The 144,179-nt window shown below is 40.2% G+C and overlaps 2 protein-coding genes across 3 annotated transcripts; both read left to right on the top strand.

The window, feature by feature from the left end:
- Positions 1-30,258: 30,258 nt before the first annotated feature.
- mmp9 (matrix metallopeptidase 9) lies at positions 30,259-44,147 on the top strand. The gene is made up of 13 exons (XM_043710164.2): positions 30,259-30,416; positions 32,436-32,665; positions 32,898-33,046; positions 33,892-34,032; positions 34,331-34,504; positions 35,841-36,014; positions 37,009-37,182; positions 37,984-38,139; positions 38,249-38,435; positions 39,041-39,177; positions 40,113-40,269; positions 41,008-41,105; positions 42,662-44,147. Exons 1-13 carry the CDS (start codon positions 30,291-30,293, stop codon positions 42,766-42,768), a joined length of 2,010 nt encoding a protein of 669 aa, XP_043566099.1. The 5' UTR covers positions 30,259-30,290; the 3' UTR covers positions 42,769-44,147.
- A 22,016-nt stretch (positions 44,148-66,163) lies between these two features.
- On the top strand, positions 66,164-136,124 carry znf335 (zinc finger protein 335). 2 transcript variants are annotated; one of them, XM_087994963.1, is made up of 28 exons: positions 66,164-66,309; positions 73,173-73,394; positions 75,014-75,287; positions 75,708-75,785; positions 76,195-76,446; positions 78,437-78,583; positions 82,485-82,637; positions 84,807-85,071; positions 85,934-86,114; positions 89,109-89,221; positions 91,328-91,346; positions 96,974-97,090; positions 97,610-97,686; positions 101,863-102,028; positions 103,346-103,570; positions 106,729-106,810; positions 107,954-108,048; positions 109,145-109,422; positions 112,424-112,547; positions 114,482-114,679; positions 115,195-115,337; positions 119,002-119,117; positions 121,880-121,977; positions 122,152-122,226; positions 123,904-123,987; positions 129,720-129,794; positions 131,611-131,713; positions 133,459-136,124. In XM_087994963.1, exons 2-28 carry the CDS (start codon positions 73,182-73,184, stop codon positions 133,596-133,598), a joined length of 3,891 nt encoding a protein of 1,296 aa, XP_087851089.1. In that variant the 5' UTR covers positions 66,164-66,309; positions 73,173-73,181; the 3' UTR covers positions 133,599-136,124. The 2 variants fall into 2 exon arrangements, with proteins under 2 accessions (XP_087851089.1, XP_087851090.1); XM_087994964.1 differs by lacking the exon at positions 66,164-66,309 and adding an exon at positions 71,139-73,025.
- The last annotated feature ends 8,055 nt before the right edge of the window (positions 136,125-144,179 follow it).

The following is a 144,179-nucleotide window of genomic DNA, read 5'->3' as shown; positions in this document are numbered from 1 at the left end:
GCCCGTTACTAAGCTACATACCAGACTGTTAGTAGTAGGAGGTTTCACTTTGAAAAACAAATTAATTTGGTTGTTTATCTAGAATAGACTGCCTGGAAGCCAATTCTCCCAGCTATCCTGCAGGGGACTCATTCAGTAATTTAAATTAGGCCTTTGACTTCGTAATATTTATTCCATTTAAAACTATGATAGTGATTATTTGGAACAGACTCACAATGAATGATCTTTGCTGAATAATGAATTCCTTTTGATGAAAAGGGATGAATAAACATCTGTTGTAGGACAGGACTGGAGGGAACAAAGATGTGCAGGTAAACAGTGTGTAAAAGAATAGCATTGTCCCTGGATTATTAGACTGATGGCAATGTTATATCATTGAAAACAGAACAAATGTGTGTCCCAGGACTAGACAGTCACTGCCTAGTTTAATTACTTTGGAAACAACCAGAGAAAACCTTTAGGTAAAACATTGATGGAAGGGAAAGGCTCCTTTGGGGCCCCAAAGGAGCCTTTTACATCCATCAAAGTTACACCTGCACTTCCATACATGTCACTTATTGTTATCCGTTGCTCCCAATGTGGTCTCCTCTACATTGGGGAGACCGGACGTTTTCTCACAGAGCGCTACAGGGAACATCTCTAGGACACCTGCACCAATCAACCCCATCCGCCCCATGGCCAAACACTTCAACTCTCCCTCCCACTCTGCCGAGGATATGCAGGTCCTGGGCCTCCTCTGTCATCACTCCCTCACCATCCAACGCCTGGAGGAAGAATGCCTCATCTTCCACCTCGGGATCCCCTCCCCCCACCTTACCCCAGTTCTCAGCACTGTCCTCACAACCTGTCCCACCTGTCAATCCTCCTTCCCAACTACCCGCTCCACCCTCCTCTCTGACCTATCACCTTTACCCCCACCTCCATTCACCTATTGCACTCTCAGCTATCTTTTCCCCAGCCCCACCCCCTCCCATTTATCTCTCCACCCCCCAAGGCTCCCAGCCTCATTCCTGATGAAGGGCTTTTGCCTGAAACATTCATTTTCCTGCTCCTCAAATGCTGCCTGACCTGCTGTGCTTTTCCAGCACCACTCTAATCTTGACTGTAATCTCCAGCATCTGCAGTACCCACTTTCACCCAGACAAAACCCTTGTAAACTTTCTGTCAGGTTTCTTACATCAAGCTCATGACTAGGCAAGCTGTACATTGTCTGTAGCTTGGTAACTTCATCTCATTCTGTTTTTTTACCTACATATACATGTTGAAAAGTTAGTGAAAATTGTCATGGGTGACAGGGTGGCTCAGTGGTCAGCACTTGCCTCACAATGCTAGGGACCTGGGTTCGATTCCAGCCTCGGGCAATTGTCTGTGTGGAGTTTGCACATTCTCCACGTGTCTGCATGGGTTTCCTCCCACAATCCAAAAACATGTAGGTTGGGTAAATTGCCCATGAAGATCAGAGATGTGTAGGCTAAGTGCATTAGTCAGGGGTAAATACAGGGTAGTGAAATGGGTCTGGGTGGGTTACCCTGTGGAGGGTCAGTGTGAACTTGTTGGGCCAAAGTGTTTCCACACTGTAGGGATTCAATGATTGTCACTGGTGTTAGTTATTAGCACTAACGCAGAAGGGAAATGATCAGTGTTTCAAGCCCACACAATAAATCTTTTTAATGATCAACAATTCAGATTAAAAAGAAAAAAAACCGTATCCTTTCTTTTGCATTCCTGAATATGTCTGGTTGTTTTGTTATTTTGCTGCATGACATAAACCACAGAAACTTGGAATGTTATGATCTCTCAGCAGATAATCAAATTGTCCTCCCACATCTGTAATTATCTTGTGGCATTGTGATATCAAGTCATGAAATTTAAAAAAAACACATGAATGAAAGACCACAGAATATAGGCTTTTTTAAATCCGTTTCTCCACTGTGTAATTTCTTCAAAGACAGGAATTCAAGTGAACTCTTTACACACAAAAAAGCCCATATTTATTACTGCTGTGTTTATGTCAGTACAGAATGTTCCACAGGCCATGTGTAAAGCCATTTCCATTGCAGGTTTCCAAGCTGTCAGGATGGATGTTGATATGTCATTTTGGAATATATAAGCACAGTCATAGCAACAAAATTCTTTTTCTTTAAAAACAAAACAGCATCTGCAATGCCTCAAGGTGATTACAAATGAGGAAGACCATTGTGAGAGAATATGGTCATGTCTCCAGGCAATTCAAACAGCCTTATCTGGTCAATTGCACATCTTTGAGATTGGTGATTTGTTTTGAGTTTTATTAATATCTGCTAAGGCAAAGCCAACACGCTGATTCTTACAACTGCATTGCTGGCATCAGAACAACTTCATTGCACTCCTTCTTTTAGTAATATATGTTCATAATTTCCTTAATGAATTATTTTTAGCGAATTGACTAATTATGTTACAGTTACAGGTTCATTAAAACTAACACAAGGAGAATTTGTCACAGAGTCTTAAATTTGTTACAATCTAAGAAGGAGGCCATTGAGCCCATTGTTCCCAACTAATCAATTTCATTCCCTCACTCTATCTGAGCAGCTATGGAAATCTATTTCTCTCGAGTTGCATTGCTTTAATACTGATTAACATGTTGCTGAATATGTAAATAGCATGCATCATCACAGGTTAATGCTTGATATGTTATTTGAGTGTTGGTCAGTAGATAATAAAGTGGTATAAAAGAATCCTGTTATTATTCAACTAAGAGCCCTACATTTAGTTTACTAATGACAGTTTTAGTGTTGGTTTGTTTATACAAAGAGCCGATAACACAATTCTCTCTGCTTGCACAACCCTCGAGGGAAATGAATTCTAATTGAAATATCTCCAAATTTCAGTTGACTTTTTCTCTAATTATTGTTACTAAAACCCTATCACTTCTAGTATTTAATCGACTACCACAGCTTTTAGGAAATAAGACTGCCGTATTTGCCAGTCTACAGCCCTTTGGCATCTCCCTTATATCTTGGGAAAGTTGGAAGATTATGACTAGAACTTCTATTAGCTCCATGTTCATTTTCTTAAGCAAGCTGGGATACACAACATCTGGGAGAAAGTGAGGAGTGCAGATGCTGGGCATCAGAGTCAAAAAGTGTGGCACTGAGAAAGCACAGCAGGTCAGGCAATATCCGAGCAGGACAATCAACATTTCAGACATAAGCCCTTCATCAGGAATGTGGGAGGAGTGGGAAGAGGGCTGAGAGCTAAATAGGAGGTGGGTAGGGCTGGGGGGAAGGTGGTTGGGAAAGTGATAGGTACATGAAGAGGGGTGGTGATGATGATAGATCGGTGGAGAGGATGGAGCAGAGAGGTGGGAAGGAAGATGGATAGGTAGGACATTTCAAGAGGGCGGTCCATGGGTTGGAGGGTTGGATCTTGAATGAGGTGGGGAGAGTGGAGATAAGGAAATTGGTGAAATCGACGTTGATGCCATTTGGATACACAACATCTGTACTAAGCATCTGTACTTTAGAACAAAACAGGAATTGCTGATGAAACTCAGCAGATCTGGCAGCATTTGTGGAGAGAAAGCAGAGTTAATGCTTCAGAATAGTTCTGATGAAGAGTCACTGAGTTTCGCTATCAAGTTTTGTTTTTGTTTAAAATTTCCAGTAACTGCAGTTCTTTGTTTTATTTTACTATCCACTCTAAACATACCCAGATTTTTCAGTAGATCCTACAATCAATTTTCACCATATCCTTTGCCTCTACTATGTCCATTTTGGCAATATTTTGTTGATGTGCATTTATTCAGTAAAGTGCAATATACTCTTCAAGTAAACTAGTGTGCTCACTTTTTATATGTAAAAGATTTTCAAGTTCCTTTTTATGTTAATTTCATTTTTACTTCCCCTCAACTTATTGTATTCGGCCAGGCTTTTGCTTAAAGAATTCACCTGACATGCGTCATGCACTTTCTTTTATGTATTTTATCATGTGCTGTATCTCCTTTGATATCCAAGGAGCCCTGCCTTTTATTTCCCCTACATTGCACCCTTGTTGAAATATAGCTAGCCTGTATCTAACCTCCTTCAAGATCACCCACTGTTCTGTTGCAGAGTGTCCTGTAAATCTTTGGTTCTATTTTACCTTGGCTTGAACCTTCTCATCCCATGAAGCTTGCCTCCTTTCAGTTTGGAGATTCTATTTTAGATTGTCTCTTGATCCTGTCTGTTAATCATCTGAACCTAATGATACAATGATCATTCTTAAAGTAACTATTCCCCCTTAAGACATTTTGGAAAACTGAATGTATTCATACTGATCTCCTCCACAAAGTCCCTTTCCTAGTTAGTGTCTTTAGAATTAATCCTTGGATGGCTGTGCCAATCCAAATGGTCACTAAACAAATCTTGCTGGTATTTTCTACAAATAACATCTTAAACCATAGCTTATTGTTCTGCATCAGACACACAATCTGCTCACCACATCCTGGTTAATCGAGATAATAGATGCTGAATCAATAGCTTTGCACTATATCCTTCGCTTCTAGTTCAAAATCTTGTTCATTCTGACCTCAAACATTTGTGGAATCCTGTCAAACTATAGCATCATGCACTAATAAGATTTCTGTGGGGTTTTTATCGCTACCTACAATTTTAAATAGCCGGAGCACACATAACTTTAAAGCAATGCATTCCAAGCAAACAACTAAATTGTTTATTGCCCTTTTGTTACCTCCAAACTCTTTCTTTGGGCCTAATTTGATGTCACCCAAATGGAAATGAGACAAAAGCAAGTTAAACTTAGGCTGAACTGAGAAGTTATTTAGATACCACCAAAACTGTTGGAAATTTCCCTCCCTAATTAAAATGAAAAATCAAAGTTACTTGTAATTCTGGATAATGACTTTATAAGGCTATGTGTATACTAAAACTTCCACTCGTCAACGCTGCTGAAGCTGCAGTATTATATCAGGATCAGACTGTGCCTTGATTCCAGAAAACAATTGGGTGAGGTACCAAAGTGCGTTTTTCAGGAAACCACATATGGAATTGACAGCAGATGGAATGTGATTTAAATGTGCGTCTAACTTGGTTTGAAAAGTGCTCAGAGACTCCAATCTGTGCTCTATGCAAATCTCTCAAGCACAGTTTTCAAAATATGACAAACTCTGTTATCAGAACGAGGCAGGAGCACGTCAAGCCACAGAGCAGGCCCTGAGAGTGATGCAGAGATAACTTGGGCAGCCTCTGTGATACCTGTGGAGATTGTTCTGGATTATCAGTTTTACCTCATCAGTTAATCCCAGGCAGAAACACTGGAGTAGACATCAGATATGTCTGAAACTCATAAGTACATTTGTCCTGGTATTCTTATGTACTGTTGCCTGTGCGGCTGCAGCATGTAAGGTCAGGAAAAGGAAAGGGGAGAAAGGGGTTACACCATCAGCACTTATGCATCAAAGCAGATTGTGGGACAAAGAGGAAGCAAAACATGAGAAAGTGGTTGATGGGACCATGCCGTCATCCTCAAAACTTTCTGACCTCGTTCTTTGTTGAGGCCGTACAGTTCCATTGCACTGAGGCGGGTGGTCAGAGATTATTCCCCTTGCCAGTTAAGTGCTGCTAACTCCAATTTTGGACCACCTCAGCAAAGAAGGAGAGAAAGGTAATTCAATGAGCATGGTGGAATCTGAGTGGGTGATCAGTTGAATAGCTGAAAGTGCATGCAAACTGAGGGATGTGAGAGTGCGTAATGATGATAGGCGGAGGTTCTGAATTCGAGCTATGAGATGTGGTTGATAACAATTGATCGTAGGTGGTGAATGAAGTAGTGTGTGGGCTTAGTGGTTTATTTGTAACGAAATGGCATGCAAAGAGGTAATTATTGACCTGGACTGCTCTTGTGAGGTCATTCAATTTCTTGCTGTATCCAGGTCCTCATAGCTAGATTGCTGATATTGACCACGACTTCTGTCTGCTCTGTTAGGCTTCTTAATATCTGTTTCAAGGGTCTGCTGCCCCCTGTGGAAAGAGAACCTCCCGTCCTGTCAAACTCCTGGCACCAAGACCTTCCATGTACAGAGTAGCGGGAATTCCTTCACTCAAAGTGCAGCTTCTGTGCATATTCTAAGGACATCAGATGACATTGAACCAGAGCCTGGGTCTCTAGTGCTCCAAGTAAGGTCTCCTTTCTATGTCCTCTGTACATGTTCAATAAACTCTATTGCTGCTCACTTGCAAGAGCGTCAATTTCTTGTCACAACATAATAGCAATAGAACCATATTACCGAGGTGCAGCTGCAGTGTGACCAGAGATGAAAACTGAATACTAAGGGGTATTTAGTTTTTGGTAAGAACAGACAAGAGAAATAAGATGTGGGATAGCTTTGTCTGTTAGAATTATAGAGCTATAAAGCACAGAAACAGACCCTTCGGTGCCGACCAGATATCTCAATCTGACCTCATCCCATTTGCCAGCATTTGACCCATATCTAAACCCTTCCTATTCATCTGGTCATCCAGATGCCTTTTAAATGTTATATTTCTATCTGCCTATATTGCACTATGCAACATCATAGTAACTTCTCAAAATGAACATTAGGGTGATAACAAAAAACGTTTTGGTCTCTTTTCCACAAGAAAGGTATCTCAATCAGTGCAACAGTACAAGTTTTAATCAGAGGTCAAGGTAACCAGTCAAAGCTTTAAAGGGCATTTTAATTTTTCCTACGATGGTGGATATACCTCATTGTCTTATTGGCATGAAGAATAGATTTGCTGAAATCCATGCTTCCAAAAGACTATGAAAGCTGTACAAATAAACTCAATATTAGTGTATCCATTAGGGATCAAGGTAAAGTTGTAAAGCAAAGTCTGGAGGAACTGCTTCACATTAAATTATGCATGTTGGATTATGCATTTAAAAAGTGCAGAATTCCTGAGACGCCAGCTTTTCCTTTCCTTTTGTGCATCTTCTATAACCAGTTAGAGTAAAGTTATAACAAATCCATATTTAATCCTGTTTTCCACCAGTGTCATTTACTAATTTCTGCTTAATAACTATTGCTGATAAAAGAGGACATTAACTCAACAGTGAGGAAGGATATCAGCTCCAATGAAATGGAATCTGTAAGGGCAGATCTTAGAAACACCAAGGGGCAGAAAACAACAGTCAATGTTATATATCGACCCTTACATTCTTGAGGTAATGTTAGGGAAAGCATTGAAAAGAAAATTAGAGCTACAAGCAATAAAAATACAGCTGTAGTTATGGATGATTTTAATGTACATGTCATTGGACAAATCAAATCAGTAACAGTATCACACAAGAGGAATTCCTGGAGAGTTTACAAGTTGCTTTTCTGGATCAATATATTGAGGAGCCAACTAGAGGGACCAGGTCATTCTGGATTGGGTATTGTGTGATGAGAAAGGAAGAATTGGCAATCTAGCTGAGCATGATGCCTTGAGAAAGAGTGCCCATAACATAACAGAACTCTTCATTAAAGTGGCAAGTGATTGATTCTGAGACTGGGATCATGTATCCACATAGAGAAAACTAAGATGTTTTAAGGTGCAAGCTGATGATGGAGAATTGGGAAACATTACTTCAAGAGATGGTGGTGGATAAGTAATGACAAACATTTAAAGGGCACATGGAGAAACAGCAACAAAAGCCTAGCACAAAACTAAAACAGGAAAGGTGGCCCAACCATGGCTAAAAAGGGAGATTTTATTATCATATTAGATGAAAGGAAAGGTCATATAAATAGGCCAAAAAGAACAGCAGACCTGAGGATTGAGAGTGGTTTAAATTTCAACAGATGAGGACAAAGGGATTGATTAAGAGGGGGAATCTAGAGTACAACAATAAATTTGTGGGGAACATACAAACTAATTGTAAAGATTTCTTCAAGTATGTGTTGAGAAAAAGATTAGTAAAGACAAATATAGGTTTCTTCCAGTCAGAAACAGGGGAAGTTACAATGGAAAACAAAGAGGTTGTTGGCCAGTTAAGTACATATTTTGGTTCTGTCTTCAGAAAGGAGGACAAAGAATATCTGAAATTGGTGGGGAACACATTGTCTAGTGTGAGAGAGGAACCAAAGGAAATCAGTAGCAGCAAGAAAACTGTACTAGGGAAATTAATGGGATTAAAGGCTGACAAATCCCTGGCCTAATAGTCAACATTCCGGAGTAGTTAAGGAAGTGGCCAAGAAATAGTGGATGTAGTGGTGGCCATCTTTTGGGAGTTCTATGGACTTTGGAAGTGCTTTTGAATTGGAGCTAATGTAATCTGCTATTTAAAAAATGAAGTAAAGGAAAAACAGGGAATGCTAGACCATTTATCCCAACAGTGGTAGTAGTAAAAATACTAGAGTCCGTTATAAAACATTTAATAGCAGAGCACTTGGAAAACAGTGACAAGGTTGGACAAGATTTATAAAAAAGAAATCATGCTTGACAAATCTATTGAAATTTTTTGAGGAATGAACTAGTAGAATTGATAAGGAGGAACCAATGCATATCATTTACTTAGAAGGCTTTCAATGAGATCCCACATAAGATACTGAATTAAAATACATGCGATTTGGAGTAGTATACTGTCATGATAAAGAACTGGATGGCAGACAGGAAGCACAGTCAAATGAATGGGTGATTTTCTGAGTGGCAGCCAGTGACCACTGAGGTACTGCAGGGATTAGTGCTTGGTCCCCAACTATTCACAATGTATGTTATTTCTTTAAATGAGGAAACTAGACGTAATATCTTCAGGTTTGCAGATGACACAATGTTGAGTGGGAGGGCAAACTGTGAGGAGGATGCAGAGGTGTTTCACTGTGATTTGGATAAGTTGAGTGAGTGGGCAAATTCATGGCAGATGAAGACTTCAGTCAGGCATTTGACAAGGGACTGGTTAGCAAGGTTAGATCTCATGGACTACAGGGAGAACTAGCCATTTGGATACAGAATTGGCTCGAAGGTAAAAGACAGAGGGTGGTGGTAGAGGTTGCTTTTCAGACTGGAGGCCTGTGACCAGTGTAGTGCCACAAGGATCGGTGCTTGGTCCACTATGTTTCATCATTTACATAAATGATTGAATGTGAAAATAGGAGATGTAGTTAGTAAGTTTCGAGATGACACCAAAATTGAAGGTATAGTGGACAGCGAATAAGGCTACGTCAGAGTACAATGGGATCTTGATCAGATGGGCCAGTGGGCTAATGACTGGCAGATGGAGTTTAATTTAGATGAATGCGAGGTACTGCATTTTGGAAAAGCAAATCTTAGCAGGACTTATACACTTAATGGTAAGGTACTGGGGAGTGTTTGCTGAACAAAGAGACCTTGGAATGTAGGTTCATTGTTTTTTGAAAATAGTGTTGCAGATAGATAGGATAATGAAGACGGCATTTGGTATGCTTTCCTTTATAGGTCAGAGCATTGAGTATTGGGGTTGGAAGGTAATGATGTGACTTTTCCTATCGGAAGGATGTTGTGAAACTTGAAAGGATTCAGAAACAATCTACAAGGATGTTGCCAGGGTTGGCGAATTTGAGCTATTGAGAGAGGCTGAATAGGCTGGGGCTGTTTTTCCTGGAGCGTCGGAGTCTGAGGGGTGTCCTTATAGAGGTTTATAAAATCATGAGGGGCATAGATAAAATAAATAGACAAGGTCTTTTCCCTGGGGCCTGGGAGTCCAGAACAAGGGGGCATAGGTTGCGGGTGAGAGTGGAAAGATATAGAAGGGGCCTAAGGGGAAACGTTTTCATGCAGAGGATGGTACGTGTATGAAATGAGCTGCCAGAGAAAGTGGTGGAGGCTTGTACAATTACAGCATTTAAAAGGCATCTGGATGGGTAAATGAATAGGAAGGGCTTAGAATGATGTGGGCCAAGTGAGGTTAGGTTAGGATATCTGGTTGGCATGGACGAGTTGGACCAAAGTGTCTGTTTCCATGCTGTACATCACTATGACTCTCTGAGATGAAGTTTAATGTGGCTAAGAGTGAGCTTATACACTTTAGTAGCAAAAACAGGAAAATACAATATTTACTGAATGGTGAGAGATTGGGAAATGAGGAAATGCAGTGAGACCTGGGTATTTTTGTACATTAGAGCAAGTAAACATGTAGGTGCAAGCAGGTAGTGGAGAAGGCAAATGGTACATTGGTCATCATAGCAATTGAATTCACGTACAGGAACAGGATATTTTGCTGCAATTCTTCAAGGCCTGATTGAGGCCACTTCTGAAGCATTCTGTGCAGTTTTGGTCTCTTTATCTGAAGAAGGATGCTATGGGAGGAGTGCAACAAAGATTTTCCAATTCAGTTCCTAAGATGGCGGTACTGTGCCAGTTATGACTATATTCACTGCAGAAGAATGAGGGTGGTACCTCATAAAAAATTTTAAAATTCTCACCAGACGGGACAGGCTGAATACAGGAAGGATGTTCCTGATAATGGAGAATTCAGAACCAGCAGGTCACATTTTAAAGATATGTGTTTGGCCATTTGGGACTGAGATGAGAAGAAGTTTCTTCACCAGGGTGAGCGTATAAAAGTCTCTGTCACAAAAAGCAGTTGAGGCTAAACCATTGAATGTTTTCAAGAAGGAGATTGGTAAAGTTTGTAGGGCTAAAGGGATCAAAGAGTTTGGGACAAAAGCTGGAAGAGGCAGCAATTTAGATGATCAAGTATAATGACATTGAATGACAGACCAACATGAAAGTTTGAATGACTTACTTCTGTTCCTATATTGCTATGTTTCTGGAGTGATGCATTCTGGAATGTACTCTAGTACAATGACTAATGTCATGTTGCACCCAGACTACCCTTACAATGTCAAAAAAAATGGATTGAACCCACAAGTAGAAACAGTAGTGAGTTACAAAATCAAAGTAAGATGACATTTTACTTTAATTAAGCTGCCATCTTATAACCAAAGCTGAGCATTGGAAAGCCAGTCAGAGTGCAAACATTCAATTGTCTCAACATGACTCACCCACATGGTAACTTGGGTCCTGTGTTGAACAATTGTCAACTCTATTATATGCGGTGAACAATGAGCTATATTACCACAACTGTAAACTTATACATATAACTATAGAAACTGCTCGCTCACTACAGACATCTCAGGAAAGTATGATATCACCTGCTACACAAAATGACCATCAGTATTAGAGGTCCACTGTTACCCAATAAAGACATTGGATGAGCAACAACAGTTACAATGGCAATGGCACTCACCACAAGAACAACAATCACCAAAGATGGAACATCACCCAGGAATAGTCAGACACCAGATAAACAGCTAACGGCACTGCACATATATACCTTAGAAAGACTTGCATGACTTAATGATTATATAGGCTATGAATGTGCAGAGACTGATGCAAGTGGAAGTGACTAGAATCTACACACTTCTATTAATGAAAGACAAATTTCTTTGTTGACTACAATCATTGCATAACTTGGGTATGTTGTAGCTGCAAAAGTAATACATGCATTTTTTAAAATGAAAATGAGATACAGAACAAATTGTATAGCTATTTCAAAGATTTGATGCAATGGGCCAAATGTCTTTCTTGTAAATTACAAAGTTTCTATGAACAACAGGCAATTGTTGTTATACTGGGAACGTCTCTATAGATATCTAAATATCAAGCACTGTATACCTATGCTAACAAATATTGAGACCTTTGTTCCTAATAAATAGCTGGCTAATCAATTGGGAAGCAATAAATGATTATTGCAGGTATGCTGTGATTGTCTGCTTTTTCCTGTCATTTTGCACAGTATTTCTAAAATTACATTTCACATTTTAAAGCTATTGTATTTCTAATGTTGTACAAGTTACTCCTGAATTCTGAAGGGAAAAAATATAATTTTTGCTATTTTGCTACAAAGACACCAATGCTTAAAATCAGGATGCCCTGGGTTAATATGTGCAAGGTAGGCATATTAATCGAATGGATTGAACTAGTTAAAACCAACTTTGATTTGTTTTATAATTGCGGTTGCAGTATTTATTTTTGTGGAAGGTTAGGAGGCAATGCAAAGATGTTTGCACATACTTGTATGTGTATTCATGCAGGTGTGTGCCCACAAGCAATGGATTATATTTGTGTGTGTGGCTAGGAGTGGGCACTGGGCAGGAAATGTATGAGCGTGGGCTGCTTCACATTTTAGTGTTTAAGCAGAGTCCTCTAAATGTAAACTGACTAATTTGGGAAAGAAAAATACCCGAAACCCAGCAAGACCATAACTCTTAATATGTTTATTATGTCAGCTGCCTATATCCTGTTTGCTGAACAGGGAGTAGCTTAAAGATATTGTAAATCTGTGGCAGATTTATACAAGATAACCTACAAGACATTCTAATTCACCTTTGCACAGTAGCAATTAAAACATGAGGCACAAGTTAAATGAATGTTTCTCAGTCTCAAAACAAAACTCGGAATTACTGCACACAGACTGGTGGACTTCTCATTAGTTGAGTACATCCAAATTAGGAAATTTCTAAATTTTTCTTCCATAGGATGTAGGTGTTAATGCCTGCAGTTGTTACTGATCTTCTAATTGCTATTGAACTGAATTGCTTGTTATGCCATGTCAGAGAGCAGGTAAAATTCAATAATATCGCTATGGGTCTAGAGTCACATGCAGATTTCCAAACAGGTTTCCTTTTCTGAAGGAGATTATTGATGTTTGCTTATCATATGACAATCAATGATAGTTTCATGGTCTTCATGGATGAAGCCAGCTCTCAGTTCCAGATTTTAGATTAGATTTTCCTACAGTATGGAAACAGGCCCTTCGGTCAAACAAGTCCACACCAACCCTCCGAAGAGCAACCCACCCAGATCTATTCCCCTACATTTACCCCTGACTAATGCACCTAACACAATGAACAATTTAGCACGGCCAATTCACCTGACCTGCACATCTTTGGACTGTGGGAGGAAACCTGAGCACCCGAAGGAAACCCACGCAGACACAGGCAGAATGTGCAAACTCCACACAGACAGTCACCCAAGATGTGATTTGAATCTGGGTCCCTTGCGCTGTGAGGCAGCAGTGCTAACCATTGAGCCAACGTGCCGCCCACAATTTATGAATTGAATTTAAATTCTGTGGCAGGATTGATGCCTGTGCCTGAGGGAATTAACCTGAATTACTAGATTTTTGCCCTCTCTGGTTCCTCAATATCAAGAATTTTTGTCAAGACACTGCCATGTGTTGAAAGGAATTAGAAATTGCAAGCAATATAAAATAGGTAATTGATTCATTACAACTGATTTCATGCTACTGTACAACATCACAATTACTCCCATTTTGTGCAACCTTCCAATCATTTAACCTGAGAAGGTGTGAATGATTTCAAATCTCACCAACCACTGGAAACCAGGCACTGGGAGCAGACTGTTTCGCATTTTAAGCTGCACGACTTAAGAAGGTAAAAGAACTCCTGGCCAAAAATCTCAGAATCTCTTTTCACATATACCGATGACATCCTCAGCAAATGACTGCAATTTTACCTCAATGATTTGGATAGGAATCCAGAATAAATTTCCTGCCAGGCCCCAAAAGTGGCTTAAACATCAGGGAGCTTTTTTAAAGAAGAAAAACAAGAGTAACTTGACCTATGGAGTCTATTAAGCAAAGCCCACTGCAGTCAGAATCATCCTATCTTGGGCATTAATGCATCCAAACCAATACAAATCCATATCCCTTCAGTTCATTACATCCACCGGATGGATTCTATGGACAGTCGAAAAGGAGACCCAGTTAAAAATCACACAACACCAGGTTATAGTTTGGAAGCACTAGTTTTTGGAGCACTGCTCTGAATGCTAGTGCTTTCAAAAAAAACTGTTGGACTATAACCTGGTGTTGTGTGATTTTAAGTTTGTACACCCCACTCCAACACTGGCACCTCCAAAAAAAAGGTGACGCAGCCTTTGAAAATCACACTGAATGGAAATAGATTGAGGCAGTTCAACTCAAAAACGTCAAGTAGAGTTAATTTAAACTCATAAACATGTTTGAAGCTATCCCCACAATTTCCACCCACTCCGTCTGCTGAATGTCTGACAGGAGAGTGTGTTGCAGCCATGCTGTGAGATACTTCCTGGTTCTGCTCCAAATCTAATATTCTGAGCAGCAATTCATGGTGAGACCACAAACCAGATTCTCTCAGTCTTGTTGTCCTGCCCATTAGATCTGTTCCAAAAGCCCCAGTGAGATGCACAAACCATCAAACTCTCACCACTAATCACAAGCAGTTGCATTCTCTTTTGTTGCAAAATTCCATTCTAATCTATTCTGGAATATAAGCAAGCATTAGGGCTAAGTGAATTGAAGGCAAAATGGAACTTGTACTGGACCAGTTGGAGTGGAGCTTCAATATAATAAAACCCTCCCTTGGAATAATGCCAAATACATTTCTGAAGAGAGAGTGTGCAAAGAGATGATGGAAGAGCACTGCAATACGAGTGGTATAGCCTAACCATAGCCACAGAAAAATATACTAATCCCCTCACACTTGCAGCTGACTACATCCCAAACCTCTGCCTAAAACCACTGGAATATGAAAGAATCTAAAACCACCTCACGGCATGTTAACACAGATTGATTCACTGCAACCAATTTTCCAATCTGTAAGTAACAATTCATATCTGTTTTACAAAGTTAAAAATCACACAACACCAGGTTATAGTCCAACAGGTTTAATTAGAAGCACACTAGCTTTCAGAGCGACGCTCCTTCACCAGATGATAGTCATCAGGCGTCACTCCGAAAACTAGTGTGCTTCTAATTAAACCTGTTGGACTATAACCTGGTGTTGTGTGATTTTTAACTTTGTACATCCCAGTCCAACACCGGCATCTCCAAATCATATCAGTTTGTAATACTTGTCAGACAAAAATAAGATGGCAGTCTATAATGTCAGATTTCCTCCACGTTTTTGTCTACATTTAAGGGGCCAGATACAAAATGGAGCATTTTACAGAAGATATAACCATCTAATTTTCACTTTATGTTGCTACGGAACTCTAAGACTAACAGCATGACTAACAGTTCTGCTCTTACTTGGAGAGGGTGCAAATCTGAGAAATAGTTTTACAAAAGTTTTAGAAAATGTTTGCACATGGAAACACATCAGAGTTCACAGGGTAACACCCCCTGCACTGGAGTAATGAGGATAGAGAATTAATTGTAGTAATAGATAATTTCAAATATTGTACAAGATCCCTAAATAACACATCAGTGTCAACTGTATTCCTTTAGGTTATCAAAGGGATTGAATCTCATCAATCCTAAAATGAAATCCAAACATTTCAGTTACATTTGACTTGGGTGATCCAGAACCAGGGGTAGTGTCAAAATAAGGAGCAGGCCATGTGAGATGAGGAGGAATTTCTTCACTCAGATGGTGGTAAGCCTTAGGAATTCTCTACTCCAGACAGCTGTAGAGGCTTACCCATTAAATAGGTGCAAGATGGAGATTGATAGATTTCTCGATATTAAAGTATCAAGGAATATGAGGAAAATGGCATGAGATCAGCTGTAACATCATTGAAAGGCAGAGCATATTTGAGGGAGTGAATGGCCTGCTCTTGTTCCCATTTATTACATTCTTATCATGTTTCTATTCCATTTTGTGAATTTTCTCACTGTTCCTTGTTCCAGCTTTAAATGGTGTTTTAAAAAGACTAGGAAAAGTAAAACAAAGCAGAAGACTCCTGAAACATGGTCTGCTAGTTCTTAATGGAATGGCTGACCTATCTTCAACTGTTTCATCAATGTCCTTCCCTTCATCATTAGGTCAGAAATGGGATGCTTGCTAATAATTGCACAATGTTCAGCACCATTGGTAATTCCTCAAACAATGAAACAGCCTGCATGCAACAAATCCTGAAAATAAGGTAAGGGCAGTTGCACCACGTCAGTGTCAGACAATGATCATCTTCAACTAGAGAAATTAACTTTCCTTTGCATTCAATGTTATCACCATTGAATCCCCCATCCTCAATAGCCTGGGACCAGAAAGTGAACTGATCCTGTAACACAAATGCTGCAGCTACTAGAGGAGGTGAGAAACTGGGTGTTTCTTAATAAATATCTCACCTTCTGACTCCCTAAAGCCTTTCCACATTCCTGGATGCAACTACAAAAAACACTTGAGAAGCTCAATACCATCCAAGACAATGGATCTTGCTTAATAAATAATCTTTTCACTGGCTTAAACATGCACACAGTCCACCACTGGAGCATTGTGTTGCCAAGACTTCTTCAATACCACTTTGAAAACCCAGGAGGTCTAATATTTAAAAGGACAACAGTAAAAGGTATATGGCCATCACTCCCAAACTCACCTCAAAGTGACACATCATCCTGTGTTTGGTACATATTCCATTCCTTCATTGTTGCTCAAACAAAATCTCGGAACTCGTGACATAATAACACAACGTTGCACCTTCTCTTTAATGGTTCAAAAAAGATGAACCACCACTTTCTCAAAAAAATTCCAAATGCACAATAGAAGCTGATGCAGCAAATTGTGCCCATTTCCTGGAAATTATTCTAGATTATGAATTCTCTTACATTTTCCTGAACTGCAAATTAAAACAAGACAAAACACTGGATAATTAGCATTAATAGAATTTGAGCAAAATTGTAGTCCTGAGTAGGAAGTTATACATTGAAAGTGGTTGAGAGAATACATTACAGCCTATATCCAGGTCTAATTCACCCAAGTTAAAAATGTACACAGGCTTGTTTTCATTTCTCTCTTTATAATTACATACATTTATATCCACCACATTTTGAGTATTGTGTGCAATTTTGGGGCCTATACCTGAGGAAAGATGTACTGGTCCTGGAACAGGTCCAGAGGAGGTTCACGAGACTGATCCCAGGAATGAAAACCTTAACTTATGAGGAACATTTGAGGACTCTGGGAGTATACTTGATGGAATTTAGAAGAATATGAGGGGATCTGATTGAAACTTACAGAATACCGAACAGCCTGGACAGAGTGGACATTGGGAAGATGTTTCTATTGGCAGGAGAGATGAGGACCCGATGGGCATAGCCTTAAAGTAAAGGGAAGATCCTTTAGAACAGAGATAAGAAAAAACTTCTTTGGTCAGTGAGTGGTGAATCTGTGGAATTCATTGCCACAGAAGGCTGTGGTGGTCAGATCATTGAGTATATTTAAAACAGAGATAGATAAGTTCTTGACTGCTCGGGGGATCAAAGGTTACGGAGAGAAAGCAGGAAAGTGGAGTTGAAAAACTTATCAGTCATTATTGAATGGTGGAGCAGTCTCAATGAGCCAAGTGGCCTAATTTCTGCTCTTATATCTGATGGTCTCTTCTCATTATCAGTCCTCAATGATATTTAAAGGAATACAGTCAGTTCTGCTGTAACGCGGTAGTTCTGTTCTCATGCAATCTTATATTACAAGAAGATCGCGTAATAGAAACACCATTTATATTAATGCGGCCGGATTTGCATTATAACCAGTATTCTTTAAAACTTCATGCTTTTGAAACAACGTCAATCATTTTATAGCAGATTTGTGTTAACGACCTATATCTCTGGTTCCAGTAATTGTTCAAAAAAGCATCAATGCTGCTAACATAGTCCTTGCAAGACTATACTAATGTTGATTCCTAACTAGCCCTACTTTATTTGATTGACACATTGATTTACTGTATCATGCAGAAGTCTGTAAGTACCTGCTCTATTGCAATTTTTTGGCTATCATCCAAACCGCAAGTGCTGCAATCTGACAATGCAGTCATTATCATTCTCAAGTAGACTGGAGCTTCTCAGCATTAAACAATGTCAAACACAGGTGGAACAGCTTAAGTTGCCTCGATGCAAAAATATTTTCTTAGCACGGAAATGAAATTTTACCAAGATTGGCATATTCCTAACAGGGGTGTGGAGATTTAATGAGGGGATGGAATGGGGATTAGGTGTGAGGAAGGAACTCTGCTGCCCTTGCTGGTGATAAAGTGGAGATGTTCATGAATAATTGCACTGTGTTCAGCATCATTGGTGATTCCTCAGAAAATGAAACAGTCTGTGCCTGCATGCAACGAAACCTGGACAAGGAATCAAATTTGAAGTCGGGGTAAATATAGGATAATATTGTGGGAGAATGAGTTTGGATGTTGCTCTTCAGAGGGTCGGTGCGGACTTGTTGGGTCGAAGGGCCTGTTTCCACACCTTAGGCATTCTATGATTCTATGAAGTGGCAATAGCACTTGCACCACCTCAGTGTCAGGTAATGACCAACTTCAACGGGAGAGAATCTAGCTTCCCTTGACGTTCAATGAAACTATCATCATAAAATCCTCCGTCCTCAGCAGCTCCTTATGTCCTCTCAGTTTCTGAGGGAAGTTGACTAAATTTGGATTCTCCATGTCATTAGTTTACTCCATTGAAAAAGAAGGCATTGCCAATGCAGCCACATGGATACATCTTAATTCGGACACCTGAACGGTTAACAACGTGAAAATGGCCAGCACCACAGGAACAATAATCTACTGAACAAGGCAGAGCCAGACACTGCAGATTAGGCAGGTGTCTGGAAATATGGGTTGCTTGACCTTTGTGGTTATCAAGGCGGCTAAAATAAAGACAGAGTGAGAACAATGAACCAAATATACCTTTTCTGTTTGACTCTTAGATGATGATCGCAGAGTCATGACAATCCTAGGTGGGAGGCGAACTTTATAGGAGATCAAGAGAAAACATATAAAAACAAGAGTATTGAAGATAAATTGAGCAGTAACCAAGGAACAACCATCATAGAAGTAGGACCCTGAGCCTAAAGCTCAGAGAAGGACAGACCCAGCTGAATGAATGAAGCCTGGCCAGCTCTCCTTCATGACAGCACGTAATAATTAAGTCTCGACTGTGAGTCTGAGGCGGTTTTGTCGTATAACCTGGTGAATTTTCATGGTATAATGTTAAACTGATTGAGTGACAAATAAAGAAGTTGATTGCAGTAACAAAGCAGACTGTAATCATTGTGTTCGCTGCTATGGATCCAGAGAAGGTAATGGACAACACCATTCTGAGAGGCAATTACCCCAGCTCATGTTTGAGAAATGTGGTCACAGGCTCACAAACCTCATCACCCTATGAAATGTTTGAACATTCAAATCTACTTGGCTCAGAATTTGCCCCTTGACTATAGATTTGTGAACATTGTTATGATCCCAGCTGATGCTTCAATTGGATAAGTCAGATCCCTGAGTAAAATCAGGCTTGATAGATTTCTTCTGGTATTTAGCATGGTGATCATTCGCTGAAACATAGAGTCATAGATTTGTAAAGCACGGAAACAGACCCTTCCAGTTAACTCGTCCATGCCGACCAGGCATTCTAAACTAATCTAGTCCCATTTGACAGCACTTGGCTCACATCCCTCCAAACCCTTCCTAATCATATACCCATCAAGGCTGCAGATTTTCCTCTACAATAAAATAGAAGCTTATTCGACACAAGGAGAAACAAGCCAAGATATCGAAATAAAGAATACAGTTTGGAAGATCTTAACACACACAGCAAAACAAAATCTCAATAATTTCCCAACACCATAACTTTCCAGTGAGTCAAATTCAGAGAAATTACCCTTCTATGTCAAATCTTTAGCTTCCGTATAACTGTTTCTCAACAGTTTTACCCTGTGAACAATGAATCTTTCCTACATGAATTCTCATGAAATTGAAATTTTTACTTTCTCTGTCTTTTAATAATCAGCAGATTTCTAATCTAAACAGTTCTTTCCTGTTCTTCTCACAAGTTAAACTTTTAACCCAACTGTGCTTTCCCTGTACTCTTCTCTACAAGATAAATTGCTTCGGCCCTATTCAGGTATCCAAAATTGCCCTAAAAGCTTTCAATCACTGTGATTTAAAGGTAAAATAACACCATGATTATTTAGAATCAAATGTAAGCTAATGCCTTTCATGTCTACTCCCACTGCTGTAAACCCCACAGTGTTAACAATCATCCATTAAAGCTCCAAGGGGGTGCAGTCACCTTCTCCTGACCTTGATTTTTTAAAGTCTTTTCAAAGTAACCAACATCCATATGGCATTCATTCATTTGAAATCCAAGCTCTCAAAATGATATTGCTCTCTCTCTTTATATAAATCACACACATTTCATTGCAGTATTGATTTCATTGATGCAACGATAGTACGTCTTGATGTATGTGGTGACACGAGATGATCTCTTTCATACACAATAGAATGTATTTTCAAAATTGACTCACCCTTGACATGCTCATTGACGAATTTGTTATGAGCACACATCTGATTTTATACAGTCAGTTGGACTTTCTGGTGAAGTTGAAGTCCATAAGGGACACCAAGTCTCACCATAAGGAGGTGGGAAATTCTACAAAGGAAGCTTCTGTATGTAAGCAATTATTAGAAAACTGCTTACAAATTGCTTTGGTAAATTGACCAGCTTGCAGCCATGCAAAAGCAATCGTTTGGTAAACAAGGTGGAAATATCAATAGCTTTTGCAAAATCAGTAAATATTTTGAACACATTATTCAGCCTTTGGCTGTCAACTCTGGCAAACTCAGTGACAGATGCAACAAAAGCCTATTGCTGAATAATGGAGTGGAAAAATGTTCCATTATTTCATGGCCAGTACAGGGAAGTGAAACTGACATGATAGATGCTAAAACATCTGTCCAGGTCCACCTAGAGCCAGAAGGTGTGCTACAGATTTATGAATGTTTATTTGTTGACAGTTTCTTTATTCCCATTTAGGCTGGCAGCTGATGGAAGTTAAGTCCAGGAGTTATAATAACTAAGATGTAAAGTTTTTAACAGTGCTACAGAGGGTAGTGTCAGCTATAGGCTTAACACTGACCGTGTAGCACTACCACTCGCACTCAATCCCATCCATCTGAGAAAGACTCAAAGTTAAAGTCTTCCTACCAGCATAATCAAAAGTAAACACTAACATACAACATTTTCAAATATGTCAGCAAGCCATCTTCAGTCCAGTTCGAGCCACATCTCTGACTACTCCCTTATGGTTATAACCAACATGGTGCAGTGGTAGTTCCTCTCCAACTGGACCAAGAGGCCTGGGTTCAAGTTTCACCTTTGAGCAGGATGATTAAAAAATGAAAAATTACAGTGTGGTTTCAATTCCCACACCCGCTGAGATTACAATGAGGGATTCTCCTTCTCAACCTTTCCCTTCACCTGAGGCATGGTGACCCTCAGGTTAAGTCATCACCAGTCATCTCTCCCAAATGAAAGAGCAGACCTATGATCTGGTAAGACCGTTGGGTGACTTTACCTTTACCTTTAGCCTCAACTTCAGTTCAAAGAAAATGAATCGATATGTGAATGAAGTTACTCCTGAAGAAATTTCTCCATTTCAGAATTTATTCATCAATAACAGAAAAACATAAATTAAAGCTATCGACATAACAACAGCGGGTTAAAGAAATGTTGATATATATTGATAATAGCAAATATGATGGCATAAAAATGAATGCATTGTTAGCATTATTCTACAAAATTACAAGTGTATTCACGACATGTGCTAAACAGATGAAAAATCCATTTGTTACAACACAACAAAAAAAAGCTTACATTTATATATCAATAATACCGATAAGGGCCTTTCACAGCAACTTGTATCATTACTAAGGCTGGGATTTCAAGACAATACTTACTGAAACAGTATAATAAATGAATCGAATAGATGGCTAAGTTAGTTAAACCACTGGGCAGACCACTGTAAGGGAATAACATGTTAATTTTTTGCATGTCTTACGGATGTCGCTGACAAGGCCAGCATCTATGGACCTTAAAATGAGTAGCTTCCTAAGCCATTTCAGAGAGCAGTTGAGAGTCAAACACCCTGCTGTAAGTTTGGAGTCACATTTCAACCAGACAAGGTAAGCACATTGGATATCATGCCTTAAAGACAGATACATCATAATACATGTCACCACAATGAGTCCAAGCTCAGTTCTCCAAATGTTCTCAAACTTCACTGTGTCATAATTAGACACAGGCTGCTAACCAATGATAGTGTTTTCTTTGGCAAGGTTTGACGTAGAAGCTATTTTGCAAACATCTTTCCGACCAACTACTTCTGATACCAAAATATGAGGAACCCAAATTTTGTAATAATGTATAATCAAGTGATAAACAAGAATTTACAAAAAAGTAATTCTGCAATTGCTTGAAGAGGAAAACAATTACAGGATAAGTAGAAAAAGTGGCAGTAGGGGGCAGAATCAAGCGGATACTCTTTCAAAAAGAATAACATGGCTCATGGGTCAAATGGCCACCTTCTGTGTTACATGATTCTGATTAAGAGTTTACATTTGAACAACAGAGAAAGAATTTGATATAAGAACATGCAATATAATGTACATTGCATATCGTATTTCAGGTTCAGGCATGTTGAATGACTTCGTGCAACAGAAAGGCATTTGGAATTGTTTTAAGATGTCTGACACACTGTTGTTGAGTTCAATCCATGATTGCATGCTTGAGGGTAAAGAAAAATTATAGGCAGAGACTCGACTCTATTGGTGTTGATATTGTGGTTGCTCAAACTGGTAATTGCAAGATATGCCGAAGGAAATTATAGTTTTCTATGGTCATTGACTGGAATTAGTCACTGTTTCTTGTATGATAAATAGAAATGGCAGATTTATTACCACCGAAATGGTAAATACAAACTACAAGTGAGAATAATTCATGCAATGATTTTCACTTAAACTAAATATTGTATCACAGATGGTACAACGTTAAGCTTCCTTTGCTTTTCTGTATCTGTTCTTAAACCAGCTCCAAAAGAATGCTTTGAAAGTAAATGTTTCCTTTGTCACTTAATTGATAGTCTATCACAATGAAGCTAACCTAGCTTTGAATCAACCTGTTTAGAGATTATGCTGTACACCTCTGAAACAGGTGGGACTTGAACTCAGGCCTTTTAAGCTCAAAGGTTGGAATACTACCACTATACCACAAGAGACTTCTCAATGAAATGCTCTTTTAAAATTGAACCTATTTTTCTAATCAGTCTGTTCAGCAATATTATTACACACCTCTGGAGAAAATGGAACTTGAATCCTGGACTCCTGGTTCAAGGAGGAGAAAATGAGGGCTGTAGATGCTGGAGATCAGGGTCGAAAAGCGTGGTGCTGGAGAAGTACAACCACTCAGGCAGCATCCGAGGAGCAGGAGAATCGATGTTTGAAGCATGACCTCTTCATTAGGAATCAGATGATGAGCTCATGCTCGAAATATCCACTCTCCTGCTCCTCGGATGCTGCCTGACCACCTGTGCATTTCCAGCACCACACTTTTTGACTCCTGGTTCACGGGTAGGGACTCTACTTCTGCACCACAAGAAAGCCCTTCAAATGAAACCAACAACTGAGTACTAAATTTGACATAACTGTGATTTGTTAATTGTGTTCAGCAGTTTAATTATAATAACTTAATTATTGGCTCATATACTGTTGCCGTATGAAAACTGAAACATTATAGAAAAACTTACAGGCTAAATTTTGCAATTATGCCACTGCATTTTTTTAATTCATTTACAGGATGTGGGTATCTCTGACTGGGCTAGCATTTATTGTCTATATCTAATTGCCCAGAGGGCAGTTCAGAGTCAACCACATTGCTGTGAATCTGGAATCACATGTAGACCAGACCATGTAAGGATGGCAGTTTCCTTCCCTAAAGGACCTTAGTGAACCAGATGGGTTTTCCCCTGACAATTGATTCATTGTCTTCATTAGATTAATAATTCCAGATCTTTATTGAATTCAAATTCCACCATCTGCCATGGCAGGTTTCGAACCTGGGTCCCCAGAATATTACTGGGATCTCTCGATTAATAATCCGGTGATAATACCACTAGAACATCACCTCCCCTAACATGTAAAGCATTTGGAGTGTTTTGTGATGTTATTAGAAGTTCAGAAGTTCAAGTCATTGGACTCAAATTGTTAACAGTTTCTCTCTCACACAGTTGTTGCCAGTCCAACTGAATATTTCCAGTATTTGTTTTACTCCAGGGATAAATGCTTCGGAAGTGGAGTAATGTAAAAATGAGAAGGAAAAGTCATTCTAAGTGTTCATCTGGTTACAAATAGTAAAATAAGAGTGGAACCTGTTGAGCATCATCCATTCAACTGAATGATAGAAAAGAGTGTTATCCAATGAATGGGTAAGTGGGTATGTGAATGTGTGAGTGAGTTATGGAATACAAGTGGATGGTCAGGTCAGGGGAATGCAGCATTTTTTATTTTTATTTCAAACTTCCAGCATTCGCAGTGTTTTGCTTTTTGTCCAATCTTATACCCTGAAGTCTCAGTTCGCCTAACAGCCTTCACTGGCTTCCAGGTTTTCACAATTGGATCCATGCCATGTACAGTTTGTTAATTTATTCTTTCAACAGTTCAGGCAGAGATTTAGCATGCTTGTTGAATTGTTGATTTCCTTCTACTTGTACTTGAGTAAGCTATTTTCATGACCCTTCCTCGTCATTTTGGAGTTAGCATCTTGTTTGGCAGCAGCTCTGCAGGCGTTTTCACATCCGCCTTGAGAGGTCTAGATTGGAGTGATGATAAGGTAAAGTTCAGATCTTCTTTTGTCTCTTGGCATCTCACAAGAGTTCTGATGACAATCTGAGTAAGTTGATGTATAAACTCTTGGCAAACCCACCCTATTCAGCAAACTCCTTAAATCCTCATGAGGTTAATTGGGTTTCACAGTCACATTATTATTTCAGGAGCCATATAAACAGAACCCCTTATAGCAAAGATTATTGGTCCGCTCAATTTTTTTACCTTTCAGATAAAATTACTCAAATGTTTCTACAAAATTATCATTTTCTAAAATCATCATTCACTATGGTTGTATTAAATTGAAATGAATTGAATTGAATTAGCTTTATTGTTGTATGTAATGAAATGAGTACAGTGAGAAGTTAATAAGTTTCCACTTACAGTGCCATCTGAAGTACAAAGGTACCTAGGTACAGTTTCTTCAGTTATAAGATTAGTTACTGTTATAGTTGTGTCTTCATTTCTATGATGGCAACCAATTTTTTTTGCATGGTTCAGTTTTTCTATCTCACAGGCACTGATTCAGATTGATTTTTCTTAATCAGCATGTAATTTAGCATGAGTTCTTTAATATATTTAATTCTTATTCATTGACACCTATCTGCCACCGGGCTATATCTTATTGTTCTCAGATTTTCATCATAATTGCACCTTTAGATTCACACTCCATGAAGATCCAGCATTTTATTGCTCACAGCTATCCATGTGACTGGTGGATTTTTTTTTAATCGATTCATTTTATGAGATGTGGGCGTTGCTGTTGGGGCCAGCATTTATTGCCTGGCCCTAGTTGCCCTTGAAAGGTTGGTAGTGAGCTGCCTTCTTGAGTTGCTGCAGTCCACAGTGCCATTAGGGAGGGAATTCCAGGATTTTGACCCAGCAACAATGAAGGAATGGAGATATATTTCCAAGTCAGATGAGGTCAGGATGATGTAATGAGGTCAGGAGCTGAGTGGACCTGGCGGAACCCAAACTGGGCACCACTAAGTGGGTTATTGCTGAGCATCATAGCATTGTTGATGACACCTTCCATTACTTTACTGATTGATTAATTATTGCTCACTGCATTCTCACAGAATGTAACAACATAAAGTAAATCACTGGACACTTTTAAAAAAGGAAGGTCCATCCAATATTCACGACAAACATTATGCACTTGCTGCAAGCAAGTTAGAATCATAGGATCCTTACAGTATGGAAGCAGGCCATTCAGCCCAATGAGTTCACACTGACCATCTGAAGAGCAGCACCTACCCTATCCCTGCATTTCCCATGGCCAATCCACCTGAACTGGGAGGAAACCAGCGCACCCAGAGGTAACCCATACAGAGACAGGAGAATATGCAAAATCCACGTAGCCAGTAAGCAGGCTGGCACTGAACCTGGGTACCTTACACTGTGAGGCAGCAGTGCCAACTACTGAGCCACTGCATTAGAAAAAGCACAAATGAATTGGAAAACAAATTAGAAAAACGCAAATAAAGATTTGGATGAATCTACAGAACAATACAATTAAAGACAGATCTGAAAAACTATTAATAGTCCAAACATAACCTCTTGTCACCTTCGGAAAACCAACCGCACTTCCAAGTACTGCCCTCAGCTGGCCCTAATATGCAATTTCAGAATCAGTCAAATGTGCAAAAGGCCTTATGTGGTCGGAAATGGAGACAAAGTGAACAGCAGAAGAGGAAGTTCATATCTCCACCAAGTGGAAATACTGAATATGTTTGAAAGTGAGTTCAAACTCTCCATTTCGGAGAATAAGATTCCAGATTTACTCGGATGAAGTTTTTGACTTGTTTTATTTGGTAGCACATTTGCTTATGTTTGAGATACCGAACAGAACAGCCTCCATCTCAATGAATGCTGTTATCTCCGGTATATTGAATGCTATAACGACACGCATCCACAAACAATTTGAAACAATCTTGAAACTTTCACAAAAATTGGAAACCTCAAGCCTTATCAGTGTGCCAATTTGATAAATGTTATTACATCTGAGTGAGAAATGAAGCGTTTATAATCAGGAGATTGTTTTGAACTGCTTTGATTGTTGTTAAGCATACACACAGCAGCCTGTCCGTGGGCAGCAAGGTTATGTGGACAACAAATGAATGTGTGCCTAATTGAAGTTTTTTTCGTAGTGTCCTGGGAAGGAAGAATATTGTCTGGAACAGGAGACTGAAATCCTGTTTGTGTTTCTTCAGGTAGTGATATGTAATCTACTGTTCGTGCGTTAATACATATGTTGTCTTCCTTCACTACAATAAACTGTCAAAAGATGTGTTCAAACCCTAAGTTTCCAACACAACGATAATAAATTACCTACTAAACTAAGTGCCTGTGAAATTTTTGCCTCGATTTGCGCCTCCTCCAGCGAGCCGCTTATTGTGAGTATGGTCTCAATAACGAGAGGGGAGTTTTAGAAAATGTCACCCGAAATCAGCCCACATTTTAACAGCAACCCCCATTATTGTGCAGCAACCTGGTCCTTTCGGAATGAAATGCATCATTCCAATGCAATACCTGCTTTATACATTGAACACGAAGTAATGCTATAGTTCAAGACTTCAAATGGTTTTCTGTGCTGAAGGCGCTATGTAGTTGCACTTATTGTTGGAACTAGTTAAACCATCCAGTTTTTTTTTTGTAATTCAGGGAATTATGTTGCTGTGTTATACGTAGTTTTATTTTTCTGTTGACCAACACACGTGTCCACTGGATTGTGATCTGGAATTGTTCTCCCACTCCTCCACCAAACCTCCACCCCGACTCACTTCCCCTTATCTGATTTGGTATGCCACAATCACAACCATCTGTATTCCGCTAACATCTATGAACTGCACAATACCTGTTGGACTATAGCCTGGTATTGTGTGATTTTTAACTTTGTCCACCCTAGTCCAACGCCGGCTCCTCCACTATGACCTAGATAGCACTATATGAACCCTCCGATATTGTTGGGTCTTGCATTATAAAGCAGGCATGATCAAACTTGCGAAGATCTGGAGATTTCTTATCTAACCCAGAGTTGTTAATATTGACTGTGGCCGTAGCATCATAGAGCAGAATAGAAATCCAACGTGGGGTCTTCAACTGAGCGTCATCGAGCTAACTACTTTTAAACGGTAACTCATTGTGGGAGCACTTTAAACATTAGTCAGGTCTCTCAACAATATGAAAGGGACAGGAAGCCATTTGAGTCCTCTCTCACTCAGCCCCTTACCTTTATGCACTCGTACCGGCAAGTTTCCGATAGAGATTCCCTTTACCTCCAATCTGGGTTTCAATGAATTGTCGTGATCAATAATGGCGGTGTGTTGTGCAGAAGTGATTGTTGGGTGCAATTACAATAAGGCAGAGGCGATGACCTGGGGGTTGCAGTGAGAGAGAGAGACAGACTCACTGAGATCTTTGTAGAGAGAGGAGGAGAACTTCATCAAAGTATTCATGAATCGGAGATGCCGGTGTTGGGCTGGGGTGTACAAAGTCAAAAATCACACAACAGGTTATAGTCCAACAGGTTTAATTGGAAGCACACTAGCTTTCGGAGCGTCGTTCCTTCATCTACCACCTGATGAAGGAGCGTCGCTCCGAAAGCTAGTGTGCTTCCAATTAAACCTGTTGGACAATAACCTGGTGTTGTGTGATTTTTAACTTCATCAAAGTAGGTATTCTTGGAAGGGGCTTGGCAGTAAGGTTAAAATCAACTTAAAGTGAGGACTGCAGATGCTGGAGATTAGAGCCGAGAGTGTGGTGCTGGAAAAGCACAGCAGGTCAGGCAGCTTCTAAGAATAATTCCTGATGAAGGGCTTTTGCTCGAAATGTCGATGTTCCTGCTCCTGGGATGCTGCCTGACCTGCTGCGCTTTTCCAGCACCACACTCTCGGCTCTAATCTCCAGCATCTGCAGTCCGCACTTTCGTCCAGTTCCAATAGGCACACGCCTGAAACAAGAGCAAAGTCTTGCAGTTAGAAATCTGGAACAAAAGACGGAATTGCTGGAACAACTCAGTGGCTCTGGCTTTGTGGAGACAAAGAACAGAGTTAACGTTCTCAGGAACGTTAACTCTGATTTCTCTGCACAGATGCGGCCAGACCGACTGAGCTTTTCCAGCAACCTCTGGTTTGGTTAACGCTTCGAGTCTGCACTGAGTCTGCTTCAGAGCTGAAGAGCAGTGACCGTCCCGAGTATTGTTCTGAAGGAGGGTCACTGGACTCAAAATTTCTCTATCCCCAGATGCTGCCAGTCCTGCTCAGTTTCTTCTGTACCTGCAGTATTTTGATTGTGTTTCATGTCGTTCCCTGGTGTGGCAATGATCTAAGTCCTGATAAACTAAAGGTCAAATCAAAAAAATGTTGAGCAAGTGTGTAGCTGTAGTTGCAATTAACAGCATATCAGATTCCTGGGGGGAAAAAATGGCAAACTTTGCTTTGGCTGGAACATTAAGATGGTAGAGTATTTTGTAAGATTATTTTGTACTGTAAGATTATTTTGTCATATTGTGTTCATAAACAGGCGCGATCTCAGGAAGACAGTGCTGCAGATCTCATCTGTTCCCCTGTATCAGAGCAATGCTCCCACCTATGTGAGATGCTCAGTCGAGTACAGGCTAGCTGTCATTTAACAACAGTGAGCATGTGGACTTGCTGTTCAGGAGTGGACAAAATTAAAATCACACAACACCAGGTTATAGTCCATATGGAAGCCCTAGTTTTTCGTGAACCACCTGATGTAGGGGCAGCGCTCTGAAAGCTAGTGCTTCCGAATAAAGCTGTTGGACTATAACCTGGCGTTGTGTGATTTTTAGCTTTGTACACCTCAGTTCAACAGCGGCATCTGCAAACCAGGAGCGTGGACAGCACTGGCAGGTACGTGAAACGCCATCTGAATAAACAGGCTGTGTTTTTGGTCGGGGGTTGGGGGGCGGTGGGGAGCAGAGAGGTGGAGGTCTGAACATCTGGCGAGGCGCCCTGACCTCTGCAGCACCATCCTCAATTCAGACACAAAACCAGAGTGCTGGAGAAACTCAGCGGCTCTGGCAGCCTCTGTACAAAGATAAACGTTGTTAATGTTTGCAATCTAGATTCTCATCCTGGCTGCGGTACAGGACCACATTTTTAAAAAAAACAGTGAAACACTTAACCAGGACACATGAACTTTCAGTTATTGACGATTGAGTCCATGTTGTTGAATGTAAACGTATTTGAGAAAAAAAGTCTAAAATTTTCATCCGTTCTTCCCTGGAACGGCATATATGAATGTGTATTAACATGTATCCATGAAATGAATGAATGAATGAAGTTCCTGTAATTGAACATTTTACAGCTGCTGTTAATGCAAATGCAAAATGTTACCTTTGGCTGCGGCAAGAGGTGGCTCTTTTTAGTCATTGGGGGGGGGGGGGTATAAATAATTAATTCAAATGTTGCAAGAATATTCAAAAAAATGTTTTGAACGTTCATTCCCTTGGCCCAGAGCCCGGTTTCCTCACCAAGGAAGCCCATTAATCATTCTGTTTTGATTTGATCTGAGTCATGGCTCTGATGTCAGTAGCTCTGTGTGTGTATAAATAATCCGTTCTTCAGCACCGGAGAACAGAAGCATCCCGAGAGTCAGACATCTCGAGCTGCGCTTTGCTGTACTCCCAACATGATGCTGATCAGAGTTGCGCTGAGTGTTGCCTTACTGGCGCACAGCTCCTTTACTGCGCCGATGGCTCCCCCATTGGTGACATTCCCTGGGGAACAGAATGTGACCGACACCGAGTTGGCGATGGTAAGATACCGGCGTGATTCAATCTTTAGCTAATATCATTAGGAGCTGTGGCTTTGCCGGAGTTAAGAAGAAAATCCAGGGTTTCTAGATGTTTAAAGAAAAAACAGGAGACGCTGGAGATGTGCAGAAGAGTAGGCAAGGAAATGACCCCTGTGGCAACTTCATCCGAGGTCCATCGTGGGGTGGGCTCACCCGTCTGTCAGACTGCCCCAAATAACTGAAGTGACAGATAGGGTTTCATAGCCCATGAAAGGTTGTTGAAATGTTGCGAAAAAGTGTTAAATGTTGTGCAAAATCCATTGTCCCAGACACATCAAAAAGCCCGAGATAAGTAAAAGAAGGGTCCGACATTGCTCCAAAATGGAAGAGGAGCCAAAGCAATTTGAAGCAGGGAAATGGTTTGTCAGTGTCTGGATTTGTTGGCATTGCTGTGCTACCAGGAAGGCAGAAGAACTCCTGATATCAACTGAACTGATAATTATTTAGTTCTCTTGCAATCAGAAACGTTTTAAAGTAATTTTCGTAGAATTAGACTGAATGTGAAGTACAGCAAATGACCATTCCACAGATTGGGTTTATGACAGTATTTATGCTCCCCATGAGCTTGTTCATTGGGTCCTAACAGTGATGTTTTATCAAGAATTATCTGAATGAAAGTGAGGGTGTTCACAATGAAGACAGCTCTGCAATCAAGTCATGTGAACATAGAGTTGTCACAGCAGTCTCCAGCCAGTCAAGTAAAAATGAAATTCTGCTTTGGCCCCAGTCCTTACTAACTTAGTTAATCTCATCTAAGTAGCAGTTGAGTATACAATGGGCCTCAGCAGCCCTAACTCTGGCTAGATTTCTCTTACTGATTGCAGCTTGCTTTTTGGAAAAGCCCCAGTACAGGGGTTCAGATGTGGATGTGATCTCAGTTATTGTTCCCCGCCTCCCAGAGCTAAATCTCAATAAGAGCATTATGTTTATTTAAAATCCCAGCTGAAATAGCACCTGGAGAGGAACGACAACAAAAATGTTCTGGAGGATGCTTATGGGTGGATTATACTCAGCTGTTTGATTGTATGAATTAGTTAAAGCTGAAAAATCTAGTGGTTAATGTAGAAAAACAGAGGTTCACACAAGATTCTTCAATCAGGTCCACGAATTATGCTGTGTGACAGATTGTATCATAGTTAGTCATTCCAGCAATTGCAACATCATTACATAATTTGTTAATTGAATGTTTTAGCTCCAAATAAGAATTTTCTTCCCCAGTTAAATTAATAATTTGAACAGTAATTTTTTCTTACTTAGCCAAATATTTTCAGATTTATTTAAACCATAATAAGCACTCTTAAAGTGGCAAAAGCTGTGCATTTCAGGAGACTTGTTCAAAACCTCAGCTGAGGTGTCCTGTGAACAAAATATAAAACTATTTATATCATATTGTTAAGACTTGTCTGGACACAATTAGATTCTTCCACATGGGTTGTGCACAATTGACTGTAACTTGAAGTTTAACCTGCTTAGCTTTGTGTAGCCCAGTCACCAGAAAGACATTATACCAGCACACAGTAGCACTGGTACGATCTTCAATGGGATAAAAGTAATTTAATTTCTATCACACTTCCCCAGTTGGTGGAGCTGATATGTGGATTGTCAGGTGTTGTGCTGACATATACTGATCAAGAAAGTTCAAATTAGACTGGCAAGAGGAAGTGCTACAGTTGGACTCAATAACCTTAAACTCAAGAAGAGAGACATTAAAAAATATTCCAATTCTTGGTTATTATGTTGAAAATTTTGCTTGAAAGTATGCATAAGTCTGTGCATGCCTTGAACATGCGTGTGTGGCAATAAAAGCTGTTCCTTCAAGAAAGGAGGCTAAGAAGAATACTAGTAAATGAAAAAAGAAGCAGGATATGACTCTAGTGTTTGATGTTCAACAGAGTTAGTAGCATTCCATATTAATGCTTACTCCAATAGCATTGCTACTATTGAAATCACTTTAACCTTATGGGTCTTATTATTTTACAGGATTACTTGAAGAGGTTTGGGTACCTGAATTTAAAAAACACAGGCAATGCATTGATCAGTCTCCAACCAGCCATATTAAAAATGCAGAAAACCTTGGGCTTGCCTGAAACAGGAAAACTGGATAAGGGTACACTCACTGCCATGAAGCGGCCTCGATGTGGTGTTCCTGATGTGCTGAACTACAAAACATTTGATGACGAGAAATGGGACCACACTGATTTAACTTACAGGTAAACACAGAATACGGAGTTGCTTAAACTGAAGAAGCTGGACTAAAACATGGAAACTAGAAACAGGACTGGGCCAATTGGTTCTTAAAGGTTGCTCACCATTCAATATGATCATGACTGACCTTCTATCTAATGAAATATTCCCACTTTGTCCCCATGCCCCTTGATGTGTTATGTTGTTTTGCTGCTAACTTAGCATTTCATTTAATGGTGTCATATTTTCCCCAAACAGAGTTACAGTCTACACCCCCGACTTGGACCCATCTGTTGTTGATGACGCATTTGTTCGTGCCTTTAAATTGTGGAGTGACATCACTCCATTGACATTCACTCAAATCTACAGCGGCGAAGCAGACATCATGATTCGATTTGGCAGAGAATGTAAGTAGACAAACACAATAGCATCTCAAGTGTTAATGTTCCAGTATTCCATCAGATTTTACATAATCATTCATGGAATGTGGACAACACTGAAAAGGGCAGAATTTAATATCTAAATCTAACCCTGCTAGGCTATTTCAGAGGGCAGTTAAAAATCACCCACTTTGCTGTGGATCTTGGAGTTTATTTGGCCTTGGTAAAGCAACAGATTTTCTTCCTCCCCCCCAGAAAAGCTAATGAACCAGATGAGTGTTCAAAATCATCTGGAATTGCCACCATTCTTAATAGCCCTTAATTACGTTTAGGTTCCTTTGCTGCCCTAGAAGGATTTGAATTCATGTTCATGGCTCCAGTTGTGTCCAGGTTATAAGATTACTAAGGGTAGAAAAGGCACTGGAAAGGCACAGCATGTCAGGCACATTCTGAGGAGCAGGAGAGTCAACGTTTCGGGAATCACATTCCTGATGAAGAGCTAATGCCCAAAACTCTCCTGCTCCTCGGATGCTCTCTGACCTGCTGTTCTTTTCCAGCATCACCCTTTTTGACTCCGATTGCTCCAGCATCTGCAGTCCTCACTTTCTCCCTGTAAGATTACTAGTCTGGAGCACAAGATGTCATGTGCCCTTATCATATTATGTCAACATAGGCAAATTATCTAAAATGTTTATGTTTTCTTCCTCAGTCCAAGTTAAGCAACCTAAATAGTTTTTAATTGATTAGATATTTGAATACCAGCTGAAATATTGCTAAGTTGTTTTCCAGCTGTTTCACTCAATGCTTGTTGAAGGAACTTATGAATTTCTATATCTCTATTCACAATTATATTTTTTGTGTTTCAATTCAAGGGCACGGAGATGCATATCCATTTGATGGATACAATGGTCTCTTGGCACATGCCTATCCACCAGGCAACAATGTCTATGGCAGCCTGCATGGTGATGCACATTTCGATGAGGATGAGTTCTGGACCTTGGGGGATGGTGCAGGTAACAAACATTAATGACACCAAGGAATGTGGGGATAGCACAGAAAAAAATGGTGTTAAGCTAGATGAGTATCCAAGATCCAGATTGGCAGAACAGACTCGAGGGGCTGAATGGCCTTCTATTGCTTTTCTAAAATGCAATGACTCCGCAAATAATTTTCCACTGATTTTTGAATATTATGAACCTCCTGTCCTGTGTGTTAACACTGTAGCAATCAGGAATGTTCACATACTGAGGGGGTGTTGGAACTCTTTCTCCTCCATTTCTCGTCCTAACATTTTAAACTTCTTCCTTGTAGCTGTTAAAACCCGTTTTGGCAATGCTGATGGAGCTTTCTGCCACTTTCCGTTTACATTCGATGGGAAAACATACAAGACCTGTACCACAGATGGGAGAGACGATGGATATATTTGGTGTGCCACAACTGCAGATTTTGACAAAGACCAGAAATATGGGTTCTGCCCAAATGAACGTGAGTAATTTTGACCTTGCGGACTCCTTTCTAATGTGTGGTATAGTTAACGGTTTACTTGCCTCAGTTTTCGATTCAAACTTCTGTTCCAATTGTTATCAAGGCAGTTTCACCTGGTGTGAGGTCAAACTTACAACTGTTGAAATGTTAAGAGTACTACACAGTGTTGAAAAACTAAAAACTCATTTTCAGCTCCAGGAATTTACATGCACCAACATCAGTATTATATAGGCTGTCGTGCTCACCATGTTGAATTTGCGGGTGAACCCAGGCCTGCATCTCACCATGGTGTAGTGTTGCTGTCCCCATCCTCTTTAAGTGCAGGAAACTACAAAGCCTTTTGGTTTTGTGCAGTAAAGAAAACCATTTACTGGTCTAACTAAAAGAAGCTCTTGTATTGAACAAGAAGCCACCGGCTACATTAGACAGTGCTACAGAGACTACATGGTGGACTGGATGTTCTGCCTTACTTGTCCAAGGTCCTAAGGTACATGACATCATTTTGGTATGTGATGTTTAAGGCGCTACTCTGTCTTATCCTTTTCATACCCTTATTCCCTTATACAACAGGCAGAAATAAACCACTGACCATTGTAAGATGTGGTTGAATATTTGAAACAGCCAAATAAAATCTATTGAGCTGTTACAGAGAAGGTAAGTACCTAAGGCTTTCAGGTTTCAGTAAATCTTTTAATCTCTGATATCCCCTAGTTCATTGCTGAAAACCTGATCACACCCAGGAGACAGCCAAGGAGCTTATCAATAATTTCAGAGGAATTATAAAGGCTGGAGGACTAACTGAAGAACAATTTCTGATCACTGCACTGAGCCATCTGCTGTAGAAGTGACGACTGTAGATGCTGGCGATCAGGGTTGAAAAGTGTGATGCTGGAAAAGCACAGCCGGTCAGGCAGCATCTGAGGAGCAGGAGAGTCGACATTTCGAGTACAAGCTCTTCATCAGGAAGAGTTGGTGCTCGAAACATGGACTCTCCTGCTCCTTGGATGCTGCCTGACCAGCTGTGCTTTTCCAGCACCACACTTTTTTCCACCTGCTGTAGAGTCCATGCATGTGGTTGGATGCATCAGAGATCATTGATACCAGTAGAAGGGACTTCAAAAGGAAACTCGGAAGGTGAAGTGAATCTTGAACTCCTGGACCAACACAAAATTTGCGTCATTATTTAACCAAAAGGATATTACCCTTATTACATATAGGATTCCAAAGCTACTGTTCTTTTTCATGTCAGAGCTTCATAAAGCTTAATAGTATCAGAATTACACTTTGTACATTGCCGTTTTACTTAAATTTCTATTTTCTCTTAATTTTTGTCCAGGGATATACACGTTTAGTGGTAACAGTGACAATTCACCGTGCGTGTTCCCCTTTATATTTAATGGAAAGAGTTATGACCAGTGCACAACTGATGGCCGTGATGATCGCTACAAATGGTGTGCCACTACCAGCAATTTTGATGTGGATAAAAAATATGGTTTCTGCCCCAATCCAGGTATTGATTCATAGTTAGAAAACTTTGTCAATAATCAATAGTCCGTTTTGTCAGATAGAATGGTAGAGAGAGCTTGGGGTTTTAATTTGACTGAGAAACGAACAAAATAGCAGATTTGCTTTGGAAATGAGTTTTTTTTCTAGAGACTGAGTGAGTCAGTAGTTTGTGCTGCTGCAATGGTCAAATAACCAGTGGCATTCATTGTCTAGAATTATACATAAGAAAGTGTCACTTGATTTAGGCACTAGAAAGTGCTGATTCCTTTGGAATGTCTCTTCAGTGTGGGGTCAGCGTCTACCAGGAGATGGAGTGAAAACTGGAGAGAACTTTAACAAATGATACAGACTGTGATAGAATTATTTAGTATGGTTTTAGCATGGAAAAAAAGCCCTTCCAATGCTTGTGTCACTGCCAGCTCTCCACAATCGCAACTCAGCTGATTTCACTCGTCCACCTTTTCCTGGTGGCCTGCAGTTATGTTTTGCCCTTCAGTTGCTTATCCAATTTCCTTTTGAAACCCACGAATGAAATTGCATCCACTGCACACACAGTCAGTGCAATCCAGATCCTAGCCACTCACTACCTAAAAGTGTCATTTTCCACTTAAATTGGTGTCCTCAGATTCTGAAATGAGTCCAAAATTTTATTTTTCTTGCAATGAAATCTCTGAGGAGCAAAGACATTAGAAATAAAGTTCAGGGCTAAGAAGTTGTTTCCTAGCCCATCAGTGCTGCCCCTACACTATTTCATCTTGTCTACCCTAATGTCCACTGGATTTTTGTTTTTTTGAACTTTTTGGCTCCATTATCTTTCTGGAAGATCATTCCAAATATTCATGTGTCCCCGGGCAATTTGTTTTTTTGCTGCAATGTGATTTAAATCCCTTTTCATTTGTTCACATTTTTGTCCTACTGAGCTAGTGCTTTTTGAGGTACCTGTACTATTATGGATTAATACTGACCTTCTCTCATGGTGCAAAATGTTTTTCTTACAGTTAATGCTGTGATTGCTGGAAATTCTGATGGAGATTTGTGTTCATTCCCTTTCACATTCTTTGGAAAAACATATGATGCTTGCACCACTGACGGCAGATCAGATGGGCAGCTCTGGTGTGCAACCACCAGTAACTTTGATGAAGACAAAAAGTGGGGTTTCTGCCCGAATGCTGGTAACTGTCAACTTTTCCATCTTTTGCCAATATTTGTTTACTTTTGCATCACTGTTCGTTGGTACTCAAAGCAAACATACCATTTCTGATTCAAGTCATTGAACTGTTGATTCCCAACTGTAACTGTCTTAAAGAAAAATCACTGGTAAAACTCAATAGCTCTTGCAGCATCTGTGCAAGAAAGCAGAGTTAAGGTTTCAAAACCAGTGACTCTTTGAATGAACCAGAGAACAAATGAGCCAGGTTCAGCCTCTGGTCGTCATCCACTACTTCTTGCTGAAATATGCTTGTATGTTGATTTTAGATGAGAAGACTCGGTATAACTAACATTTAAAAGGGACCTGGATGGGTATATGAATAGAAAGGATTAAGAGGGATATGGGTCAAATGCTGGCAAATGGGACTAGATTAATTTCGGATATCTGGTTGGCATGAACAAGTTGGACCAAAGGATCTGATTCCATGCTTTACATCTCTATGATGCTAAGTGGATTGGTTTTAGGTGTGTTTGTCTTACCTATATCTAAAAGGTGTGACAACAATCACTGGTAAGGGTCACCTAATGCAAAATGGCCACTCAGATAATGTGATCAAGCAATGGTATCATCCTTGGAATTATAGAATCAACACGTGTTAGTTACACTGGAACCAGTCAGGTTGAACCCAGTGATCAGTTTTGGTCATGAATTTCTTGATGTTTATATGTTCATGTTTCTGTCAGTTGACTTTTTTTTCAGAATGAGAGTCACATGACAAAGTTGTATTTAGATGAATGACCAATTGATGTTTGTTCTTATGTAGGGTACAGCATCTTTTTAGTGGCAGCTCATGAGTTTGGACATGCCCTGGGACTAGATCATTCCAGTGTCGAAGATGCTCTGATGTACCCGATGTACAAATACAAAGAAAACTTCAGGCTATCCGATGATGATGTTGCAGGAATTCAGCATCTCTATGGTACGACCAGTTTATTGTTTCATCCTAAAAGACAGTTGCTCAAGGCCTTTTAATGAAGATATTGCAGGTAGTAAACAAACATGCTCACATGACCTTGTTCTGAATACAGGACGAAAATTTGGCCCAACATCAACCATCCCTACATCAAAGGCACCCATCTCAACATCTGTGCCGACTACCACCACCGCTGCCACAACCACTACCACCACAATCAAGCCAGGTGCAGATGTCTGCAAAGTGGATACTTATGATGCAGTTGCGAGCATAAAGAAGACGCTTCATTTTTTCAAAAATGGGTGAGTAATGGTAACTTCAATCCATCACTTTCAAATATATGAAAGCAGAAAGAACATGCATTTTTATGTGACATGGATCTCAGAGAGAGGTCATGGAACAAAGGAACAAAAAGAGGCCTTTCAGTCTATTCTTCCCTTCAATGAAAATATGATCATTTTATCTATATTGTAACTTCATTCATCCACCTTCACTCTACATATCTTAGTCCCCTACTTACAAAAATCTGTCATCACCGATATCATGAACTGAGCTAGTGCGTGATTTTATAGGTGGATTTCAAACTTCACTGTCTTTTGTGTAATTTCACACCTGAATGAGCAGGCTTTAAGTTTTAGATATTATAATTCCTATCCTAGACTCTTTACCAAGTATCTCCTACTTTTCAAGTAATTCTTCCAAAATTCTAAAAAATTCAAATAGTTTTCCCTATTCAAGGAAATACTTTATAGGCTCCATAAATTAACCCTTGGAACTCTGGCAATATTGTGGTGAAGTGCCAATGCATTCCTCCCAAGTCCAAAATGCCCTCTCCCAAGATACAATGGGAAATACCTGGGTATCTGTTGGGTATTATTCCATCTGATCTTATTTTTACATTTTCTAGATATGTCTGGAAATTTGCATTAGCAAAGAAAGTCATCAATGGACCAATTCCAATTGCAAAGCTGTGGCCAAAAGCTCCTTCCAAAATTGATGCTGCCTTTGAAGATAAAAGGACAAATAGTATCTACATTTTCTCAGGTTTGTCTGAATTATTGACTAAGTATGGTTCTCAGGCTATACTATTTTAGCTATACGATTAACAAATTCTGAGGCAAGCTTCGTGTAAAAGATCAAGAGTGCAGATGAACCATTCTTTTATTTAGTTTTAAAAACTTGGTGCAAGTTAAGAGCTTAGCTTTTCATAAATAAGTGTGAATAGATTTCACATTGAATATGGCAGAAAAATAGAACTCTTGGTAACCATTGACCAGCGAATGTTCCAAAACAAAGCCAGTGTCTGGGTTAGTTCAGTCACAACAACATTTCGGTTTTTAAGGTTACCTCACATGTACAGACATATATGAAATCTATAGTATTCCTTCCAAGATTTGAGTACGAGCTGTTAGTTTTATAAATGCATGGGATGTGAGCATTGTTGGCCAGGCCAGCATTTTTGCCTATTCTTAATTGCCCCGAGGGCAGTGAGAGACAACCACAATGCTGTGAAGCTGGAGTCATACGTAGGCCAGATCATGTAAGGACGCTGTTTCTTGCACTGACCACCACTTTTTTTTAAATCACTACTTATCAATGAAAAATGGCTACATCCCCATGCCATACTGAATCTCTACTTAAGTGTTGTCTCAATTCTTGTCCACTTATCAATCACTGCTCATTCAATTTGCTTGCAAGAAATTCATTTTTTCAGTGAAACATATTCGTCTAAATTTTGCTGTTTGCAATTTTACCAAATGAATAATTGATGCCTCCGTTTACACTTCTAATGCAGTCATTAGTTTGTTTATTTTAAATGGTTTGATACCGCACTTAAGAAGCAGATCGAGGAATGTTATGCAAATGTTGCTTTCGTTCATTCATTGCTGATAGTCATTTCTAGGCTAAATAACTTTAAACTGTTCCTAAAGAATGTAACCAACAGAAACTAAAATGTTCATTTTTACTTATGCCCACAGGGAGATCATACTGGGTATTTTCTGGCACTAGTCTTGAACCAGGCTATCCCAAGGACATCAGCAAACTGGGTATTGATACCAATGTTGAACGGATAGTTGGTGCAGTTGGGAAGGGTCTAAACAAAGTACAACTACTTGGTGGACAGAAAGTTTGGAGGTGAGCAGAATGTGATTAGAATTATGAATTTAGGCAAACTTCAACCAAGTATAATTCTTTTTTCTTTATTAGATGTACTAAACAAGTGCAAGATGTGGACAGCACGGTGGCACAGTGGTTAGCACTGCTGCCTCACAGCGCCAGAGACCCGGGTTCAATTCCCGACTCAGATGACTGTGTGGAGTTTGCATGTTCTCCCCGTGTCTGCGTGGGTTTCCTCTGGGTGCTCTGGTTTCCTCCCACAATCCAAAGGTCAGGTGAATTGGCCATGCTAAATTGCCCTTAGTGTTGGGTAAATGTAGGGGAATGGGTGGGTTGCAGGTCGATGTTGGGCTGAAGGGCCTGTTTCCACACTGTAAGTAATCTAATCTATGCTGTAATTAATATTGTAAACTATATATCTATCTCTTTACCTTTTATGATTTACTCGTAAGTCCTTACCACTTTGTTCAATGTGAGAAAAGGCAAATATTGTAAACAATGGAATGTTCTGAATTAATTTAGATGTAAAGATATTTGCAACTTGGAACTAACATAAGAGATTTGCAAGAGCAGCAGAAAAGCTGTTGTCGTCGACAACCAGTAATGTGTGGTTTCAATTCTGGAGGACATGAGTCTAATGTATTATTTCTGCATAAGTTTGTTTTGAGTAAATTGCAAATTGTACTTAAAATTTATGGCATGTATGAATGGAACTGTGCAATGAACTTATTGGAGTATTTTTGATTTGCCATTCAGGCTCGATATGGCAACACAGAAAGTTGATAAGATCAGTCAAATTTATGACAGATTCCGGCACGTTCCTGTTGATGCTGATATTGTCTTCATGCACAAAAGTAAGTTAATCAGATTTGTTACAGTTTTGAATGCCAAATAGCATTGTACAATCTAACCCTTTTATTTGGCTGAATTTGTCAATCACAAAAGAAGTCGCATGTAATACATACAAGAAGTGCAGTTTAATTTTGTACTCAAACACTGTAGACATTAGTGACAGCATAGTACCAATTGAATGTGTTCTCCAGAGACATGTTACAGCATCTGTTGTAGGAATTTTTGAAATTGCTATAAATCCTCTTGATCTTAGTTCTGGGTGTCCTTGTTTTAACAATAAATATATAACTACCACTGGATCATGAAGGTCCAAAGTAGGTTTCTATTTTGAGTAACTGATTATCTTGTGTCCAAGTTAATCTGCGAGCCATATAGACCCTTGCAATCCTGCCCATGAATTTTAAGATAACTCAGTTTCAGTTGCGTTGGTTATTCATTTTGGCCTCTGTTGCCTGGATGCAAGAGATCAGGGGGATTAGCAAAGGCTACCTTATTGCTCCTCTCTCATTGATGGATAAATTCCAACTCAAAGCACTGAGATTGGAAGTTTGGTGTTACTGTAAATATGGGAATATTCATTTTAACTGTCTATGCTGCCCATCTGACGGCATAGTAGAAAGGCAAAAAGCTCCTGAGCTCCCTCAACAAATGCTTGCTCTAATGTGCAATTTGACTTAGAAGAATAGCTAAGATGTAATGAAAAGTAATTATATTCATTTTCAAGTGACATTATTTTCAAATCTTGCAGCACATAAGGAGACCATTCTCTCCATTGTGCCTGCGCTATCTCTTTAAATGATACATCCAATTAGACCCATTCCCAAACTCTTTCCCAAAACGCTGTACTTTGTCTTTTCTTTGTTGAAGTATATATCCAATTCCTTTTCAAATTTACTATTAAATCTGTTTCAAATGCTCTTTCTGGCAGACACTGCAAATCAAGATTTGCTACATATTAAATTGTGTCCTAATCTCCTCTCCCCCTTTGCAATTATCTTATGTCTGTGTTGTCTTGTTACTGACCCTTCCCCAAAAAAGACCAAGTTCTCGTTATTTACACTATTGAAAGACCACCTAAATTTGAGCACCTCAGGAAATGAAGTCTCTCAGTGCTGATGTAATCCTGGTAAACCTTCTCTCTGTATCTAAAACCTTGCTAACCTTTCACGGGCAATTCTAAGGCTACTCCTTGCTCCATATAATACTACCCTTTGATGTCACCCCTATCCATTGTTGCTGTATAGTACAGGCTGTTAGCTATATAGAGACAAATCTTATAATATTATGAATGATTGTGCCTTGGCATAGTACATCATGAAACTATTACATGTATAGGGCTCTACAGTCATTAGGTTATTAGATAAATTCACTGCTCCTGTACTTTTTGAGCTTAGTCAAAGTAGAGAGCTAGTTAAAGAATTAACATTAAAGGCCCTGCCCAATTTCTGATCATGGAATTCATTCATGTGGAGACAGTTAACAGCAAATCATAGACACACACAATGTAAACTTTGTTTTTATGAGATAATTTATCAACTTTCCAATCCATTCTCTTCAGTGAACACCTACTTCCTGCGAGATAAATACTTCTGGAAAATGGACATGTATTATCGGGTCACTTTTGTCGGCTTCATCAAAAGTAACATTCTGAATTGTAAAGAATAAAACTTTCAACCTCAGGAGCAGCATTATCTCGAGGAAGAATTGTTGTTTAATATATTGTGTTTACATTATTCTGTCACATTCTAGGATCACAGTGTAATCCTTCAGTTTACATTTGCTTTCCATGTTACTGAGTTTGTTCTTGAAGGATAAAACATCTGTGCAAAATATTTTGCCAAGGAGAAAGGGTGAAATTATAAAACCCAGTTACCTTCACTCTGCAACTGGTTAAAGGATTAGACAACAACCAACAGTATTTTTTTAAATTCATCACTTGTAAGAGATAAATATATTAACAGCTTTGATTGCATGAATTTTCACTCAGGCTGAGTCAAAATGCCTGCTGGACAATCTAAGTCTGGAACTTGATTTGTTATTTTCATTCTACTTGCAACTAATGTTAAAGCACGTTATTGTGACATTCCGTGTAAGGCATAAATGTGAAGCAGATGCAAATCCATACGAGACATAAAGGAGGGTGTGCTCCACTTGTCACTGGAACACATTTGCTTATTCCACTATCAGCTATAATAAGATTGACCACAACAGAGTGAAGAAGACTCAAATGTGTCTTTTTTTAAAGATCGTGCGAAAGGCGGTGTCCCAATGACAACTGTTATTTGTATTGTTTACTGCGAGTACAGATAATGTTTATATCATATACAAGATTAATTATTTATTCTAATTTCTATGTTTATTTTTTCTACTTGGGAACAGTTTTTGGATAGATTTTCCTAGGATGTTTAGCGATGTAGTGTCCAGCTGTTGATCGGTATAATGGACAGTTGCATTGTAATGTCGATCATGCTGTTTGTGTATCTCACTGATCCTTCATTGGTGTGTTAACAACCATTGTCACTCCTGCTGATTATGCTATCAAATAGCAGGCAAACACATTGTAACATCGGCTATCAAAATAGCTTGATATTCACTGGTTTGCCATGATTGCAGTGAACTTGAGAAGAGGCCTTTGTACAAATTGCATTGACTATTAGATTGGAAAATGTGAACATTTTGATATTGATCTCTCATCACTGATTACCATCTCAACACACAATAGTCAGGTCATTACAAAATAAGACTTTTCATTTATTGTTTCTGGAGTTACTAATGTAGCTTTGCTTTACCACAATAGTGTTATTAAAATACCCATATGTCCATTGAGATGATTTAGTTATTATATTCAAATGGTGCTGATAGTTGGTTTGGAGTTTCTCTTGCCATACTGCGTATAACATCCCTTGGTATGCAAAAGAATTTCCACTCAACATTTCCAATGCATTTTTATATTAATTAATTTAAAGTTTAAACATTGTAATTGATATAAATTATTTTCAGTTTGAATGCTTAACTTCTAATAAACTGCTTGTTGCATCTCATAATATGGTTTTCTTGATGATTGTGTGTGAACTGTGGTGCATATTGGTCACATTAGTGCTTTCCTGCAAAACTGACCCTCCTACCTTAACCACATTAAATATCATTACTACATCAGCCTTCCTGGCTAATAAGTCTGCAAAAGGTGCCAATGGAAGGAAACAGGTCAGATGTCAGATCTTTAGAGATTGTTATTTGGATAGATTTGTTTGAAGTTTGTCTTCACGTCCAGCAGAAAATCCCAGGTGTAATATTCACCACATTTTAGGAAGAATGTGAGGGGCCTCGAGAAGATGCAGAGCAGAATTATCAGAATGGATCTGAGAAAGATAAGGTTTAGCTTCAAGATTAATTCAAAGATGCTGAGGTTGTTCTCCATGGATCACAGGAGACGGAGGGAAGATTTGATACAGATGAACACGATTTGCAGGGTGAACAGATTTAAATGATATAGACAAAGAAAGATTGTTCTCATTAGCTGGAGATACAAGGGCAATGAGACACCCATTTAATGCCAGAGATGCAGTTGTGGTGAGGTGGACTGGGGGACAATGTAAGACCATAAGATCAAAAGATGTAGGAACAAGAGTTGGCCATTCACCATGGCTGCTCCACCATACAGTGAGATCATAGCTGATCAAATAATCCTCAGATCCACTTTCCTGTCTTTACCCTATAACCCTTGATTCCCTTACTGATTAAAAATATGTCTAGCTCAGCCTTGAATATACTTAATGATCAAATCTCCATTGTCCTCTGCAGTAACAAATTCCACAGATTTACTATCCTCTGAGAAAAGAAATTCCTCCTCATCTCTGGCTTAAATTGGGTGACCCCTTACAAGGCAAAATAATCTCTTTGCATGTATCTTGTCAGTACCTGAAAAATCTTATAGATTTCAATAAGATCGCCTCTCATTCTTCTAAAGTGGAATGAATACAGGTAAAAAGTTTCATTCAGTGAGTGGTGATGCGATGGAACTCGCTGTCTATAGGGATGGTGCAAACAGAGCCAATCAATGCTTTCAGAAAGAAATTAGATGGGACCTTGGGGCCACAAATTTATAAAGCTATGGAAATAGAACAGAGAAATGGGAGTGATCAGGTTTCTAGACTAGAAGCTCATTCAATCTTCTTTCCCATTATCAACTATATCATATTTTCTGCATCCTATAATATTTTTTAATGTATCAACATTTATGTAAGCAGGTCTATAACGTCAGTTCTGTCTCAGTGAATATGAGTGAACATTTTGACTGCTGCTCCAAACCCAAACGCGTCATTTGATTTTTACTTTCGCTCTTTTTCCCTCTTTACCTCCCTACCTCTCACCTCTTCCATTGTCAATCCTCCTTTCACTTCACCAATGTCAGGAAACCAGCCCTCCCAGTTCACACCCCAACCTTCCATGACTTCTCAATTGTCTTTTTGTTTTTCCACGCTCCAGGCTAGAGCTATCATCTGTGCGTCTCTTGGTATTCTCCAAAAGCCTCATGAAGGCACTGGTTCATTATGAGCAACATTCCAAATGCCCCATCCAATTTACATGTCAAAGTTCCTTTCCTGTGAACACTGTGGGGAATAATCTTACCATTTATCTTCACATCCAACTTCTTCATCTCACTGCTGTCCTGACAGACTTATCTTACCATCCCTCAGACAGAATGTTTGTTCACTTGTGAACTTTGTAGTACCATTAGGTCAATATTCCAGAGGTGCTTAGGGGATAGCAGTTCAAATTCTGTAATGGTGGATTTTAAATTGAATCATTAGAATCCAAAAATTAAAAAGCCAGTCTCAATAATGGTGATTGTGAAACTAACATTGATTGATACATCAAAATCTTTATGGTTCGTTAATCCCATTTAGGGAAGGAAATCTGCCATCCCTACCACTCTGGCCTACAGCTCCAGATCCACAACAAATCGTTTGACTCTCTTCTGTCCTCTGGAATGGTCTTGCAAACAATTCAGTTCAAGGAGAATTTGTGATGGTCAACAAATGCTGTCCTTGCCACAGACACCTACATCTCACAATGAACACCATATTACTTTAACAAATTAAGTTGTTGTGAATGATTGTATTCTCATCATGCCCTTAACTGAAGTCTAACCAAATCATAATGACAAATTTCACCTTATTGAAACTTTTCTTCCTGGCTACAACTTCCAGCATCTGCCCTCATCAAAACGGTGGTGTAGCAGTGCCCCATGCTGTTTGTTGTTGATCAACACAGAGGCTCCTTGCAGTGGCAAGCTAAAGTCATGTTCATTGAATCATACAGCATGGAAACAGACCTTTCAGTCCAACTAGTCCATACCAACCAAACTAAACTAGTCACACCTGTCTGCACTTGGCCCATATACCTCCAAACCTTTCCTTCATGAAATTATCCAAATGTCTTTTAAAAATTGTAACTGTACCTGCATCCACCAATTTCTATGGCAGTTCATTTCACACATGAACCACTCTGCTTAAAACTGTCAGCCCTCATGTACTTTTCCAATTTTTCTCCTCTCACCTTAAAAATATGCCCCCTAGTTTTGAACTATCCCAGTCTAGGGAAAAGACCTTTGTCATCCACCTTATCTATACCCCTGATGATTTTACAAACATTAATAAGGTCACCCCTCAACCTCCTACACTCCAGTGAAAAAGGTCCCAGCCTTTCCAGTCTATTTTCATATCTCAAACCCTCCATTCCTGGTAACATTCTGGTAAATCAATTCTGAACTCTCTCCAGTTTAATAATATCCTTCCTATAACAGGGTGGTCAGAACTGGACACAATACTCAAGAAGGGGCCAGGTACTCCCTTTGAATTCCATTTCAGGAATTCTCAATGTCAAGCTTGTTCAGTGTGTTTTGTAAGATAGGATGATGAACATTAGTGAGGGAAGTTGAGTAGTTAATAGAATGTTTAACAAGTTATAATTCCCCTTAATTGGCTACTTGCCATTACCCAGTGAGGAAAACACTAAGCCTCCTATGAAAGCATAAAAGATGCAAAGGGTTGCTCCCGAGAATTGAAAGGGGAGCTGCTGGCCTGCGTGATCGATTCTGCCACAAATTTCACCATACTCCATATCAATCAGGTCCCTATAAGATTCCACCCAACATCCCTGCTCTTCTTCAAATAGTATTTGGGAATCTGTGCTCTAGCATTATAGCATACCACAGGATAGACCATGTGGTGACATAGTGGTGGAATGGTAGTATTACTGCACTGGTAATCCAGTAGCTCAGGTCCATATTCTGAGGTAGGGATTCCAATCACATCAGAGGAACCAGCAGAATTGGAATTCAATTAATAAATCTGGAATTGAAGGTAATGGTGACATGAAATTATCACTGTGGTAAGGAAAACCCCATTAATTTCACTAATACCAATCAAGGAAATTAATCTGCCATCTTCCTATGGACTGGCTAACACACGGTTCCAGAGCCACAGCCCTCAGAAATAGCTTGGCAAGTCATTTAATTCAAGTGCAATTAAGAGAAGGCAGCAAATGCTGACCTTACTAGCAATTAAAAAAATATGCTCAACCACTAGAGTGGAAGTTGAAATTATATTCCTTGGATCCTATTTTGTGATGATGGATCAGAATTCCAACGTATTTGTAGATACTTGTCACTTTTAATTCCAAATTACATTTTGTTTTGCTTTCCAAATAGGACTGCTGTTGAGAATAAACAAATTGTAGATGTATATTCAATGACTGTCTGGCAAAGTCCTGTGTGAAGATTCCACTTATTATGTGTTTGAAACAGGGAGAGACTTAACAAGTAGAGCTATCAAGTATGGTTGACTATCCCTCCATCTAAGTAGAAAGCCATTTTTTGCAGACGTATCGGTTTTACCCTCCAGGAATGGGATTAGAAGGGATTAGAAAGTTACTGCGACAAACCTGGACTTGTTATTGGTTGAACATCTTAGTGTAAGCAGTAGAACGTTGTGAAGGCTTTGTGAACAATCAACCAACCAAGCTTTGTCTTCTCACTTTGAATGCTGGAATTTTGTCACTGCCGAAATCAGAACAACAGAATTTTCACAGAAAGCAAGTATTGATGATAAACATTTGTTAAGAACTTTTGGGAAAGCAACCATAGTTCTCAGTCAGGATGGATCACAATGAGACCACAGACTGAAGAGATCATACCCAGCAAAACAAAAACCCAGTCTAGAATCCACTAACCGTGAGTCAGTTAGTGATTGATTTGAAGAACCAAGTCAAATGTTCACTACAGGGGTGGAACTGCACCTCAGTTGGATAAAGCCAGAGATCTGCTGTTGCAAGGAGCAAACCCTGACAAAGTTGCCATCAAAAACTTGTAAAACACATTTCCTCAGTGAGCCAAAAGAAATTCATCCCTGCAATGGTTCAGTTTATAAGGTAATGGAACTGAAGTAGTTAATGTACACATTACATTGAGTTCCATCTAATTGGTTGGAAATTTAACAGTTCTCTAGATGGAGATATCTGAGTTCTGCATGCATAGTTGAGAGAACAAATGTCTTCTGAACATAACCTGATTTGGAGACGCCGGTGTTGGACTGGGGTGTACAAAGTTAAAAATCACACAACACCAGGTTATAGTCCAACAGGTTTAATTGGAAGCACACTAGCTTTCGGAGCGACGGTCCTTCATTAGGTAATTGAAGGAGCGTTGCTCCGAAAGCTAGTATGCTTCCAATTAAACCTGTTGGACTATAACCTGGTGTTGTGTGATTTTTAACTTTGAACATAACCTGAAAACCCTTAGTAATTCAGCCTGACTAATAATTGAAAATGTATCTATTGCTCTTGTATAACAAACTGCCTTCTTATTTATGACAAGTGCCCCTTTCCATTAGACTGAACAAAGGTCTATCCTCTTCCAATGTTGGTTACACAAGCCCTAGACTCAGCATAGAGAAACAAGGATTGATGACTGTAAACTACCCAAAACAGAATGCCAGAAGTGGCCATGGTAGTATCTGAAAATATGATATGATGACCAGCGATGAGCAGCCAGAATCAACTTGACCTAGAGGAAAGAAGAAACATTTTTTGGGGAGGGGTGGGGTGAAAAAGTAAGTGTACCATTTTAAGAGCATATTGCTTAAAGAAGACACAGTCAGCAGCTCAAACACAAAAGCAGTCGTGGGAACAGCAACAGGCTAAGTTCAGCACGCTAAAGAGAAAATTTCATCAAGAAGCTGGTAAGAGGCACTGGGTGAACAATAGGGGCTAGAGAATGAGAAAAGGGCAAAGGAGGATCTGCAGGAAAGCTCCAGAAATAAAGGTGGATATCTCTAAGGGCAAGAAGGAAGAACTTTACAAAATCTGTGTAAAGACCAGAAAGGAAGGCAAGGAAAATAAAAAAGAAAATTTTTACCTGTTAAAAATGAGCATGATTGCCTTTGCTAGTAGGCTCCAGCAGACACAAGTCAAGAGATGGTGACAGGCTAGTACTGGGAAGACCTCTGAATCTAAGATGCGAAAGAGCAAGTTTAGAAAAAATTGGAGAAAGAGTCTAGAGGGAGAAGAATAGTCAAAAGAAATGTGAAAGGATGAGATTTGAGTAATTAAACTGTTTTTTGGATGTACATTAACAAAAGGTCACAGTCAGAGAAATTTATTTAAAAATTTGTATGGAAGAAAGTGCACTTTGCTTTGAGCTATGAAGAAATAGGAAAACTCTAACTTGGCTGCAAAAAGTGGAAATGTTTTCAAAAAAGATGGAAAGTCACAATTTTATTCAGTAAAAAGGCATAAAACTGAAATGTACAGAGTTTTACAGCAATACTTTAAGAGAACTTAAAACTTTAAAAGCCGTAAATCACTACAGAACAGCATTTACCTTTTTCTCTTGTGACTTATTTACTTACTTACCTATACTCCCTAGTATTTGACATTTTCAACCTGGGAAAACGTCTCCGACTATCCACCCTTTCCATGCCTCTCATAATTTTATATACTTCTGTTAGGTCACCCCTCAGCTCCAATGCTTTCCGGAAAACAATGCAAGTTTGTCCAACCTCTCCTTGTAGCCAATCCAGGTAGCATCCTGGTAAACCTCTTTTGTACCCTCTCCAAAGCCTTCACTCCCTTCCATAATGTGGTGACCAAAACTGCATACAATACTTCAAACGTGGCCTCACTAAACTTTAATGTAGCTGCAACATAACTTGCCAACCTTTATGTTCAATTCATAGACTGATGAAGGTAGGCATGTTTTATGCCTTCTGTACAATCTTGTTCACTTATGTTGCCACTTTCAGGGAGCTATGGCCATGTGCCCCAAGATGCCTCGATATATCAATGTTCTTAAAGGGTCCTGCTATTTTACTCCACATTTTTGTCATATTTCAAAGAATATTATCATCGAAACATATAATATTCTGAGAGAGCTTAACAACATAACTAGCTAGTTAGAGAAAACTATAAAGAAATGTGATATCTGAAAACAGATTTGTGCTGGTTCTAAAGCTTCAATGGCTGTTTTTCTCAGACGTTACAGTCGCAGGATAATGTGTAACCATCTATGTAAGACAGGTTTAGACACACCAGTGGTCTATTCCCCATCACTGATAATTAGACAGGTCCTAGACTCAGCAGAGAGAAAGGAGGATTGGTGGGAGTCACCTAGTCAAACCACATGCTGGTAACAGCGGTATCAAAAAGATAGGGCAGTTTCCAGCTTGCATAATGCACCTCTTTTGCAATAATTTTCCTTCTTTTGTATGTGTGTCTTGCACAAGCATCTGAGTGGGTGGTGTTGTGAATACATTCTGGATTTTGAAAAATAAACATTTACTCTTTGCCAAACAGACTTATTAAAAATCTTGTCTTTGTATCTGTTCTTGAGCAGCACAGTACTCAGTGGTACTTTAGAACTCATCCTGTTGCATCAGTAGAAAATTAGAGAAATGGGTAAGGGTCCTATGATCTCCATTCTGTCTGCCACATCACATATCAGCCTGACTGTTGTTCATGTCTTGCTGCATGCATGTTTGGAATTTTTCGGTATCTGAGGAGGTCTGACTGGTACTGAAATCTGTCTTATAACTGAGGAGCCAAGTGTGCGAACCTACCATACAGGGTATATGCATAATAAAAAGTGGAAGCATCATATTGTTGACACCATATTAAAAGACCCTAAGATAGAGTGACAGAATTAGGCCGATTCAGCTGATCAAATCTGGACCACCATTTGATAACGGCTGCTATGTTCTTAATACCATTCCCCTGCCTTTTCCCTGTAACTCTTGATCCCTTACTCATCAAAAATATATCAGTGTCTTAGCACCTTCTACTTAGTGATGATCATCACACTCACCTCTGCACCCTTGACTGTCTTGAAATTCTACTATGCTATTAGAGTCTTCCACCATGAAGACTGATGGAAAGTACCGATTCAGTTCCTCTGCCATTTCTTTGTTCCTATCCCTATTTGCCCAGCCTCATTTCCAGCACTCCAATATCCACTCTTGCCTCTCTCTTAACATTTATATATCTAATTATACACTTGCAATCTTCTTTTATATTACTAGCTAGCTTTCATCTTCTTCCTGTAAGGTATAGGGTTAAAATTGTGCAGAATAAGGGAATAGGTGTTGCTTCTGCAAAAGTTTACATTATAAAATTAGGCTGCACATGCAAATACTAAACAGTGAGAAGCGAAAACAGGTAGAATTATCTATGACTAATAAGGCAGAGCAATTGTGGAGCAGGATGTACCAGACATAGGAGAATAGGAGAAGTGAAAACAGGTAGAATTATCTATGACTAATAGGGCAGAGCAACAGTGGAGCAGGATGTACCAGTAACAGGAGAATAGTGTGCCAGTTGCAGGAGGGATGTGGCCAACGGATGGAATTTAGTTTGGCAGTATGATCGCACAAAGACAGCAAACTATGCCAGGATAGTCACATGTAAGGAATGAGATAAATAAGAGTAAGGGGAGATAGGCTTAGAGTAATGGGAGAAATAAACAGAGACAGAGAGAAGCTAGACAAAGGCTGAGTGAAGCTAGAGTTCGTGATAGGCTATGCGCTACAGCAAAAGTAACCAATGAGGTGAAAGGGGAGGACCGAGAGATGCAGCTGAACTGCATAAATCAGAATGTAACCCTCAGATCGCGGTGCCTACTCATTAGACACCCATTCTTGCAAGCACGTATCAATAAAATTCACTGCTTCAGAATTTGACTCGGACTGACATTTATTGATATGTGAGTTTTGTTTCTCACAATCCCCACCCCACCCCCACCACGCCACTGTCTTTTTAAAGGTTTTTTAGTTATCCTCTGCTGGTTTTAAAGGATTCCAGATCCCCTGGCTTCCCACTAATTTTCACCACATTGTATGCTTATACTGTCCTGACTTCCCTTTTAGCAATGGTTGCTTCATCTTCCCCTCAGTATGTTTCTTCTTCCACGGGATTAATTTCTGCTATGCCTCCAACATTAACCAAGAAATCCCTGTCATTGCTGCTCCACCATCTTCCCCGCTAGGCTCCTCTGTCTTTCTCTGGGGAAGGTTCTGGAAGGAGCTGCTGGGGTAGCGGCGGGGAGTCGGCTCCTGTATCCGCCCCACATGGTCCGGATGGCGGTGATCTCCCGGGAAAGGCCCCGCCCGGCTCAATCCCCCCCCTTATTCCCCGGGCCCAGAGGGCTCCCGTTTGAACTTTTCTCTCTTTGAAATCCCCTTCCAATCAACTCTGGCCAACTTCTCCTTCATGCTTTTGTAGTTACCTTTATTCAATTGCAATACTGTTACATCTGATTCTAGCTTCTCTCTCTCAAACTGCAGGTGAATTCTATCATATTATGGTCACTGCCCTTAGGTGTTCCTTCAGCTTAAGCTCCCAAATCAAGTCTGCCTCATACATATATGTGGTCTCTACCACAAGCTGCTCCAAAAATACCATTTCACTGACATTTCACAAATTCTTTTTCTTAAGATCTGATACCAACCTGAATATCCTAGTTCTCCTACATATTGGAGTCCCTCACAATTATTGTTATAGTACCTTTCTTACAATCCTTTTTTAACTTCTGATTTATTTTCTTCCCCTCATCCTGACTACTGCTAGGAGGCCTGTAACATAACTATCATCAGAGTTTTTTCCCTGTGGCTCCTCAACACCACACAGACAGACCTCGCTACGTCTTCTGACTCTCATTCATTGGTGATCCCTTGCAAATGAGGATGACTCTCCTCCACTCTCAAGATGAGTCCATAGGTGGCTAGACAGACCAATGTAACTACTGCAGGTTATGTTACACTTGGAGCAGAAGGTGGTCATGGGAAGGGGTGAGTGGGACATTAATGTGGCAGTGTGCTCTTTTTGCTGTTTTCATTTGGCTTCTGCTTTTTCCCGAAGTCAAGTCTTGAGGTGCCTGACACCTTCTGGGATGCTCCTCCTCCACTTTGGGCAGTCTTGGCCCACTGATTCCCAGGTGTCTGTGGCAATGCCACACTTTACCAATGGCCTTGAGGGTATTTCTGAAGCACTTTCTCTGTCCACATTGGGCTCGCCTGCTGTTTTGAAGCCGGGAGTAGACTCTATAATCAGTTCTTGCTATCTATTTTAGTTTTGTTCCTTACTAAAAAGGCAACTCTTCCCCGTTTGCCCATTTGTCTGTCCTTCCAATATCGTTGAATATTTAGTTTCCAGCCCTGATCCTCTTACAGCCACATCTCTGTGATACCCACAACATTATATCCACTCATTTCAATCAGCTCACACAGGTTTATTTGCCTTGTTTTATATACCAATGCATTATGCACAACACTTTCAGTCCTGCATTGTCCCTTTATCTTCATGCCTTCCGGTCAAGATGGCAGTGGAGTAGGATACTCCACCCGGGGCTCCTCCACACCTTCTGTTTATTTCCCGATCCTTCTTTTTCCTACTTTTTGATGTTTCCCCTGATGGAGAGCGGCTGGAGGTATGGAGCAGGGCAGGGAGGGCCAGTGGGCTGTAGGCACGGAGTGGGGCAGGGAGGGGCAGTGGGCTGGAGGTACGGAGTGGAGCAGGGAGGGCCAGTGGGCTGGAGGTACGGAGTGTGGCAGGGAGGGCCAGTGGGCTGGAGGTACGGAGTGGGGCAGGGAGGGCCAGTGGGCTGGAGGTACGGAGCAGAGCAGGGAGGGCCAGCGGACTGGAGGCACAGAGCAGGGCAGGGAGGGCCAGTGGGCTGGAGGCACGGAGTGGGGCAGGGAGGGCCAGTGGGCTGAAGGTACGGAGCAGGGCAGGGAGTGCCAGTGGGCTGGAGGCACGGAGTGGGGCAGGGAGGGCCAGTGGGCTGGAGGTACGGAGTGGGGCAGGGAGGGCCAGTGGGCTGGAGGTACAGAGTGTGGCAGGGAGGGCCAGTGAGCTGGAGGTACGGAGCAGGAAACAGAGGGCCAGTGGGCTGGAGGCACGGAGTGGGGCAGGGAGGGCCAGTGGGCCGGAGGTACGGAGTGGGGCAGGGAGGGCCAGTGGGCCGGAGGTACGGAGTGGGGCAGGGAGGTCCAGTGGGCTGGAGGCACGGAGTGGGGCAGGGAGGGCCAGTGGGCCGGAGGCACGGAGTGGGGCAGGGAGGGCCAGTGGGCTGGAGGCACGGAGTGGGGCAGGGAGGGCCAGTGGGCCGGAGGTACAGAGTGGGGCAGGGAGGGCCAGTGGGCTGGAGGTATGGAGTGGGGCAGGGAGGGCAAGTGGGTTGGAGGTACGGAGCGGGACAGAGAGAGCCAGTGGGCTGGAGGCACAGAGCAGGGCAGGGAGGGCCAGTGGGCTGGAGGTACGGAGTGGGGCAGGGAGGGCCAGTGGGCTGGAGGTACGGAGTGTGGCAGGGAGGGCCAGTGGGCTGTAGGCACATGGCAGGGCAGGGAGGGTCAGTGGGCTGGAGGCACAGAGTCGGGCAGGGAGGGCCAGTGGGCTGGAGGTACGGAGTGGGGCAGGGAGGGCCAGTGGGCCGGAGGTACGGAGTGGGGCAGGGAGGGCCAGTGGGCTGGAGGCACGGAGTGGGGCAGGGAGGGCCAACGGGATGGAGGTACGGAACTGGGCAGGGAGGTCCAGTGGGCTGGTGGCACGGAGCGGGGCAGGATGGGCCAGTGGGCTGGAGGCACAGAGGGGGATAGAGAGGGCCAGTGGGCTGGAGACACAGAGCGGGGCTGGGAGGGCCAGTGGGCTTGAGGTATGGAGCGGGGCAGGGACGTTTGTTGAACTAGGGAATGGTGTGGGCAGACAGCAGCTTGTGACACTGGTCAGGCCTCATGGAAGCCCCCTGCGCTGATCTGCTGCAGGACCTTATGAGGTCCTGTCAGGCTTATCTTTTTAACTTTCTTTCTAACCTATACTATGAATAACTGTAAGTAATGTAACTTTATTTCTCTATTTTGTATCTACAATCTATAGCTAGGTACTTTGTACCTAAGATAGCACCATGTGAGGTAACAGTGTAAACCTTTCACTGTACTCCTGTACTCCTGTACCTGAGTACACGTGACGATAAAGGATATTCTATTCTAGCTCATGTGCCTGAAGTTAGATTCCTGAGCTTTTCCATACTCTTTGTCCTATTATTTGTTCTGAAAACTTTAATAACCTCTGCAGATCCTTTCCCCCCCAAACCCTGCCCTTTAATTCTTTCCTTGCAACGAAACCCACCCCCCTCATTGTTTAGGATAAAGCCGTAACCACAGCCCTAAATATGCACTAGTCCCAGCATGATTCAGGTGGAAACCGTTCCATTCGAACAGCTCCTTCCCCAGCATCAGAGGCTGAGGGGTGGCCTTATAGAGATTTATAAATTTATGAGGGGTATGGATAGGGTAAATAGATAAGGTTTTTGTCCATGGGTTGGGGAAGTCCAGAACTAGATGGCATAGATTTAGGGTGAGAGGGGAAGAATTTAAAAAGGACCTAAGGGGCAACTTTTTCATGCCAGAGGAATTAGTGGAGGCTGGTATAATTACAACAATTAAAAGTCATCTGGATGGGTATATGGATCAGTTGGATTTAGCAGGAAATGGGCCAAATGCTGGCAAATGAGACTAGATTAGTTTAGGATATCTGGTTGGCATGGACATGTTGTACCGAAGGGTCTGTTTCAGTGGTGTACATCTCTATTATGCCAATGTCCTATGAATTTGAATCAATTTTTCCCACACCAATCTTTGAGCCACACATTTACCTCATTTAATCTTTGAAACATGGAATCTCTACAATGTGGAAACAGGCCCTTTGGCCCAACAAATCCACACCGACCCTCCAAAGAGTATCCCACCTAGACTCATTCCCCTACCTTAATACTCTACATTTCCCCTGACTAAAGCACCTACCCTACACACCCCTGAACACCATGGGCAATTTAGTATGGCCAATTCACCTAATCTGCACATCTTTGGACTGTGAGAGGAAACCCACGCAGACATGGGGAGAATGTGCAAACTCAACACAGATAGTCACCCAAAGCTGGAATCAAACAAGGGTCCCTGGCGCTGTGAGGCAACAGTGCTAACCACTGAGCCACCGTGGGGCCCTTGTGCCAATTAACTTATAACTGAGGTAGCAATTCAGAGATTTGTTTCTGCTTTTTAATTTAGCCCCTAGCTGCTCATATTCTGCTTTTTAATTTAGCCCCTAGCTGCTCATATTCCCACAGCACAACCTCCTTCCTCTTTCTATATATATCATTGGTATCCACATGGACCACAAGAACTAGATCTTCCCCCTCCCACTCTAAGTTCTTCTGCAGCTCAGATAAGATTTCCTGAACCTTGGCACCAGACAGGCAATATGGCCTTTGGGATTCTCAATTCTAGCCCCCAAAAATAATGTCTATTCCCATGGCTACACTATCCTCAATTACAACTACATTTCTCTTTCCTCCAACCCCCACCTCTTGAATGGCACTTTGTACCGTGCTGCAATGGTCAGTTAGCTCATTCTCCCCTATAGCCCTCACACTCATCCGCACAAGGAGAAAGAATTCAAACCTGTTTGACAAGCTCAAGAGCTGAGATTCCTTCAGCATTATCTTCACCGTCCTGTCTCTGACCACTGACCAAATTCAAGTTAGTTAATCTAAGGGGCTAGAGCTGAAAATGTGTTGCTGGAAAAGCGCAGCAGGTCAGGCAGCATCCAGGGAACAGGAGAATCGACGTTTTGGGCATAGGCCCTTCTTCCTTTAGTCCTGAAGAAGGGCTTATGCCCGAAACGTCGATTCTCCTGTTCCCTGGATGCTGCCTGACCTGCTGCGCTTTGCCAGCAACACATTTTCAGCTCTGATCTCCAGCATCTGCAGACCTCACTTTCTCCGCAATCTAAGGGGCTATAACTACCTCCTGAAACACAGCATCCAGGTAACTTTCTCTGTCACTGACGTATCGCTGTACTTGAAACTCAGATTCCAGCTCATCAACTCTGAACCGGAGTTCCTCAAGCAACCGACACTTGGTGAAGATGTAGTCACTATGAACCACAATAGCATTCAACAGCTCCCACATTGTGCAGTTACAACACATCGCCTTGCCTGGCACCTCTAGTTTACTTTCTTAGATCTTAATTTGATTATAAAAAGATTTACATTCGGGGACCTTTAGTATGCAACCTGTAAATATTTCCATATTTGCCTTCAATCTGAAAGTAACCTGTAATAGATAGTCATATTAGTGGCTATTACCAAACAATGACCTCACAGTTTTCCCATGATGTCACACTTCCTTTAGTTCTGGGTCCTCAATTCTGAGCTTCAATGTATCACGTAAAAAGACCTAACCAAAAAAAAACCAGCAAAAGGAACAACCTCCTCTGCACCAAATTCCCATGCTGCTTCCAAATTCCCTGAACAACGTCCTCACTCAGGCTGTGTTTCACTCCGGATGTGATCTCTCTTTCCTGACCGTGCACAGCTTATTATTGATCTCATTCCATGTGATCAAATTAAAGATCTGTAGTCCTGCCATATCTAATCATGAATTGTGCCGCACGATGACTCAACAAATCACAAAAAATATGCTACACAAGCATCTCAATTTTTAAGGCACAGATGGCAGTTAAGAGTTAACCATTTTGATGTGGATCTCAAGTCATGTGTAAGCCTGGGAAGGAGGACAGTGCAGAGTATTGGTGAACTAGTTGAGCTTTTAACCACAATGATCAACATCACTGAGATGGGCCTTTTATTCCACATTTATTATATTATAAACTTTACCAACTGCTGTTGTGGAGATTTAAACTCACATCTTTGCAATATTAATCAAGATGGTGGTATTACTGCTCCACAATCACCATTGGTCCGATGGGTAGATCAACGGCAGATAAAATTTAACACTATTTACCCACATTTAGAAAAGAATGGACCCATTGGGGATAGTCAGCATGGATTTATTGGCGGTCAGTCTTGTCTCACAAATTTGATTGAGATTTCTGAGGAAGTGACGAAGATGACTGATGCGGGTAGAGCAGTGGGTGTTGTCTCCGTGGACTTTATTAAAACATTTGACAAGGTCCCCCATGGTAAGCTGGTCCAAAAGATTAAATCGTGTGGGATCCATGGTAAGTTGGCAAATTGGGTACAAAATTGGCTTGGTCAAAGGAGACAGAGGGTAGTTGTGGAAGAGTGTTTCCCTGGAAAGCTGTGATCTGTGATCTTCCACAGGGACAGTGCTGAGACCTCTGTTATATCAGATTATGAGAGACATGAACAAGTTGGATATAAAACAGCTTATCATTTTGTTGAAAGACAAATAACCAAGGGGCGTACTTTTAAAGTGAAAGACAGGACATTTAGAGGGGATTTGAGGATAAACATTATCACCCAGAAGGTGGCCAGCATCTAGAATGCTTTACCTGGGAAGGTAGTTAGATGGATAACCTCAGAAACTTTTAAAAGTACTTGAATGAGCACTTGAAGTGTCTTAACATTCAAGCACAGGAAAGTGGGACTATATTGATGTAATGTATTTTTGGAGGTACAGACTCAAAAGGCCTCTCCTGTATGAATTCTGGATGAAAAATACTGTACGATTCTATGATTCTATACGTCTAGCGCTAAATTCATTTCATTTTTTTCTGTTATTGCTTCACTTCTTTATTCATACAACTCATTAGTTAGGTAATGAGACCACTGTTCCTGCCATTCACTGACCTGCTGGATGCTCATTGATATACCATATTGTAGCTGAAAAATGTGTTGCTGGAAAAGCGCAGCAGGTCAGGCAGCATCAAAGGAGCAGGAGAATCGACGTTTCGGGCAAAAGCCCTTCTTCAGGAATGTACAATATACCATACTGTAATCAGCTGGCACTGCCAGGATTTCCTTGACAAAGGTTTGTTGAACGGTCAGGGAAGAAAAAACTTACAAAATGGAGGTGGGTTCCTATTTATTACTGCACATATCTTAGTACCTTAAGACAACTATATCATATCACAATTAGTATATAAGGCCTATATAATACTTTATATATACAGTCGGTCAGAGGCCAGCCAGACTGTTAGTCAAGCAGTCAACTGTGTATATAATGTGACTGTAATCTAATTAAGCAGAAACCCCAGACTGTGATTCTGAGACATCATATTAGTGTACACAGGTGATTGTTAATAAATGCTGATGCAATGTAAACTTGACTGTTTCTGGGTATATGTTATGTTGGCTTAGATATATAAAAGCGGCAGCACATTTTGGTGGTAGCAAGCGGGTTCTATAAGAATGGCATTCATGAAAAGTTCTTTTCTGAAAAACCATGCAATCCTGCCTGAGTTCAGAGCTGAATTTACAATTAACGACCGAGACTGAACGCTACTCCTACAATAGAGGAAGAAACAGTTTGTGAGTACATTCTCTCTCTTTTAAACACTAAAAATCACACACCAGGTTATGGTCCAACAGGTTTATTTGGAAGTACAAGCTTTTGGAGCGCTGCTCCTTCGTCATGTAGCTACTGGGGCAGGATCAGAGAACACAGAATTTATAGTAAAAGAGGTCCTTTAAAGAGGCCCTGGCTGATCTGATTCTTTTTTTAAAAATAGGACCATTGAAAAGTTCTGAGAAAACTCCAATCTGCTAGTGTTCCTAGATTGAAATATAGTAAAACACAGGAGTAACACACTGAAAAATAAAACATTAATAACCAAAAAGGTCTTGCATTGTTCTGAGGTGAGTTGATTCCAACACCTTACCTCTCTGAAATGGTGCAAATTTAGTGCATGTCATGTCACTACTCACTCTTTTGGGGCAAGATCCAAATACAGGCACAGGCCTGCTACTTTTCAATGTGCTACAAATCCAAACACATAAAGACAATAATAAAGGAAAGAAGCCATGCATTTCTAAGGCAGCAAGGAGAGAAACAAAGAGAGAAGGCAACACAAAACAAAAAAAAAGGATTATCCTTCAAAATATACACCTTTTTTTCTTGACAATTTTTAAGAGCAAAACGTAGCGCAGAAAGGATGGAAAGCAAACTTCTGAACACGGATTCATACTGCATTGATATTCTTCAGAATTCCATATTTAAAGCAAGATTGAAACTTTATTTCAGAAACCAAAAGATATGGATAAAGATTATCAAACTTCTAATCACTTTGGGAAATGAACTGAGAAGAAATCAGCCCTCCAATATTTCAAATGTTGGGAGGACTGTAAACATCCAGGGAAGATTTTCCAAGTCCTAGAAGTTAACTTAAGGTCAGAGTCAACTTCAGAATCCACAGGTTACAAATACCCAGTTAAAATGAACAATCAGTTCATGGGCAAATGTTGATGTAATGGTACGGAATGTGATTTCACCAAAGCTGACGTAGCTGACAGGCTGATGGAACTGGTCATTGCCTCGACACGTGTTAAATCTTTCTGAAAGGCACTTCTGAATAAAACTGAAGTTACACTAATTGATGCACTGTTTGAAGAAAGACACAAGTTTGAATCAATCATAGCAGGACTGCAGCATCTATGGGTTAACTCTACAACAATTACTAGAGCTGTAACTGGGGTCAGTAAAAAGTCCAATCTTGTATGGGACATGGATTGTCTTGTCTTGTATGGCATTTCATGACAAGTATAAGTGACGTTCCGAAAGAGGAATTTTGGTAAAAATGTGCAAAAATTCCTCTTTCGGAGAAAGCTAAAGGGCCAATCAAGGAACAACTCAAAGATATTTTCAAACTCTCAATGCTTAGGCAGGCCAACAAAATCCAAGAGTTATGTGTAACTTTATAGCTTAGTTAGACAGTACATGTGTTCACAACACGTATACGTATACCTCCATTCAACTGTTATATCCCAAAAGGAATGGACAACGTATGTGTGCTCCAAGGAAGAGATTTAAACTATTAAGTCAATTTTCTCTCTACAAATCACAGATGTTACCAGAAACAAACATAAACAGAAATTGATGGAGAAACTCAGCATTTGTGGAGAGAAAACAAATTAATGTTTTGAGTCCAGCGATTGAAACCAGGCACACGTGGCTTGACATGTCAATTCTGTTTTCACTCCATAGATTTGCCAGACCTACTAAGTTCCTCTATCAATTTATTTTAATGTTTGTTTCAGATCTCGAGCATCCACAATTCTTTGTTTTATTACACATTTTATCAGACCTCCATACGTTTTTGTATGCTAAGTGCCAAGTTTGACATTGGTACAACTGCACAGATCATCATTTTTCCATCTTATTTGAGATATACTTGGAAAAAGGTCACAGTGATTCTACAATAATTATTTGCATTTCATTGTTGATACTCATCATAAACCATTGGAATAGCGCTAGCAAAAACCTCTCAAACATGCACTGCCATAATTACAACAACAACTTGTGAAAATCTATGGGTATGATTTTGAGAAATATTACAAATTACAACAGGTGACCATCTCTGCTCCTAGCAGACTTCTAAATCCTGCTCAGAACAAATGTATCCCTCTAGACTTACAAATGGATATTATCCAATTTGAGTTTGATGATGGTCAATACACTGGTCTTATTTGTTTTGGTGTATAGCCAAGCAGACTAAATTCAGCAAGCTTTTGTGACCAGCTGCAACAGCTCAAGAGGATCATCATTAGCAGACAGCCTGCTGGTTGCTGACTGAACACCTCCTTTCTGGTCACAACTGCAATTTTCAATAGCAAAGAAGTGATTGTTCTGCAATGGAGTTCAAATTTAAACAAGGTTTTCTGTAAATCACACGTCTGGTGACATCTACTTGCTTTGTTGTAAACCCTGCTGGGACTGTTTTCTTCTCTGATTTCCATCATTTCTGAAATAAAAACCTACATGCTACATTCAGGGTGAAACATATTTGTTCTTTTGAAAGATTGATTGAAAGAAATTCTGAAGAAAAAACCAAATACGTTGCAGGTGCTGTAAATCAGAAATAAAATCAAAAATTACTGGAAAAGCTAAGCATCTGTGGAGAGAAATCAGAGTCAACATTGCAGCACAGTGGCTTAGTGGTTAGCACTGTTACCTCACAACGCCAGGGACCTGGGTTTAATTCAAGCCACAGGCAACTGTCTGTGTGGAGTTTGCATATTCTCCCTGGGTCTCTGGTTGGATTAGGTGAATTGGCCATGCTAAATTGCCCATAGCGTTCAGGGATGTGCAGGTTATGTGTATTACTCTGGCGTAAATATAGAGTAGTAGGGGAATGGGTCTGGGTGGGTTACTCTTTGGAGGGTTCGTGTGGACTTGTTGGGCCGAAGGTCGTGTTTCCACACTGTAAGGATTCTATTCAAATTGTCTTTCCTCAGAGCTTCTGAAGACGCATTTCCTCTGCAAGCTGCAATTGCAAGACTTCAGGAACAACCATAATTCATCACTTGACCACACATGTCAGTGGAACAGATGCTGGACCATTCTACACTTTAACCTTTTGTCTTACTCACTAAACAAATAGATTATTTGAAAACCACTCTTTGCAGACAAACATGTTTTAATCATTTTTCCTGTAGACTGGGTGTTTGTGTGTTTTGAGGCTATTTACAGAGAGAAGGACTTATACTTCCACATTATTGCCAGTGTATGTTAATCAATTGATATATAGAGTCATAGAGATGTACGGCATGGAAACAGACCCTACGGTCCAACCCGTCCATGCCGACCAGATATCCCAACCCGATCTAGTCCCACCTGCCAGCACCCGGCCCATATCCCTCCAAACCCTTCCTATTCATGTACCCATCCAAATGCCTTTTAAATGTTGCAATTGTACCAGCCTCCACGACTTCTGTCTGGCGGCTCATTCCATACACGTACCACCTGCTTTCCCAAAATGCAGCACCTCGCATTTATCTGAATTAAACTTCATCTATCACTTCTCAGCCCATTGGCCCATCTGGTCAAGATCCTGTTGTAGTCTGAGGTAACCTTCTTCGCTGTCCACTACATCTCCAATTTTGGTGTCATCTGCAAACTTAATAACTGTACCTCTTATGCTCGCATCAAAATCATTTATGTAAATGACAAAAAGTAGAGGGCCCAGCACCGATCCTTGTGGCACTCCACTGGTCACAGGCCTCCAGTCTGAAAAACAACCCTCCACCACCACCCTCTGTCTTCTACCTTTGAGCCAGTTCTGTATGCAAATGGATAGTTCTCCCTTTATTCTGTGAGATCTAACCTTGCTAACCTTTATTAAGTAATTTGGTTTTGATAACAAACTGATACTTGTGTTTATTCAGAAACACGGTTGATAGATCTTCTTTAAATTCTGGTACTGGTAAAGTATTAATTGGTCAACTTAGTTACTAGAAAAAAAAAAGTTGTGATCTATGAAGTGACATAAGGCATTCTCCGTCAGCATCTGTCATAATACAATATAACCACAGTCTAAATGTGTATATAATCCAGACTAGGAACATTTTTGCAGTAGTATTAGTGCCCCTACCTCTGAGTAAAAACAATGACTGCAGATGCTGGAAGCCAGAGTTTAGATTAGAGTGGTGCTGGAAAAGCACAGCAGTTCAGGCAGCCCCTATCTCTGAGCCAGGAGCTTGGGTTGGCCAAGAGAAGACAGCGAGTGGTAGTAGAAGGAAAATATTCTGCCTGGAAGTCTGTGGTGAGTGGTGTTCCACATGGCTCTGTCCTTGGGCCTCTACTGTTTGTAATTTTTATTAATGACTTGGATGAAAGGATTGAAGGATGGGTCAGCAAGTTTGCAGACGACACAAAGGTTGGAGGTGTCGTTGACAGTATAGAGGGCTGTTGTAGGCTGCAATGGGACATTGACAGGATACAGAGATGGGCTGAGAGGTGGCAGATGGAAGTTCAACCTGGATAAATGCGAGGTGATGCATTTTGGAAGGTTGAATTTGAAAGCTGAGTATAGGATTAAGGATAGGATTCTTGGCAGTGTGGAGGAATAGAGGGATCTTGGTGTACAGATACATAGATCCCTTAAAATGGCCACCCAAGTGGACAGGGCTGTTAAGAAAGCATATGGTGTTTTGGCTTTCATTAACAGGGGGATTGAGTTTAAGAGTCGTGAGATCTTGTTGCAGCTCTATAAAACTTTGGTTAGAACGCACTTGGAATACTGCGTCCAGTTCTGGTCGCCCTATTATAGGAAAGATGTGGATGCCTTGGAGAGGGTTCAGAGGAGGCAGCATCCTGGACTGGAGGGCTTATCTTATGAAGAGAGTTTGACTGAGATTGGACTGTTTTAATTGGAGAAAAGGAGGAGGAGGTATACAAGATAATGTGAGGCATAGATAGAGTCGATAGCCAAAGACTATTTCCCAGGGCAGAAATGACCATCATGAGGGGTCATAGTTTTAAGCTGGTTGGAGGAAAGTATCGAGGGGATGTCAGAGGCGGGTTCTTTACACAGAGAGTTGTGAGAGCATGGAATGCGTTGCCAGCAGCAGTTGTGGAAGCAAGGTCATTGGGGACATTTAAGAGACTACTGGACATGCATATTGTCACAGAAATTTGAGGGTGCATACATGAGGATCAATGGTCGGCACAACATCGTGGGCTGAAGGGCCTGTTCTGTGCTGTACTGTTTTATGTTCTATCCTACCTGCTCCAGAGTTATGTAAAATCATCTCTGAACAGGTTGAAGTACAAAATATCTAAACCTAGTCTTAAAGTCCTGCCAGGATGATGCAACTGTACTGAGCCTACCTCTAGGCCAGAAGATACAGATTGAAGTCCACACCTGATATGAACGTGTAACTTAATATGTGTTAGAGGGTTTTCTGGTGCCGTGATGATGTTCCTCTGCTAAGCTACATAGCCTGGCTACAATTTCAATGATAAAGCGAGGACTGCAGATGTTGGAGAGTCAGAGTCAAAAGGTATGGCGCTGGAAAATAATAGCAGGTCAGGCAGCATCCGAGGTGCAGGAGAGCCGACATTTCAGCCATAAGCTCTTCATCAGGAATGTCGACATTTTGGGCATAAGCCAATGTTTTGGGCATAAGCCCTTCATCTGGAATGGCTACAATTTCCACCCATACCATGCATGCATCATAACGTCTGAACAGGTTGATTAAAAATATTCACCACCCAACTGCATTCTTAACTCTAAGGAGTTACACTACTGCAGAGAGTGAGTTGTTGATAAACTTCCAGATATTGGGCTTAATAATGACCCTGACATTTTGCAGCAGGTGTTACCTGGCTTGGCCCACAGAAAACTACAAACACATGAGGACCTCCTCAACACAATGGTGAGTATTTGAGGATATTAAGACCCTCCCACAACAAGTAAAGGATGGTCAGCTTCACAACTCAGAGAACCCCTGGAAATCTCTCTGACGTCAGACGCACATGACGCTGTGACGTCAGACGCGGCTAACGTCAGTGATTTTTTACACTCCGCGACCATATCACCAACAAAACCCCCGTCCACTTCCGCTCATGACGGGAACAAGTGCGCCCAATTCCCTGTCAGATTACACCAGTCACCGGTCCAATCCCACATACAGGCCGAAATGGCTGGGAGCCACTATGTCTCTAAGATTTTCCTGCGTTGTCGGCCCTTGTCTCTGAGCTCCCCCCGTCTCCAACTGCCCGCGCAGGTCCTTGCGCTCATGAATACAAAAGAAGGCCCAAGGGGTGTCGTGGCCGGGGAGGTGAGATGGCGTCTTCTTAGATTGCCGTCTTTATTTGTGTAGGTTTTTGAGCGGCTGGCGGCCAACGGCGCCGCGCCGGCACTCTGTAATTACACGCCGCCTGCAGCACCGGAGTGAAGGTGAGCAACGGGCGGCTGCTCGCAAGGCAGGTTGTGGGCGAGGCGCGGGAGGCGAGGCCAAGGCGGCCTGACCGAGCGGGGCCTGAGGGCCCGAGATCGCCCACCCCCCCCAATAGGAGCTCGGCTCAGTGCCTGATGGAAATGAAAAGGAGAGGGAGCAGGCAGTGAGGGGGGCAGCGCAGGGGTGAGGACCCCGCAGTCGATGTGGGCTGGGGTGGGGGAAACACAGTGAGAGAAAAGGCAGCAGGGCTGGGGTGGGGAGGGGAAGGATCAGGGTGAGAGGGATGGGGAGGATCTGGGGGAAGGAGGATGGGGAGTGTGGGTTGTGTGCGAGCAGGAAGGGGGTGTATGTATCAAGGGGATGCTGAGGAGAATAAGAAGGCAGTGGGTGCTGGGGTAAGGGGCAAAAAAGGAGAGTGGATGAGGTTGATGTTGGTGGGAGACTTGACTGAGTTGAGGTGAGGGATTGTAGAGTGGGTGATTCTGGGTGTACGGATCTGGAGGTTGGTGGGATAATAGTCCTCTTGGGATAAGTGGGAGTGGCTCAGGAATCTGCAGGGATAGAGAGGGGCAGAAAATTTGACTGAGTGTGAAGGGAGATGGCTGAAGAGTAGCTGTCACTTACTGATAGGCAGCTAGGAAAGTGCTGCTTAGCTGTGAGAGAGAGATTGTCAGTAGGGCTGGGGTTGGGCTGGCAGTGCAAAGCAATATGATGGCCCTGAATTTGAATGCTGGTATTCAGATCAGTTTTTGGTCTAGTGACAACAGCTGCTTTATTGCTGTTTACTGATGTGCTGTATGATATTGACAAGCAGTTGTCAATAAATAGTATCTGCACATAATTGTAGCAAACAGCAGACAGACAATTGCTTTTTATTTAGTCGAAGTTCTTCAGGGATGGACTGAATATGCACATTATCGGGCAGGTAGCATGTAACAGGATGTACTTGGGTGGAGGAGGTGGAAGACGTCTTGACAATGAATTGACAAAATTCCACCAGTTTTTGCCATTTACACTTGGATTGGCCTCGATCAGTCTGAGTTGAGAGTGTGGTGCTGGAAAGACACAGCAGGTCTGGCAGCATCTGAGAAGCAGGAGAATCAACGTTTCGGGCAAGAGCCCTTCATCAGGATGACGGGATCTTGCCCAAAACATCGATTCTCCTGCTCGGATGCTGCTTGACCTGCTGTGCTTTTCCAGCACCCCACACTCAACTCTGATCTCCAGCATCTGCAGTCCTCACTTTCTCCTACTTGATCAGTCTGATATGGTTGTTCATTTTTTTTTTGAATATGTCAAAACAGTCAATTTTTTTCAAACTAAGTGCAAGTGTACTGTTTCAATGCACTTTCTGTGAAAATTAACAGAACTGAACTGTGCTCCTGATCAGGTCTGTAGATCTGTGCCAAGGCCAAAACAAAAATCATAGTTCTGCTTGTTCCATAGCTTTTATGCAATATTCTAGTAAAAACAGCTAGCAATGTCGCCTTACGGGTAAAACTTCCAGAAACTGCACTTCTGTGGCAGCTGATCACTGTGAGAGCTTTGTATATCAAGTGGAACTCATTACCTCCTGCAGTTGCACTATCTTGCCTCGGTGGTGTAGTCACAGCATATGTGGTCTAGAATCATTTCAGTTGTATTTTAAAAATTTAATGACTGGGTTACAGCATAGAAATTTTAGGAAACCTGTTGAAACACAGGTGGCAACCACTCCTGTGTTAATTATTATTTACTAAATTTACGTTAAATGATGGCATTTAAACTTTAAAAGTTTAAAATTTGGGTTTGCTCAGTGGGAGTGGCAGCAAAATGAATAACTTTCAGTGCAATAACATACAAGCTGCTCTTACTCAAACTGTTCATTTTCAGTTGAGATGTGTGTCAGATATGAATTTATGTTAGTGATTAAATATTTAAGTATCACTTATGATTGCTCCATTCATGGCCAATTCAGTAATCTCTTTCAACGAGAATTGGCTAAATATTCAAAAAGAATAAATATGATTAGCTGGAAGGAAAGAGCAAGAGAGAGGCACTGATTGAGGTCTTCACCAAGTACGACAGTACTGATTGGGCTTCCAGAGACGTACAAAAGTTATGTAGTTTGTGTTTTCTACTGGTTTAAGTGCTTGCCGCATAAACACCAAATCAACTTCTGGAGGTAAAATGCACTATGATGTGCAAAACATTTGTTCCTGTTATTTTATCAAATTAGCAGAATTATGTAATCACCTCCTACAGCAACTGCAGAAATAAGTAAATTTGGTACAAGTACAGTGAGTAGCAGATTGTATTGAACCAGAAAGTACTGTACTTGAACACATTGAGTTTACTTTGTACACCATGGCATTGGGAATTAAGTCTAAAGCATTTCAGAGTTAACAACCAACTGGGATGGCATGTGAATGCTTCATTAGATGTAGGGAGTCATTTGGATTGTACTGTACAAACATCTACATGCAAAAGATTGCTGTACGGATAAGATTTTTTTAGTTGCAAAAATAAGGAATTAGTCACAACTGAAATATTTGATTTCCTTTTAAGCATTGAGACTTTTCAATGGGAGTATGGCTATATTTCCTTCTCTCCCACTGTACAGTTTAACATTTGCACCTGTAAAGTTGTGCACAAAGCCTGGATTTGGTGTGCCAGTCTCTCCAGTGACTGACCAGCAAGTGCTAACATTGTTTTCCTTTCCCCACACTGCAGATTTTTACATTGAATCAGATGATTTTGATACTGTTTTGATAATTCAGCTGCTTATAATTGTGTGCCAATAAGTGTAAAAGATATCCAATGCCAGCTCTCAAAGGCATGGGGTGCTCAATGAGTAACAAGCCAGGAGAGAAGAAATCAGGAAGCTTGAAATTAAAGTGTCGTTCACAAATATTGGATTTGGGTAGACCTTGAAGATGATGATGGGTCAGGAGTAAATTCCATGCTGGAGACCTAATGCCAAAATGGGACTCAACTGATATTTAATCAAATATACCATTCAAGAAAAAGATTGCAATTACATGGTGCTTTTCAAACAATCCTTGTTTCTTTCCATTTCATGTGTGGATTGTTCCCTTTGTAGCTTATATTGCAGGTATTATTATAAAGCGTAACGGCTAAAGGTGGGAAAACTCGTTATCACATCAGTTTTTGCTTGGAAACATATTTTGGGGATTGCTGTAGCTTGTTTGCTGAAAGCATTCCCATGTTTTTACTGCCTACACAGAAAGTGCACGTTCAGTCACTGCTCTGTACTGAATCAACTACAGCAGGGGAGAAGAACTTCATACAATCCCAAGGCTAAAGGAAAACGATATCCAGGGTACCTGCTCCTGGTTATTATATAGGGATCAATGTTGTAACGTGTGCTTGTATAGCTGTTTCTATATTGTATATTACAGTGGTTAGAAGGGAATTATATACTTAGTAATGCCAAAAAAATCTTGTGCCAACAGAAATTTCCATCAGTAGCATTTCCTCCAGTCCTGCCTTGTTCTTAATTATGAGTTCTAGATGCTGTCTAAGGCCTAATATCAATTTCCAAAAGAGTTTGATTCCAAAGTATGGGAAGAGCAAAGTTCTGACTTGACATATTATAGCCCTTGCTTCTTCTTTATCGATACTTCTTGTTACCTCACAAAAGAATTCTAATAAATTTGTCAGGCATGATTTCCCCTTCACCAAGCCATACTGATTCCAATTAATTAGACAACGTATGTCTAAACACTGTTCATGAATTCTTTGATAAATAGATTATAGGGAATGGCAGTCCCTGTCTCTGATACAGGACAGCAGTCACTGAGTATATTATAGAGAACAGTCCCTGTGTACAGAGGAACCTCGATTTATACAAGTGAGATGGGTGGGCACTACTTCGTTCGGATAATTGATTATTCGGTTAATCGATTCAATGCCTTCCCTCTGGGGCTCAGAATTTTCTGTTTAGTCTGCTCCCCGTAGGTAGCAGCAGCACTGCACACGTGAACCCAACACCACCCCCCACCCCCTGCCCCTCGTGTCCCCCCAGGGCAGCTGGAGTGGACACCAACAGTAAGACTGCTGCTGCCTTTGTGGGGTAAGTTTCCAAACAGCATATACACGTACACACACACAACTTTTTACTGCAACGTTTGACAATTTCTACCTCTGCCCTGTACAGGACAATGTTGGAGAGATTATCTGGGGGAAGGGGTGGGGTTTAGGGTATACCCCTGTGTAGAACTCCAGGGAGAACATGGGGGGAGAGAGGGTGGGAAGTCAGTCATTTGGAGGCAGTGCCTGGGCTCCCATCGATGTCCAGGACTGTTCTCGGCAGCATTTCAGTGAGTCAAGATCGTTTTTAGTCACTGTAAACAAAAGACATGATCAGGGTTGAAACAGCTCTTTGATGTGATGTTTTTATCAGGACCTTGAGATCTCCTTTGGATAATCCAGTATTCGGATAATCGAGGTTCCTCCTATATATTGTGGTTAACACTGCTGCCTCACAGAACTGGGGACCCAGATTCAATTCCAGCCCCAGGCAACTGTCTGTGAGGAGGTCACATGTTCTCCCTGTGTCTAAGTGGGTTTTCTCGGGATGCTCCGGCTTCCTCCCACAGTCCAAAGATGTGCAGGTTAGATGGATTGGACATGCTAAATTGCCAACAGTGTCCAGGGATCTGTAGGTTAGGTGGATTAGCCATGGGAAATGTTGGGGTACTGGGATTGGGATAGGGTAGAGGGGTGAGTGTGGGTGCGATGCTCTTCAGAGAGTCCGTGTGGACTTGGGCCGAATGGTCTGTTTCCATACTCGAGGGATTCTGTAATTCTACTTGCATTCTCAACAATTTTTGTGTCATTCACAAACTTGGCTATAGTATGACCACTTTCCTCATCCAAATAATATATAGTAAACATTGGGGTCCCAGCTTTGATCCCTATAGCTTTGATCCCTTCCTGAAGAAGGGCTTATGCCCGAAACGTCGATTCTCCTGTTCCCTGAATGCTGCCTGACCTGCTGCGCTGTTCCAGCAACACATTTCAGCTCTGATCTCCAGCATCTGCAGACCTCACTTTCTCCCTATAGCACACCACCAGTTAAAATTTGCCACCCTGAAAATACCCTCTTTATCCCAACTCTGTCTTTTATTAGCTAGTCAATCAACCATCCATGCTAATATCCTACCTTTAATACCATAGGCTCTTGTCAAGTCTATGTAAAATGCCTTCTGACAATTCCAATATATTACAACCCTTGCTGCTCCTTTATCTATACTTTTTGTTACCTCATAAAAGTATTCTGGTAAATCTTTCAGGCATGATTTCCTCTTAAAGTCATACTGATTCCAATTAATTACACTATGTATGTTTAAACACTTTGCTCTTGAATTCTTTGTTAAACAGATTCTACTGTTTTTCCCAATAACAGATATTAACTGGCCTATAGTTACTTTTTGTCTCCTTCCCTTTTTAAATAAAAATGTTGCATAAGTAGTTTTCCAATCCTTTGGGACTTTTTCAGAATCTAAGGATTCATGGAACAGTAACACCTGTGCATCCGATATCTCAGTAGCTACTTCCTTTAGTGTCCTTGCATGCATCCCATCAGGTCCAGTTGCCTATTGGTCTTGGGCACAATTTTCCTTGTTTTCTTTAGCTGCTTCCAAAGTATGGCAATGTGGCAGCCAATTAAGACACAATAAAGACAATAATGTAATCGCCAGATTTCTTTATAATGTTTGATCGACAGGTGCTTGCCAGGATATATACAAATGCAGCACCATTAATCAAACTTCTGGCATAGGAACTGGTTTGATTGTTTGAATGCAAAGGATCAAGCTGGTAATTGCAGTTCTCGTTTAACTTTAACTTGCTCATTTGGTCATACAGTTTGTGAAGGTGCTGCTGTGTATGGCCTGCTGCTCGTACAGTTCCTTTTTTATTTTCCTTGCAAGGATTAAGTGGAAAAAAAGATTTGAAGGTGGCAGGTAGAGGGCAACAAGTAGTATTTCCTGTGAAAGTCCTACAGCTTCCAAACCATGCGTTATCGGTTTGACACTTCTGATCATAGTTGAAGATTAATAGTTTACTCTGCATACTCCTAGAGGTTTGAGTTTTTCGTTTTAATCAGAGGTGGTAGTTTCAACTCAAAAAGATGACATCCCTGCCATGTCAAATGTAGTTTTCTGAGATGGTGACAAAATGTGCTCTGCTTCCAGAATATTGTGCTAAGGTTTTAATTCCAGCACTCTGCCTTTCTCTTTTTATAATCACCCCTGAAGAATAGACAAGGTCTCTGTTTGAAAGGAAGATGGCACCTCTGATAGTGCAGCACTCTCTCAGTACTGGGTAGGGGAGATTTGTTTAGACTCGTACGCGCTTAACAGCAGCACTTCTCTGGAGTCAGAAGGTTGAGAGTTCCAGTTCAACTCCCATAATCTAGACTGCCTGTTTTTAGATTAATTGGAAGAAAACATCCAACTCCTGGCACTGGAAATTTGCTCAAACCTGCTAGCAGTTTAAGATACGGGCATAAAGAAATAGAACATTACAGCGCAGTACAGGCCCTTCGGTCCTCGATGTTGCGCCGACCAGTCATACCAACCTGAAGCCCATCTAACCTACACTATTCCAAGTACGTCCATATGTTTGTCCAATGACGACTTGAATGCACTTAAAGTTGGCGAATCCACGACCGTTGCAGGCAAAGCATTCCATACCCTTACTACTCTGAGTATGTTAAACTTTATGGTGTAATTTTATTTATATTGAAAATTCTAAATTCTGAGAACATTACCAGTGTAACATTTCAAATAAACAGCCCTCTCTGACCGTCCCTGTCACTACTGCTGTCTCACTGCAGATATTTTATTTTTTACAGATAGCTGACATGATGGAGCTGGAGGATAATGCAGTACAGAGCAGCAGCGATGCTGCTCCCTCAGGGCAGGAAGAGCCCTCTGAGAGTGGCATAGCAGTGGAGACGTCTGAGGCAGTATCTGCAGACAGCAGTGACACAGTTACCACCCTTGGCGTAGCAATCGAGGCAGACAATGGCTCAGGGGTTGATTCTGGTGTTGGTCAGAGCTCTGAAGAATCAGTGGTATGGCATCCTATGTGGAACTTGATCATTGAATATTTATTATACTGTCTCAATGTGTGGTTTTGTATGGTATTAGACTAACTTGAAATCCTCTGATAAGCAGCTTGGCAAAAGTTAAATTGTCTAAATGCAGGAGTTGGGCATCCATCAGTCAATTTCCAGGTGGGAAGCTCAGTACATTGGTTTAATGCTGATTCTTCCCATTCAAAATGACTGGTTTGCAGTTCTTTAACAGATCCATGATGAGGTAGTTCACAACTACAGTGTAATTCATTTAGCTATTTTAATTTTTAGCTCCTTTTTAAAATGAAAATTTTGAGTCCAAACAATTTACTGAATTTGGGCATTTGAGCAATGCTAATTTGTCCAATGCTAATTTCTTTTAATCAGGTGAATGTGATATGGGTAGTAGTGTCATTGGATTAGTAATCCAGAATCCAGTTAGTGATGTTGGTGCGTGGGTTTAAATCCTACATCAGATGTGAAATTTCAATTTGATGTAATCGCTGTTAATTGTTGTAAAAATGCAATCAGTTCCTTAATGCTCTTTTAAGGAAAGAAATTTGTCATTCTTACCTGGACTGACCTACATCTGGCTCTAGACCCGGACCCACAGCAATCAGGGAAGGGCAATAAATGCTGGCTGGCTAGTGACACCAACATCAATGAATTTTTAAAAAGCATGCAATTTCAGTGAATCATGTCACTTGTAACAAGTAAACATTTCTTTGCAATGGGGCGCATGTTGTTTTGTCACTTTTTGTGATCATAACTGAAATTAAATATTAATTAATATTTGCATCTCATCTCTATTGTGTCACTATAATGTTAAGTAAAATCAAATACTTCATAAAGGATAACCAGACAAAAGAGGACCTTTACCAAAGCAGCAACTAATTGGAAAAGTGATCACTTGCTCTGTTGGAAATCTGGGTACTCTAAATTATACTGTTAACTGAAACTGGGCACACATTGATATTGCTGTCCTTTTTTTGTAGATAAAATTATCAATGTCTGTTTTAAATTCTAAAATGTAAATTATGTTTGGATGAAGAACAAAACTCCTTTACAGTGATTATATATTGTTGGTATCAATTGGAATACAGCAGTCTTTTGGAAGAAGCTGTGATTTTTCACTCCATGTTTTAATAAGTGTCTGCGTTCACTGGAGTTCAGAAGAATGAGAGTGGATCTCTTTGACACACAAAATTCTGGCTATGTAAGCTGGGAATGTTTAGAAGGTAGTAGCCATGACCTAAGGATATAGGTCACTCAGGCTGGTGACCCTATAGAATTTTCTACCACAAAAGATGGTAGAGGCCAAGTCATTGAATATATTTACGTAAAAAAATAGTTTTCACACCAAAGATGTTGCAAGGTATGTGGATAGAGAGAGTGAGATTAATGTGTTAAGATAGTCTATCTGCATGATTGTATTGAATGATGGAGCAGGCTGAGTGGACCAAATGCTCTTTTTCGTATTTCTTTGTTTCATCATGCAGTTAACTGGGGGAAAGATTTTTCGGACGATAATTCCATGTAGTGCTCTGAATTATCTTTGATTACAGTGAACCCAAAATATGCTCATTATCTTCTTTCCTTTTGCTCTGATATTCCAGGAGTTAGTTCCAGAAACTAGTTCCAGTACAGATGTCAGAACCATCACACATCTTCCAGACTCCTCTTCAGTTGCTCAGTCCACCATTGTGTCCAGTGTCTCTACAGTTACACAGTCTATCATGGTGTCTGAATCTGCCCAAGTACTGGTCCATTCCAGTGTGGCACCAGATGGTACCATGTTCGTGTCAGACTCGACTGCTTCTACGTCCTCCGATCTTGGATCAGCTATTGATAAAATTATAGAATCTACAATTGGGCCTGACATTATGCAGAGTGAGTGCGTTTGGAATACTCTCAATGGAGGTCATTCCTGGTGATTATTTATCTCTCAAATAAAGATACTACTTATTAGATATTACTCTGTAAATTGATTACTGCTCTGTAAAGGGGACCTTGATACAATTGGAGCTTATTAAGTGGGAATACCTGGTAAAAATAAATCAATGGATTGTTTGATTCATTCTCATTTTCTTTTAATGGGGAAATAAAATGATTTATTAAAACCAGGAAAAGGCACCTTAATGTTTTGGTTATTGGATAACGTATTGGCTATCATCAATTTGCAACATTATACTGAAAGTGCTCATTTAAGATGTTTTCTGCATCTTTTCATGTTTTTATATCTGACTTCTTGCATTTTAAATGAATAAGCTGCACTGTGTCATTGACTGTGATGATTTGTACTTTGCCAAGGTTGTATCGCTGTTACAAGTGCAGGGGATGAAGGAGCTGAAGTCACGCAGTATCTTGTGCTGCCATATCCTGATGATGGTGAGAATTTTACTTTGCTGGAGTATTCTTTTAATGAATTTAAAAGAGTGCACCAGTTTTCTACAAAAGTAATAATATTTTTCTTCTGTATTGGATGGTAATTTTAAATTTTCATCAGTACACTGTACACTTGACTTCACTTTTTATAATAGGTGTATTAATTGTACTGATGTTTAAATTGCTGGAGTCTTGCAAGTCACTAAGTGATGGCTCGATTTATCATCATCTGCTGGAGTGTTTTTGTCATTGTCTACAAAATTACAAAATCTGACTTTTCGCAGTCCATTGTTCTCAATGTCTCTGGGTGGGGAAATAAAACATAATTAGATCCCTTGTTCCAGGTGATTTATTTCTACAGTTTTTGGTGCCCAGCTACCCCTAACTTTGACCATCTAATATGTATTTTTAGGTGGTCCTATTGATTCCCAAATGTCCAACTCTCAGATGTCTAGCTCCAGGCTTTCCAATGTGTCAGGTGATGGATTAGGAGAAGGCCCAACATCCACTTGTGCAGACCATCTTGAGCAGCATGACTTGACTAACCTGGAAGACATGATGGAGGTGGTGGTGGTGCAGCAGTTCAAGTGCAAGATGTGTCCATATAAAAGCATCTCTAAGGACAATCTCATCAATCATATGAAGGATCGACATCTCAACATTGGTAATTGTCAATCCAATGTCATTACCCATGTTTGATATCTACTGTGTAAATTTAGAAAATGTTGGTATTTCCTCAAAGTTTTTTACCTCTAAAATCAGTTGTTTAAAAACTTCTTTTTTTTTCCCTTTTACTAACCTCTGATAATGTCAGGTACAGTACTATTTGAGCATAGAACAGTCAACAAGTATTTGAGTTAGATATTAAACAAAGACAGAACTGCGGTCTGGTCACTCAACACAGTGTGTCAGCAAACTAGTATAGAAAATGCTGGAGAAACTCTGCAGGTCTGGCTGCCTATGTGGAGAGAGAAACAGAGTTTGAAGAAGGGTCCTACTGGGCTCAATGTTAACTCTGCTTCTCTCTCCAGAGACGCTGCTAGATTGGCTGAATTTCTCCAGCTTTGTGTTTGTTTCAAGTTTCCAATATTTTGTAATTATTTAACTCTGTTAGCCTCAATTTTTGCTAAGGGCAGATTTATGTCCATGCTGTTTTTGGATGTCAAGCCAAGCTTTTAAACAGCAATCTGTTTTTAGTCTGTTTCCAAACAACTGATCAGCATCTGAAAATCTCCCTGTGAGGTCTTTGTTTGCCCACCTATTCTTCATCTTTGGTCCCTGCATGATCCTGCTATGCCAAGTGTCTACCAGATTGTGGAATGTCACTGGAGTTGAGAAACCATACTCTTCTGAATCCAGTGAGTTGATGGAACAATACCATCATCTCCAGAAGCGCACCGTTAATTTTATATAGTGTCTTTAGCATAGTAAGAATATCCAAAGGAGCAATATCAGATGACATTTGGCAATGAAGACTCTGAGAAATATTATGATGTAAAGCTTTGTTAGAGAGGTTTGTTTTTGAAAGGAATGACATAAGACGGGCAGAAACATCAAGGGAGGGAGTTCTAAAGCCAATGGTGGAGTAATGAAACTAGAATGCAAAAAAAAAGTTGAAGGAGTAGTGATATCTTGGATTGAATGGGCAAAGATTGTGGAGCAATTTTTTTTTGTAACTCAGAGATGAGAATTGTAAAATACCAGATTTGAAGGCAATGCAAATCAGAGCATATGGATGCTGGGTGAATGGCATTTCATGAGAATCTGGATATGAGCAGGGGGAGCTTTGGAGAAGCTAATTTTTCTATGGGAGATCTGGAGAGTAGTGGCTCCATCAATGGTAGGGGTGAGGATTTCAACATCAGGTAAATTGAAGCAAAGATAGAGAGTGGTGATTTGTAGGGAGTGTGTGGTGAAGCTCACCTTTAGGGTAGATGGAAAAATCTTAAAGTGAGTAATACAGCTCAGCCTTGGACTGAAGATGGGCTAGACTAAGTGGCTAGGGAGAGATGTTTGATTATCTTTGGTCTTCCTGCTAATTAAAGGAAATTTCTGCTCCTCCATACTGGATATCATTTGAACAGAGCAGCAAAAACAGGCTCCCTAAAAAATGTTTACCAAAGCTATAATTAGTTTATTGCATCTTGCATCTCCTTTCTATGTTGCATTCCCTATCCTCCCTATCCTCATACACAGTAGTTTCTGTGTATGATACAATTGGAATTGAGTGCTCAACTTGCAAGCATGCCACACAGGTGATTTGTTGGATTCTGGTAGATAAAAAGCTTGATTAACAAGAGCCTACAAACTCTGCAGTAAGCAAATCCTCTGTCATCTGGTATTGTCTCAACAAGTAAATCAAAGATGTAAGAGAAGTACAGATTTTTAAAAAAATAAAAATGTGGAATTCCTTTTGTTTTAGATTTGGATTACTTAAATTTACCTCAACAGTCCTTTTTGTGCCTTTGCAGGATTCAGGAATCTAACTTTATTTAGTTGAATGCAAAGGTGTATTTTAAAATCTCTGAATGCATGTGTTTTTGTTGTCGAAACTAATATACTTCTGTCATTTGTTACCGATTATAGTTGAATGGAACTAGGTGTATGGGGAGGTAAAACTAAACTTTTATTTGAACATCCTTGCCAATTCCTAGGTGGTTTTCTGTCTAAGAAGAGAGGAAGGGGCCGGCCAAGGAAGCATAGTGCATCACCAAGACCAGAGGAAACTAAGGCTCAGGAACAAGAGCAAGATGAAGAGGATGATGACATTGTGGACGCTGGAGCCATTGATGACAGAGAAGGTAATGCATCCTGAGAAATTTGGGAACAGACATTTAAGTGTGCTTGTTTCGGAAGGAAAGAAGAACAGGAGATGGCACAACAGTCCGCAGTTGAAAGAAAGAAAAAGAGTTGACACCTGGTTATGTGTCAATATGCTGAATTTCTGCATAATTGAAGCAAGAAAAATGCTAATCTGTTTGCAGGTTTGAATGTGATTCCATTGCCATATTACAAGCTGATGATTTTAGTCCCACTAGTTTAAAAAGTCCAGATGGATTCCTTTATTTCTGTAATAAGTTCTTAGTCTATTGATGATTTGGAGATGCCAGTGTTGGACTGGGGTGTACAAAGTTAAAAATCTCACAACACCAGGTTATAGTCCAACAGGTTTAATTGGAAGCACACTAGAAAGCTAGTGTGCTTCCATTTAAACCTGTTGGACTATAACCTGGTGTTGTGTGATTTTTAACTTAGTCTGTTGAGTTTGGGTCTAATTCCATGCTCATTCAGGTAATTTTGGAAAGTAATGTGTCCTCTCTTCATACTGTTTCGCTATTCAAATGATTGCAGGTCAGAAATGGCTCCACTTAATTGCACAGTAATAATCCCTTTTGAGTTGAGGCTAAAGCGCTTTTTTCAACTTTTGCCAATTATTTTAGATGCAAAACAGCTATTTTTTTGAATATCCATCTCCATTGATATGGACCTCATTTACTGCTGCTCATCTCAGTACAATCAATGTAGATGAGCTATTCAAGATTGTAGAATTGTTGCAGTTATATTTGATGTTGTATTTGGAGAAGTCCCACAGTGATGTTTTAGATCTGTGTACTCCTACTTAGAAACAACTAACAGGCAGCATGTGGTTAGGAGTCACCATGGTACTAACATGGGAGGGAGTGATTTTTACAAATCGCTGGTTTATTCAAGTTGGTTGTGCTATGAAATTAGTACAGACATTGATCTGAACTTGTTTGCTGAGAGTTCCAAATGAGAAACTAGATGGGCTAGTTTTAGATGGGCTAGGTTGATTGTGAACTTACGAGGCAGTGTAACTTAAATGTGACAATCGTCAAGCATGGAGTCCTGAAGTATGTGCAAAAGCAAAATACCACAGATGCTGAAAATCTGAAACAAAACAGAACATGCTGTAAATTTCAGGTCTGGCAGCATCTGTGGGTAGAAAAATAGAACAATATTTTAGAATTTTAATTCTGATTTCTTTTTTTTCCCTTTTCTGACAAAAGGTCATATTCCAGAAATCATAGGCCTGTTTCCACCCTGTAGGGATTCTATCGGCCCAACAAGTTCACACTGACCCTCCGAAGAGTAACCTACCCAGACCCATTCCCCTACCCTATATTTACCCCTGATTTATGCACCTAACCTACACATCCCTGAACATTATGGTCAATTTAGCATGACCAATTCACCTAACCTGTAAGTCTTTGGATTGTGGGAGGAAACCAGAGCACCCGGAGGCAACTCGTATAGACATGGGGAGAATGTGCAAACTCGACACACAAAGTCATCCAAAGTTGGAATTGAACACTGGTCTCTGATGCTGTAAGGCAGCAGTGCTAACCATTGAGCCACCGTGCTGCCCTAATGTTAACTGTCTTTCTCTCTACTGATACTGCTGGACCTGCTTAGCATTTCCTATTCAGAAAAGTATGTCAAATGTACATCAAAATTTTATATTTTTGTGATCCACTGTTTGAAAAGCAAAGGCATCAGTTGATCAGTTTTAAGAACGTTTTGCTGCTTTGCACCTTCAGGCTGATAGATTGACTGCTCCATTCTAGAAAATGATTTCTTTGAACAGAGTGCTGAGAGTTCAATGGATGTGTTTTTAATCTCTTCCTAAAAGTTTAATTTTGTCTGTACTTTACATTTAATGTTCAATGATTTACTGATTAAATTCTACATTTCATCCATGTTTAATCATGGATGGAATACATAAGTGCTCTCTGCTTGAAAGCAGGGAAAGTTAGTTATATAAGTAATCCCAGCTCAAACTCTTTTTATACCCAGGACTGAGCTATCTGTTCTGTTTCCAAGCAAATAAGGAGAAAATTCTGAGTGTGACTTCGCACTCTGTTTGAAGGCCCACTCAGTACTAAGAGTTGGGAAAGCAAAAGAGTTAGGTGAGGAGGGGAAGGAGATGCTCATTTAATTTGCTTTTTCTAAATTTTCACCTCCTAGTAATTAGTCATTTCTCTACTACAGAGAAATTAACTGATGATCTACTGAGAAGTTAACTGGTGATCGGATTCTTAATGAACAGCTAAGGTTCAAAATAGGACAGGAGCTGATGTTAAAGTTTAAAAAAATATAGAAAAGGAAAATAAACAATTGACAGAATAAAATAATTAGAACTCATCAAGGATGACAGAATGTTGATGTGTCACAGCTGCAGTTTGTGATATCTCCTGGATGCAAGTGTGAACCAGAGCAAATACGTTTGATCAACTTCAGTTCAAAGTTTGAGGTGGAGACCTAACTGCAGACACTGCTAGATGGTGGAGTGTAAACGTTGCCTGGAGACTTGATTCCAGGATATAGTCGCATGCCTGAGGTTAAGGTCTTCTGACTACAGACCAGTTAGCTGAATATTTTCTTTACAAAAAATCTTAACTATTATTAAAAAAGTTCTTAGTACAGAATGTGGGGGAAACATTCAAAGCCATCAGGCACAGTCTACATGGTTTTGTGGAAGGGAAATCATGCTTCACCAGTATCTTAAACTTTTGAAGAAGTAATGTGTCATAGGTAAAAGAAAACCAATGAATATACTGTATTGGGATTTCCAGAAGGCACTTGATAAGGAGCTGTATCAAAGTCACTGAAAGCTCATGGTGTAGGCTGTAACATAATGCCATAAATAGAAAATTGAATGGTTGAGTTAACATAGGGCCTCATTAGATTGGCAGGCTGTAACAAGTGTGGTGCCATCAAGGTCAGTGCCAGGACCTCCACCTTTTACAGTCTATACAAATTACATGAATGAAGTGACCAAATGTATGGTTGTTAAAATTTGCTGATGACACAAAGATAGGTAAGAAATTCAATCATGAAGAACACATAAGGAAGCTGCAAAGAATATTGGAAGGTTCAGCGAGTTGGCAAAAATCTGGCAAATGGAATATGACGTGAAATCTATGAAATTTTCAATTTTGTCAGGAATATCCATAAAGCTATTTGTTAAATGATAAGAAATTGCAGAGGCATGAGTGTCCTAGAGCATGAATCTCAAAAATCTGGTGTGCATCCACACAAAGTTAGTTGGGGAAGTTAATGAAATGTTATTATTGAAGGGAAATTTAATGCAAAAGTAAGGTTATGCTTGAGTTATACAGGCTATTGGTGAGATCATGCATACAGTACTGTGTCTAATATTAGTTGTCTTTATTTAAGGAAGAATGTAAAATCCCTTCAGAGAACATTTATTGGACTAATACTGGGAATGAGTTGGTTTGTCTAATGAGGAAAGGTTGTATGTGCTAGTCTTGTATCTGCTGGAGTTTAGAAAAATAAGATAACTTGTTTGTAATATTCAGGATCTCCCGTGAATTCTGTGCAGTCTTGACAGGGAGTATATATAAAGTGTGATCCCTGTTGTGGGAGAATCTGGAGCTAAGGTCACTCATTGAAAATGGGAGATTACCCATTTAAGACCGATGAGAAACTGAGTATAATGGGTATTTGGAAATCTCTTCTTCCTTAAGAGATGGTAGATGCAGAATTATTGAATAATTTGAAAGGCAATGGTAAGTGGATTCTTAATGAGCAAGTGGATGAAAAGTCATCAGGGATGTGCTGGAATTTTGAGTAATCTGGTCAGCCATAACCTTGAACAAGTCCAAAAGGCTGGGTGACCTGCCGCTACTCCTAATTGGTACGTTTGTGTGTTCATTTTAGCTGATAGTGATTATAACCCAGCAGAAGATGAGACGCGTGGAAGGCAACCAAATTACAATCGCAACGTCACAACTTCGACCAGTGACCGGCCTCGGAGGCGTCCTGGGAGACCTCGCAAAGTTTTGCGGACAGAGGCAATGTCTGGGATTGATGGTAAATTTTTACTTTTTTAAAAAAAGATTATTGGCATCACTCACTAGTCCAGCATTCATTGCTCATCTCCAGTTGTTCAGAGGGCAGTTGAGTCAACCACATTGTTGTGCATCTGGAGTTGTGTAAGCCAGACCAAGTAAGGGCAACAGAAGATTGGGGTGATGTGTATATATGATATGAAGATACAAATGGCAGAACTTGAATAAGTTCAAATTAATGGAGAGTACAAAGTGGATCATGACAACATGGAAGCAAACAGACTGAGGAAATAGCAGGGGTAAGTGACTGACTGTTACAGACTAGAGAGTCTATATTGCTGGATGTTCAACTCAGTCCGATATGTTGCTCAAGTTATTTTTAGGTCTTTCATTACTGATTGTCAACATAAACAATTGTGATGTTGAGAGAAGTGGTGAAGGAATAGAACTTTGTATCTTCAGCAAACAATTGGAACTTGGTGTGATTTTTAAAAGGCAGTACATAAATGAGAAATAACCATGTAGCTAAAGATAGATCTCAAAGATGGCATAGATTTTAGAAATGGGAAGGAAAAATTCTGTCAAAGTGGACTGAGTAAGTATGAATGAGATGAACAGAATCTCAATTAACTGGACAACGGTGCAGAGAAGTTGGTGGTGATGGATCACTGTCAAAAATGTTGTTAACATCTCAAAGATTACAGGGTAATTGTTAGCTTCAATTTGGGCCATTTCAGTGATCTATCAGGATTGAAAACCTGTTGGAGGGTTCAAACATGAAGTTGGAAAAGACTAACCTGAATTTGGGAAGAGCAAACATGTTCAGTTTCTTTGGAGAGAAAAGTAAGGCTAAAATAGGGTGCTGCAGTTGCACATCATGAACAATCCAGACATTTAACCAACTTGTAGCAGCAACAGCAGAGCCATCCTGATCCGTTTCTCCTACTAAAGGCTTCACATCTTCATCTCATACTCCACACCTTTATACCATTCAACATTGTAGTTTCTCATTGGTAACTCAGTAGTGCACAGCCTTAATGTTTTGTTTGACTCTTACTTTGATTCGAGCTCTGCACCTAATCCATAACAGGGGCTATCTATATTTGATTCCATTTACAGTATATTTCATTTTTGCCTTTGAAACCTACATTTACAGTTTTGCTTGACTTTAGTAAAGCCAGATTGAATATGCATTTATAATAATACCTTTATGACATTCCAAGTGCTTCACAACCAGTGAAATATTCCTGACCAGTTGCACTGTTATAGTCATGTTGATTCAATGCTAAGTATTAGACAGGTCACATTAGCATATGTACGCTACCTCTTTGCACAGGATCTGGTACATCTGTAAGAGGGAAGAATCAAAATGCCTGATCACTGAATAATGAGGTCTATATTGCATAGTATAACAATTCTGCCTGCAGTATTCTCCACGGCTAAATTTATATGAAACTTGATTGATTGAACTGAAACGAGGAGTGTCAGCCTAAGTGTTTGAAGTGAGGTTTGAATCCATCATCTTGCCTCTGACTGATGTGCTACTATTGAGCCTTAGCTCGCATATCCATTCACTGCACTTCATGTAGACTTCTGAATTCCTTATACAAACTCTTGCTCATCCAAGACTGTTGCCAGCATTTAATGCTGTGGTAAATTATGCTTGCCTATTCTACCCACGGTTGTGTTTTACAAACCTCCAATGGCTGGTAGTCCAATGATGATAAAATGTTTGTCCTTTTTTAATCAGCCTTGTGTAAACTCCTCTGGTGTTATGTCCCAGACTTTCTAACTCTGGTCCACGCTTCAATTTCTTTTCCTTAGCTGCTTTGTCAGTAACACAGCCTTCAGCTATTGTACCCTGCACCTTGCCAATTTTTGCTAAAGCTTCCATTTTTGTCGAATCTCTTCCCAATTTTAAGGGCCCTCGTCAAAATGACCAAAAACAAAATACTGCTGCTCGAAATGAGGTGCTAAAATAAAAATAAAACACTGGAAGTACTCCAGGATAGAGTGCAAGTGTTAACATATCAAGGTCTATAACTTTGAATGGCCATAGATCTGAAGCATTAATTTTGGTTTTCTTTCTTTCTATAGATGCTGAGAATTTCGAGCTTTCCTCCCGAAAATCCACCGTTTTAATTGTTTTCTGTTTAAGCCTTGATTGACCCATTGTCTTATTACGAAACAGGAGCAGAGGTTGAAGCACTTGTCACCTCCCAGTCGAACACGATGGACCTCCAGAGTTCTGAAGCAGCTAGCTCAACTGCACAAGAGAATGGGGATGTGTCAGCAGGCAATGAGATGGTAGCTGAGTCAGGGATCAGTCAGTCGGATTCTGAGAACAAAGACCCATCATCAAACACCAACGAGCTACCTTACAAGCATTCGAGACGACGTGGTCGCCCACCCAAGAGGTTTGGCAGGAGGAAGTACCGAGGCTATTTGGGGCGCAGGTAAACTAGTTGATGGCTCGAATTGTTGCCTTAGTATTTAAAGTTTTAAAAAAATATGCCTGCTGAACAGCATCTTACTCATACAAGTGGAATTTGTTGATGCTGTTTGATGTCAGTACCTGCACTTCTATTTCAGTGTCTGTCATGCTACTAATATGAATGCAGCTCAGTAATACTAGATAAATGATTGTCACGTTTCTGCAAGTACTGTATCTGGCATGTCTGAGTTCAATGACAATAGTCCCTGCCCAACTCCCCATGTTCTGAAAACTGTTAAATCAAAGAAGTTGAAATCGGGAACTTGTAATAATTTGGTGTCACACCTTGTTATACCTTAGAAGCATTACATGTCTTTCATTTGGGGAAGGAAGTGCTACCAAGCAATTGTCCAATTTCCTTTTCCTCTGACTAGAGAAGAACTTTGAAAAAGCCACAACTGGAGATTCCTTCCATCTAGCTACTCCTTTATGACATTTTATGGCAGCTACCCCTTGCTCACATTCAACGTAAGCAAACTTCTAGAAACTAGTGTGGGTGAAGCTACTCTGTTCTGACCACTATCAAAAGATTCCTCAACACTGCTGCCATCTGATGATATTGTTGACAAAGGTTGGTATTTTTGAGTGACAGAATTCCTTTGTTTGCTTCCCTTCTCTCAAGTACAGTTTCTTTCAATATATTGTTTCCAGTTCTCATTTCAATATTCTAACTTATATGATCACGTTGAAAAGTAGAAAATTGAACGTAGTGTAAAATTTTCTTATTTTATTTTTCCAGATTGATACTAAATGAATACTTATGCTTATGATCTAAATTTTAGAAAATTCTTAAAATCTGACTCAATTGGTATGTGTATCCAAAGGTACAATTACTATAGATCCAGTAAGCCCCTAATGAGGCCTCATCACTGTCGGATCTGTGGCTCCCGTTTCCTGACACAAGAAGACTTAAGATTTCATATTGATTCACATGAGGGGAATGATCCAGAACGCTTCAAGTGCATGCAGTGCAGCTATCGGTGCAAGCGTTGGTCATCTCTGAAGGTCAGTGGTACCCCTCTAACTTAAACTGTGGCATCATAACTTCTGTTAAGGTTTAAAAAAGAAAGTCAGAACTTAAGAGAACCAAAATTTGGTGTTTCTTTATCTCCCTCTCTCCCCAGAGTTTTTCCATTTAAATCCTTTGGTGCATTTATTTCTGAATGTTTTTCTGTGACTTGTTTTTCCTCTTATATCCATTTGGTAGCCAAGTCTTTAAGTTGAAAAGTGTGGCACTGGAAAAGCACAGCAGGTCAGGTAGCATCCGAGGAGCAGGAGAGTTGACGTTTTGGGCATAAGCCCTTCTTCAGGAATGTGGTTGCATGGGGAGTGGGGCTTGAGAAATAAATAAGGGTGTGGGGCTAGGGCTAGGGAGAAGGTAGCTGCAAAGCGATAGGTTGGTGGGGGGAAATGGAGCATATACGTGGGCAGTTCAAGAACGCGGTGCCAAGTTGGAGGGTTGGATCTGGGATGAGGTGGGGGGAGGGGAGATTTGAAAACTAGTGAAGTCGACGTTGATGTCATGTGCTTGAAGCATCCAAGATGGAAGATGAGGCATTCTTCCTCCAGTTGCCCTGGGCCACCTCCACAGCCAAATCCAAGCAACCCGACGACTAGAGGAAGAACGCCTCATCTTCAGCCTTGGGACCCTTCAACCACGTGGCATCAATGTCAACTTCACCTAGTTTCCAAATCTCTACCCCCCCCCCCCCCCCCACCCCAACTTCATCCCAGATCCAACCCTCCAACTCAGCACCACTTTCTTGACCTATCCCACCTGTCCATCTTTCTCCCTACCTATCTGCTCCACCATCCCACAATCACCACCTACCTGCATTCACCTATCACCTTCCCAGTAACCCCCCCACCGTTTTTTTTTAATCTTTCAGTGCCCTCTCCCTGAACTGCTGATGAAGGGCTTCTGCCCAAAATGTCCACTGTCCTCCTCAGAAGCTGCCTAACCTGTGCTTTTCCAGTGCCACACTTTTCAATTCTGACTCTCCAGGATCTGCAGTCCTCGCTTTCTCCCATCCGAGTCATTAAGACTGTCAAACAAAATATTAAAATGTGACCACCAAAATATGTCATTTGCGAGCTGTTCTATCATTGCATTATCTCTTCAGTCCTACCTTGAAGAGGTATTGGACAACATTTGGTCAGTAAACGGAGTGAAAAATATTTGCAAACCTTCTAATGTTGCCCCTGATGTGACATGATTAACTGACATAGTCCATACAATCTGTAGATTGCACACATTTTAAGTTGTGACATTTTTTGGTCTACATTACACTTTTAATTTGATCAAACTGGACAACAACTTTCAGCAATTTTGTCTCATCATATGGAATTCTGCCTCTTACTTCACTCCTTGCCACCTAAATGCCCACAGTAGCCCTGTACGTTCCTCCTCTCCAAGGCCAAGGTGGTCTTTACTGCAAATAATCCCCTGCCCATCACCTTCAATGCCCTGTCATTCTGTACTGCTTTACACCCCAAACCCCACCTTATACCTCCACTACCACCTCCCCACCCCCAGTACCAACCTTGTCGCAACTCATAAACTGTTCTTCTGGCTTCACTCCGTTCCCTCTACCACCCCCATCTCCCACCACACCAGTATATCCACCCGAGCCTCCTATTAACCCTCCCCACCAGCTTACAGACCAACATGATTGATTGACTGATTGATTGACCCTCTGACCAAATTTGACACTCAGCCCCAAGTCATGACTGACCAGACTCCTGACCACTTTCCTTGCAGCTGCCTGGCTGATGCCTCACAAGTCTGCCTGCCTGACTGCCTGCCTGACTGCCTGCCTGAAGCAAATGTCCTGTAGGTTGGACCTTGATTCACTCCCAGATTGCAGTCTGACTTATCCTCTGTCAGTGATGACCTCCTGGGGATGACTGACCATGGCCAAGGCCCTGGACTGTCCTTGGTAGCCCTTGACTGATGGGGCCACCTTACCATGTAATTTCTGACAGCCATTTGTAGCACAGAAATCAAATCTGCCTTTATATAGAGGAAATCAGCCCTTAACCAAGACTCAAGAGTTGCTTGCTGCAACTGAGAACTTTATCTTGGCTTCTGAAGGTCTGATTTGAAAAGTATGGTGTTGGAAAAAAACAGGTCAGGCAGCATCCGAGGAGCAGGAGAATCGATGTTTTGGGCATAAGCCCAAGTGAGCTGACAGGATGAAAGACTAATATTGAGGTGCTAACCTGAATTGACATTCCCAGCATCCACACTGTGATGACAGTTGGAACTGAGTTGAACTAGTCTGGTAGCCAAAATGGCTCACAGTTGCTTATCAAAGTAATTCTTCAATGGAAAACTCAAGTCTAGTATGTGCTGTCACGGATGTCAGAATACTCAAAAGGCTTTGCTTAGACACACTGATATCCACCCTGAATCCTGGGAGGCATTTTGCCCAGGATCACTTGACCTGATGCAACAAAATACTAAAGGATGCAGCTTCCTTCAAAAGTAAATACATCTCCAAGCTAGTAGTAAATGCAAGGAGAACAAATCCTTTTCCAGCATCTCATCCATGATGCCATCAACTGCAGTATCCATCTTCATGTTTGTCGTAGACCTGGGTGCAGCTCAGCCTTGGCACTCAACTACATACCCACTGGAATGTGGTTGCACACCCCAGACAATGGATAATAGGTATCTTAGCTTGAAAGATCAACATACATTTTTATCCTGAGTTATTTTGTGGGATAAAGGACACACAATTTATAAACATGAATTCACAGCTGGACTGCATCATAATGAGACGAAGGTGAGGACTGCAGATGCTGGAGATTAGAGTCAAGAATGAGGTGCTGGAAAAGCAGAGTAGGTCAGGCAGCATCAGAGGAGCAGGAGAATCAACATTTTGGGCAAAAGCCCTTTATCAGGCATGTTGTGAGTCAATTGGGAGGGAGTACAAGATGCAATTTATTTTTCTGGTGCATTATTTAATTATAATGACCTCACCCCTTCTCAAACAGGAGCACATGTTTAATCATGTGGGAACAAAACCATACAAATGTGAGGAATGTGATTATACAAGTGTGTACAAGAAAGATGTCCTCAGGCACTCCTCTATTCACACTAAGGAGAGGTAAGCAAAACCAGACATTGGTGCCTCACCTCGACCCGGTAGCAGTGTGTTTTGAGAATTTGTTTTCCTATTGTGATCTTCAAACTTTAAATTTCAGCAAAAGAATGAGTAAATATTTGAAGGTGCTACCATGAAATACAAATTAAATTATTTTAATTCTGACTGTTCATCAACTCCGTTTGAATAGAGTTCAGTTTGTATGGAAAAAAAGTTGAAACTAGTTGCAGGTCATAAATAACACTGACTAAAACTAATTAATACAAATCATCAGTGAAAAAAATCATAAATGATATGCAAAAGAGTGATGCTGGAAAGGTTTTGGAAGTGAAACAAACCACTCTAGGTTTTATTGTTTCTACCTCATTTTTTTCTACTGGTCTTTCTTTCTAAGCAGAATTTTCTGCTGACTGAAATGGGAAGAGACTTGGACAGGATAGGAAACATACCCATACCTCTTGCTTTTCCATCTCCAGTGTTAATCCTTGATCAACCACCTGTACTTCCACCAATTAATCCCTCAATTAGAGTGACCTGTAGGTGGTCAAGGAACTGAATTTTACACAAAGGGATGCCCATTTGGAACCAGTTCCTTGCTTTTCTCTCCCTGTGACCCCCCCAGTCCAAGACACCAAACAAGGGTGGTTGATGTGTCAGTCATTCCTGCAACAACCAGAACTCTTCCAAGACTGCTGAGTTGAGGCATTGCAGGCTTCTGATGTGGCTGGCAGTTCTTGCCACAGCATGTTAATTCCTAGGGTAAGACTGTGTGTTTGGTGGCTTTACTCATCCCTTGCCTGATTTTAATTCGTTGACAGGATGTGGACATCACTGTGTGGGCCAGTATCTGTACCCCAATCCCTAATACCCTGGAGCAGGTGATGTTGCAATGCTGCCTTGAACTTGCAATCCTTAGTTTTAGACGCACCATGCTATTAGAGAGGGAATTCCAGGATTTTAACCTTGTGATAGTTAAAAAGTGATATTGTTACAGCCAGGTATGTGTGGCTTGTAGGGAAACTTGCAGGTTGACGTTTTCCCATGCATTTGTTGCTCTTGTCCTTCTTGATGGTAGAAGTCACACAGTCGCGAAGTAACCTTGGTGAGTTATTGCAATGCATCTTGTAGACAATGCATGCTGCCACCATTGTATGTAAGCGATGAAGGGAGTGAAGTTTGAAGGTAGTGGATTGAGTGCCAGTCAAGCAAGTTTTTTTTTGTTCTGGGTGGGATCAAGCTTCTTAAATGTTGTTAGAACTGTGCTTTTTCAGGGAAGTGGAGTCTTCCAATATAATCTTGAATTGTGCCTTGTATATGATGGGCAGGTTCTGGGGAGACAGCATTTCTAGTCACACACCTGCCCTTGTAGCCATGGTATTTGCATGGTACTTCAATTTAGTTTCTGGTCTGTTAACCCCGAGGAATTAATAGTAGGGATTCAGCAATGATAATACCATTGAATGTCAAGGGGTGATGGGTAGATTCCCTCTCGCCCTTGTCTGAGCTTGAATGTCATGTGCTACTTCTCAGTATATTGTTCACATCTTATTACAGATGAACATGAACTACTCCAGTATCTGAAGAGTTCTGAATAGTGCTGCACATTATGCAGTCATTTCTCCTGATGAATAGAAAATCATTGATGAAGCAGCTGGTGCCGTAATTGGGTCTGGGAATTTGAGATGATTGACTTTCACTTGAAGTTCTTTTAAGGAACTATTCCCTTGATGGATAAGCTTTTGGGTTTTTTTTTTTGCTCCTCACCTACAGTCTTGATGGTTAGAGAAACATGAGGGAAAACAGTGTTGCTCACTATTCTAATAAAATTCAGAATAGGTCTTTCAATAAGCTTACGTTTAAACAGCTGCCATTAGCTACCTTTTAAGATTATGGACAGCTTGTATTTGAGTGCAGTAATGATAATCAAGTATCAACCGTACAAAATATTGTGTAGAGGAGACAAATTTGTGTAATCTATTCAAGTTCGTCTACTGGTATGCTTAGTATCAAGCATTTTGAATCTCTCGGAACATTTTGAATGTAAAAATGTGTTTAAACTTGCCCTTTTAGAATATTTTATTTCAGCGTGACCTTTCTTCTTTTTTCCAGGAAGAAGAAAGCAGATCTGGTGAGTCTTCATGAAATATTGACCAGACTTTCATAGAACATTAAGTTCACTAATTAGGTGCTTAGAAAGAAACAAGTGAATGAATTTATTACTTTGGAGTTTTTGCCTTTCTTATTATTACCAGTTACTACAGTGTTACCACTTATCAAATCTGACTGGGTGAAGCAGAGTATTTGGTTGTGGTTTTAGTTTTGATGTTTGCTTTGTTAGCCATGCATTGAATTATAAATGTGGCCATTAAGACCTAAATAGCTTAAACAAAATGGATCTCAGGTTCACATCTCAAAACATGGGCCTGTAACTCTGCTGTACATTCTTTCAGCCCTAAAGGATTCATGCCAGTGTTTATGCTGCACACAAGTCTCCTCTCACACTGTCTGACCCTGTCAGCATATCCTTCTATTCTTTTACCCCATTTGTATTTATCTAGTTGTCTTTGAAATGTTTCAATACTATTTGTTTTAACTACTCATATCCTCTGAATAAAGTGATTTCTCCAGGCTTACCATGACTTCTATGACAAACTCCTGTCCCACTTTAATGAACAATTCACTTAACAATTGGCTGGTCTTGCTCAAAATTTAGAAGGAAATCCCCAAGAAAATGTAATGAGAATGTGAAATTTTAGGTTGTGTTGGAGTAATATAGGTCGATTGCCTGACTAGTAATCCAAAGGCCCGGAGGGAGACTGAATGTTAAGATCCTGAAATGTAAGATTAAGAATTTGAATTCTGAAGCCTTCAGTTGACATTCCATTTAAAGAAATAAAATTGCTATTTCCTTACCCAATCTAATCTGTGTCTCCAGTCGTATACCTACACCCAAAATGGTTAACTCTTAGCTGGCTAGACCACACCAGGGTACAGTCATCTAGTTGTATAAATCATTATAAAGAATGCCACACAGATTGCAGTAGCTCACGAAGATGATCAAACCACGACAAATGCCCACTTAAACACTGCAGAAATGAATAATCAAACAGCAATTTATATTTGTCCTAAACAAGATGTAACTTTAGGGAATGCACTGTATAACACTAGGGTGAAACCATGCAGTTTTACCTAATGTGTAGGTGGTGTTCACGCGAAGCAGTTTCAGATGATGATTTAAAAATATTGTACATGCTTGCACTCCAATATCTCTGCTTTTTAAGATCTAATATGGGAGTAGTTGTAATATTTCTAGCATACTTCCATAAGCTAAGGAAGATAAAGAAACGTTTTATTATGACTGATACCAAGGTTTGGCAAAATGCGGTTGTCAATCATAAATTCTGGCCCAAGTTCTAATCATCATAAGTTTATAATTTTAAATATTATAATTGATGTTTCAGATTTCTTTTAACCACTGTGATAAGCAACTTGTGACATGCAACTGATTTCCTTGACTTGTTCATACTTAAATAGGACAGCTTAAAGCTAGATGTTTTTAAAAAAAGGGCATTTTAATTTTTTTAACGGTTATTGCACATTAAAAAGTTACTAACTTTTGACTTCCTACATTTTGAGTTGTGGGGTCCCTTCCAAATGCAAAACAATTGCCCTGATACCTGGGTAATTGTAGATTATCATAGAATGATTTAGCATACATGGAAGCCATTTTTCTCATCATGCCCATTCATGATGCCCAAATGCCAGCATTTGAAGAAGGGTTACACACGAAACGTTGACTTCTCTACCTCCTGATGCTGCCTGGCTTGCTGTGTTCTTCCAGCCTCCTGCCTGTCTACTTTGAATTCCAGTATCTGCAGTTTTCTTTTTTGTCTCTCGCCTTCTTCAAAAAGGCTGACCTCACACTGATTGTAGTCCCGAGTTCTAGATTCCTCAGTTGGGTAAAAGACCTTTCAGTAGCTAAATGTCAAGCCTGTAAAGTTTTCTGTGTTTTGATATGAGAGTCCTCCTTTATTCTAAACTCAATAGCATATAGGCACCATTCTGAATCTCAGAAATCAACCCAGTCTATTTCGCATCCCTTTCAAAGTATGACATATCTTTCTCCATGTTAACTCGCCAAGTCTGTTTGTAGGTCTGGTCTCATCAAAGCTCCATATCTTATCTGTGTAACTTCCTTTATCCTTGTTTTCCATTTTCTTTTGTAATAAAGGCGAACTTACAATTTGCCTTTCTAATTATTGCCTGTAAGTTAATTTCACATCTCCTGTACAAAGATATCCAAATCCTTTCAACATTGATTACTAGGTCTGTCAAGTTTTTAGGAAGTCAGAAGTCACACCGCCAGGTTATAGTCCAACAGGTTTATTTGAAATCGCAAGCTTTCAGAGCACTGCTCCTCCTTCAGGGATTTGGAGCACCTGGTGAAGGAGCAGTGCTCGAAAGCTTGTGATTTCAAATAAACCTGTTGGATCATAACCTTGATCTTACCACTAAGTCATCCTGCTGAAAGAATGCATGAGGAAACCAGTTCTCCTCTTCCCCTCCAGCAGAAAAATGGAGTGCTGCAGTGTAGAAGCAGGCCATTCGAACCATAAGTCTATATTGGCTTTTCCCTCCAACTGCATCACCTTTTTATCTGATTTTGTTTTCTGTACTATTTTAAGTGTTTTAAGTATACTTCAGGGGGAAAGTTCTACATTCTTTAAATATTTAATTACCTTGCTTTCTTCTTGTGAACATCTCAAAGTTGTGTCCTTATTAGCATGTTGCTACAGTGAATTCATGTTATTACAAGCTTTAAATGCCTTTGCATCTCCCCTCAGATGTCTCAATTACAGCTGGAGGGGGGGGGGGAAGATAACTTCTAGTCTTTTGCACCAGTGTAACTGCACCCCCCACAAAGCCCTTTAACAACCAAATAAATCTGTATTGCTCTATATTCTTCCTAAAATGAGGCTTCCAACAGTGATCTAATGCTACTCTTTTATATTCCAACTTTCCAGATTCAAAACTTGCATTCAACATTCTTCCTTCTGACCTATTACTCACTTTAACCTGTGAATTAGACTTTTACTATCGAAAATGTACTTTACTGTGCTATCCTTCCAAAATGAATTGTCACATTTCCCTTCAAGTTCTATTTTCTGCCCATTCCACTCAGCATTTTTAAGTCTTCCATTGTCCTTGTGAGGTAATGCGGTCACTTTCAAAGATTATTTTGTCCTGGTTTTTTTTTGAAGGAGGTTGTAAGGCAGAGATGACAAACTGGCTACTGAAGATGACTTAAGTAAACAACTTGTGAAATCTTGGGCTTTTTTTTTTAAAGTTGGAACAATCAAAGCAGCTTGTGTGTGTGTGTGGCCAGTTCTCTCAGATCCAGATTTCTGGGTTTTGGTTTCTTTATTTAGTAGCCTTTGGGGTCTCAAAAGAAATGGAAATTTGTGAATGATTCCTAGCTGCTGTTTTTTCTGAGCCTTCTTTGGATTTTTTTTCCTTCTGGATTGGAGAACTACATATAAGAATGTGTCTGAATTTGGCTTTTTGCCACTGGCTGTGTTTATGGGACATTACTGTATTGGAACAGTTAGTTAGTAATTCACACTATATCTATTACTCTGTTAAGTTTTCCAATAGTTAGGTTACTCTAAATTCCTCTTCCTTTTGTCTATATTTTAATGTTAGTGTTTAAATAAATTGTGTTTTGCTTAATATTGAGTAGTTTGACCAGTCTCATCACATCTGGAACATGGCACTTCACATCTACCTTTAAAATAAGAAAAAGTTATGGTCTTTGCTACATTAAAATATTTTGAGGAAGTCGGGTCTGGTCCATGGTCCATGGCACATGTCACAATTTGTTATGCTTTCAATTTGGAGCTATCGCTAAATTTGTCTCTTGGGTTGCACTTTTGCATACTGCTAGCTGATTCGCAGGCCTGAGTAAAGGCTGGACTGTTTGTTATCCACTGGCTGACTGTGGTATTTAGTGTAGGAAGATCCAAGAATAAAGAGGATGGGTTGGGTGTCCTTGAGGGTTTATAACTTTAGTCCTTTTAGCTTTGGCAGTGGATCCAATCCAGTTGGGCTCTGTTTAGGCAATCTTGATCTCTTCAAGTGAATGCGAGTACATGACACAACCTCTTGATTCTACACAAGTGAACACTGTGTAATCCTAATAACTGGATTGGGAAATAGAGATCAATTACATGGTGCAGTTTGTTTGGTATTAGAATGTCCAGGTATTGGCTGCAAATGGAAGAAACATACAAATTCCCAGAACTCAGCATATCTAATTTCAATAAAGGATTTTGTCCCAAATAAACTCAAACCCTTATCTTGTTATGGGAATTTGCAAAGTACCAAGGTGAAAATGCCTCTAATTCTGTAACTGTTTATGTATTCACTGTGTGAAAGAACAAGCCCTCAATTTATTGGCTGCAACCCTCTTTTAGTCAGTAATATGGCAAGATAATCCCCAGTCAGAGTTGTTGTGATTCTGTTTGCATGGGCAAATGTTATATTGGGATGGCTAAGTGAAATATTTTTGACCATTCTAATTTGTAACCTTATTGGAGAGATAAGAACACTTTCATTGGATGATGGACCTTTCCTATTAAAGGTTAAGATCTGAGGCTCAAACCATTCTATAGAGTTGAAAGCAATTGAAGTGGCTGTTTCAAGATTGTGCTGCCAGTACACTGGCTGATAAGTCTACTGTATTCATTCTTTCATCCCCCTTTTAGTTAAGCTAGGATGATGGTGGCATAGTGGTAATGTCATTGGGCTAGATCTTTAGAGGCCCAGACTAATATCCTGAGGACATAAGATCAGATGCCACTATGGCAGCTGTTAGAATTTAAATATGATAAGGATTGTGTGGCGCAAGGGTAGTGTCCCTCCCTCTTTGAGCTAGAAGGTTTGGGTTCAAGTTCCACCTGTCCCAGAGGTGTGTTAAAACATATCTGATATGGTTGATTAAAATAATGGCAGTAAGTCTCTGAGGGGATGATTGCACAAATATACACAAGATAGCCAATGCAAGAACTATCTTCTGTTATTGTGTGCTAAGTGGAAAACAGTCAAACTGATAATAAACAAGTCAGTTTTTTACACAATGATTGTAACGTGGAATGGGTTACTGAGTAAAGTGAAAACCCTGTGAACACCTTTTTTAATTGGAAGCTGCAGTAGGGTTGGTAGGTTAGAGGCTATTAAATCTCTTTGGGCAGCTAAATTAAAATGGATGAATGTCTTTCTCATCCATACAACACAGCTGTTTATTTCACACTCCCTGTTTTTATTTCAAAAAGAGTTGTTGTTCCTGCTGTTTGCAGATCAAATCTGGAGACTACAATGTGATCTCCTGTAGAATAACTAATCAACCACCCATGTTGTACCTGTACATCTGTTTGAGTTAACAAAAGCAGTTTTATCTGCCTTTTAAGGAATTAACAAAATCCAAACATTGTTGGTAGTAAGCAGTGGGTCCATTAGCGTTTCTAAAGAAAAAAGATTTGTTGGTCTTTGTATACCACAGATCATGCCTTAAAAAAAACTAATCTTTTTAATAATTTACAGGTACAGAATGATCCAATACATTCTTCCAGTACTTTTATGATGAGTTGCAGACTTTTTAATTGTTTTATGATGAAGATGGTAAAATCAATTGTTAACAAACTTTCATTCTTTCTGATTTTATTAACTTGAATGCTTGTCCTGTTTATTGCCCCACAGGCGCCCAAAGTGAACTCCTATCCCTGTCCTGTGTGCTATCGAGTCTATCCCATGCAGAAAAGGCTCACACAGCACTTAAAGACACACAGTGCTGAAAAGCCTCACATGTGTGATAAGGTTAGGACATTTCTTACTCTTGTGGATCACTGTACATGCAGATCTTTAACTTATTAAAAGATAAAACTTTATTCTCATAACTTTCTCCCAAGTACAATATAAAGAGTTGCTATACCACCTAATGGACAAAAGGCAGTTCTGATATTTCATTTCTTTGACATGGTAACTTGATTGGTAGTTGACTTTTCATTAAAGCTTTGCATTTTATTATCGGGACAGAAGTAAGCCATTCAACCTATTGGTCCTGTTCCATCATTGTGAGGTTGTGATTGATCTGCATTTTGTTTTCTGGTCTGGTCTCTAACCCTGAATATTTTTGTCTAAAAAACCAATCAATCTAGTTTTAATTACCTGTCCACTGTGGATACAGAAAGTACAGCTATCTAACATCGCATGTGTTCAGGTTGATTTGAGAAAAGTACATCCTTGTTCTGCACTCCCTACCCACCAGTACCAAGGATGTGCAAACATATTTTCTGCCACCAGTTCTCATAATTTAATTGTTTGTTTGTTTTTCAGTGTGGAAAATCTTTTAAGAAGAGGTACACATTCAAAATGCATCTACTAACCCACATTCAGGCTCTTGGAAACAGCAGGTAGGTCTGATTTCTATAGTTACATTGTAAAAGGTACTTTATGGTACATTTGAGGAAATGGCTTCTATTCGGGAGCAGAGTCTGACATGACTTGAGCTGTTGAGATGTAATGTTGTAATCTACTATATTTTATGTAGTTCCCAGAGAAATTTGCTTGTCTAAGTTGAGAGTTTTCACGTGATGCTAAGCCACTGGTGTGTAGTACAGTAAAGAATCATCCAGGACTTGCCCAATATCCAAAAATGAGATTTGCATGTTCATTGGGTTAGGGGTGGGAATACTACATTGCTTTTTGTTTTCTCCACCTAGACATAGGTAGTAAAGCTAATTGGAGTATATTCTCTGATCTCGATCAGTGGCCTTAGCCTGCTCCTTCTCTACGCAGTGGGTGGTCTTAACTTTGGTCAATTCCTCCTGCTGTTCAGAACAGCCACTTCTTCCGGTTTCCTCTCAACTTCAAGAAATAGAGGGGAAAGTGCTGTGTGAGCAAAAGACAGCCAAAAATAAATAAGCAAAAGCAAACTAAATGAGCAAAGGGGAATAGCAAAAGTAGAGAAGAGCATTAGGGATTATTATGGCTGTATATAGCATGTAGGGAGCTATTGAAGCTTTAGAGCGCACTTTAACTTTGCCTCTAAAGTCTAGAAGCATGAGAAGGGTGAGTGTGAATGTAAGAAGCATTAGGTGCTAAACATTAAGGTCAGAATTGTAAAGAAAGGTTTGAGTGAATTAAAAAGATAAACAGGAAACAGTATTCATGAGCAAGAGGTGGCAGAAGAAATGAGATGAGGAAATTTTGAACATCTTCTGCTAAGGTAATAATGCCAGTGTGAGGTAATATTTCTGCCAGTAGATGGAGTGACTGCACTTCTTAAATTTTGTTCCCCGTGCTTCTGTATCATTGTTCTTGCTCATTGAAATATGTACTTCATTTATTGGAATTCACTCTGGTTTACTGTTTACAAAATGGGTACTTAAGCAAATGTATACTCTTTGCTTTAAACCTGTTTGGATTGCTGAACTGACTGGGTAGACATCTTATCCTTCCTTGCTCATTTCTTTCTTGTTGAGCAAGAGGTGTTGTGAAGTGGGAACCAGCTGTAGAACCTAGCAGGGTCTGGGTCTGGAGATCCTGCAAAACATAACAGCAGGATCATATTTTTATTTAAATATGTTTTCTGACTGTCTGGTCAAATTGGCTGCCTGGCCAATGAGAAGGAAAGGATGCCATGGAATGAATCAGAAAAATGTTACATATACAGAAGGAGGCTATTCAGCCTGTCTTACCTGCTGTTGGAAGTCACACCTAAGTAACCTTGCAAATTGTTCCAGTAGTTGGGAAGGAGGTGGGGAAGGTGGAAATAATCATGGAATGTGGAAAGAGCAGATAATGAGGTTCCAGGGAAAGTGATGTGGCGGGGGGAGGGAGGTTCAAAGCTTGCTTGAAGAGCCAGAGGGGGGTCAGACCTGCTTGTGATCTGTAAGAAATGGTGGAAAAAATGCTTCTCTTGTGGATCCACCAGCTCCATCTTCCCTTTTTCGCTTCCTGAACTGATGCAGAAATAGTAGAGATGGCAACTTGACCTGAGTGAAAAGCTGGGAAAGATGTGAGTTAATGCTTTTACCATCTGCCCTAATATTGTATCTCACTCCAACCACAAGACATCCTCTAGACCCTCCTGCAGGGAAGCAGAAAGCTAGAACAACGAAGATGCAACCCTTAATCAGCCATGATTGTAAGGGGCCTCACTTCACGGTTATCAATTAACTGAGTCGCTTTGCCAATTTACTGCTGAATTGGAGACAGCTTTGCTCTGAACTCACTTGCTAAAATCTGAGTTGTCTCCCCCTGTTGGTTCCTTATAGACTGAATTTGATCTCATTGCTTGCCACCATTGTCTGAGACTTTTGTTTAAATTAATTTGCTGGAAAGTATTGCAATGTTAATTTAAGTACCAAATAATGTTTAACATTTGTTACTTTGCAAAAGGATTAAATTTATGAGAGTGAGAAACTGCACATTGAAATAATAGAAGTTTATGGCACAGAAGCCATAATTAATTAATTTTTTCAATTAATTTTTTTAAAACATTTCATTGGAAATGGGGATTTCTGATGTGTAACTTGTTTTCTGACAAGACTTATTGCATTTTAATATGGGGAAACTAGTTCATTCCTTCTGTCTGGTGTTGGGGGGGAGTTGGGGAGGATTAAGAAATCTAGTTTCAGTTGTATTCCTTGATGCACAAGGTGGATAGCAGCTACAGTGTACCACCACTGCAATCGTGCAATGCTGTTTTTTTAAACACTGGTATTGCACTTCAGCAATGGTGATATACTGTCCAGTACCATCATGAAGGCTGCTCACAATCCTATCTGCAGCTTAAAAATGCATCAAGAGTTTAGGGCTGTTGGAATTGGGTGCAGAGCCCTCTTTTTGTTCACAATTTTGCTGTTGCTAGTATGTGGGCGGCACGGTGGCACAGTAGTTAGCACTGCTGCCTCACAGCGCCAGAGACCCGGGTTCAATTCCCGCCTCAGGCGACTGACTGTGTGGAGTTTGCACGTTCTCCCCGTGTCTGCGTGGGTTTCCTCCGGGTGCTCCGGTTTCCTCCCACAGTTCCAAAGATGTGCAGGTCAGGTGAATTGGCCATGCTAAATTGTCCGTAGTGTTAGGTAAGGGGTAAATGTAGAGGTATGGGTGGTTTGCGCTTCGGCGGGTGGACTTGTTGGGCCGAAGGGCCTGTTTCCACACTGTAAAGTAATCTAGTGATCTAAAGGAGGCTCTTTAGTACATAGTACATTTTAAAATTGGAAAGGATACTATTTCACCTATTCTTACTCTTGATCCATAACCCTGTCGGTAACAATACTTCAAAGTATATGTTTAAATACATTTTAAATACAATGATAGTTTCTACTCTGCCACCTCTTTTCAGGTAGTGAGCTGTAGACTCTTACAACTTCCAGATTTAAAAAAAAACTCTCTATTTTGCTATAATCCATCAATCATTTATTTTAGAACTGTATCCCTTGATTTTACACCTTTCTCCATGAGAAATAGGTCTTTCCTAGCCATTTCACTTTTGGTTTTTGTAATTGAGATTCTCAATTCATGGAAATGCCTTCCTAAATCTCCTTCTCATAGTGATCATATCCTTCCTTTAATTATGCTGACCAAATCTGTACAAGCTACTCCAGCTGTAGGCTACTGGTGCTTTAGGTAGTTCTTGAATAACGTCATTATTCTAGTATTCCGTGACTTAGCTAATTAAGCACAGTAACCTACATGCTGCCTGAAGTACCTTTTACAATAAATTGATTTTTCTGGATTTGCCAGCAACAATATCCCTCTGTTTATACCATTTATTGTATATTTTCTAGCCTAGTTTGAGCTTCCCAAATCCATTATCTTGTACTTCTCTAATCTGAATTCCATTTACCATTTTTCTGGCTACCTGATCAGTAAATGGATGTCTTCTTGCACTCCAGACTAGGGCTGTCTCCCTCCTTGTCAACCATGCAAACATTGGCGCTATCCTTCACATGCACCTGAATAATGACACCAACATGTCAAGTCTGAATGATGGAAATCTATTCATCAGTGAGTTTATCTTTCAGAAGTTTTTTTGTTTCAGCTATCGAAAAGGATGCAGCTCATGCAACACTTAAGAACCTTGATATTATCCAGGACAAAGTAGCCCACTTGATTGGCATTTGATATTCCAACTACATTGTCTTCACTATCTGAGCATATTGGCAGTACAGTATTCCATCCTAATTAAGTGCATTAACTGGCCAAAATGGCCAGCTCAGACCTCAACTGCCTAGAATGGCAAGGGCAGCAGATGCATGGGAATACCAACACCTGCATTTCTCTCCAAGCTACTCCCCATCCTGCCTTGGAACTATATTGCCTTTCCTTCAATATCACTGGGTCCAAGTCCTGGAGTTTTCTCCTGAACAGTATTGTGGGTATCCTTACACTTCAAATACTGCAATTTAATAAGGCAGCTCACCACTGCCTTCTCCAGGCAATCAGGAATGGGTAATAAATGTTGACCCAGATAGCAATGCCTTGAAAGTACATTTTTTAAAAAGTTCAGCCCAGTAGTAGTAGTCTGGTGAGACCATGATCTGTGTTGTCCTGTATTTAACTTTTATTTTGCTTTCTAGATTTAAATGTGAATTCTGTGACTATGTCTGTGAAAACAAGAAGCTCCTTCTTAACCACCAGCTATCGCATACTACAGATAAACCATTTAAATGTGATTTTTGCAAATATTCCACCATCAAAGAAGATTTTCTGGTTTCTCATGTTGCCATTAAACATACAGGTGAGGTGTGAGGGATGGTTCTTCGGTTGCCTTTTAGATATTTGTCACCTTCAATCACAGAATTCCATTGAAGAGCTTTAAATGTTTCATTTTATTTTGTTTTTAAAATGCTGCCATAGGTCACATAAAATGCACTTTTTTTATCATGCAGGGGTAGTACACAGCTCTACTGGAGTAGTGTACATTTTATTCCATCATCCTCGAAGGCTTCTGCAGAATGAAATATAACATCTTCCATTGCAACATATTGGGAAATATAAATTGTAGTGTGGTTTGAAGGGAACTGCATGGTCTAAATGCTGTGTGTGAGACAGAATGTGCTTACCTGATAAGATGTTGCTAGTATTTTATTTAAATCACACCGGCAAGAGCTACCTGTCTGAACAATATCCTATTTAGTGATATCTGAAATGTGTTAATATTATAATACAATCCCCAACTGCTTTGTGTGTTTTTGCTTTGGACAATTTATCAAATTAGACATTCTTTGCCCAAGCTATAAATAAGACAAATTGCCACTGTAGTTTTAAAAAAGAAACTTTCATATTTTATGGCAAGTCTGTGTTTTGACAAATTATTTTCCACTTAGAAATGATTAAGTCTATAAGATTATTGCAGCTGACAGATGTATGTATTTGCTAACTAGTTTAACTGGTCAATGTTGAATAGTGCGCACTGTAATATGAAAATTTAAATATACAGTGTTACACCTTAACTGGTTGCTGATCAACCATTTTGGGAAAATTAAGGGAATTACTATGTGGGCACTGATTTTATAATTAACAATAACAGTTATGAAAAATAGTTCCACATTACTTAATTGTAAATGATTTACCTGATATGAAAATGGGAAAGTTGGTGACCGTAATGACAAATGATTAAAAATCACACTCGTTATCGAGCAAATATTTGAAAATTTGAAGGACCGTTTTGATATGCTATAGCAGCAATGGAGGCCAGATGGAGTCAGAGAAGCTGATGTGAAGTTTTTCTGTTTTGTATACAGATTGGCCAAAATGGTTGATTGGTATAAGATTAACAATAAACTGTAAATTGTGCACTCGAACCCAAGTTTCTAAGATGAAAAGACCATGCCATAATAATCCTTTGAGCCCTGTAGTTAACTGTTGTGTGTAGCTTAATGGGATTTGCAGTTTAATATTATTAATGGAATTATAGTCGTAGCAATGAGCCACATTCCTGAATAGTATTTTGACCAGTATATTTCTACCATTTGAAATAAAAGAGTTGGTTTAACAGCGTGAATCATTTTGTCTTTGGGAAAGAATTACAAGTATTAAATACATGATCTCATAGGTGAGAAGCCATTCTCCTGTGACCTCTGCCATTTCAATACCAAACACAAGAAGAACTTGCGACTGCATGTTCAGTGCCGCCATCAGGAGTATTATGAAGACTGGGCAAAGATCCATCCCGAAGAGCCACCACGCAGACGCCGGCCATTCTTCACTCTGCAGCAGATCGAAGAGTTAAAACAACAGCATGAGCAGATGCAGTCTACACAGGAAAGCGTGAGAGATACCATTGTGAGTGCATTGGTTTGTGATTGTTTCCAATAATGTCTTTGTGGAATTTTCTAGATTTGTGCTTCTCTTCTTTGCCTATGTTTTCTCTGCTATAACCCTGAACCCAGATTGAAAGGTTTGTTAAGAAGGCATACAGTGTTTTGGCCTTTATTAATAGAGGGATTGAGTTCCGGAACCAGAAGGTTATGCTGCAGCTGTACAAAGTTCTGGTACGGCCACACTTGGAGTATTGTGCACAGTTCTGGTCACCGCATTATAAGAAGGATGTGGAAGCTTTGGAAAGGGTGTAGAGGAGATTTACTAGGATGTTGCCTAGTATGGAAGGAATGTCTTACGAGGAAAGGCTGAGGGCAGTGGGTTAGATAGGGTGGGCACTGGAAGTAATGTTACCAGTGTAACATTACTTCCAGTCACCTAGTTCAAAACTACATGACCCATGCAAATTTTTCCAGAAGCCCCTATCTACTTAAAAACTTGAGTAGATTCACTTTGTCAATTCCTGCTGAAAAATAATCTTATAATAAACATTAAAGAAATTCTCTTCTTCCCTCCCATCTCAAACTTATGTATCATCATGGTTGCAACAACTCTTCCTTCACAATGGGCACCTCTAAAATCCTAAATATTTGTTTGGTTATGTTCACCCTCCCCAACCCCATAGGCAACAAAGTAGACAAAATATCTCCATCAGTGTTTCTGTGAATGCAGTTTACAAAAGAGTGCACCTTTCTTTAGGGAATAATATTGCAAAGATGTGTACACTTCCATCTTGAATTTAGTGGTAATATTTGCTTCCACATGTTTCTTTTTACTGTATGTTCACCAGTCTCGGAAGGTTAATGGTATGCTGGCCTTTGTTGCAAGAGAACTTGAATACAAGAGCAGTGAAGTCTTCTATTGCACAGGACCTTGGTTAGACAGCACCTAGAGTATATTGCAGTTTTGGTCATCTTACCTTTGAAATGAAACTGTTGGCATAGAGGAGCAAAGGTTCACCAGACTTATTCCTACAAACCTAGGAACATCCTGTAAAGAAAGATTGGGCAAACCGGACTTGCATTCTCTAGAGTTTTGAATAAAGAGAGATGATACCTACAAAACACAAAGGAATAGTCAGGTTATTTGCAGGTAAGATATATCCCATGACTAGGAAGTCTGGGAACAGAGGACACATTCAAAACCATGGAGATGCCACTTAGCTCCCTGATGTAAATTACTTTTTCTAACTGTGTTGTGAACCTTTGGAATTCCCTTCGGCAGAGAACTGTGGAAGCTCAGCCTTTGAGTATGTTCAAAGTAGAAATTAACAGATTTATACATAACAATGACATTAAGATATGTAGGGTAGAAGACATTGAGGTGTTTGATTAGCCATGATTATTTTGGTTGAGGAGCAGGCTGAAAGGGCTGAATTGTCTACTCTTGTGTTCCTTAACTTTGCTGGGTGTTGTCAGATGCCTGTTGTTTTCATTATTGTTAATGCTTTAAGTTTCTCAGTTGTCTTAGATTCCTCTCCATTCCATTTACTTTTCTATTTCGGCTTCTAACTAGCTTGTTGTTTCCTTTCACCGATTTAATGTCTTCTGAGCTATCTATAAATTTACATGTGAATGCTGTTGCAAATTCTTCATCTTTTCAGCTAACTTGTTATTTCTATAAGTTTATTTTTGAAGTCTTTTTTTTTGCCAATCTGATGTGTAATAGTACATTGTTGAATAATTCTTAAATTTTCCACTTGATTCCTAATTCCACTTGGTTTTTTTTCACACAACAACTGGTGCCAAATCATGATTTTAATCCCATGAACTGCATCTATGTTTGAATGACAAGGAAAGCTATCACCGTTCTAATGCAGTAACTCAGTAGATTGTAGTTTATGAAAGGAAGACAGAAAATGCGATTGAATTTCTGCATCAAATTCATTGCGTATTGTTTAAATCTAACCTTCATTTTTTTGACTTGATACATTGTGAGCACAATACCATAATTATATGAAAGGCAGCATGACCCAGCAGATGACTAGAAAAAAAGTGATATGGCACACACAGCATTATTCTTAAGACTGAATGTTATCTCTTGTCAACAGCCTGTCAGAGAGAAAAGTATAATCCTCAGCATTTATTTACATTGTAATGTCGAACTTGCCTAGCAATCTCTAGAAAAGATGCCTTTCAAATTCAAATTGTTGCTTTGTGGATTGACCTTGCTGCCTTGCAAGCTTGCATCTACTTTATGAAGCCAGTGCATTCCGAAATGGTACTTCTCTGATTTAATTTGTTTTGTTTTAATATCAAGGATTTCATTGGATAACTAAACTGATTATTCTTGGTCTTCATTTTTAAAACTAAATATTTCCTTTTCCTCTTCACCTCCCCTCTTTTTTTTTTGCACCCCATATCCAAAGAGTAATGTCTTGTCATATCATGTCATGTTTTGATTGATTTGCAGTGATATTTTGTAATGATGCTTACTATTCACTGTTATTCTTTTCAGTTACAAACCTATAAACAACAACAATACATGGAAATAAATCTACTGCTCTCAAAAACATGCAAACTAAGAGCAGAAGTACACCATTTGGTCCCTCTAGCCTACTCAACCAATAAATAGATCAAGCTCTATGTTTTGAATAGCATTCCCACTTACCACTGACAATATGAGGTCCTTGCTTGGCAAAGGAATCTGTCTGCCTTAGCCTTCATAATATTAAATGTCTTGCTTTCACTGCCTTCAGTAAAATGGGAATTTGGGAATGTCCCAATAGCCTATCGTTATACAAATTATTTTTTTCTTCTACTCTTCCTCTGTATGTCAATGGTAGAATCCATTCTAAAATAAGTAGTTTTATGAAGAAATTGGTCTGTTTTCAAAAATAGCATCTGTTTAGTTTCCACAAATAGTGAAATATTCATCTGGCAATTTACTGTGAGCTTTGGGGTCAAAGTAAATCAATGTTACGGTTAAATCGTATGCAAAATTGCTAGTGCTTGAATATCACATGTGAGCCAATCATCTCTACCTCTTCCAAATCTCCAGACTCTCTCATTCCAAGAAACCTAAGCAGTTGGTGATTAGATTCCGTTCCCTTGCTGTAAATGATTTTTCCTCCAATGAACTTTCTGTAATCTGTCTAAAATTCTGCATTTTTATATTGTTAGATACCCCTGACCTACCAGACTGTTCCAACATCGATGGTCAACCAAGATTCTTTGGGAACTGCTACAATCATTTATGAGCAGGGTATGTGACTTCATGTTGCACTTTTTTTAAACTGTAGAAACTAATCTGTTTTTATTTTCTTACTGTGATCCTTCCAATATGACCAACTGTTCCTAAAATATACATAGAATTTGGATTTATGTAACTTCCTTCATAGCAAAATGTGACAAGAAGTTTCTCTGCCATGCAACCTGACAAAAGAAGAAAATGGGTTTTAAGGAAGGCTTAAAAGAGAAGAGACTTAAGTAGGGAGTGAATCTCAGAACTTCAGGCCATGATGACTGAAGACATATCTATGAATAGTAGAATGAAGGATGGTGCTGATGAGGATTTGGGTTTTTCATAGGGTTGGGGTATAGAAGACTAAAACTGGACGAATATTGAATTCTTAAAAGTATATAGAGATGGGAAGGGATGAGGTCATTGATGCCTTCAGATCCAAAGATGAGAATTTTAATCTGCAGATGTTGGTGATCTAATGGTGAGACTGCATCACTGAGACAAGTCTGAGGATGTTCAATGCAAGTTAGAAAAATAATATCATGTGTTTTGCATGAGGTCCAGTTAATGGAGGGTATAAATGGTAGGCTGACCAGGAGAGCATTTTCTCGAAAACAAATACAAAATTCCACAAGCAGACAGCAATTTGATGTGTAAATACATTTGTTAAGCCTTCACTTTTGCAAATTGCTGTCTACCTCTGATCTGACGTTGGAAATCTCAACCAGTTTAAAAAACTAGGAATTAACCACAGTTAGCAGTTGTAATTCTTGATCCTTCTGAATCTACATGAAAATCTATTGTCATATCACGTGGCATAAAAAATCAGTTCTGCATGACGAGCATTCTTCAACGTGAATTGGCTATAAAGCGATTTGAAGAATTTAAATGATTATTTTTGGACCGTGAACTTTTCTTACCTGCATTGGCTGTAATGTGATTCACGTCCCATTGGTTTAAATTGTGCTGCTATTACATAATTTTCTTACAACATGGGACCACACAGAAAGGAAACTATTGCATTATATCAGAACAGACTGTAAGTTTCAGCCGCTAATCCAATATCTGATAAACGTCTAATCTCACTCTTTCCATTTGGGGGAAAAAAGATGTATTGAGAATGTTTTCAGTGTGATGAGTAAACGTGCAATCTTCTGCTCACAGGTACAAGCGAATCTTCTGAGATCACTGCACAAAGTGCCCTAGATCTTCTGCTGAATATGAGTACACCAAGAGAACTGGTTACAAACTCATTACAGGTGCGGCACTTTGAAATAAGCTTCAAACTTAGAACAAAACCTGTATCTTGGAGAAGCTGTGCTGTACATCTCTATGACTCTATAAGTGCACATTTTCCCCAGTTGAGTTACTGAGTGACTATGCAGTCATTCATATTAAATAATAACTGGGTGGGCTGTAGGAAAAGCACCTTAAGGAGTTTTATTGGCATGCCTCCCAGCTGAAAATTTGCCCATCGCGAACAGTGTAACATTCTGCAGAGTTTTGTTATATAGGGTATATAACGTGATGTGACATGTTATGGATGTTCTTTCTTGGCACTTTCCAGCTGCTTTTACTTCAGTCTATGCAATTTTTTTTCTTTTAGGGTGTTTTGTTTTTGTTCTTGCATATTCTTTACAACTTGAACTGATCTACACTTCCAGTTGCGTGGTCTCTGGATAAACGATCCTATCCTGACAACTTAGAATTGTTAACCTTATCGGAGAAGTTAGAATTTTATGTACAAGTATGAAGATTCTAGAAATGGCTATGAGGCTACAGAGAATTGTCACAATAGAAGGACAGAGCAGCACGTGCTCAAAGCTTCAAGGAATCCGCTGGGTTGGAAATAGAAGGCCTAATCTGACTACTTGTAGATGTGTTCTTTGGCTGTACTGTGTCTAATTTACAGTGCAATTTCTTAATTTGAAATTAACCTTTATCTACTTCATCGCCAACCTGTTATTCATGGAAAATCTAATTCTGGAATACTGACAGTTCCTATGTTCTGTCGATGATAAGTTAGGCCAAATACCAGGTATATCAGGAACGGTCAGATTTGAGTGTTCCTGGTGTAAATTTTTTTTTCACTGAGGTCTATACAACGTTCTGCAAAATAACTTCAGCAGAGTATGGGGAGTATCTTTATAATGAATGTCCAGAGACCACCCATATGTTATAGTATGTTTATCGCTTGCTGTTTGCATTTAAATAGAAAAGAAACATGATTAATATTGGATCCAAAGTATTGGACATCTGAACGGAGGCACTTGCGAAAGGATAAAAGATGAGGCAAAATTTGAGTAGAGATTGTGGTAAGTTTTGGCTGTCACATGTTTGTTGTGCCCTACTCAGGTGGCTGTACTGAAATCAGATAGTACAGCCCAAGATCAGACCTCTCCGGAATCTCAAAACCGTGAGGAAGAGCAATTGACCATGTCACCCCAACACAAAATTGTCACATTGCACGTGGGCGAACATGGTGAGACCGTGGTCCAGGAAATGTACGAAACTGCAACCCTAGAGAACTCTGGAATTCCACAGGTTACCATCAACCCCTACACCAGTGGGACAGAATACAATATTGTCACACCCGGAAGTGAGGAAATGCAACATGCTACCACAGTTTACAGGTAACATAAGAGTAAACAGTGCTAATCTCCTGACCTTTTTTCTAACAGTAACTATTGTTTTATGGAGCTAGAACTTTAAGTGCTCTGGATACTTTTTAAAATCACTTTCTCAGCTTGCTGTGCCATGTTTAGCATTCTTTGGATCTTTGCAAGTCTCTCAACATTTGCACCCCATGTACAATTTCCTTTAGTTTGTCTTGCCTCCCCATTTTCTTCTGACCAAACATACCACATTTCACTGTTCTGCAATAAATTTGATCTGCCACAAATTTGTCAATTACACCAACCTGTTTATGTCCTTCTGTAATCTGTCATGATTCTCCTCAAAGTTCCTAGTGTTTCCCTGTTTTGTCATCTGTAGATTTTAAAATGATGCCCTGCACTCCCAAATCCTTAATATAGATCAAGTGAGGTGATGGTCTTAATAGAAACTCTTGGGTCCCCTGCTATAAAACATCCCCCACTCTGAAATACAGTTGTTCACTCTGTTCCTTAATACTCAACCAACTTTGTGTCCATGCTCTCTTATTCTGTGGACTTCAACTTTGCTTCAAGTCCATTCAGTGGTACTTTACCAAATGCCTTTTGGAAGTCCATATGTACCACATCTTCTGTACTCACCTACTCCACTTCATTGCCTCATTAAAAAGTTGAACCAATTTAGCTGAAATAGGTAGTCACCAGTACAAGATACTGGACTGAACCATCTTGAATAGTTCACTTTAGAATTATTTATTTCCAGTCTTTAATCTCAGAGTCAGGGGTTGCTGAGTTTGGACAAGGATGAGGAGGATTTATTTTCTGAGGGTAGTGAATTTGTGGAATTCTTTACTGTAGAAGGCTGCGAGGGCTGAATCATTAAGTATATTCAATGCGGAGATGAACAAACTTTTAATTAATGAGGTAATCAAAGGTAATGGAAAATGGGTAGGGAAGTTAAAGATTATCAGATCAGCCATGATCTCATTGAATGGTGTAACAGACTCAATGAACTGACTGACCTGCTTCTGCTCCAATTTCTAATGGTTTTATGGTCAAAACTTCCAGTGCCAACATGTTTTGTGTTACTGAGTTGTGAGAAGATTTGTAGCTCAGGTTGAGCTTCTGATGTAGGTTTACTCGCTGAGCTGGAAGATCATTTTCAGACGTTTCCTCACCATCCTAGGTAACATCATCAGTGAGCCTCCAGATGAAGCACTGGTGGTATGGCCCGTTTCCTATTCATGTGTTTAGGTTTCCTTGGAATGATGGTGTCATTTCCTGTGGTGATGCCATTTCCTGTTCTTTTTCTGAGGTGGTGGTAAATGGGATCCAAGTCGGTGTGTGTTGATAGAGTTCCAGTTGAAATGCCATGCTTCTAGGAATTCTTGTGTGTGTCTCTGTTTGGCTTGTTCTAGGTTGAATGTATTGTCCCAGTCAAAGTGGCGTCCTTCCTCATGTGTATGTAAGGATACTAGTGAGAGTGGGTCATGTCCTTTTGTAGCTAGTTGATGTTCATGTATCCTGGGGACTAGTTGGTTAATGGACTCTTCAAGTCTACTCAGAGTTTTCTTTCTTTGAATGTTGCCATTTCACTTTCATTATTGAGGGTTTCATTGAGAAACCGTATCATTTATTGTTGTTTCATTTTCAATTGTTAACTAAATAACTGAGCTTCCAAATCCAACCAGGAGCTCAGAAACATTGCTTGAATGACTAGTGTATCTTTTATTTTTCATTACTTGCACTATATGTGTGCATGGCTACGTGGGGATCCTGTGGCAAAATTTGGCATTTTTTGTATATATATTACACAGAACAGCCTCGATTATCCGAACAAGACCTCAAGATCCCGTAAAAACATTATCTACTTTTCCGAACAGCCGTTATCCGAACTCTGTTATCTGAACGATATAGTCCCTGCCCGTCTGTATACAGAACAATCTCAATTATCCAAACGTCAGTTACGAATTTCGGATTACCCGAACAAGATCTCAAAGTCCCGTAAAAATGTTATCCATTATTTGAACAATCAGTTATCCGAACAATCAGTTATCCGAACAAAATACTCCTCGCCCATGTCATTCGGATAATCAAGGTTCTGTATATATTTTAAATTTTGGATGTAGGTTTGCTCGCTGAGCTGGAAGGTTCATTTCCAGAAGTTTTGTTACCCTACTAGGTAACATCTTCAGTGGGCCTCGGGTGAAGCAATGCTGAAAATTCCTGCTTTCTATTTATGTTTTGGTTTCTTTTGGGTTGGTGATGACATTTCCTGTGATAATGTTATTTCCTGTGGCGAAGTCATTCCTGTTCCTTTTCTCAGGGGGTGGTAGATGGTGTCTAGCTTGATGTGTTTGCTGATGGCATTCCAACCGGAACTGTATGCTTCTAGACATTCTCGTGCATGTCTTTGTTTGGCTTGTCCTAGGATGGATGTGTTGTCCTAGTCGAAGTGATGTCCTTCCTCATCTGTATGTGAGGGTACTAGTGAGAGAGGGTAATGTCTTTTTGTGGCTAGTTGGTGTTCATGTATCCTGGTGGCTAGTTTTCTGCCTGTTTGTCCAATGTATGTTTGTTACAGTCCTTGCACGGTATTTTTTTTCACAACAGGAAATGACATCACCAACCCAAAAAAACCCAAACATATAAGTAGAAAGCAGGAATTTTCAGCATTGCTTTGCTTGAGACCCACTGAAGATGTTACCTAGTAGGGTAACGAAACATCTGGAAATGAATCTTACAGCTCAGCGAGCAAACCTACATCCAAAACCTCAACCTGAGCTACAAATCTTCTCATATATTTTATATTTTAAATGTTATAGATCAAATAATAAGTAATTGCTCGAGTCTTCCAATTATTTTCTTGCTTCTCATCACAGTAAATACTGCATTAAAAGTTAGGTAGTGTAAAATACCAAATCTCAACAATTGCCCTGAATATGATAGTGGTGGCGTTTGCTGCACACAACAGTGTAAACCTGTTTATTTGCTTATGTTTACCTCTGTTTTGCTTCCCCAGTGGCTCTGATGGCAGTGGGGATGTTGCTCACACTGTGGTAGTCAGTGGCGATGAGTTAAAACAGCACCATGGTCACTTCATAATGACAACCAACGTGCAGGGGAATCAGTTTCAACAGATTGAGGTATGTGATCTAGTATTCTCTATTCCATTTAGTTTTCTCAACACTGTGTCTTAAAGTTTGTCACAGGGCAATGTTACTACACTACAAATCCAGAAAATGTTTTGAGAATATGAATTTAGTTAAATTAAAAATAAGCTAGAAATAAATTGATATCAGTAAAATTTAACTTGAAGCTATTGAATTTCATTCAAAAAATTAGCTATTTCATTAATGTCCTTTTAAGGGAAAGAATGCTGCTGTCAGTCTCATTCAGGCCACAAATGCGCTTGAACTTTCGAAGTGTAACAAGCATTTAGTTATGTTAAATCTCCACAAAGAATATCACCTGAATTGAGGTGGTTCAAGAAAAATTCCCACCATTTTAGCAGTGCCACATCCCCAGTATGAAGCTTTGAAAATGCCACAAAAGGCATGTTACACTGACTGTTATCCAACCTCCCTTTCAACCTTTAGATAACGTTATTCTTGTAAATGAAGGTATCAGATAGCAAAGGATCACAATCAGTTCCCCAATATTGACATGCCAATTATGTTTGTCTCTAATTTACCCTGTCAATGAGTGCACATTAAGCCCACAGTTGCTAAAATCAGCTTTTAATTTAGGTGCAGAATACTGAAGTTCTTCGTATTAAGGTAAAATCATCTTTTCTCTGTATTTGACGGAATGAACAAAAATCATGCATCCACCATATTCCTTGTATTCCAATCTTTAGAAATATTGTACAAAAAACTCAACTTACTCCCACCTGAAACCCAAATAGTCTGTACACGGAAGTCACAAGATACAACTGAGCAATGTAAAAACAAATAGTGTAGAGCAAGAAATTAGTCATTTCTCACTGGTTTCTCCAAGAAGAGCTAACATTTATAAACAACTGCCAGTCTAAGGAAACTTCCTTCACCAATAGAAATGAACTATTCACTTAGCTCAAAGGTTCCTCCTTAGTCCCAATGAGCTGCACTTTGTGCACCTGAAAGACAGAACAGGATGAAAATGGTTCTGTGTTCTCAACAGGCAGTTTTTCTTTTGAGATAGGCACTTTCACCATTGGAAAGGGGCTCATGGGAGTTTCCTCCATTTTGAGCTAATGTTATAACATATTGTCAGGAAAAAAACAACGTATCTTTTAACTTAGCATGAGCGGCTCCATCAGAGATATCCGTTACTACCCTTTCCATACAAACATTGTGTCACCAAAGGACAAATTTTTCCATCATGATAAAATGTTGGTTTGAAGGATGCATAACATAATTAACAAAATTCTATATTTTATCCCTGTTACAGTCAGTATCGTGCCATACGTTGTCATCAATGGACTCTGGCAGAGTGCAATGTTACTACTTGTGTACAAGTAATTGCAAAAGCTTTTACTTTGAAGTTTGAAAGAGAACTCCATGCAACTTTGCTGCAAATCTGGATAGGGTTAAACCATCTTTGATCCCTTTTGCTCATCACCTGCCTCCAATCATAAAAAGGCCTGTGAATTCTCTGTTGAGAAATCGATTTTTGTAGTTCAAGTTCAAATCTCCAATATTATCATGAAGCTAAGGTTACTTGGCTAATGAGTAGCTCTAGTGTGATGATCCTGGGCAAATAACCAACTCCAACCTGTTGTTTCGGGAAAACATGAAGATAATCTATTAAATCCGACCGAACTTGAAGGGAGTATTTTATTTGTATCTTGTTTAGAAAAATAATTCTGGACATGTTCATCAAAACATCAGTTTTATTTTGTGACAGCAGAGATCTGTGGCATTGGGATATGTTGTTTTGGTGGTTCACCCTTGCAGACATGCTGCTTGTATTTTGGGGCAAGTTTGTTATATCAAGGCTTCAGACTAGCCTGGGAGGTAATCCAGAACCAGCCAATCTGAAGTCTGTCCCCCTTTGAGAGCAAAGTTAAAGATTTGCATTTTGTTTTTCAAATTCCCAGTTTAATGGCGACATCACAGCTCCACAAGTCGATTCAAACCTGCAGTCATCGTCAATGAAGAAGTTTTCCTGTAAAATATGTACTGCCTCGTTCCATGGCCGAGCAGAGATGGAGAGTCATAAGAGAGCACATGCAGGGGAGCAGGGCTTCAAGTGTCTTGATTGTAATTTTGCAGCCAGTACCTGGCCAGAAGTCAGAGTAAGTATTATTTTCCAATTCCTTCTTTCCAGATCATTTTCAGTAGCCAGGTATCAAGATTCAATCCATTCAACAGTCAGCTGAAAACTGATCAGCACTTAGCTACTTTTGCTTTCTTTTTGATTTGCAAGTTCCTCAGATTTTCACTAATTCAAATTTTGACCCCTTTCAATGTCATGTGAACTTAGAATTGTGCCGTAGCACGTTCAGCATGTCCCTCACTGTAAATGTCTTCTCTTTGAATTAGTTGGTCTTCATGAGGTATAATGATAATACATCTTGTTGCACCAGTACACAGTAAGGCAGACCCTGTGTTTTTCACACACACTTACTATCTTTTGCTCCCTCCAGTTAACACCCATTCTACACATTTTGTGACCTTGGAATGTTCTGAGCAAGGCTTAACGAAAGTACTGTATCTTCTTGGGTAACTTGGGGTGTGCTTCTATAATAGCATTAACTGATTTTATTCTGATCACGTTCTTTGCTAATGTGGAAATCTGTCTTGCCTTCAGAGTCATATGCTTCAACATTCTAACTTGCGACCTCACAAGTGTAACCAGTGTAGTTTTGCATCTAAGAACAAGAAAGATCTTCGGCGGCACCTACTGACACACACAAATGAGAAGCCTTTTTCTTGTGATATTTGTGGACAGAGGTAAATCTTTCATCCATTGGGCTTTCAATTTGCTTATGCTGAAACCTTTCTCCCTTCCTTCCCTCTCCTGCTTTCCCAGTCTATAGTGACCAGGGATCAAAGAATCTGCCTCAAACTTGTGCCTGATTTATAATTTTTAGTCGAGACTCTAGTGAAGGTAAGCAGCTTTTATATCAACATGCACTTTGCTCAGCTTTTTGGAAAAATGGCAGGCTTTTTTGAAAAGCTGTTGCATTGCTATCATTTGCTGTCCAAAATTCAAAAAGCCTAAATATTGGGTGTTATGTTAAGCAGTGTGGCTAGGTTGTATTGAGAACAGAGGTTGACTTATTGCTTTACAAGACTAAGGCATATTTAACATATTGTACCACATACATTCAAGCGACATAGGCATTACAGTTTGGAACTTGGCTGTATTTGTGATCATTCTCCACATCTGTAGTTGTTCTAGTCCAAGATTACGGGCGGCACAGCGCCAGAGACCCGGGTTCAATTCCCGCCTCAGGCAACTCTGTGTGGAGTTTGCACATTCTCCCCATGTCTGCATGGGTTTTCTCTGGGTGCTCCGGTTTCCTCCCACAATCCGAACATGTGCAGATGAGGTGAATTGGCCATGCTAAATTGTCCCTAATGTTAGGTGAAGGGGAATGGGTCTGGGTGGGTTGCTGTTCGAAGGGTCGGTGTAGGCCTGTTGGGCCGAAGAGCCTGTTTTCACACTGTGGGGTATCTAAGTAATCTAATCTAAGATTGTTTTGTTTCCAAAATGCTTTATTTGCCTTTCCTTTAACTGTTAATCCCCGTTGACTCATTCTAGCTTCAGTCAATGCCTATTGCAATCCATTGTACAGTGTTACTGTTTTTAAGACATTTTTCATGCTCTTTAAGAGAATGAACACTTGAATGGGCTAAATGGCCTGTTTCTATGCTGTAAGTTCTGTAATCTTTTTCTCCCAGATTTCTAGATCTTCCGTCACTTCTGTTTGACTTGAAACTTTTGTCCTCACCGCTTCATAATTTTAAATGATTAAAATATAAAATTATTTAATTTCCATGTGTTCTAATGTACCTGGATAAGTTTTTATTTCTTTGTACAGAGTAGCATGCTAGTGAATGTGATGTCTACTTTTATTTTTTTAACGGCTTTCCTATAATGTGGAGCCCAAGCTGCACAGTACTCAGATTGTGATCTTGCTAGTGTTTTCTACAAATTCACTGTAACAGTTACCTCCTTGAGTCTCTTACCATAGCATCAACTATCTCATTATTTACGGTATTACTTGCGTTTCTGTTGCAACAACTTCATGTATCCTGCTGTCTCTCTACTCCAATTTAGGCCTTTTTCACTACATCTTTTTACAATATTACTTGAAATCCTCCATGTTCTGTACCTGCACTGTAGTCACTGGAGCTTAGTAGGAGAAAGTGAGGACTGCAGATGCTGGAGATCAGAGTCGAGAGAGCACAGCAGATCAGGCAGCATCCAAGGAGCAGGAGAATCAACATTTTGGGCATAAGCTGCTCATCTGGAATGAGGCTTGTGGGCCGGGGGCTGAGAGATAAATGGGAAGGAATGAGGCTGGGGAAGGTGGGTGGGGAGAGAAGGTAGCTGGGAATATAATAGGTAGATGAAGGTGCGGGTGAAAGAGATGGGTCAGGGAGGAGGGTGGGGTTGGGAGGGAAGATGGACAGTGCCAAGTTGGAAGCTTGGGACTGGGATAAGGGTGGGGAAATGAGGAAACTGGTGAAATCTGCATTGATTCCATGTGATTGCAGGGTCCCAAAGTGGAAGATGAGGCATTCTTCCTCCAGGCATTAGGTGGTTAGGGTTTGGTGATGGAGGAGGCCCAGGACTTGCATGTCCTTGGTGGAGTGGGAGGGGGAGTTGAAGTGTTCAGCCACGGGGCGGTGGGGTTGGTTGGTGCGGATGTCCCAGAGATGTTCTCTGAAACGTTCTGCAAGTTGGGGCCTTGTATCCCTGATGTAGAGGAGACCATATAGGGTGCAATGAATACAGTAGATGACTTGTGGAAGTACAGGTAAATTTTTGTTGGATATGGAAGGATCCTTTGGGGCTTTGGACTGAGGTGAGGAGGGAGGTGTGGGTGCAGGTTTTGCACTTCTTGCAGTGGCAGGGGAAGATGCAGGGAGTGCGGGGTGGGCTGGTGGTGGTGGTGGAGGAGTTTTGACAAGAGAGTTGCGGAGGGAATGGTCTCTCCGAAACACTGGTAGGGGTGATGGGGTCTGTTTGCAGGTGGCGGAGGATGATGTAATGTATCCGGTGGTTAGTGGGGTAGAAGGTGAGGAACAGGGGGGTTCTGTCCTTGGAAGGATAAGGGGGTATCTCATTGAAACTTACAGAATACTGAGAGACCCGGATAGAGTGCATGTGGAGAAGATGTTTCCGGCAGCAGGAGACACTAGAACTTGAGGCACAGCCTTCGAGAGAAGGGATGACACTTTGAGATGGGAAGAATTTCTTCATCGAGAGGGTGGTGAATCTGTCGAGCTCATTACAGCAGGTTGTGGAAACCAAGTCGTAGAGTGTATTTAAGACAGAGATAGGTTTTTGATTAGTAAAGGTATCGAGGGTTATGGAGAGCAGACAGATGAATGTAGATAACAAACATGTCAGCTATGATCGAATGGTGGAGCAGCCTCTGTAGGCTAAATCGCCTAATTGTGCTCCTTTATCCTGTGGTCTTGTCTTCCAAAAGTATGTTGCAGTGAGACAACTCCAGGTATTTCCTTGTTTCAAAATATCATTAATATTCATTAAAAAACCATATTGTTCAATCGCTTCCTTTTTAGGGAAGGAAAACTTCTATCCATACCTTGTGTGGCTGACATGTGATTCCAGACCCAAGGCAATATGGTTGACTATTAAATACCCTCTGAAATAGCCCAACAAGCCACTCTTTTTTTTTGAAGTGTACTGAGGAAAGAATTAGGAATGCTTTTGAAGAATAAATGGGGGTGGTGAGGGAAGTTTTCTTTGATGTCCCAAGAATGCCACTTGTTCAGTTCTGCATCAGCCTTCCTGATTGTCCTCTCCTTACCTTCTCCTGTGTGTGACATTGGAAAACATCTGACAATTACCAACCTGGTGTTCTTGTTTTATTGATGGTGATCCAATGTTTTAAATTCATTCTGCAAGGCCTCAAACTGATATCTCTATGAACTTGACTCTTGGCTGTTCTTCCTATGTTTCCTGGAGACTTCCCCACTCTTGTCTAGCGATATCCTTCATCATGGCACAAAGGCAAAAAGATATTAAACTTGAAATCCCTCTGCTCATCTATATCACCAAGCACTTGCCCTCATTTGACCTATACCACCTACAGTTACTGGTTGGTAATGTAACTTGTGATACTGTACCAAAATAACAATCTATTTGATCTGTGTCTTGTAGATCGAAGCAGTAGGAGTTGATTATTAAACCACAAGGATTTTCTTTATTTTTGAAAAAGCAATGACTTGCCAACCTTCTTAAATTGGAATCTGTCCTTTTACAAGGCAAGGCTGAATAAAGTAATCAACTCTATCTTGTAAAAAAGGAAACATTTGGTTAAATTGATACGGTATAACTCTCAAAAATATGTTTTCAATTTAACAATATCCAGTGAAACAATCTTTCAAAAATTTCCATTCTTTAAAAACAATAAAGGTTTAATCGAAATGGCCACCTGAAGTTTCACATCGAACGACTGCACAGCTCTGACTCTCAGCAGAAGCAGCCTCGACAGCAGCACGTCATTCTGAATAGTGATGACGAAGCGATTGGTAAGTTCACCAGTTCAGTGCAAACTTTCTCTTTCCCAGGGATTAGCACACAGGACGGTTGAATATTTTTGCTTGCATATTAAATGTCCAAAGATGTGCCTGAAGCATCAACATAAAAGAAACATTTCATCATTGTCACATTATCATTTGTGGAACCTTGCTTTGTGCAAATTGGCTACTGTGCTCCTTAGATTACAAAAGCAGCTGTACTTCAAAAGTTCTTGTTTGGCTACAAAGTGTTTTGGCATGCCCTGAACTTATTGAGCCTGGTATTTAAGTCCAAGTCATCTTATCCTTTGTGACTAGCTGTTTAAGCTCAACAGTGAGTCTTCATCATCTTGATACTAGTGGTGATGCTGTCACTCTCTCAAACATACAAATTGGAGCAAGAGTAGGCCATTCAGCCTTTGGGCCTGCTGTTCCATTTAATAAGATAATGGCCAACCCTGATTGTTGCTTCCACTTTCCTCTTTACTGATATCCTTATATTCTTACAATTAAGGGAATCAATCTAATTTAGCCTTAAAAATATTCAGTGACCCTACCTCACTGCTTTCTGGGGAAGAGAATTCCACAGATCTAGACCCTCTGAAAGAAAAACATTCTCGCCATCACTTTTTAAACCGTCCCCTGGTTCTAGTCTCTTCCACAAGAGGAAACATCCTTTTGGCCTCCATTCTGTCAGGTTCCCTCAGGATCTTCATATCTTCCAGTAAGATTGTGCTAAAGAGACCAAAGCTATATGCAGTAATCTAGATGTGTTCTCACCAATGTCACGTACAAATGCAGCAAACCCTGCCTGCTTTTACATGACACACTCCATGTAATAAATAACATTCCATTTGTCTTCCAAGTAACTTGTGTTTATTTTTGTTATTTATTTTGCCAGGATACCTAGATCCCTCTACATCTCAGTTCTTCAATCTCTCTTCAATTAAATAAAATGCTGTTGTTCTATTGTTCCTGACACATTCACATTTTCCTAAGTTATACTGTCTGATTGAAATGAAAAGGCTGCCTGTTACTGACTGCAAAATAAAATTTATTTTGCTTTTCAGCCAAAATCTAATTTTGGCATCTTTTGCTCCTAGCCCCTTTAGGCTATTTTTCAAGAGTCACAGACTCAAGTCATGAATTAACATGAGAAGCATGCATTTTATTCCTTCATTTTGCCTAATATTTTAAAATGAAATCAATGGATTTTGCATCGATATTTCAGCACTCTTTGTTTTTCTTTCTCTATTTTCATGATGAATATTGTTTGATTAAGACAACATTTTTAAAAAAAAAATTGCACTTCACCATTGCAAGGTGAAAGATATACACTTTATGCTGAAATTCTTTTGAGAAGCTGAAACCCATTCTGGGTCAGGGTGATGGACCAATAAGAGCAAAGTCATGATGTGGACTAGGGCGGACACAGTTAAAAATCACACCAGGTTATAGTCCAATAGCAAGCTACCTGACGAAGGAGCTGACCCCAGGGAAAAGACTCTCTATTTATCCTATATATGCCACACATGATTTTATAAACTTCTAACGTCACCCCTCAGCCTTCAACGCTCCGGGGAAAACAGCCCCAGCCTATTCAGCCTCCCCCTATAGCTCAAATCCTCCAACCCTTGCAGCCTCCTTGTAAATCTTTTCTGAGCCCTTTTAAATTTCACAACATCTTTCCGATAGAAAGGACACCAGAATTACATGCAATATTCCAAAAGTGGCCTAACCAATGTCCTGTACAGCCACAACATGACCTCCCAACCAATAAAGGAAAGCATACCAAACACCACCTTCACTATCCTGTCTACCTGAAACTCTACTTTCAAGGAGTGAACCTGCACTCTTTATTCAGCAACACTCCCTAGGACCTTAGCAGGATGTATACACTTAATGGTAAATTTGCTTTCCCAAAATGCAGCAATTCGCATTTATCCAAATTAAACTCCAACTGCCACTCTTCAGCGCAATGGCCAGTCTGATCTAGATCCTTTTGTAGTCTGAGGTAACTAGTTTCCAGTCATATCCTGTTCCCAGAATGTCATTGTTTGGGATTCGTTTCCATAGCTGTAATCATCCCATACAAGCGAACCTCTGTTTGACTGGTTGGTTTCACAACAGAACACAGTTCTGTAATTAGATTAGATTACTTGGTGTAGAAACAGGCCCTTCGGCCCAACAAGTCCACACCGACCCTCCAAAGAGCAACCCAGACCCATTCCCCTACATTTACCCCTGGTTTATCCACCTAACACTACGGGCAATTTACAATGGCCAATTCACCTAACTTGCACATTTTTGGACTGTGGGAGGAAACCCACGCAGACACTGGGAGAATGTGCAAACTCCACACAGACAGTTGCCTGAGGCGGGAATTAAACCCGAGTCTCTGGCACTGAGAGGCAGCAGTGCTAACCACTGTGTTGCCCAATTATCTTACAGAATCATTTTTCACGAGACCGTGACAACATTATTTTTTGGTAACCTGGAGGTATTTCGAATCTAGGGATGTTGAGACCATCTTTAAAATGGCTGGATGAATTGTGACTGAGATCAGCAAACTCCTACACACAACCGAATGCGCTATTTTGTTGTATTATTTGACACAGCGACTCATTGCGTAAATGTCCTAAATCCTGCATGCTCCTTTCTGGATGTTTGTCTCAAATTTCTTTCAATTTTGGAAGCTGAGATTTTTTAAAAGGATTAAAGCTGATTCTGAGTTCTGTGTTGACTGAAGAAAACGCTTTGTATCCACTGTGCAGCTCTGCAAACGGATGAAACAGTTATTTCACCAGATAGATTCCAGACGTTGGCCCCGGACCACATCATTGTAGCCCAGGAGCAATCTATTTCTGACCAGGTCGGTCGCATGTTCAGTTTACTATCCTGAAACTTAACGGAGTTAGTGGAAATAAATTCTCATCTCTTTTAAACTGCCTTTCAATTGCTCTGCCTTTTTTTATTCAAACAAGTTTGACATAATTTGCTTCTCCTTTGTATCCAATCTTCTCCACTCTCTCCCCAACCCCACCAGGATGAGACAACGTACATTCAACACATAACGTCTGATGGACAGACTGTTCAACACCTAGTTACAGCAGATAACCAGGTAACATCTGAATATCGCTATTCCTTTCCTTGTGTTTTTTCACCTCCTTAGTGTAGCAGGTTGTTCAATTCAATTGTAGGTATCATTTTTGCCACCTACAAACAGACTCCACCACCAGGGATATTTTTCTCTCCCCAACCCTATCTGCATTTCGTAGAGACCGTTCCCTCAACAGCTCCCTTGTTAGGTCCACGCCCCCCCCACCAACCCACCCTCTACTCCCGGCACCTTCCCCTGCCACCACAAGAAGTGCAAAACCTGGGCCCACACTACCCCATCACCTCCCTGAAAGGCCCCAAAGAATCCTTCCACATTCGACAGATTTGCCTGCACTTCCACACACACCGTCTACTGTGTTCATTGCTCTCGAAGTGGTCCCCTCTATATGGGGAAGACAGGATACAGACTTGCAAAACGTTTCAGAGAACATCTGAACAACCCCACCGCCCTGTGGCTGAACACTTTAACTCCCTCTCCCATTCCACCAAGGACATGCAAGTCCTGGGCCGCCTCCATGGCTAAACTCTAGCCACCCAATGCCTGGAGGAAGAGCGCCTTATCTTCAGCTTAATCAGTGGTTGCAAACGTCAACTGCATGTTGTCATATCTTTTAATCACTTTGTAACCTTGATTGTTCCTTTGGGTGTTGTTATGTTTTGTGCCAATCATGCCCTGTTGCCATTAAATGCTAGTTTTGAAGTATTGCTCATTTACAATGGATTTGCATTGCTTTGAGATTCTCCATGTAGGTATGGGGAATCTCTTCCATTCAGCAACATGTAGGTTTAGATCCATGTTTGGGACCTCGAGCTAGTTACTGAACACCCTCCGTACAGGCATTTGGTATAAGCAGTAACAAGATTCTAAAGTAGAACCACAAGTAATACAACATAATGGTACTCAGGCTGTAGTCACAATCTTTACAAGATCACCAGTTCCTGACTCTCAAGTTGGTTGGGGTGTTCTGTTCTGTCCTTGTTCACCACAGACTACATTCTCTCTCTTGGTTGTTGTATTGAGGGCCACAAGATTCTTACACCTTGACCAGAATTAGCTTTGTGCCATATTATGTAACTTACTTCAAATAGGGTAAAACTTCTTCGTCTTGGCCCACCTGATTGGTTTACCATTATTTCACTATTGTCTATTATTGTATTATGTTATTGTATGTTCCTCATGCATGATGTTTTTGTTTATTAAACAGGCAGCCATTTAGCTAACCTAATTAATGCAACACATTTCTTTTTATCTTTGCTATTGCTTTAGTACGCAGTTCAGTAGAGGCCAATGCTTATCCAAGCTCCCAGTCAGCTGAAAGTCAGAGGGCTTTCTGGCCCAAGCTTTTACAACGCATTGACATTTCCTTCCTTTGTATCCCCATGCACTGGAATCCTACCTGACTAAATGACTTAGAAATTTGCCTTGCTGCTTGGCATTCTCTGAATTCAAATTTTCTATTCTACCTAGAACCATCTTGCTGTAACCTCATACAGTAGATGTTTTCATATTGTGTATAAATTCAGTTTATAAATTGACTTAAATGTAGAGTGTTATTAAGTAATGAATCGGGACGATCAGAAATAACTGGCAGTATTGTGTTCTTCAATTCCAACTGACACCGCCACCAGAGATCACTGTTCTTCCGTAAACCTTACAACAATCTCCTCTTCTCTAAAGGTACAATACATAATTTCACAGGAAGGCGTACAACATCTTGTTCCACAGGAGTATGTAGTTGTCCCTGAAGGTCACCACATTCAGGTAAGTGTCAGTTCTCTGTGATACATACTAGAAGCTCTTTATGAACAGGCAGGCTAAAAGAAATTGCTAAATGCCATGAATCATTGAGACAAGAATATACTTTACTCATCCTAAACTGGGAGGCTATTACATTAGTGATAATGTCACTTGGCTAGTAATCCAGAGCCCCAGGCTACTGTTCTGGGTAAATGTGTTCAAATCCTACCATGGCAGATGGTGAAATTTAAATTCATTAGAATTAAAAGCTCACCTAGTGTGATTACATAACCATTATTTGATGTAAAAACCCACCTAGGTCATTAATCTGCTTTACAGAAGGAAATCTGCTGTTTTCACCTGGTCTGGATTATGTGACTCCAGACTTCAGCAATGTGGTCAACTGCCCTCCAAAATGATCTCGCAAGCTACTCTGTTGTATCAAACCACTATGAAGTTAAACAAAGAACTGAAACTGTGCAGACCCACTATAGTGTGGAAACAACAATAGTAAACACAGTCCAGTAACCCTGCAAAGTCCTCCTGACCAATATCTAGGGGTTTGTGCCAAAATTGGGCAAGATATCCCACAAACTCCAACAACAGCCCGACATTGTTTGTAGGTATGATTCTGTAAATAAGTCTAAGTCCTTGACGCTACCATCATTGGTATGTCCCATTCCATTGGCAGAAACCAGTGGTGGTGTAATAGTCTTGTTGGGAGAAAATTACTTGCATAGCCTTCAACATTCACCTAGGACCCTGTGAAGTCTCATGGCGTCAGGGCAAGCATGGGCACTGAAACTACTTGCTGGTTATCATTTACCACGCCACTGCTGCTGATGAATCAGACTCATCATGTTAAACACCACTTGGAGAAAGCAATGAGGGTGACATTGGCACAGAATGTATTCAAAGTGGGGGGAACCTTTAGTATCTGTAACAAATGTATGTTTGGCAACAGCACTATTACCAAAGTTAGTCAAGTGCTGGTGGACATACCTGTTAGAATGGATCTGCAGCAGGTAGTGAAGGAACCAGCATGTAGGAGAAACAAATTTTACATTGTTCTTGCCAACCTACCTGTTGTAGCTGCATCATCCATGTCAATATCAGAATGAGTAATCGTGATGAGGTCCCCACATTCACATTGAGGATACACTCCATCATATTGTAAAACATTACTGCTGTGTTAAATGGGACATATTTCACACAGATCCAGAGCTGGAAATACATGAGGCATTGTGGGCCACCAACAGCAGAAATATGTCTATCTACAACCTGTAACCTCAATACCCTGCATCTCCTCCTTTCTACTATTACCACCAAGCTGGAAGGCCATCCCTGATTCAATGAAGAGTGCAGAAGGGCATGCCAGGAGCCAAGCCAGGCATACTTAAAATATGAGGTGTCCATAAGAACGTAAGCTCTAGAAGCAGAAATAGGCCATTCAGCCCATTGAGTCTGCTTCACCATTCATTGAGATCATGGCTGACCTGATAATCCTCCATTTCACTTTCCTGTCTTTTCTGTATTGCCCTTCATTCCCTGACTGATGTAAAAATCTCTCTAAAGCCCATCTGCTCCAGATGATAACATCTCCGAATTGGTTCATGTAGAAAAAAATATTTATGATTAGTGCTGAAAAATGGGATTGGAATAGATGGGATGATTGATGACAGGCAAGGGACAATGACAGGCCATTGGGCCTCTCTTCCATGCTGTTTAGTAATAGGGGGAAATATCCAAGACTGTAAGCACATCAGGCAGACCAACTTCGAAGTGAGCTCCCAGTGCCCACATGACATCTTTCACTATCAGCAACTGACCGTCCCATGTTGGATTTGGCAGTGCCTGGGCCTTCATGCCGAACCCTTGTCCTAATAGCTGCTGCAGCCTGTCTGTGACTTATTAGCAACAAGATGCTTACTGTGGTCATAATCATTGTTAATATTGTTATCAATCTGGTCTATAACTTGAGGTTATTTTTGTGCCAAACAGTGAAAGCAGCATACTAAGCATTCCTGAAGAAGGGCTCATGCCCGAAACGTCGATTCTCCTGCTCCTTGGTTGCTGCCTGATCTGCGCTTTTCCAGCAACACATTTTCAGCTACTAAGCAGTCCTACAACTACTGGATCAGAACCAAATTCTGCAGTCCTGCCACATCCTGTCATAGAATAATGCAGCATGGAAACAGATCCATCGATCCAGCTAGTCCATGTTGACTGTTCTCAAACTAAAATAGTCCCTGCTCCTGGCCCATTACCCTCCATTTCCTATATGTATACTTATCCAAATGTCTTTTCAATGTTGTAACTGTTCTTGCATCTACACTCCCTCTGGTAGTTCATCCCACACACTAACACTCAGTGTATATGAAAAAAAAGTTTTGTCCCTTGTATCCTATTCAAATCTTTGTCCTCTCAATGTAAAATTATGCCACATAGTTTTGAACCGACAGTGGGGAAAAGACCTTTGCTATTCGCTTTACCTATGCCCATCATGATTTTATAAACCTCTATAAGGTCACTGCTCAACCTCCTATGTTCCAGTGAAAAAGTCAGAGAATCTCCTTCTAATGCAAACCCTGCATTCCTGGCGACATCCTGGTAAATCTTTTCTGAATCCTCTCCAGTTTAGTAATACCCTTCCTACAACAGGGCAACAAGAACTGCATATGAAACTCCAGAAGAGGCCTGACCAATGTCCTGTAGAACACAACGTGACATCCCAACAATAAAGGCAAGGATACTAAATACCTTCTTATTCACCCTGTCCAGCAGTGATGCAAATTGAAGTTTCTGTCTCTGTTCTATAATACTACCCAGAGCTCTACCATTATGAATGGCTGTGAAGGGTTAGACAACTAACAGGAAGAAGGCATTCCACAAATATCCTCATCAGGGACAGAAAAGCCCAGCACAAAGCCAAAGTATTTTATCTATCTTCCACTTGGCACTTCTGGTTGTTGATCTATCTTAGCCTCCTCCTGACATGCCCAGCATCATAGATGTCAGTCTTCAACAAATTTGATACACTCTATTTTAAGAGCAAGGAGTGGCTGAAGACTTGTGTTCCAGAAGCAGCTGCATGCTACCAAGGTGTTCCTGTACAGCTACAAATAAGAGTAATTACCACTGTATCAGGGCAGAGCTGGGTGGGTGAACTGGGAAAGGAGTTTAGCAACAAAAACAGTTAAGGAAAAAGTGGTAGATGTTTAAAAGTATTACTCAAAGTTTCATTGATCAGGTATGGTCTGGTATACTACTTTGAAATTTTAGACTTCTGTTTTTATTCAAACATGTGGGGGTCACTGGCTAGGCCAGCATTTATTTCCCAGAGGCCAGTTCAGAGTCGACCACATTAAGAACCTGGAATCAAATGTAGCCCAAACGAGGTAAGGATTTCCTTCACCAATGTACATTTGTAAGCCAGGCGGATTTTAATGATAATCAACAGTGGCTTTATGGTCACCATTAGACCAGCTTTTTATTCAAGGTTATTGTTACTGAATTCAAATTTCATGATCTACCATGGTAGCATTTAAACCCATATCCCCAGGACAGTAGTCTGAAGCTGTAGATTACTAGTCCAGTGATATTGCAACTCTGCCATTGTCTCTCCTAAATCTAATCAATCTGTACATCTATAGACTTCCTTTTTCTCCCCTGTAGGGAATATGCAGCTACATACACCAGAATAACCCTGGTTACCATGTTTGGGATGGGAGGTGGGGGTAATGTGTGCTGGTGTTCAAGTATCATAGGAGTGTTCTGCCTGCTCTTTTCACTCTCCTTCCTCGTTCCACTTACCATAATTGTAATGTAACACTACAGCTTTGGCTTCTCTTACCTCCCAAATTGTCATCACTCCCTCCTTCAAACTGATTCACTTTGCCCTGGACTCTCTCAGGATAGATGTGAATGGATTTCTATCGGTCACCATTACTTTGGACAAAATTATTCTGAGCATGTGAAAGTTGCATGGTGAGCCATTTTGCTGTCTGCCTTTAAATCAGCAAAAGCTCCTTCCACACAGCAGTGAATTCACTGGAAAGCCATCAAGCTGGCTGCAAGCAACTGAACTTATAAACAGCAATACTGTGAAGGTAGGTGACTCTAATCAAGATAATGTCTCCATTTCCAAGTTCACCTGAGAACCAATCTTCTGGAAATTCAACAAAATGAATTCTCATGGCTTACTGAGAAAACTTCGCATTACACAAACTTTCACTTCAACTTTAACGTGTCAGTTCCATCTAAGAAAGTATTGGCCTGCCAAGAAAGAGACTGTGATAGTTATCAGGTGTAACCATTTTTAAAATCTCCCATCTGTATCTAATCTTTGTGTCTGAGTTGCATGGGTAAGACATGGTGTTTTTAAATTTTGGTTAAGTGTGATATAAATACCTTTCTTTGGTTTAAAAAGCTCAAAGCTTACTGCTTGAATTATTTAATTGTGACAGTGGCTGTGAGGATAAGAAAAAAAGCATGTCTTTCATAAAATGCTGATCATGGACAGGAGATAGAACATATAAATTCTGTGTGTGTCACCAGCCTGGTCCTTGATGCACCCATTGTATCACTACAGTTCATTCAGCCATATACCCCTACACCAAATTCTCCCTCCTTTGTAAAGCTCCCTGTATTCCTCTTTCCTACCAACCTCCTATAAGACTTGATGACACTCTTTCAATGGCCAACTCCTGCTCCAGGATTGCGGACTGTTGGTTTTGGGAGAAGGTATTGTCTCTGGTATCTTGAGCCAGTTGTCTGGAAATGCGGGAGTGGCCTGGGTGTGATGTGGGCTTGCTCAAGTTTCCGATTTTCCACTTTCCATGTCAAATCTGCTTGCCATCCTTGCCTGATCATTCAATCAAGATTGGTAACTTGTCAGATGGAGAATTGTGTACAGATATTCTGCAAAACTAGGTAGTGACACTCCAGTGCACTGCCTAGAAATATTTTCAGAACAACTGTATTTGTATTTTGCTCATGTGAGTCTGAGGGATGCAGGTGCTGGTGAGTATAATTTTCAATGTTGAGCCCTTAAGTATTAGAATTTTACTCCAGAATGCAGAATAGCCCTGCTTTTGTTCAATCCTAACAATCCCTCCATTCTAACCCCAGAGGGATGTCACTACATCATGAACAGGGCACCCTTCTCCTTTTGGCTGTCTGAATGATGCTGTAAATTGCAGCCGTTTTTGTACTGTGCCCCTACATCTGCTAAGAATTAACTTGAGCCTGTCTGAACTCATTTCATGTATAATCCTTTATAACGTGAAGGCAGAGGAGATTGTGCTATCGGTGTGAGCATGAATAACTCAACCATTTAAAGTGCAGCTTTTTAAAAATTAAACAACTCTGCTTGTAACTGAACGAGATCCTGCTTGTATTTTTGAATTCAACCAGAATCCTATCTTGTGTCTGTACCTCAGAGATTGTGCAGTTTTTAAATTCTGTTTTATACACATCCCATCCCTGATTTTAACTATCACCATCGGCAACTATGCCTTCACCTACCTACCCAGCCAAGTCAAAATTCCATTCATAAACCTCTCAGCCTGCCTATACTTCTGTCTCCTTTATGAAAACCTTTGTTTAACCAATATTTTCAACGCTTGACTTAGTGTCTCCACAGCATTATTAAACTAACTTTGACATGTCATGCCTTGGGATTCTGCACTGAGTTAGTGTTGCTTTATTGTTTCAACTGATCTTGTACCTTGTTAATTTGCTGATGCGCTCCACAGGTCCAAGATGGTCAAATCCACCACATACAATATGAATCAGATCCACAACTACACCAGGTCTTAGAGGGACAACAGGTATAGATTTTTCCTAGTGAAACGTATTTGCATTTAGAAATAGAGTTTCTAAAACCGAATAGATCATTATATGGAATTAACTCATGAATTTGTCTCAACTAGTCAATATTGGCAACAGGAAAATGCATTTTTTGCTATTTATTACAGAACAGGATATCCTGGTTCTTTAAATAATGCTTCAAGCAATTATGGCTTTAAGAGATGTATTTTGTCTTTTTTTTAATATATTGAAGGAAAACACACTTTATTCATGCACTGTCGTTTAAAATGAAATAAAAGAAAGCTAAAATTGGAATAACAATAGGAGCTATTGGAAAACTTAGCCAAATAATGGGTTATTTAACTACTAAACAATAACGTTCCAATATGGTAACATCCCATAAACACACCTTAGGCAAATTCATTGAAATATATATCTCAGATGCAGTTTTCCAGTCCAGGAGGAAAATCAAGAGAAAACAGAAAGAGAGGAGCAGGGAGAGATGTACTGCAGCTTCCAAACCCAGTTTCAAGACTCCAGCAACTGCTACTAAAAAAACCTAAAAATCCTGTTTCTTTGGGAGCTTGGCCCCACCTATTCAGACTGCTTCTATTGTTCCAATTTCAGGAGGAAAACCAAAGGCCTCTCGAGCTGTTTATTTTATGGGCTTTGCAGCAGATTGCTTGTCTCTTCTGTCTCAACCTCTTTTTTTTTCTTAAAACCGAAAGACAAAATACACCTCTTAAAGCCATAGTATGATCACAAGTTTCATATCAGAAAATGACAGAGATTAATTGACAACCTTGTTGTCGAGTGTTCAGGAATGAGAATCCTGTAATTCTCCCTTCCTAGCCAAGGTTATAACAGGTTGTTCTGATATATAATGCACATTTCGTTAACATACATTTGCTATAATGCGATTAGTGAATTCGGGACACTGTTTCTAAATCACCAAGTTTTAAAGCATGTAATGGTTGTTATGCGACTCCAGCCCCATTAGTTTAAGTGATGCTGCTATTACATGATTTTCTTAGAACACAGGATTACACGAGAATGGAACTACCACAGTAAAGCAGAATTGACTGTACTGCTAACTTAGACCTTAAATTATGTTATGGATTTCAAGTTCACATGTTTGAACTCCCCAGATGCATGAAGACTGACAGTGAGCATGGTGCAATATGTGCAGTCTGTCACTAAATAACCAACCATAAGCATAGGTCAGAGCTGATACTTGTAAATCTTGCTGATGGGACAAAATACTTGCAAACAAAATCTTGGCAGCCTAATTGATATTAGTTAAGTGAGTTATTTGTCATCATTCACGACATTAAAGTAATTTGATTTCATTATATTATATAAACAGTTCTCCGTTTGTGGAGGAAGGTGGCTTGATTGTTTGATTAACACTGCTTTGATTCACTTTAAAAATAATTCTTGTCTATTCTTGCTTAACCAAGCCCAGAAACCTTGATAAATCCACCTCTTTTAAAAAAAGCTGCTTTAAAATTTGGTGAAAATATAGAGTACACATTTTATTATCTGGGCTATATTTTATGGTTAACAGTTTTATTTTTAACATTTTGAGTTTTAATTTTCCAAGCCTACAAAATGTATGCTGGAAAGATTCAGGTATCACGAGAAGAAAGTTTTTTTTAATGGTTCAATGACTCTTCTTCAGTTTATGTAAAGTTGCTGATATTTCCATCTCCATGGTGTGTTTTTATTATGTTGCAATATGGTAATAATCCTGCTTTTCAGATATGGCCTCTGCAGTGTGCTGTAGCACACACTTTTATTGCTGTCAATCTATTGATATTGTTTTATTTTACTAAGATCGCAGTAAGTCATGATGGACAGATCCAATACGTGCCAATCACTGACCAGCAAATAGTGACACAAGCTGAGCTAGAAGCTGCTGCACACTCTGCTGTGACAGGTAAGCAGCTACCATGATTGATCCTGGTGAGAGGCAATAATATTTGGTGCTATTCAAAACTGTGGACCTGGTCATCGTGTAGGTTCACACAAGAATAGATTCACTCAGATACTGAAGGTGTTGCAATTTCAGTAACAAGATCAGTTGCTAAATACAATGCACTCTCTTGTGTTATCAATATATTTCTGCTTTTTAACAATTGATGCCTGAGTATTATTGATAATCTATTTCTTAAGAGCATTTTTAAAACTAGTGTCTTCATCTTGATAGGTAGCTGCTGGACATTTCTCCATTCCCTTTTCCTTCAAAAAGCCCTTTGACATGCCTCAAACCTTCTCAGCAAAATAGATTCAGAGGATAATTTATTTGATAAGTTGTTTATTTTTAAAACCTGAGAAATGTTCTATTCTTACTAGTTCTTTTAATTATTTAGTTACTTAGTTTGGAGGTGGGGAAGGTACTTAGTCCAGGAGTATTGTAGTGGGTGGGATCTTGCCAGTTTGCCCCCCCACTCTGATTGATTAAGTGATGGGAAGATCTGTAGATGGCTTGCTCAACCCTCCAATAATTCAGGCCCTTTATTGGGCAATTAGTGCATAATTAATTGCCACATCTTTTTATTTTGGCGCAGCAAGTAGGCAAATCAATTGGTAGGGGCCCAGAGGGGCAGAAGGATTGTGGCAAAGTGGTTGCAACATTCAAAGGCCCTCATTCAAAGGCACTGTGACTGGCATCAGAAGGGCTGGTGCGAGTATCAGTTGAAACTAAAACATCTCATCTCATCTCTCCTCCCCTACAACTGTCATCCAAATCCCCTTGTGTTATTATTCTCACATATCTCCAGGGATCACTTATCTGGGCTTTGGGTGGCTGTCTTTCCTGCAGTAACCATTGCCACCCAGTGGCATTGCTCAGCAAATGACTTGGCCTCTGGCAGGTAGGGTGTTCCACGTTCAGTGTTCTGATCCTGTGGAAAACCTGGCAATGGTCTCTTGCAACTGCTTGATTGGCACATAACACCAATGAATGTTTCCAGGTGGAGGCAATACAGGTGTCGTGTGGGTCCTCCAGCCGATGACTGACTGAGACCGCATTGAGTCTGACTGTGGAATAGATGTACTATGTGTATAAAATCAAAGTCTGGGACAGTCTATATTTTTCATTGCTGGGCCCAATATATTAAGTGCTTAATCCACCTAACTAGGCAGTTCCTTCTTTGAATTCCTGTGAAGGTGCCGCATTGTTGAAGATATTATATTTCAGAATTGTTGTTAAATAGAGGTGCCCAGTGTCTCCTCCAGGTAAATATAAAATTTGAATTACATCTAGGCTTCAATTATTGAAATCCATCAATCGATCGACACCACCTCTAAGCCAAGGATGTATAAATAAGCAACTTACATAATTTCTGAAACTGAACATGTACTCTTTTACAAAAAAGTTCTAACTAATTACTAATAGATCACATATTAAAAAGAGATAGAACTCCAGTTCAAATTATGTTCTTAAGTTTTTCTTCCCCTTTGTAATAGAAAGGAGTTGGTTTCTCTTCACTTTATTTGCTTTTAAAACAGTAAAAGGAAGGGCAGATTTGCACCTTGTATATTTAGTTGAAAGAAAATGACAGCTTTGTGTGCCACTTTAAGATCAGTTCTGAATTCTATCTTTTTGAAGGTTTATTAACCGTACTAAAGATTGATTTTTTTTTTTTGAATGGTCCGCTAATAATTTGTCTTTCTCCATAGCTGTAGCAGATGCTGCCATTGCTCAGGTCCAAGGGATCTACGCAACTGAGGCTACGGAAGAACAAATACAGCAACTTCAGCAACAAGCAATCCAATATGAGATGGCGCAAGCTGAGGTCATTGCATACTCTGAAGACTAAAACAATGCGAGTGGCAGCAGCAGAAGATGACTCGAGCACTTTTTAAAAAAAAATTTTAGTAAGAGAGGGGTACATTGAGGACGAGAGACAGACAAATGACTGATCTCCTTTCCCTGCCTTGTAATACTTTTGGTTTGCTTCTTAGATTATCCTGAATACTTGCATGAAATGAACTGAAACGAAAAATAGCACATTTGTACTTTTTAATTCCCCCTCTTTCACTTTGTCTATCCACCCATATCCCCAACTTGTAAACAGGACTTCGGTCCAACTATTAACTAATTTGAAAATCACTTGCTAATGAATCCTCAGAAATGGCCCCCATTTTCAAATCCCCTTTTTTTGATAGTTATTAAAAGGTTCAGCACAATGTTTAACAGCTGAGGAACCAATGTGTAAAAAAAAAAAGTAAGGTTCCTGATTTTGACAAATGTTATGTGAACAGATCTATACATGACTTATATTTATGTTTATGTATATAGAATATATACAAAAATATTATGTATAGATTATTGAATTCCTACAGGTGAATTATAAGGCAATGACCTAAGTTGAGGAATTTAGTTGCTAGATCATTGCCTCTTGTTTTCCATTTTAATATATAGCAGATATTGAATTTCAAAAAAAACTTAACATTGCAGTAATCTAGTCTGTGATGTGGAATTTTGTTTTCAAGGTGAAAGAACAAAATGTTCTTGCTATTTTGTCTTTCCTTCTGTTTTTATATGTCGGGAATCTGAAATTGTATTGGATCACGTGATAGGATGTGTAATAACTTTTCTGGGGAGCAAAACACCCTATTTGAAAAATTTTATGTTTGGTGCGTATTGAAATCAAGTTTAAAATGTTTGAAGGAATTCTCCCTCTCCACCTTATCCCCTAATAAATAGGTGTGTAATGGTACTGACTAGGAGGAAATTCAACTGTAAGAACCAGGAAATGTTCAGCTTCAACCCAACTCACCGTTAAGCTGGCTGATTTCAGCTCTCCCATCAATTGAGTCATTAATTCTGGTCCCTATTGTTGTGATTAACTTAGCACCAGTAATGAAACTTTTGACAGGAAAACAGTTTATTGGGAGCCTTTTCACCCATTATAAATATCTAGATATAGCCCTGTTGCGAAAAGAACCAGGAAGCGTATCTGTAATAGGGTTACATCTTCATAACAGTACAAAGTTTATTTTCTCCTGGACTGAATTTTAAAGACTTTTCATTTGTTGAAAGCCTAGTTTGTACCATATCAGGGAATCAAAGCTGAATTGGAAGCTGATGTCTCCAGGTTTATCTAATTAATAGTTCCTGGGTTGCATAAAGAGCCTGTCAAGTTCAGTAATGCTCACTGCATGCAACTTTCTTTGTTCGACTATCCATATGGTTTCTTTCATAATGCTGGAATCAATAATCCATCACTACAACCTGCCACTGGTCAGTTTTTGCATTTTCCCATGAACGCATCCTGCTAATCTTGCAAAATTAAGCTGTACATACAGTATTGTACATAGAATAATTTATTACATAGGATGAGATATTTTGCTTACCAAATGGCATAAAATGATTACAGTTGACTCTTATTACCTCGACTACAATGGATTCTACTTTTGCTGTCTATGTCAATTGTGGTTACTGTTTGTTTACTGAGACCTTATTCTCTTCAATACATTGCATTCATTTTGTAATCATACATTCTCACTTTATTTTTCTAGGAAGTGTTTCTACTTGTACATTTTCCCTGTCATTATACTAATGCTTATGCATGGTTGTGAAGCACTTTTAAAAGTATTGGTATGAAAGCATAAAACAGTAATGGTTGCAAATCTCGTCGTAAGCATGGTGAAGTGAGGAGATGTAATACCATTCCTGATAGTCTGAACACCATATGGGCTTCCCATTTGATGTAGTACATCTCCAGTCTAGGACAAAATCTCATTTTAAAAAACGTGCTCAGTTCTGTTGGACTTGCTGAGGACTTCCCAATTATATATTGTTGTGATAGCCCCATCTTCCAAAGCTTGAGAATTGACTGATTGTATGGCAGATTACTGCTATTTTGTGCTAGCAGTACTGGGGCTGTGTCGAAGGTGAACTCAGCCAGAAATGGTCTAAATCCAAGCTCCATTCAATATCTGTAGAATTTGCTATTCTTCCTACCCTCACCCTTGAGTTCGATTATCCATATGGTTTCTTTCATAATGCTGGAATCAATAATCCATCACTACAACCTGCCACTGGTCAGTTTTTGCATTTTCCCATGAACGCATCCTGCTAATCTTGCAAAATTAAACTGTACATACAGTATTGTACATAGAATAATTTATTACATAGGATGAGATATTTTGCTTCTATCTTGCTTCTCGATGACAAATGTAATTATTTAATCACTAGACAAAATGGTTGGGTGAGCAAACTAAATTCATTTCACTTGGTTTATTGTGAAATTCACTGTCTACATCTGCTATTATCCCTTACAATGACTAAATACATTTTGTGCTAACTAGCTAAACATAGCAATAAACAAAGTCTACTATTTGAGACATGACTTTTTTAAAAGTTAGAATTACTTTGATAATTGGTCCCTATGGGTACCACTGAAATAAGCAGAGCTAAGGAAAAAATGTGCTGAGGGAGTTAGAGCAGCTAGTAACTGAAATACAATACAGAATCACAAAAGATGGTAACCTCTAGATTATCATCTGACTCATGAACAAATTGGCATGGAGTAAATGCGATCAGAGTTGAGACGTGTGGCTCAAAGATTAGTGGTGAAGAAATAAGTTTTGGTTCATGGGGCACTAGGAAAAGTGTGAGCGATTACCATCTTTATCGAATTGTACTAGAGAGAGTGTACTGGCAAATAGTTTAACTGGGATTGTAGACAGGGCTTTAAGCTAAATAGTCAGGATGGTGAACAGAAGTCAGGAAACAATGCCAGTGAATCAGTCTACCTTTCATCATTGCAAAGTGCTAAAAAAAATTTAGGAAATCATAATACAACTCAGCAGAGTCAGCATGGTTTGTGAAAATGACATTGTCATGGACATATTGGAGTTCTTGCAAAGATGTAATGATGTAAATTGAGTCAATGTATTTCCAAAAGACATTCAGTACAGAAAATTCTAGGTCAGTGCAAAATTTGTGAACTCTGTAATAGGGGTAATCTATTAGCATGGGTAGAAAATTCGCTAAATAATAGGACATAGTCAAGATCAGTGGATCATTGCTCTAATGAAGTGCTGCAGGAATCAGAGCTGGGTCTTCAACTATTTATAATCTGTATTAATGAGTCAAAAAGTGTGGTGCTGGAAATGAAAGCAGGTCAGGCAGCATCCAAGGAGCAGGAGTGTCGATGTTTCAGGCATAAGCCCTTCATCAGGAATGTCAACTCTCCTGCTCTTTGGATGCTGCCTGACCTCCTGAGCTTTCTCGACTCTGATTCTGCCACATATTTTGACTCTGACAGTCCAGCACTTTCTCATAATCTGTATTAATGATTTGGATACAAGGATTGACTGTGTATTGTAGACACATTTGCTGACAATACAAAAATAGACAGGAGTACAAATTGTGACAAAGGCACAGTTTGCAAAAGAATATAGACAGGTTAAGTGAACAGGGCAACTGGTTTCTAATGTGCAAAAATAAGAGGCAGGAAGAAAAGAAAAACAATACATACAGGAGAATCTGTGTCCTTGGATTGACTCTCAAAAAATGTAATGTAGATACAGCAAGTAATTAAAAAAACAATCTTGCCTTTTATTGAAAGAGGAATAGAATATAACAGTAAGCAGGTCTTGCTGAAACTTTACAAAATGAGCCTGCACTTGGAGTAGTTATGCCCATTATTTGGTCTCCTTACTTGAGGAATATGTTTGTTTTGCAAGCAGTTCAAAGACGTTTGACATGCTGATTTTCAGGATGGAGTTGCCTCATGATGTATTGCCCTCATTCCAAGTCCAAGACTTGGACCTGAAAGTTGATCAATTTGTTTCACCATTCACTGCCAGATCTGGTGGGATGACCTAAAGTAGTATCCTGTTCAGCTCTTGTCTTCCCTATCCCAAGTTCATCTGGAATGCAAATAATTTCCTTGTCCTCCTTTCAAAATTAATATTTCAAACTTCTTTCCCTGCCTCCTTTCACCCTTGCCTTCAATTTGTGCAATCTGCATTATGTTGAGGGTGTATTGGATGTTGATGAAGCCTCTTCTAGAGTACTGTGTCCAACTCTGGTCTCCCTGTTAGGGGAAGGATATTATTAAGCTGGAGAGGGTTCAGGAGAGATTTACAAGGATGTTGGCAGGAATGGAGGGTTTGAGTTGATAAGGAGAGACTTGATAGGCTAGGATTTTTTTTCACGAGCTGACAGAGATGTAGCAGGAAGTGGTTGGCACGGTGGCTCAGTTGTTAGCACTGCTGCCTCACAGCACCAGGCACTCTGGTTTGATTCCTGCCTCGGGCAACTGTCTGTGTGAAGTTTGAAGATTCTCCTGCATCTGCATGGGTTTCCTCCGGGTGCTCCAGTCTCCTCCCACAATCAAAAAATGTGCAGGCCAGGTGATTTGGTTATGCTAAATTGCCCATCGTATTAGGTGCATTAGTTGGGTAAATATAAGGTGGGGGCATGGGTCTGGGTGGGTTGGTCTTTGGAGGGTCGGTATAGACTTGTTGGGCAGAAGGGCCTGTTTCCATTCTGTAGGATATCTAATCTCTCAAGTTTGAGGTGTGATCTTCTAGATCTTTATCAAGGTATAGATAAGATGAATGGCAGGTACTTTTTCCCTAAGATGGGCGATTTTGAGACTAGGATGCATATTTTAAAGGTGAGAGGAGAAAGGATTTAAAGACATGAGGGGCAATTTTTTTTTATAGTGTGGTTCATGTGTGGAACTTCCAGAGGAATTATTGGATGTGGATACAGTTACAATGTTTATAAGACATTTAGATAAGTACATGAAAAGAAAGGGATATTGGCGAAGTGCAGACAGGTGGGACGGGTTTAGTTTCGTTTTATGATCATTCTGGACTGAAGGGCCTGTTTCTGTGCTGTATAACTCAGTTGTCTCTCTATGATTAAGACTCTTGTTAACTGTGTCTGCTGCTTCATCCTTTTCCCAGTCCTCCAAGACATACTGTTTCTGAATCTCCTCACTGCCTAATTCTTCTTCTTCTCCTTTCTTCCTCATATCCTTGGAGTTCATCTAGTCATAAAACCCACTACCTATTCTCTCAACCCTATTCCCACCAAACTGTCGGTCATCTTTCTCAAAGTGGAGCTGATGTTGTAGAGGTTGTTCTTTATCGTTGTCCCTCATCTCAACAATCCTGCCCTTGATCCCTTTCCTCCTCAGGCAAAGTGACCAGAAAACATAATTAATTATTGGGTATATTGGTTGAGTTTTTTTTGCTCTTTTTGTATCATTTTTAGACTGGGCACTTTGGAGGTGAGCAACCTGGTTAAAGTTGATCAGAAGATTTTGACAAACAGTTTTTGTACTGCTGAGTTAATTTGGGGTGACAGGCAGGACTGGAGTCAGCAACAGTCAAGAATATTAACCAGGCTGCCCATTTCTCTCTCTTTTCACCAATTATGCCTGCTGGGAGAGCTGCATTTTCCAATGTCCAGGAAAGAGTGGAATAACTAGGAAGGCTGTTCTGCAGGGCACCTACCAATGGGTATTCATCATACAAAATAGAAAATATTGAGCTACTGAGTTGCTTATTATTACAACATATAATGCTGAAAATGCATCTCTATTCATTTAGAATTCATTAAACACAGCGTTCTACAGGTTCATGAGGCAACTGTTTTGGTCTTTAGTGACCAATAATTTGTTTAGTAGCAGAAGATGCCTTGTTCACTGGAAACATTCAATGCTTTTACTGACCTTCAATTAGGACCACAATTGAATCCAGTCAATTGTACCTACCATTTAAACCTCTTCAAACAGATGAACTCTCTTTTGTGAGCAATTTCCTGGACCTTTGCTATTTTGTCTGCCCTTTGATAGGGTGGTCCTTGGGATTCATGCTGAGTTTTACACTGAATGGTAGAAATTAAATCTCTTGCATTTGAGCAGTGTAATTGTTGTCCCACTGTTTCATCTGCCATGCACATCCAAAGTACTTTCCATTATGTACATGCTCAGAGTCTAGACATGTCTCTTCCAGCAATTTAGGTGATCGGCGTGCAATTCTATTTCCACTTACATTCTTACTCTACATTTTGTGTATTTATACAAAAGTGTATTGTTATTTCGGTCTTAAATAAGATCCAAGTCTTGAGACCATCTGCAGGAGGTTTGGAAAAGCAATCAGCCAAGGTAAATTGTTAAATACGATTTTTGTTTCATGTATGCTTAAACTTCTTATGGGAGGACAGTTAGGTTAAAACATTTGAAGAGGATACTGGGTGCATGTGACCCTACTATTAAATTCTATACATGCTTAACAAGTCCCAGGTCTCGAGTACAAATTCTCCCATCTGTACCTCTCTTCCTGATTTTCAAAATTCGAGGAGTTTGAAGAAGATATAGACTGTAAGCTCTGAAGCTTGTAGATTCCTTTAGAGAATATCATGTTAAATTGTATTTATAATGGCTTTATTCTATGACTTCAGTTAAATATTTTGCTTATACAAACTCGTTTATTCAGCTGTGACTTTCACCTTTTTTTAATAGTTTCAGCTTCCTTGACATGATAGCGCTCAAAATTCTTCATTTTTTCAACAGTGACTACATTTCTTACATTTCATTAACTTTGTAGTGCCTTGGGATATGCTGAGGTAATAGAAGGTGCTATCAAGGTATTCGAGAAGGGTTTGGTTATGGTGTTATCATGCTGCTAATGTACTGTTTCTGACACCACTGGGTGGCGCAATAGATCACATTACGGTCCAATCTTCCAATTTCAAGATTATACAAGACTGGAGACCCCCACCGAGGCCTCTGAAATCCCAACACTCTGACTACATATGATTGCAGGTTTTACATCCCATGCAATGGGCAATTACCTGGTGTTTGAAACCCTCCAAAAAAGTCCCCAACTCTGAGTTAAGAGCCTGAGACTTCAGTTCGGGATTACTTTAATCTTTAGCCAGGAAAGATTTGAGATGTTAAAACCTATTATTTCATTGCTAATTAATAAGCTGGCACCCCAGTCACTCCCTCTGACAAACCCTCTGGACCAATTAATACCCAACATCCTAACTCCTAATATTCAACCTATCACCTACCCCCATCACCTAAGCACACCACACATACCCCTGACACATAACTTCCCCCTACCCTATCTTGTACTTACCTGCAACCTGTTCCCTTCATCCACCTGGCACCCTACTCCCATCAACTTACCTTCTTTCTGTGGCCATGAGAGGCTTTGGGGCCTTTTTAAAGTGTGTTCAATTATTGTGATGTGGCAACTATCTCTGTAAAAGGAGAGAATGGTTTTCCCAGCAAACCTTTTCAGTTCCAGCACATTTTGTTACACCAAGGATCTGTTGTGATGGGTCCTGCACCATTTGGAAAATATCCTCAGAAGGTAGGTGGGGGCAATGTTCAGTCTGACCGCTGTTGGAAAAAGGGATTGGGACCCAGATCAGAAGATTCAGGCCATCTGTTCATCCAAGTCTAAAGGTTGAATTTTTACTATGGTCTTTGGGATGAGAAACCAGTGCTGAGCCCACAATTGTTGGCAGCAGAACATAGAACATAGAACAATACAGCACAGAACAGGCCCTTCGGCCCACGATGTTGTGCCGAACTTCTAACCTAGATTAAGTACCCATCCATGTACCTATCCAAATGCCGCTTAAAGGTCGCCAATGATTCCGACTCTACCACTCCCACGGGCAGCGCATTCCATGCCCCCACCACTCTCTGGGTAAAGAACCCACCCCTGACATCTCCCCTATACCTTCCACCCTTCACCTTAAATTTATGTCCCCTTGTAACACTCTGTTGTACCCGGGGAAAAAGTTTCTGACTGTCTACTCTATCTATTCCTCTGATCATCTTATAAACCTCTATCAAGTCACCCCTCATCCTTCGCCGTTCCAACGAGAAAAGGCCGAGAACTCTCAACCTATCCTCGTACGACTTCCTCTCCATTCCAGGCAACATCCTGGTAAATCTTCTCTGCACCCTCTCCAAAGCTTCCACATCTTTCCTAAAGTGAGGCAACCAGAACTGCACACAGTACTCCAACTGTGGCCTAACCAAAGTCCTGTACAGCTGCAACATCACTTCACGACTCTTGAATTCAATCCCTCTGCTAATGAACGATAATACTCCATAGGCCTTCTTACAAACTCTATCCACCTGAGTGGCAACCTTCAAAGATCTATGTACATAGACCCCAAGATCCCTCTGTTCCTCCACCTGACTAAGAACCCTACCATTAACCCTGTATTCCGCATTCTTATTTGTTCTTCCAAAATGGACAACCTCACACTTGGCAGGGTTGAACTCCATCTGCCACTCCTCAGCCCAGCTCTGCATCATATCTAAGAACTCACTCAGTTACTTTAGCATAAGCTGCCTCCTAACTGGTCGCTATTGGACCCAGTGCCCCATTACATATGGTAAATAGGCTCCTGATGCTATAGGCTCAATCGGTGGTCAGGGATGCTACTGGCACAGGTGGACATAGCCCATGCAGGTTTGAGCTCCTGGGCACCTCCATGTCTAAATACCAGTGGTTCCAGAGCAGGAGGGGAACCTCCCATCAGGGTGATCCTTGGGGGTCATAAGCCTTCTTTGCTGCTAATCTGCCATGGCTGTTTTTGGGTTATAAAGCCTCTAGTACCAATTGCCCTCCCCTCACCCCACAGCACAGCATTCATGATCTTTCTACACAATGGGGAGAGGGGGCAGGTCATCTGCCATTCGTAAAAGGCCAGCAAACCTGTAAAATGGCCTCCTAAATGTATCAATTCACAAGAAAAGATTTACAAGGATGTTGCCAGGGTTGGAGGATTTGAGCTGCAGGGACAGGCTGAATAGATTGGGGCTGTTTTCCCTGGAGCATTGGAGGCTGAGAAATGACCTTATAGATGTTTATAAAATCATGAGGGGCATAAATAGGGTAAATAGACAAAGTCTTTTCCATGGGATAGGGGAGTCCAAAGCTAGAGGGAATAGGTTTCAGATGAGAGGGGAAAGATTTGAAAGGGACCTAATGGGCAGCTTTTTTAACTCCGAGGTGGTGCGTGTATAAAATAAACTGGTAGAATCACGATGTCTGGATGGGTGAATGGGAAGGGTTTAGAGGAATATGGGCCAAATACTGGCAAATAGGACTAGATTAATTTAGGGTATCTGGCTGGCAAGGACGGGTTGGACCAAAGGGTCTGTTTCCATGCTGTATATATCTGGCTTCAACTTGGTGGTTACGCTATGATGCAGCCTGCAACTGGGAAACTTCCCTTGGGGCAGACTGCTTAGAAGGAACTGTATGCACATGGCTCCTGGCTGTTGTAACAACAAAGCATCGCCTGACCCCAGCCCTTCCATACCCCTCAACGTTGAAATGGTGAAATTCTTACTGAAATGTCTCGACTATAAGGATCTCTTTTTGTTTTAAGAGGACATTGGGCTGACTCAACCCGTATAAAACATAATCTACACAAACTTGTAAAAACATTTCATACTAAATTGATTTAAAATCACTCTGAAATCACAAGGTTACTGTGGGCAACAGAAAGTAGATGAATGTGCAATGTACTGAAACTCATTATTGGGGCATAAGAGTGATTCACCAAATCTATTCATGATGCATAGGACTGGGCACCAGAAATAGAAAACTTGCTTCCTTTAGTAGATCAAATGGTTATGACGGGGATTTGATTTGTACAACCAAGCCTCAAGTTCAATGTCGAGTTCTGTTCCTGTTGAGTTCGGGTCAACAACAATGATGCTACAAGGTAGCCTCAGTGCCTCTAAATTGAGTTGGGGGGGGGGAGGGTGGAGGAAGAAAATCAACCATGCTTTGCATTTCTAATTAGTATCCAGAAACACTCTACTGGACATTTGTGATATCCCCAACAGTTGAGTAGCCTTCTTTAAACTCAGAGGCTAATTCTTGTGGAATTGCACTGCCGAAAGTTCACACTTTTTTTCTCTCAGAGAGAGAAAAATAAGAATTGGAGGAAGTGGAAAGAAAAACAAAGTTGAAAATTTTGATGGAGTTCAATTGTCCATGGTAATAAATTGTATAGTTTGAGGTGAAGTCTCTAACAATACACTCCATTTTGTAATTACCAAAGGCCAGTGTGGTCAGCCTACCTTGATACCTAGTCAGTAAGCAGATGCTTGCTCAGCTGAAGTAATGACAATTAATTCCACTACCATTCAATTTAAAAAATCAAGACGATTAGGCAAAGTTAAAGCCTTGATTCCAAACCAAGTGATCCTCGTTTCCAAAATAAAAGGGGAGTTGTATTGCGATGGTAGTGTCCCCACATCTGAGCCAGGAGGCTGGGTTCAATTCCCACATTCTCCAAATTTGTGTAATAATGTCCCTGTACAAATATATAAAAAAAAACAGATGTTCTTGTGTCACAGTGGTATCCCTACCTTTGAGCCAGG

This window comes from Chiloscyllium plagiosum, unplaced genomic scaffold, assembly GCF_037043375.1.
Source record: "Chiloscyllium plagiosum isolate Xiang-an unplaced genomic scaffold, Cpla_swu_hap1 HiC_scaffold_15, whole genome shotgun sequence".
In the NCBI taxonomy this organism is placed as follows: domain Eukaryota; kingdom Metazoa; phylum Chordata; class Chondrichthyes; order Orectolobiformes; family Hemiscylliidae; genus Chiloscyllium; species Chiloscyllium plagiosum.
The sequence above is the reverse complement of the archived record's forward strand: the minus strand, read 5'-3'. Positions and strand labels throughout refer to the sequence as shown.

Bases quoted from the DNA above. Each gene is read 5' to 3' on its own strand.
- znf335 (XM_087994963.1), top strand. From the start codon at position 73,182: ATGATGGAGCTGGAGGATAATGCAGTACAGAGCAGCAGCGATGCTGCT. The intron at 75,786-76,194 runs GTGAGAATTTTA...ATGTATTTTTAG, and splicing joins GCTGCCATATCCTGATGATG to GTGGTCCTATTGATTCCCAA. The intron at 106,811-107,953 runs GTATGTGACTTC...TTCTGCTCACAG, and splicing joins TACAATCATTTATGAGCAGG to GTACAAGCGAATCTTCTGAG.
- mmp9 (XM_043710164.2), top strand. From the start codon at position 30,291: ATGATGCTGATCAGAGTTGCGCTGAGTGTTGCCTTACTGGCGCACAGC. The intron at 30,417-32,435 runs GTAAGATACCGG...ATTATTTTACAG, and splicing joins CCGACACCGAGTTGGCGATG to GATTACTTGAAGAGGTTTGG. The intron at 36,015-37,008 runs GTATTGATTCAT...TTTTTCTTACAG, and splicing joins TGGTTTCTGCCCCAATCCAG to TTAATGCTGTGATTGCTGGA.